This window comes from Impatiens glandulifera, chromosome 1 (genome assembly GCF_907164915.1).
Source record: "Impatiens glandulifera chromosome 1, dImpGla2.1, whole genome shotgun sequence".
Taxonomy (NCBI): Eukaryota; Viridiplantae; Streptophyta; class Magnoliopsida; order Ericales; family Balsaminaceae; genus Impatiens; species Impatiens glandulifera.
Genome location: NC_061862.1, coordinates 27,845,186 through 27,957,223, shown reverse-complemented (window position 1 = coordinate 27,957,223; position 112,038 = coordinate 27,845,186). Strand labels below are relative to the sequence as shown.

At 30.3% G+C, this 112,038-nt stretch overlaps 11 protein-coding genes and 1 long non-coding RNA gene across 16 annotated transcripts; 8 read left to right on the top strand and 4 right to left on the bottom strand.

Moving 5' to 3' along the window:
* Positions 1–5,707: 5,707 nt before the first annotated feature.
* Positions 5,708–9,318, top strand: LOC124921241 (protein ANTHESIS POMOTING FACTOR 1). The gene is made up of 11 exons (XM_047461868.1): positions 5,708–5,898; positions 5,990–6,081; positions 6,782–6,882; positions 6,996–7,096; positions 7,163–7,229; positions 7,309–7,402; positions 7,478–7,591; positions 7,684–7,821; positions 7,916–8,000; positions 8,186–8,235; positions 8,951–9,318. The coding sequence occupies exons 1-11, from the start codon at positions 5,892–5,894 to the stop codon at positions 9,092–9,094; spliced, it is 993 nt and encodes a 330-aa protein (XP_047317824.1). The 5' UTR covers positions 5,708–5,891; the 3' UTR covers positions 9,095–9,318.
* A 2,944-nt stretch (positions 9,319–12,262) lies between these two features.
* Positions 12,263–14,779, top strand: LOC124921240. The gene has a single exon (XM_047461867.1). The coding sequence runs from the start codon at positions 12,661–12,663 to the stop codon at positions 14,554–14,556; it is 1,896 nt and encodes a 631-aa protein (XP_047317823.1). The 5' UTR covers positions 12,263–12,660; the 3' UTR covers positions 14,557–14,779.
* A 281-nt stretch (positions 14,780–15,060) lies between these two features.
* Positions 15,061–15,823, top strand: LOC124921242. The gene is made up of 2 exons (XR_007097655.1): positions 15,061–15,592; positions 15,670–15,823. It is a non-coding gene; the product is annotated as an uncharacterized LOC124921242 (long non-coding RNA).
* An 11,248-nt stretch (positions 15,824–27,071) lies between these two features.
* LOC124921237 (scarecrow-like protein 3) lies at positions 27,072–28,903 on the top strand. The gene is made up of 2 exons (XM_047461865.1): positions 27,072–27,439; positions 27,537–28,903. The coding sequence occupies exon 2, from the start codon at positions 27,555–27,557 to the stop codon at positions 28,869–28,871; it is 1,317 nt and encodes a 438-aa protein (XP_047317821.1). The 5' UTR covers positions 27,072–27,439; positions 27,537–27,554; the 3' UTR covers positions 28,872–28,903.
* A 10,097-nt stretch (positions 28,904–39,000) lies between these two features.
* Positions 39,001–41,411, top strand: LOC124922337 (F-box protein At4g18380-like). The gene is made up of 3 exons (XM_047463074.1): positions 39,001–39,048; positions 40,146–40,252; positions 40,356–41,411. Exons 1-3 carry the CDS (start codon positions 39,039–39,041, stop codon positions 41,409–41,411), a joined length of 1,173 nt encoding a protein of 390 aa, XP_047319030.1. The 5' UTR covers positions 39,001–39,038.
* A 1,776-nt stretch (positions 41,412–43,187) lies between these two features.
* On the bottom strand, positions 43,188–44,096 carry LOC124922328 (putative nuclease HARBI1). The gene has a single exon (XM_047463064.1). The coding sequence runs from the start codon at positions 44,094–44,096 to the stop codon at positions 43,188–43,190; it is 909 nt and encodes a 302-aa protein (XP_047319020.1).
* A 604-nt stretch (positions 44,097–44,700) lies between these two features.
* Positions 44,701–45,512, top strand: LOC124922318. Its single transcript, XM_047463054.1, has 2 exons — positions 44,701–44,988; positions 45,069–45,512. The coding sequence occupies exons 1-2, from the start codon at positions 44,701–44,703 to the stop codon at positions 45,510–45,512; spliced, it is 732 nt and encodes a 243-aa protein (XP_047319010.1).
* A 4,105-nt stretch (positions 45,513–49,617) lies between these two features.
* LOC124921230 (probable magnesium transporter NIPA4) lies at positions 49,618–57,676 on the top strand. Its single transcript, XM_047461858.1, has 9 exons — positions 49,618–49,873; positions 55,832–55,888; positions 55,971–56,061; positions 56,142–56,302; positions 56,426–56,553; positions 56,631–56,768; positions 56,862–56,954; positions 57,029–57,158; positions 57,246–57,676. Exons 1-9 carry the CDS (start codon positions 49,741–49,743, stop codon positions 57,374–57,376), a joined length of 1,062 nt encoding a protein of 353 aa, XP_047317814.1. The 5' UTR covers positions 49,618–49,740; the 3' UTR covers positions 57,377–57,676.
* Positions 57,677–57,992: 316 nt separating this feature from the next.
* On the bottom strand, positions 57,993–65,862 carry LOC124921229 (PH, RCC1 and FYVE domains-containing protein 1). 3 transcript variants are annotated; one of them, XM_047461856.1, is made up of 10 exons: positions 65,610–65,862; positions 65,262–65,511; positions 63,996–64,082; positions 63,448–63,537; positions 61,917–61,997; positions 61,579–61,773; positions 59,298–61,436; positions 59,060–59,206; positions 58,364–58,806; positions 57,993–58,248 (listed from the first exon to the last, which is right to left on the bottom strand). In XM_047461856.1, exons 2-10 carry the CDS (start codon positions 65,322–65,324, stop codon positions 58,113–58,115), a joined length of 3,381 nt encoding a protein of 1,126 aa, XP_047317812.1. In that variant the 5' UTR covers positions 65,325–65,511; positions 65,610–65,862; the 3' UTR covers positions 57,993–58,112. The 3 variants fall into 3 exon arrangements, with proteins under 3 accessions (XP_047317812.1, XP_047317811.1, XP_047317813.1); XM_047461855.1 differs by having other exon boundaries at positions 65,262–65,432; XM_047461857.1 differs by having other exon boundaries at positions 65,262–65,392.
* Positions 65,863–68,475: 2,613 nt separating this feature from the next.
* Positions 68,476–71,625, bottom strand: LOC124920584. Of its 2 annotated transcripts, none has more exons than XM_047461095.1 (7): positions 71,479–71,625; positions 70,901–71,008; positions 70,127–70,824; positions 69,516–69,884; positions 69,358–69,423; positions 69,181–69,275; positions 68,476–68,925 (listed from the first exon to the last, which is right to left on the bottom strand). In XM_047461095.1, the coding sequence occupies exons 1-7, from the start codon at positions 71,483–71,485 to the stop codon at positions 68,829–68,831; spliced, it is 1,440 nt and encodes a 479-aa protein (XP_047317051.1). In that variant the 5' UTR covers positions 71,486–71,625; the 3' UTR covers positions 68,476–68,828. The 2 variants fall into 2 exon arrangements, with proteins under 2 accessions (XP_047317051.1, XP_047317053.1); XM_047461097.1 differs by having other exon boundaries at positions 69,358–69,417.
* Positions 71,626–77,381: 5,756 nt separating this feature from the next.
* Positions 77,382–81,443, bottom strand: LOC124919952 (signal peptide peptidase-like). Of its 2 annotated transcripts, none has more exons than XM_047460321.1 (12): positions 81,296–81,443; positions 80,966–81,047; positions 80,460–80,575; positions 80,216–80,367; positions 80,044–80,129; positions 79,562–79,689; positions 79,311–79,361; positions 78,770–78,856; positions 78,583–78,652; positions 77,948–78,084; positions 77,753–77,830; positions 77,382–77,604 (listed from the first exon to the last, which is right to left on the bottom strand). In XM_047460321.1, the coding sequence occupies exons 2-12, from the start codon at positions 81,003–81,005 to the stop codon at positions 77,530–77,532; spliced, it is 1,020 nt and encodes a 339-aa protein (XP_047316277.1). In that variant the 5' UTR covers positions 81,006–81,047; positions 81,296–81,443; the 3' UTR covers positions 77,382–77,529. The 2 variants fall into 2 exon arrangements, with proteins under 2 accessions (XP_047316277.1, XP_047316275.1); XM_047460319.1 differs by having other exon boundaries at positions 80,966–81,060; positions 81,296–81,435.
* A 9,508-nt stretch (positions 81,444–90,951) lies between these two features.
* LOC124922463 lies at positions 90,952–91,757 on the top strand. The gene has a single exon (XM_047463192.1). The coding sequence runs from the start codon at positions 90,989–90,991 to the stop codon at positions 91,718–91,720; it is 732 nt and encodes a 243-aa protein (XP_047319148.1). The 5' UTR covers positions 90,952–90,988; the 3' UTR covers positions 91,721–91,757.
* Positions 91,758–112,038: the final 20,281 nt, after the last annotated feature.

The window sequence follows — 112,038 nt, the reverse complement described above, 5'->3', positions numbered from 1 at the left end:
ATAAATTATATGTTAATATAAGATGTCAGACCTTTTGTATATTTAGAAAATGTTTCATTAAAATTTTGATACTTCAAGTCTCCTATAGTACAATTCAAAGTTTGAGCCTCGTCAGCTGAAAACTAACCGAAAGAAACCAGAGCTCCTAGCTCGGGATAAACGAGAATTTTTTTGATTTATTTCATCTATTCCATGACCGGAACATGGGAGGATACACGTTACACTACGATTTTGAATCAGAAGAGAGATTTCAAGAAATGGCAGATCTTTACATTTTATCAATAACCGCCTTTCATCATTCAATTGCATATAGAAAGACACAACCGAAACGTCGACGCCACTTAATACCTGGTCAAATAGACTTGGGGCTACCGCAGGAAGTCAGCTTCGCCTGTGACCTTAAGGAATACAAAATGTTACCCGGAATTCGTAGCATGAGCCTGCTATTCTTTCCTAAATCCGTTTCACCGTTAACTAGCTAACTCGATGGGACGTCAACAGCGGGAATGCCAAATGCAAGACCTGGACCTGGTTCACGCAGTCAAGCAAAGCAGCAAAGCCCTCTTTCTCTTCGGGAGCTTTCGGCTATAAAGAATGGATTTTTCTCCTCGTTCAGGCTATTGGGATCGATCCCTTCAACCCTGCTTGGCATGGAAGGTCGCAAGAGAAAAGAAAAACGATTCTTTTTAGCAGCTTTTTCAACCTCCCCGAGGTAAGGAATTCAAGCAACCACTAGCCTTTTTACTTACTATGGCTTTCTTCCTATCTTAAATCAACGAAGAGGGTAGCAGAATGCTTCGTCTTTACACTGTTCTAATCATCTTAAGTCAACGAAGAGGGTAGCAGGATGCTTCGCCTTTACACTGTCCTAATCATGCAAGTTGTGACGGGTAACAATTTCTAATTGCATAGAATATAAAATAGTTCCAGAAGAAGACGAAGAAGTAGAATATGATCGACTAAAAAAGAAAAGAAATACTTTTTAAGTAGCACCCAATACAAATATGTATCATGGAATCAAATTGATTCCTACTTCAAGCATTGTATCTCCTGCCTCAATTAAGAGGGGTCATGGAAAGAGCAGGCTCAAAATCACGATCAATTCCTTTTTCAAGTCTTGCTGCAGCTGCACGAGCCCTTCCCGCGTGCCACAAATGACCTACGAACGGGACTCAGGAAGTGGAAGATCCTGAATTTGAGAGAGTACCAAATGCTGCTTTATTTCAGTATTAGAATTTTTAACAAAGGGAAAGAGACATGTCAATTTGGGATCCAATTCGAGATTTTCCTTGGGACGTATCGGGAAGAAATTGGAATGTAATAATATCGATTCATACAGAAGAAAAGGTTCTCTACTGATTCAATCACCGTACCTATGGGTATGGTATAGGGAGAGAGGCATAAGAAAAAATCGAGTATTTCACATCCTTTCGCTCGCTCTGGTCGTCTCTCCTCTCCCGTTGGTCTTTCCGTTCCTTTTCTCCATAATGGCCATGAACCGTTGCTCCTGGGGTAGCCAAATAGGGCTTAGCTAATCGTATTACTACAGAGTCAACTTGAACAATTAGAACTTGACCCGATTTTAGGTGTGGCTCATTTTTAGTTATACATAAATTTTCACAAATAAACTGTCCAATACTTCTTTTTGTAGATTCATGTTTGGTTCGGGAAGGGATTATGGAAGTTTTGAAATGAATGGAAAGATAATCTACTTTCATTAAGTGATTTATTAGATAATCGAAAACAGAGGATCTTGAATACTATTCGAAATTCAGAAGATTCATAGATAGAAACAAAAGAAAAGTAAATATTTGTTAGTCATTGTCTATAAATATCCAAATTTTGATGCCTAATACACCATAGATAGTTCGAATTGTATAGCAACAATAATCTATTTTAGCGCGAATGGTTTGTAGGGGAATTCTACCTTCTCTGATCCACTCGATGCGTGCAATTTCTTTTCCATCTATACACCCTCCTATTTGTACTTGAATTCCCTTTGTATCAGTTTCTTTTGTCCGAAGAAATGATTCATCGAAAAAATGAGTCACCATGGACACATCTGAGATCGCCAAATGTTTGAGAGTTCCTCTATTCAATTCTTTTCCTTCTTCTTGTTGATGGATATCTCGTTCGTATTCTATATTTTCGCTTCACAATTTCGACTTCGGATTTATTTTTTTGTTTATGCAAAATAGATTTCAGTTGCTACAATGATATGATTAATATATCATATCTTGACTGATTTTTTAGATCCAGATAATACGAAGCGATGAGTTGGTTCGTTATCGGTAAAAATTACTACACGTTTGAATTTTCTTGAACGATTCTTCTTGTTCGTAGGTCATTTGTGGCACGCGGGAAGGGCTCGTGCAGCTGTAACAAGATTTGAAAAAGGAATTGATCGTGATTTTGAGCCTGTTCTTTCCATGATCCCTCTTAATTGAGGCAGGAGATACAATGCTTGAAGTAGGAATCAATTTGATTCCATGATACATATTTGGATTGAGTGCTACTTAAAAAGTATTTCTTTTCTTTTTTAGTCGATCATATTCCACTTCTTCGTCTTCTGCTAGAACTATTTTATATTCTATGCAATTAGAAATTGTTACCGTCACAACTTGCATGATTAGGACAATGTAAAGGCGAAGCATCCTGCTACCCTCCTCGTTGACTTAAGATAGGACGGAGTCTTTCCTCAGGCTAGTTTCTTTCTATTCCGACCGGTAAGACTTTCTAGAGACCTCTCCCGTGAAGTAAATCATCGCACCTACGGTCCAACCAATTGGAAGAGAATCAATAGATTCTTTTTCAGAAGCGATTCATCCTTCTCGAACGCAGCATACAACTCTCCGTTGTACTGTGGTCTCCAAGTGTGCTTGTTCCCCCTTCTTCCTTACCCTCTTCTTGTTCCTAGTCTGATGAGTCCTGAAAGCCTGGAATCCTCAATATGAGGGGTCCCTCAAAATATAGAAAGGCGGGCAGGCAGGGCTGGAGCAAGAACCTCTCCCTCTTCTTGGTCAAGATAAATGGAAAGGAGCCCTATTAAGTAAAGGCCATAACCAACCTCTTTTTTTTATGTACGTACATCTTTGTTTCAGGGTGGGGCCACATTTCGTTTCTGAACAAAAGAGCCGTTTTCAAGTAGTGTTCGATCGATTACGTATTAATCAACATTCGATTGATTGGTCTAAGGTTATCGACAAAAAAGATTTGTCTAAGTCACTTCGTTTCGTTTTGTCCAAGTCACTTCTTTTTTTGTCCAAGTTGCTTTTCTTTTTGTCTAACTCAGTTCCTTTTTTCTTTGTAAGTTTCGGAAATATCCCCATTCATAAGTCCGAGATCTACATCTATGAATTGAAAGGTCCGATTGGCTAGAAATTTCTTGTAAAAACACTAGCCCTGCTGAGTTTATAATGAGCATATTTTTTGATTCTATGCAGTCTTATTATGCACATAAAGGAGGAGCCGTATGAGATGAAAATCTCACGTACGGTTCTGGAACGGAGATTCTTTGACTCGAATTACGACCGTAACGGATGTTAGCTCATAACTCGGGCATCTATTTCAAGTGCATATCCCATTTTTTCACAGCAGGGTTATGAAAATCCACGAGAAGCGACTGGGCGTATTGTATTCTGGGCTGGAGCAATGAACCTATTTGAAGTGGCTCATTTTGTACTAGAGAAGCCTATGTATGAACAATGATTAATTTTTGCTTCCCCACCTAGCTACTCTAGGTTGGGGGATTGGTCCCGGTGGGGAAGTTATAGACACCTTTCTATACTTTGTGTCTGGAGTACTTCACTTAATTTCCTCTACAGTATTGGGTGTCGTACCACGTGGTTGGTGCACTAGGCTGATCGAGACTCGACTTTTCGGATCTGGCACCTGCGCCCGGCCTGGTCTGCCAGCTCTTAGTGGCTCTACGTCCAGTCGTGCTTGGTATGTGAGCGATTCGTACAAATGGAAGGCATCGCGAACTATAACAAACCTTTTTTAGGCTGGGTCGTTCCATCAAATCTTTGATCAGAGGCCAATCTCGTATTTGATGGTCGGCGTGGCGATAGGCTTCGCTTCATAGACTACCTTCCCAGCTGTTGCAAACACTGAGCAACGGGGCACACAATGTCGTTGCGCGGGGATGCGATTCGCCAAGCTGGGGCAAAGAAAGTCGTCCGGCCCTACCGAACAAAGGCTTTTGAGACTTACACCTCCCTATTACACAAAAAAAGGCTTGAAGCCCTTAGAATCTAAGCCTTTTGAAGCGCCAGTAGTTGTAGCTGTGGCCACACCAACCCTTTCGTTCTTATCACTATGGGTTCCAATTTATATGACCTCCGGGCAGTACAAAGTACACCTCTGAAGTAGAGGCATGGTCGATGTAATTGAGCTTGTTGAGTCTGTTCAAGGGGGGAGCCCTCTTTCTTATCTATCAATGGAAATCTTTCCATGTGTGGCGTGATAAAGAATCCTAGAAAATATCAATTGAGACTCCCTCCATGGTCTCACGAAGATCTCTACGTACTTGTTCTGAACTGGATAAGTGAGATTTTCCGGTCTGCGTGCGTGCTCAAACAAAGAAGAGTCTGGTCCGGTCTTCATTCAGGCACAGCCGGCCGGCCGTCTGCTGCTACGTCTGGAAATTCCTTCAATCTTAAATCTTAAGTCACATATAGGTGGCCAGTGGTCACTTGCTCTACTGAAATGAGTGTTCCAATCAAGTTTATCCTCAAATAGCAACTAAGCCTCTTTGTTCTCCTTTTATAGTTTGGAATAAAATTCATCACATCCGAGCAACTCAACACGATTGGTGTTGGGCTTAAAATCAAGCCAACGATGCAGGCCATGCGACATTGGCCTCGACCGATCTAGGAAATTATTGTGCATTTTGGTTCAGTTCGGTTTGCTTTCAATATTGGATGGAGGGGTGCATCGATTCAATTTTCGAGTTATTTAAGTTTTTCGGTTCGGGTTTTTCGATTTTTTTAGCCAATTCGAAATCGAATTATAATAAATTCTAATAAAACCGAACCGAATTATAATTTAATTTTCGGTCGAATTCGATTTTTTTTAATATATTATAAAATAAATTATATATAATTATTTAATGATAAGTAGTAAATTATATAATATATAATAAAATATATAATTAAAATAAATAATAAAAAATAAATTTGATTTTATATTTTTTCGGTTTGTTTCATGTTGAAACTCAACTTGAAAATCAAATCAAAATTGTATTTAAATTTGAATTATTTAAAATTTAATTTAAAACTCGAAAATGAAATTAAATTCAGCTTATTCGAATTCGGTCAAATATTTGGTTCAAATAATTAAATATTAAACTCACATAATTGAATGGTTCAGATCGAGTAGATACTTATAAGTTGGAAGGTTCTAACTTCTAAATGTAAACCGGGTCAGAATGCTTATAGGTTGGACGGTTCCAAATGTAAACCCCTAAAGGGTGCTTGTTTTAATTTATTTGAATTTGGTCGAATAATTCTATTTAAATAATCAAATGTTGAACCCACCTAATTGGATGGATCAGATCGGGTCGGGTAAATACTTATAGGTTAGACCTTACAAATGTAAGCACTAACGATAAGCTTTTTGGTTTATTTGAATTCGGTGGGTCAATTCAAATAATCAAATATTAAAACACCTAATTGGATGAATCTAAACGGGTCGGGTAGATACTTACAGGTTAGACGGTTCCAAATGTAAACCCTAAGGTGCGCGTCGGAACTGAAACCGCTCCTTGCTCATTTACCTGCTCCGGGAAGCTGCGGCACTTATTTCTACCGGAAAACTCTTAGACGTTTCATTTTCCAGCGTTGGCAACTTGGCATAAAGATTGAGTTCCTTTTCACCTTTACCCAGAAACAATGGCAGGTACAGTATTTCATCTTTATTTAGGGAACAAATGGCACAGAATCTACAGATTCCTCTGAACGAATTAAACATTCTTCCATTCCTATTGCAGGTGGACAAACTGAGAGGGAAGATAAAATCTCCTTAGAGCTCAGTGAAGAAAATCTCCAAAGCATGGAAATAGGCATGACCTTTCGCGATTATGTATGTAAATTCTGTACTTCAACTCTTGTGGTTCACGACTGTTCACAATTTGATCATCTACTTGATTTTAAACCCTACAAGTTCGTGATCATTTATTGTATCTTTGATTCATGAGTTCCCATCAATTCTGATTTTTAAGACCTATGTTTTGATAAGAAATACTATTAACTAAATAAGTCAGATTGAACTCTATGGGATTAGCAAGGTTGTGGTGACTAGTGGAAGTGAATTTGTTGTTCTTCTAGTTAATACATTACCCAGTACAATGGAAAATCAACATGACATATCCAAATTTTTATTTTGACTTGGGAGGATTATTAATACTTATTGGAAGAAATCTGGTTTCACAAATTGAAATCCACATGGCAGGAAGAACACATAGTATAGTTTAGCAGAATATGAGAGATGAACAAGAGTAATCAACTTATCAAGAACGAGAAACACTTGAGAAATCAGTGGAATAGCGTGAGTAAGATTAACAAGTTCAAGTGAGTAGGTAATGTGGAAGCTAAAGCATCACATATCCGCATTTGGATGGATTGATAAATTTCTGCCAGTGGGCATTTTGATGTTTCAGCATTTCGATAGTATTTTGTTTTCTATCCAGATTCCTATGTTGCTCACAGTTATAGATTATTTCCAGTAGCACAATAAGTGTATTTTTAATTGATATATATTAAGTTTTATTTTTCGTGGGCAGAATGGAAGAATTAGTTCTATGGATTTCCATAAGACGGCAACTCATCTTGTGACTGCAAGTGATGAAGAATCTATTCGGCTCTATGATGTAGCCAATGCAACGTATGTTGGGGTATTACTATTGCTTGCTGTCTTCAATGACTCAATTGCCTCTTTTTTTTTTTCATTAATAGACACATTCAACATATTTATTTTATTCTTATCTATGGTTCTAGGTGCTTGAAGACTATCAACAGCAAAAAGTATGGGGTTGACCTAGTTTGCTTTACTTCTCAACCCACAACAGTTATATACTCGTCAAAGAATGGATGGGATGGTATGCAGGCATAAATAACTACATTTCCAGTTGCATGATTTTCATTAATTTTTTTAACTGGTTCAGAATCATTGAGGCTTCTATCTTTGCATGATAACAAGTACTTGCGGTACTTCAAAGGTCATCATGACAGGTAAGGTATCATGAGAATACCCTCTGACTAAAAAATATGAGTTGCAACTAAAAAATATGTTGGTTGAATATTGTGTCAGGGTTGTCTCACTTAGCACTCGGAATGAAAGCTTCATATCTGGTTCTCTCGACCGTACAGTTTTACTTTGGGATCAAAGATCTGAGAAGTGCCAGGTGGAGTAACCTTGCATTTGTACTCCACTTTGAATTAAGGTTTGACAAACTTTCTATGATGTTGCTACAATATAGGGTCTTTTACGGGTGCAAGGTAGGCCTGCAACAACTTATGACGATCAAGGGCTTGTCTTTGCAATTGCATTTGGTGGATATGTCAGACTGTTTGATACCCGCAAATATGAGAAGGTCAAGATAGTTTACATAATACCATTTGTAATGTTATTTTGCATATTACTATAGATTTCTCCATCCGCTCATTATAATTTTGAATCATGAAGGGCCCTTTTGAAATATTTTCTGTTGGAGGAGACATTTCGGACGCAAATGTTGTCAAATTTAGTAATGATGGGAGACTCATGCTATTGACTACTTCTGAGGGGAATATTCATGTACTTGATTCATTTCGTGGAACACTTGTGAGTTCTCGACATCACTCATCTTTGAGGAGAGGTGAAAAAAAGTGCAGCATTATTGTGATTTATCTAATTTCTCCTGTAATGTCATTTGTAGCTATCAACATTCAGTGTCAAGCCAGTTTTCAACGATTCCACATTGGAGGCATCGTTCAGTCCAGATGGAACATTTGTTATATCAGGTACTTTTAGCCATTTATAATCTCTATTGTAGTTAGAATAACTCAACCAGCTTTTCCTTTTGTTTTGCATATCCTTACTCTATGCTGGCCGTCTCCTCTAATAAGGCCGGAAAGAGGAATAAAAAGAAGAAAAGGTTCATAGACATCAACAATGATTATTAACATATGCTTATCATTTTTCACAGGTTCTGGCGATGGTTGTGTGTATGCATGGAGTGTTCGAAATAGAAAAGAGGTGTGATTATCCCCTATAATGTTCAATAAATGAAACTGCTATCTATCTTCTGTTCACATTACAATCTTCCTCTGCAAGAATTATTCATTGTTCAGTTGGTTAGCAAAAGTATGAAGAAAAAGGATAACTGTTTTTTCTTTTTGTGAAAAAGGATTACTAGTTAGTAGTTACTCTATCTTACCAGACTAAGACTAATAATGATCTCCATATCATCCTATACTTTTATCATTCTATAATAGTGACTGAAATCTCATTGGTATTCATAAATACAAGAAGTCTTGTGGTTAGAAATTTGTTAGATAAACACAACTTAAGGAGCTAACATATAAGAAGAGGAACAAATTTTAGGAGAAGTTTATGTTAAGACCCGCCAGGAATGAAATTTGGTACAGATTGGCATTTGCATCAATGCTCAATTTTCGAGTTGAATTAATGATTTCTTTTGTAATAACTAAAAACTGAAAGTTCAAAGAAAAGTGGGTCAGCTGTAGTCAGATTGGCTATCTATAAGGTAGTTCCTCTCATGAACTAACTTGATTACTGGGAATCTAGTTCAGAAATTGACTTCATAAAAAAATTGGTCTGAAATTCATTTTTGGGAAAGTCCATTTTTTTTAGTTTTGCTAGGGGGGAAGGGAATGGGGTAGGATTTGAACACAGCCAATTGTGCCAAAAAGTCTTATATTTATTGTGAAAATTGTTTCTACTTATGCAGGTAGCTTGTTGGAAAACTTGTGATAATTCACCCCCTGTCATAAAATGGGCTCCTGGAAATCTCATGTTTGTCACTGGTTCTTCTGAACTATCGTTTTGGGTTCCTGACTTATCTAAACTGGCAGCTTACGCAGGAAGAATATAGAAACATTTCATAACAAAAATTATTATTATTGCAGCTAATCATATAAGGTAGGTTACTTTCTTATGATATTATTATTATTTAACTTTGTCTTTGATGTATGTATTTTTTGTTTACAAATACTAGTTCTTGTAAATAGCTTCTTTTTTTCTGATTGAAGTTGTTCAATGCTATTAGAGTTATTTTGGATTGATTGAGTTGTTGTATGTTAATTCATCAAATGATTTATCAGATCAGGTTAGTAGATTCAAGGGACATCATAATCTTTGTCATTTTTTTAGCGAACTACATTGTTTACATTGTTCATTTATGTCCTATGGTGATGGAACTACATTGTTTACATTGTTCAGTTATGTCTTATGGTGATGGTGGTGTTTGGTAGGATGTATTAGACTATTAGGATAGTATACTTATACTAATAGTGAAATTATAAAAGTGTGGTTTGATTAATTTTATATGTACAGAAAAACCAATGGTATAACTTATCCCTGTTACAAGGCAGTATTCAAAATTTAATTTCTTTTTATTATTATTTTTATCTATTTTTTTTAATATTAAAATTTATTTAATTAATAAATAAAAATAATATTTTAATTTCAACATATTTTATAAATTTTATTATTTAAGAATTTTAATAATTAAAAAGTTAATTTATTTTTAATAAAAAAAATTAAGGTTAATTTTAAAATTAGTAGTATAAAATAATAAAAATATGAGTATTAATTATAATTATTTATTTTTATATAATATTATTAATTTAATAATAACATAATTATATTATTATTTATTTATTTGATATAATATTTAAACTAATTAAAATAAAATATAAATATTTAAAATATCAATAAATTTAACTAGGAATAATATTAAAGAAACAATTAACAAAAAATTAAAATAAATAAAAAAAATATTTTATTATTTTATTAAATTTTATACTATCTACCAAACACAAATTATAAACTTATACAATTTATATTATATCTTATACTTCCAACCAAACAATAATATTATATATAACTTATACTTTCTTATACCTCCTTACAATTTATACTTATATATATAGCTCGTAATAAACGTAGCTTATATGTATTAAATCCGTATTAAATTTATTCAATTCGTAATCTAATTTATTTTACTAAATAATACGGATTTTTATGGTTTGAATAATCCAAACTTAAAGTGTCAAACTTGAAATTCTTTAATAATATTTTTTTTTTATAATTAATTCATTTAATTTATATATATTTAATTAAAAAATTGAAAAGTGAATTAAGTATATTATATATATATATATATGAGGAATGATAATGCTATGCTTTTCTTTCTATTTGATCAAATCATATATAATATGATTGCCTTTTTCTATCGAAAAGGTCTAAAAATTATGAGCTTAAAATTTTTCTCTTAAGGGGAAATTCAAATCGAAGTAGACGGTGACCTAGAAGACGACTTTGCGAAGAGGATCACTGAGAAGAAGAAGACCACCGTGAACGTGAAGTCCTTTGCGAAGAAGACAACCTTATCCAAAATAAACAATCAAGCTATGAATAACTTGTCGAAATTGGTCATTAAGATTTGTCATGTTTCTTTTATAGCTATTATTGATAGCTTTTTTGAATTAATTCATAACTGTTTTAAAAAACTTATAAACACTTCAATTATCAAGACTCAACTGAAATCGCGAAATAAACGAACCGCGAACAAGACGATCATGTTTGAGAATATTTTTCCCCGTGAATATTTTTCATGAACATGACTATGTTCGGGAATAAATGGTCTTGAACATTACAATGTTCGGGAAAAATATTTCCGAACATGGTCATATTCGAAAAGAAATGATCCCGAAAATTTTAAGTAATCTATGAAACAATCAACTTATGAATAAACAACCGATGAACAACATTGTTGCAGCCTTATCAAAAAAAAATCAATCTATGAATAACAGGCAAAAACTGTTCTTACAAAGCAAGAACATTAAGATTTGTCATGTTTCTTCTGCAACTGTTATGGATAGCTTTTCTGAATTCATTCATAACAATTTTTAAAAACTTATAAGCATCTTAATTATCAAGAAACTCATCTGAAATCGTGAAATACACGAATATATCTTCATTAAAAAACTCAAATATCTTATAATTCATGGTCTGAAAGTACCATTTATGAAGTTGCGTAAGAAAGAATGAAGAAGAAAATCGAAGTCGCAGAAGAACGATTACAAACCGTTCGAAACCTAAAAAAAAATGGAAAGTACCATTTATGAAGTTGCGTAAGAAGAATGAAGAGGGAATAAAAAATTTAAAAATATTTTTCCATAGTGTCTACTAGGTGGGTGTCTCTAAAAATAAAAATATTCAATCTCAATTAAATTTGAAATATTCCATCCGAATAAGACAGATTTGAATCGGGTTTAATTTTGAATCTCGAATTAATTCATTGAATGCTATCTAACCCAAGTGATTAGAATGTAATGATCACTTTATAATATTATGATATTGCTTATTGTGAATGATACATACATAATTTTAAAAAAATATTTAATTTAAAAATAAAGTAGATATTCAGTCAATAGTTTAATACAAATTTATAACAAAAATTAAAATTAGAAATGTGAACGGAAAGACTAGCTAAAGCCTAAAGGTATTTAGGGAGGATAATTAAATTGCTCATGGAGTTCCACATTGAAAGAGCAAAGAAATAAAAATCTTCCATTTTTCTCTCTAATAGGAATGATCCACACATTAGTAATGCTAAAATTATAAAAGTAAATTTGTATGATTTTAAATTTAAATAATAAGCTTTTACAAATTTAAAAATAATTTTAATGTAAAATTTTATACAATTTTACATAAAAAAAGCAAATTTATATTTATAAATAAAAAAATTTTATTATAAAAAATTATTATAATGAATTTTAATATCATTTACTTATTTTTTTTTTTAATTTTAATAATTATATATATAAATGATAATAATACAATTTTTTGAATGATTTTAAATTTTGATTTGGACTGGCATCTTAGAATTCATTTGCATTCGCCCCGTAGTTAAGCCCAGGACCACGATCTCCTAAACATAAATTATAATATTTATTTGTTTCTTTTCAGCCCAGCCCACTCTAAGAAAATAAAAATAAAAAAGTACGAGTTCTTTCTCTCTCCATTCTTCCTTCTTACACTAGTATCATCAGAAAAACAAAAATTTGATCTAGATTCTTGCCCCAGGTCGCGATTCGATCTTCTTCATTCCTGTCTCTCAATCTCAGATCTCAATTCGTCAACGGGGAACGGTTTGCAGGCTGAATTATTATGAGGAATGGAATCATCTGACTGTATACGCAACTTTTGCACCAATCATCAACTATCTTGATCTGGTTAGTAATTCTTGTTGAAGAATCTCTAATTGCTCCAGTAAGATGATTCTTCATGCTTCTTTTCGTTCTTGAACATATTTTCATTTGTATGAGAGGGTCTAAGTCAGACCTACCTACTCGGAATTGAAAGATCCACACAAACGATCGAATATATTTTACTTTCAAACCTAGATCTGGAAAATTCACAACTGTAAGAGAAATGTCCTGTTTAGCGATCTCACTCCAGCCAGTTAACGGTTTCGATATCCTACTTCAGACACGTGAATGGTTCCCTCCTGCAAGAGCCCTAGTAGCTTTAAAGGCTTTTAGAGAGACTCGTATCGCTTTCGCCTCTGGTAAACATCATTTCTCAGAGGATGGCGATACTTCCCTTGGAGACGATCCGCTTGCTGCATCAAGTGGACAAGTTATTGTAGGAGTTGAAAGCCGTTATCGAGTTGTTTATCGATTGGTAAATTCCATATATGTATTAGCTGTTACTACGGTGGACGAGGATAATAGTGTCAACAATGTTTTTGAATGTATTAGCGTTGTTAATCAGGCTGTCAGTGTGATTGTTACGGCATGTAGAGGCGTTGATGTAACGCCGGAGAAACTTGGGAAGAAGTATGCTGAGATTTACATGGCGTTTGATATTGTTCTTCGCGGTGTTAGCAGTATTAGGCTTGCGGCAATGCTGGCAACTATGCATGGGGAGAGTATAGCTAAGATGGTACATTCTGGAATTGATTCTGAAAATAAAATTAGAGGAGCTGATAATTGGACTAGTTTGGAAGTTCATTCGTTAGAGCACCAGGCTGGAATGGAGGCATTTTCGCGTGCTAGTTTCGAGCTCCCGCCTGAAACTCTGGAGGCTGGCGATGAAGTGGCTGTAACACTAGCCCCGATTTCTCAAGGAACGCTTGTTGAACAAGATCAACCTCAGAAGGCAGACGAAGAAGAGGGCGAGAAGGATCCATTTGCTGCAAGTGAGGCTCTTAACAAGCCGGAGGAACAGCTTGTTGGTGGATTCAAGAAAGATAAGGATGCTTCTGCTAATGATTTGTCGAAAGCATTGGCTGAGCTTGAAATTACCACTTTACCCCCTCCTGCCGCCACTGAATCGACCCACATTGGTGTTGAAGGGTTTGAAGGGGATTACGGTGGTATAGATTTCGGTAATGAAGCATCCACTCTTGCTGAAGATTTCGAAGGAATGAACCAAGCCTGGGGAGGTGGATTGGATGCATCTGAATTTGTTGATGGGCCGAAGAAAGTCGCGAAATCTCAAGGCCTTGGCGGGCTTGAATTGTTACAAACAAGCGAACCACCTCCACCAACAGCAACTGCTCCGGCTGGAGCGCTCGAAAACATTTTGGTCAGCAAGACTGAAATGAAAGGACCGGAGATGTATATAACCGAAGAAATCAGCGCAGAGTTCCGCGAATCGTTACTGGCGAGAGTCGGGTTAATGGGTGTAGTCTATTTGAAAACATTGCTCCCGAAATCTTCCGACAAAGAAACCGAATTCTCCTTCAAGCTTGATGCTACAAGTGGAGTTAAGAGGGTGGTTATGGAAAGCTCCAAATTAAGCAGCCTTGGAAATGGGTTGTTTCACGTTAGAACCCCGCCATCAGAGGAGCCGATAACAATCATGAAATATAGTTTGCTTCCGCGTTTAACTCCGTTGCCTCTCCGTGTTCGGCTTGTGAAACGTCACAGTGGGACTTTGCTGTCGATTATGATACAGTATATATCAAACCCGGATTTGTCTTTCCCACTTACAGATGTTTCGTTTATTCTTAAACTACCTGTGGATCCTACTCTGCTGAATGTTTCCCCAAAAGCTGTGTTGAATCGGTCTGAGAGAGAATTGAGATGGCAGGTGGATGAGATTTCTCCGAAAAGTGTCCCTGGTAAATTGAGGGCTAGAATGCCTATTGATAGTAGTGAAGATGATAACGAAGAAGAGATTGAGGTTGTTTGTCAAGTGAAATTCTCGATCCAAGGTTCGAAAACTTTGTCTGGAGTTAGTATTGTTCCTGCTTCCGAGGGTAAAACTGATTTTTACCTGAAGGATCACAAGTATTTTTCTGGGGTGTATATGTGCAATTGAGTTGAAATTGGGATATCTTTCTTTCCTCTTTGTCAAGGCTATTATTGTTCTCTGAATTGTTTTGTCTCTTTTTCTTTGCTGTTGTTTCTCATCCCATTACTTCTTGTTTATCAACATTATTCATCTGTGTCTTGTTTTTCTGAAACTAAACATGTATAACAACACCCTTAGTGATAATTTGAGTTTTTTTTATCGAGTTGATGATTACATGATTCTGGTTTAGGATTGGGTTGTTCTAATGGCTGAAATATTACTATAGTTGTATGGTTATACCCTTGTTTAGGATTTTGGCTTTGTTCTAGATTTGGGCAAGGGTTTCATGTGAGTGAACAGCCCCACCTCCCATTTGTGGTTGAGAGGTACTGTTGCTATCTATCTATCTATATATCTATTAGCTTTGCCATTAACTAGTTGATAATTCAGATAATGTCATCTATAGTCTGCTAATAAGATGTCACGGGTGATGCATATACCAGATTAAACGATAAAGAGAAGATAGATCTATCCTCATAAGTTTTGTTTCTCGATGTTGACATTACAGAAAACACTTATAAGTTGGGCATGTGGTTGCACATGTTCATAGGCCCTAATGGATTCCCCTCTTTTGTATTTACACAAGGATGAGAATTGACAAGTTTAGCAAATGACCATTTTATCCTTACAGTTATTAGTAGTTTCTACTGGAAGGAAGAGTGGGGGGCAACCTCAAGCTGTCTATAAAATGGCTGCAGCTTCATTTCAAACATATATTTCATAACTCTCTCTCTCTTATTTGATTCTACAATGGCAATGAAGAAGATATCATTAGGCACTTTCATGCTGTGTTTTGCTGCTTTGATGGTTTTCTTCCTGGCTGAAAATCTGCAGGCAAGTGATTTAGTCGCAGCAGCAGCACCTGCAGGGGACAACCAACTGGTAATTGACTAAATCTTAATTCTTGTTTATTATAGAAATTGTCTGTCTTCTTTTGATCTCTTGAAATAGTATTAGTTATTTTTGTAGCATGGTGCATCGGAAGGTAGCTTACGACCAGAAGGTGCGTATTAATAATAAAGAAAATCATTTATGTAGTTACAAAAAATGGATGTATATTAATTGGTTGACGGTTAGCAGAGTGTGGGGGACGATGTTTGGGAAGGTGTTCGAAAACAGCATACAAAAAACCGTGTTTGTTCTTCTGTAACAAGTGCTGTGCCAAGTGCCTTTGTGTGCCTCCGGGGACTTATGGAAACAAGCAACTTTGTCCTTGTTATAATAACTGGAAGACCCAGACTGGAGGCCCCAAATGCCCTTAAAATTACCAGCCAAAAAATTACTATTTTCTAAGTCGAAAATGGGTAGCTCCAAGTATTATTATTATTATTATTATTATTACTATTATTATTATTTATGTGATTCTTGAAATAACTAGTTTCATCTCATTGGTCAAATTCATCAAGGTCATCAAAAACAACAATCTATCATAAAAAAAAATAATTAATTGTTTGGATCTAAAACTTCATCAAAATTAAAATTGCGTTAAAATTTTAACCTTTTGCTGAGAAATTGATGCAATTTTTAGCTCGACAAAACTGAAAAGAGAACTGGGACTAGAACTGGACCTCGAATCATCTGTCCATGCTAAATCAAAAAATATATCGAATTGGTAGGTTAATTTCTTAAAATAAAATATCGGTTTGATATTTAACTTTCTAAATCGAACAAATATTAATTTCAATATTAACTTACTAAATTAAAAAAATATACCGGTTCGACAATTTAACTTTTCAAATTAAAAAAAAATATCGGCTTAACACGTTATCATATAATAATATATTTTGTGTAAAAAACATAGAAAAAAAATTTGGAATTACAATTTCAAACTAAAAAGAGTAATTAAAAATTATAAAAATACACTAGTTTGAATTTCATTGGAATTATAATTTCAATTTCAATTCTTAATATTAAATGTTCTACCAAATTTAGAAATTGAAATTGTACTCCCAATTTCATAGTTACTGTATTGAAAACTATCACCCTAAGAATAAAAATAAAATAATAACGACCATAATAGAACGCAAAACAATAGAGAAAGTAAGAAATAAAGAAACAGCGATATAATTTTTTTACCCAAGTTCGGACCAACAATGTCATACGTCTTGTTGGAGAATCAATTAAATAGAGTTAATTATAATAGGAATTATAAACTCTAAATATCTATATTTGTTCTAGGTTTTAGTCTCACACTCTCCTCTCGTTTACAATGTATATATATGTTTTTAGAATTCATAATTAGGGTAAAGATTATGTGATAACTTTGACATCACCGTTATATTATCTCGTGACGATTTAATTGACATTTTCATAATAATACAATTTAATTGATATCTTCGCAATTATTTGATTTCATGCTTTTTTGAATCCACAAATAATCGCACCTATCTTCTTTCCCCCCTTTGTACCTAACATTGAAGCACGCCAAATTAGGCCTCAAAACCTTATGCCTAATTCCAAAGTTATCAAACACACACCCGGAGCGTTAAGAAAGATAATTAGAAACACTTAGATTTGGATTTAAGTTTGAATAAATTTTTTTTCTTTTGTTAAATATCTTATTAGAATGTTTTTTTAATTATGGAACTAATTCTTAAATTCGAAAGCTACGTATAAAATTTAATTAGTAAATAATAAAAACGAAACCAACAAAATCAATACATCATATCTAAATATTAATTGTAAGAACAATTTTAAAAATTAAAATTTACAATAGACTAATCCAACAATAAGTCTATTCCAACAATCATACAATATGTTGAGAATTAGTCTAATGACTCATTTGAGTTTCTAAACGATGAGCGTTAAAATAGAGTAATCAGATTGAACTAATGAAATAGTGTCGGAAGAATTTTTATCAAATGTTTTGAACAGTAATTGAAATTATCCTTAACTGATGGTTGATAAACAACACCTAAAAATATAATACCAAATGATAATATCATATACATATATGACTTAAATGGTGAGAAATCCGCAAAGATCAATTTAAATAATTCATTATTAAAAATATAAAAAATAACTCTAGATTCGATATTTTTGTCTCATTTACTGTTAAAAATGGGACGAACACGGACTCAAAAAAGGATCACCAACACAATTCGAGGGTATGAGCAACAAACGACCCACCAACAATTAAAAATATTTATTTGAATAACAAAAATCTGAAATAAAAAAATTAATTTGGATAAATAAGATATCGCACCGAATAAAAATACATCACAGTGAAAAATTAAATAAAACACTCCTAGGTTAGAAAAGTTATTGAATGAGTAAGGAAAGAATGTGACACGAGGAATAACTAGGGTTATGTTATATAACCCTAGAATAAGCTGACAACATCTATTCTAAATTGACAAATGAATAACCTAGATTAATTCAAGAAGTAAAATTATTTTTTAATTAAATGAAGAAAAAAAAATATATATAAAAGGAATGTAGTAAATCCCATCAAAATAATATATGGGTAAGAATCGACTTAAGAAACTAAAATGTCACGGTTCGATAACTATGATTACGGTGTTATGCGTCAATCAAAAAAAATATATATATGTAAGTTCATTATTTCTCTCTCAAGTTCTTCTCTCTTTCTTTCTCATCTATCACTACTATATTCCTCTTATTTCAACCCTTCTCCATCTCAAATGTAGGTCATAGTATACAATTAAGATTTCTTAATCTTCATCATCTCATATTCCACTCTACTCAACAACAAAATCAAGGTATCGTTCTAACTTTTAAGCTAGGGTTAACCCAACTTTATATCACTAGTATTAGAGCTACAATCCTTGCCATTCAATCTAGTCGGATTTTGATTTCTGATTTGAACCAGATTCACAAATCCTTGCATATATTTGTTGTGGTGTTGTCCGCAACCTTGCATCTACTCAGGTTCGATCCGTTGGCATCGCCTTAGACAAAATGGCAGAAACTCAAAGAGATAACGAGGTGAACAAGATGCGTAATAAAATTTTCACTCAAAAATAGACGATTTGGGCAGGAATAATCAAAATAGAAACGATCAAGGTTGGAATGATCAAGATAGAAAGATCAGCACTATCAGCCACCAACAAGATTAACAAAGATGGATTTTCAAAATTTAACGAGATTGGATTTATGAAGTGGATTTTTTTTTTCAAGTTGATCGCACACTAGAGGAAACACAAATTGAAAATACACAAGGGGACACCTAACATGAATAGCTCGCTGCTGTTTTGCTCTCATATACATCACATACTTCTTAATAGGGTTATGATATGAGAGGAATTGAAACATTGTGTTTAATTTTTTTTTATCCTAGTGATTTTGACGATGATTGGATGATTGAAAAACTTGAAGCAAATAGCAATAGTGAAAGAGTGACATAAATTATATTGATGTTCTTTATAAGCTACCCGATCTAAATGAGGCATACTCAATTAAAGGTTATCTGAATGGTCTGAAAGTGGAAATTGTGAATATATTACGCATTAAAAAATCAACAACTCTAAACGAACCAATGGGAATGACAAGATTATAAAAATAAACAAACAAAATGCTAGAAAATCAAAGACAAAACTATGATTTAAAATCTACCTGGGTTAAATTGTTTTCACAAAAATTAATATAACACAATAATAAAAGCTGAGTATGTATACCACTACTATTAAAACTGAGATCTACGACTTTTGAAGTATAATATTTATCAATAATTGAATCTGAGTCTATATTTGAAGTAAATTCTCTCTTAACGTAGATGATTATATAATTTATTAAAATATTTTCTTCTATTTTATTACGAAAACTTGTTTAACATGTTTCACAGCAGAAAATATTCGATTTATCGTTGATTTAAAATTAAACGTATAAACTTATCAATCAAATGAAATTGTTTTATTATTTTTTTTTTTAAATAAACTTCAAGACAAATTTTTTTATGACAAATTATTCAAATTTAAAATGTTGTAGTTGACTCTCGATTCGATGCATTTTCTCTTTTATTATTATATAATAATGATATAATTTTTAGTGGTGGGCTATCAAGATTATTTTATTATTATATAATTTTAAATACAATTTTTCTCAATCCCACTTTACTTTCTATGTAAAAAAAATTCTGCATATACATCATGAGCCTTATTGAGCTCTCTCACCCCGGTTATACTCTCTCCATATATTTTTTTTTTTCATATCAGCCTTATTATATTATTATATAATAAATATGGTCACTTGGGCTACAACCCACAGAGGGTTGAATGTGACTCGACCCATATGCAAGACTCTATGCTTGATTTCTTAGTTCGTCGAGGGTACTTAGCTAATAAAGGGATATGATACTTTCAATATCGAGAACAATACCTTATGGGTATCGAAATTCCACTAGAGGAACCACATATTTTGTGGTTATATCGTTTCAAAAGACCTCTCTACTATATGAAAGTCTTTTCGTGAGTAGTGTAGATTTTTGGTAGGCAATGACCCATCTGTCAACTTCTGTGATGATATTTGGTGTAGTATCATAAGTTTCGCATTGTCATTCCCAACCATCGTTTTGTCTGCGATCCGTAGAAATGTTTCGATCAAGGACATGTTTGATTAACGTTCAAATAGTTTCACGAGTAGAATCAGATATAGGAGGTTAAAGATAAATATGTAACTTTACATGAAACGATGTTGCACTTAGTAGGTCACAATGCGGTGATTCTTTTTTCGCATAATATCTTATGTTGACAAGATATTGATTCTTTAAGATTAGTAATTGTTACACATTATTTACAGATATTTTCCCATATGACATCGTATAAGAGAAGTTATGAGATTCTAAATTCCCTTAAAAATCTCATTTTTTAGATGGAGTGTCATGCATGGAGGGATAATGACGAATGATAAATGCATAAGAAATGGTACATTATGATTAATCGTTGCAAAATATGTTTTCTAAGGGGTGGAGATGACATCTCACTTTCTTTTGCATTACAAAAGAGTGATTGTGTGGTAAAAGTCAGCTTAAGAGACCAAAATGTCATGTGTTTAATTCCATCTGAAAGCGCTTTGAGTTGAAGCAGGGGGTGTCATGGTTGTGGGGTGTCATGCTAGTTCTCCTTAATTACAAAAACAAATGAGTGATTGCGATTTGGAGCCTACTTTAAAAATATGATTGATATTGAGTGAGTGATGTTTTAGTCAATCGTTGGTTGTTGGGATGATTAGATAGAAACTACTTGTTTGGATTGAGTAGATGAGTCCTTATCCTGATTATTTCATGGTGAACTATTTGGCTCGAAAGGAACCGTATGACGTTCAATGACCGCGGTCGACCAATGCATTTAATCTTCTTGAGGATCTTTGAGACCGTTAATATTATATTTTATGTTATGTTTGTTTATTGGTGAAATTTTTTTATTTATGTTTTCATTGTTTCTCTCAAATGATTAATCTCGTTGTCTTTGAGAGTGTTTGATAACAATGTGAACACTCATATTTTTATATTGCTTTTTTTGTTATGCTTAAATGACTATCATTTATATCATATTGCTTGAATTTTTTTCCAAATAAAAGGAACCACATCTTTTGTAAATCAAACAACATTAATAGAAACTTTAATCGAGCATCAACTTCAAATGTCACCGCAAACAAACTGTTGGATCAAAAGACACATGCCGAGAAACATAAACTAAACTAATGTTTTTATTGTGATGATAAATGGGAATATGGACATATATGTAAAGCTTGTGCAATTGCTATGCACATTGGATTGATTGATCTTGGTTATGTGAAAGACCAAGAAATATACTATGAGAAAATAGTGGGGACAGGAGAATTGTTGACAATCAAAAAATTACAAAAGTTTAATACAATAAAAGTACAAGGAATAGTGTGCAACAATGATGTATATGTGTTAATTGATTCATGAAGCACACATAATTTATCAATGTGGTAAGAAGAGTTGAGTTATGTTTATCTAAAACTGATCAATTAAAGATTTTCAAAAATTAGTTATGAAACAAAACCTTCACTGTTGTGCAATCAAAGAAATCTTGATGCTCAATGGTATGACAATAGAAAAGGTAATTAAAAAAGTATTGAATAGCAATGCTAAGTATTATTGAAGAATGAAACAAGGAGTTGAAACTTTATTCTATCATTGCTTCATCTCTAAAAATTTATTAAGATGGACAATTACAAAAATTATTAGTTGAATCTGAAGAATTAGTTGTTCCAAAAACTAACAGTGTTGCCTCCAGCAAGACCTTGATCATAAGACCTGTTTAAAAGAATAAGATCTGCTTAAAACAATGGACAAAAATTATCAATTTATGATCATACAAATATCCAGCACTTTAGAAAACTAAAATGGAACACATGGTGGATGAAAAGTTAGAAACTAGAGTTATTCATAAGAGTTATCGTCCATTCTCATCACTGGTGGTGTTGGTAAAGAAGAAGGATCACAATTGGAGGTTATGTATCGACTATAAAAACTTAATGAGGTAACTATTAAAGACATATTTCTCATTCCTTTAATGAAAAAACTTATGATAAGTTACATGATAACTTGATTTAAGATCTAATTATCATCAAATTCGAATGAAGGACACTATAAATTTATGGTAATACTATATTTGGGCTCACCGATGTTCATTCAACTTTTCAAAGATTGATGAACGAAATTTTCAAACCCCACTTAAGAAAATTTGTTCTAATGTTTTTTTTAATGAAATTCTGATTTATAGCAAGAATTGGAAAGAACATTTGAGATATTTAAGATCTAATTATCATCAAATTTCATTTTTTATATATTGAAGGATAATATATTGTTGATAAAACACTTTAAATGTACATTTGTTTGTCTGTAAGTAGACTACTTTGGACAAATAATTTCGAAAAATAGAGCAGTAGTTGATTTGTCTAAAATCAAAGCTATCAAAGTTTGGCCTACTCAGAATCTAGAGTAACTACGAGGATTTTTGGGATTGACAGAGTATTATTGAAGATTCGTTAAGAACTATAGATCAATTGCAATGCCATTAACGAAATTGCTTAAAAAGAGAAATTTATGTGGAATGAAGAAGCTACTCATACTTTTGAAGAACAGGCCATGATGAAACCTGATTTAGCTATGCTAGATTTTATTGAATGATGTGTGATTAAAACAGATGCAAGCAAAATGGAATGGGGGCAGTTTTGATATAGAAGGGACAACATTCAATTAAAAATGGAGAAGCTATTTATAGTTTAAACCTTTCACTCTCAAGACATATCATTAAGTTCTCAAACATTTGTTAGAACAAAAAGTTAATCTCTCAAGTCAAGAGAAAAGGCTTTACAAGTTATTTGGATTTGAATTGTCGGTTCAATACAAAAGGTAAGGAGAATAAAGTAGATGATGCTCTTTGAAGGATCAATTCATTTGGCTCATGTTAGGCACTTTCTCAATTTTCTTCAAAATGTAAAAATTGCAAAAATATGGCAGAGTGACTTGTGAAACCTTATAACTCGGCTCCAAATAGATCAAAATAGTGTCAAAGATTTCTTAGATTAATGGACAACTTAAAAAAGATGGGCAGAATTGTAGTTGGGGCGAAGGAAGAATTGAGAAAATATATCATCTCTATTGTGCATAAGGCAGTGGAAGGTCATTCACAGGTGATGATAACTGTTCAGAAGTTGTGACAAACTTATTTTTGGAAAGGAATGATAAAAAAATATACGAGAATTGTACAAAATTGTTTAGAATGTCACAACAGAAATATGAACACCATGGACTTAAAAGGTCTCCTACAACCCTTGGATATTTCGAAGACAATTTAGAGTGATATCTTAATAGATTTCATATAAGACTACTCAAGTCCCATGCACATTCAATCATTCTAGTGGTGGTGAATATATTATCGATAATGGCACACTTTTTGAGTTTAGGACACTCATTTTCAACAAATAGTGGCACAATTACTCAAAGCTGAGCTCACATTATAGACATCCTAACTTTCACTCATAACCCTTGAATCAATTCTATTTTTAGATAATATTTTTAAATTTCATGGGATGTTATTGGCTATTGTTAGCCTTCAATATAGTTTTTGTCGGCACATTTTGGAAAGAATTGGCAAATGAATAACATAGATTAATTTAGCAAGCTATATAATTAATTAGCTTTTAATTAAATGGAGAGAGAAAGAGAATAAAAGGAATGAAATACTATTCTTATTCTAAGGGCTTGTTCGGGCCAGGTTATTTAAATAACCTGGAAAAAGAGAAAAATGATTATTAGTAATAATGGGTGATAATTTTGAGAAAATAATGATGTTTTTTGGTAAAAAGACTTAAAAGATATTGATATATATAAATAAAATAAATAATTATAATTTAAAATAAAGGGTATTTTAGTATTTTGGTTAATGACTTGATTGATTTGAAGGATGAAAGAGGGAGTGAAGTGACAATTGATTTGGTTGAGTTATTTTGAAAACCCAAATACGAACAAAGCCTAAGAATTCTATTTCTCACATGTAGGTCATAATCTACAATTAAAATTTCTTGTTCTTCATCATCTCATATTCTGCTCAATTCAATGAAACTAAGATTCTCGTTTTAACTCTCAAGCTAGAGTTAACTCAAGTTTATAACAGAATATTTTTCAATTTTTTAAAATATTTTTTCTAAAGAGAGAAAAAAAAAATAATACTATACAAAATTATTTTCTAACTTTATTTTATAAAAAATTAATTCTCATTAAATTCAAATAGAGTTATTTAAGAAATTAATTTGTAAATAATATAAGATAACATCTACAAAATCAAAACAAACAATTGATGATCTATATATTAAATTGTATAAATAATTTATAAAAATAAAACTCTCAATAGACTAGATTCAACAATCAAACAATTTGTTGAGAGTCTTCCAAAGACGAACTCAGTTAAATTCATAAACAATGAGTGTCGAAGTATAGTAAGGCGAACGAACCAATGAAACCGTGTCGAAAAAATCTCTACAAAATTTTGTAGGCGTCAATTTAAATTATTCTTAACTGATGATTGATAAATTACGCCGAAAATTGTCTTACCAAATGAAAATAGACTATCTACATATATGACCGAAATAATAAGAAATCCACACAAATTATAAGAGAATACTTGTAATAGGTCCTTCATATGAAAGATCAAATTCAATAATTTTTTATTGAAAAATGATAAATAAATATACTCTAGATCTGATTATTTAATCTATTTTGCTGCTAAGAAGGAGATGAACACAGACTCTAGAAAGAATCACCAGCACAATCGAATGATATAAACAACAAACGACCCATAATGATTAATAGTATTATTATAACTATAAAAATTTAAGACAAAAAACCAATCCAGTTAAACAGGATATCGAGTCGAACAAAACGCAATATCAACTCAAATTTAAGTGATGAAAATAAAAACGAGTCATCCTCATATGCTAAAAAAAGTCATAAAAAAGTTTAAAAAATATTAAATTTCCAACTTTTTTTTTAATTTATTTTTTAGAGAGAAACTAAAATTATTAAGATGCATTTTTTTAAATTAAAACGTTAATTTAAATGAAATAATATTTTAAAAAATATAAATTAAAAAAAAAATTCCAAAAGAGTTGAGCATTTTCAAATCTTATTAATTTTATGTTTTTAAATTTTTTATCCATAAAGTGCTGCGAATTAAGGATAAAAAACACATCAGTGACGTCTCTATCAAATAATATAAATATATATAAATAAAAGATGGAAAAGTAAAAAAGAAAAAGTTTATTTACAAATAATGGGTTAAATAAGACAACTAAAATATTAAAGTTGTAAGGATATTGACAAGGCAATGGAATCAAAAGACAGCTAAAGTAGTAAATAGTAAACTAGTCAAATTACAATGTTGCCCTCTCTTTCTCTTGCATGACCCATTTCTTAAACTCGTGATTCAATTTAAAATTTATACTACAAACAAAAATAATAAATTAAAATAAAAGTGCAAAATTATGATAGGACTTTTGTTCTCACTCAACAACTCCTATTTTTATAAGAGAAAAAAGTACTATTATAAATTTGACAAAAAAAAAATAAAATAAAAAATTTGATGAAACTCAAATGTAATTTCATGTTTATAAAGAAATTAAGGTTGTATAAACCAACTCCAAAATTAATAGAACCACAAAATTGATCTACTGACTGATTTTGATTAATATTAAAATATATAATTGGGTGGCAACCAAAAACTTATATGTACCATTCAAAAAAAAAAATTTATTTAAACAATAATAGTAGATTTTTCTTAAAATTAAATTGATATGCAAGTTTTCATTATTTTTTTTAATTGCTGCTGCTATTTTTAAAGGAAATTTTAGACCTTTAATTGTTTAGTCGTGACAAATAAGAAGGATTGGGCAAATAAACCGGAAAACGATAATCGAATCGATAATTTATCGATTTCATTTTATCTGTTTATCGATTAATCGGTTCTAACCGTTCTAGTTAACTGAGTTTTTACTGGTTAAACGATACAGTTTTTGGTTTAACTATTATTAAATCAATAATAATTTAATTATACAGTTTTATTTTATAATTTATATTAGTTATTTTTTTTAAATATTAGATATATTATAAATAATATTTAATAATTTATATATATTAATTTTTTTTAAATTTTAAATCATAATTTTTATAGAATTAATTAAAAAAAAATAATTTATATAAATATTAATTAAAAAATTAAAAAATTAAAAAATTTTAAAATATTTTATATTCTTACAATAAAATAATATAATATAATATAATATATTATAATAAAATAAAAAATATTTAATAAATTAAATATTTAATTAAAAAATTTGAATTATCGGTTCCCGTCGGGAATCGGGAACAAGGAACCAGTAGAATCAGAACCGATAAAACCAATAATAATATTGTTCGGTTAACCGATTTATAAAATAAGAGATAAAACCGGACTTAATCATAATCAATTAACCGGTTAAACAACCGATTGAACACCCTAAAAACGATTTTTTAACTGATCAATAAATAGAAACTGAAAGTTGAATATTTTCATTAATTGAAGTGTACATTATTATTTTGAATGCTTAAACAGATAAAATTAAGTCTTAAAGAATCTATCATGATATTTTTGGTAATTAGGTGTTGGGGGTATTAATAAATTAATTGAAAGTGGTTGGTTAGGCATATAAAAAGTGGTTTAAAGTTTTGGATGTTTCTTGAATTTACTTGAGCCTTTGTCAAAGCATGACAAAATAAAATACCAAAATTTGGACTAACTTGTTGTGAAAAAGAACAAAAAAGGGCCTTTGGACGTTTGTTTTACTTTTTTTTCTTTTTCTGTAGACCACCTTGGTTTTTTCTTGTGACAGACAAAACTTAGAGAGAGAAAAAAGATGACATTTTTGTTTGTTTGTTTTGGCTTGGCGTGGCTTTGTTAGGACATGTTTGGAGCCAAGCTAAGTGTAGAGATCTGAGAATATCTTTTATGGTCTTTGGCCTGCCATGATTCCTTCCCCTCTCTCTCCCCTATCCTATGTCATGACAAACAAAAACAAGCTCACCCAGAAACAGACATGACAGACCGACAGACAGACTTGGACTCGTCTTTCTACAAATTCCATATTCTTCTTCTGATACAAATGGTGAAGCCCAACAAATTACTAACGACAAACAACTACAATAACAAGCCATTATTACAATTCTTTCAAAAACCAATCTTCTTTCTTTACTTCATATCATCTCGGATCCTTCTCTCTATCCATCATCCAGGAGATCAGAAACTGCTGAGGGTCGATCTATCATCTAATCTCAATTGGGTTTTCGGAGAATCGGAAAACCCTTTGCCCAATCTTGCTTTGTTAGGTGAGTTCATCTGTAAATGAAAAAACTTTAATCGTCTTCTTCCTTGATTTCTTTGTTACAACTTACAACTACTAACCCATGTTTCTGTAACCTGTAGAAATTTCTTGATTTGTTGATGGCAACTATGTTTCAAGACGATGGTTCATCTTCTGTAACTTCATCGTCTCTTCAAGGACATACCATGATTTCCTCTGCCTCACCTAACCCATCATCGCCATATCCATGGCTCAAAGAGCTTAAATCTGAAGAACGAGGTCTCTATTTGATCCATCTCTTACTAGCCTGTGCTAATCATGTTGCTTCAAGCAGCTTTGAGAACGCTAATATCATCCTTGATCAAATCTCCCAACTCGCGTCCCCAACTGGCGATCCAATGCAGCGAATCGCTGCTTATTTCTCAGAAGCATTAGCACAAAAGATTCTAAAATCATGGCCTGGAATCTACAAAGCCCTCCATTCAACTAAGATGAGCATTGTTTCAGAACAAATACACGCAAACAAACTGTTCGTTGACATGTTTCCATTCTTAAAAGTCTCTTTCGTGGTCACGAACCAAGCGATTATTGAGGCTATGGAAGGGGAGAAAATGGTTCATGTCATCGATCTTAACGCAGCCGAACCTGCCCAATGGCGAGCCCTTCTCCGTGACTTGAGTGCTCGCCCGGAAGGCCCTCCTCACTTGAGAATAACCGGAATTCATCAACAGAAAGAGGTTTTAGAACAAATGGCTCATGTCTTGATTAGTGAAGCAGAGAAATTGGACGTGCCTTTTCAGTTCAATCCCATTATAGTTACTAGTTTGGAGAATCTTGATTTCGAGAAGCTTTCGGTTAAGACAGGGGAAGCCTTAGCAATTAGCTCTGTTCTACAACTACACACCCTTTTGGCCAGTGAAGACGAAATAGGAAAGAAATCTCCTCCCGGTCCAAGAAATGACTCGGCTTCTTCGATCCCATCTTCGAAAGTCGATAGCTTTCTCCGATCATTATGCGGGTTGTCGCCAAAGGTTATGGTAATAACAGAGCAGGACTCAAACCACAACGGGTCTTTAATGGAGAGGATGCTGGAATCATTGCATTTCTATGCAGCTTTATTCGATTGCTTGGAATCTACATTGACTAGAACATCTGTGGAGAGGTTGAAGGTGGAGAAGATGATGTTAGGGGAAGAGATAAAGGATATTATAGCAAACCAAGGATTTGAGAGGAAGAAAAGGCACGAGAAGATGGAGAAGTGGTTTCAAAGGATGGAAATTGCAGGTTTTGGTAATGCACCATTGAGTTATTATGGGATGTTGCAAGCAAAGAGGATGATGATTCAGAATCATGGTTGCGATGGTTATAAGATTAAGGAAGATAATAATGGTTGTCTTGTTGTTTGCTGGCAGGATAGATCCCTTTTCTCAGTATCTGCTTGGAGGTGTAGAAGATGAAACTTCTATTTATAATACCCTTTTTTTTGGTTGTTAACATTCTGTATGAATATATTTTCCTACTTTTGAAATATCCAGCTTGTGTGGATTCTTTCAAGATCAAAATCTAGTGGAACTTTGATGATTGTTCTTAAATTTGAAAGGGTTTATAAATCTAGGCAATGTCAATGTCAAGTGAAAAAAATAGACAAGAATTAACTATTTCTTATATATTATTTGAATTAAGTAGAGCATATCTTACTTCAAAAGTTGAAAAGTAAAGTTTTTATTTCGGTACAACCAAAGAAAAAAAAAACTTTTGAAGGTATTTTCAAATAATACAGAAATGGTCGCCAGACTTGAAAAGATTATGCCCGACATGAAAATGAAGTTTACTTTTAATTTTTAAATTGTTCATGAGAATAAGATGAATTTAAGCTTTCAAATAATAACACAATACACCTTATCTTATTATTATTTATTTTATATCAAACTTTCTCTTATTTCCTATGTCATGACACTAATGTCACTGAAAGACTACACACCATATTATTAAAATTTGTAAGTTTTTTTAAAAAAAAAAAAAAAATCAATCATAATAATAAAAATAAAAATCTAATTCACCCTCTTTTAATCGTATTAATTAATTAAAATATATTATTTTATCATTATATATTAATATCTTTTAAATCTTTATAATAAAAATTTAATACAAAATTTTTCAATACCTATTAAAAAAAGTCTCTACTCTACAAAATTTTGATTTTATTTAAAAATTGATTCCTTGCATTTTATCCAATTATTTTTCAATTCTTAGACATATATTTAAATTTAATATTTTAAATTTCAAAATATTAAATAAACGTCGTCATTATGTCGAAGATGGTGAAAAACGGTAGCTAAGAGCTTCTCCAACCGGACTGCAAACGCAGCTCCATTTTTTGTTCCAACCGAACGACAAACCTACCTGCAAAATGAGAACATAAATTCTCTTTCTAAAAATAAACGCATATATGCGTAGTTAGTATTCAAACTGCATAATTTTTTTATAAAAAGTTAATTCAGTCTTTGAAATATATATCTATATTAATTTAAATATTAAACTTATTTAAATGAATTATTTGAACAATTTATTGGTCTTTTAATTTTTAATTTTAAGATAAAAGGTTATAATATTTTTTAAATATTTAATTAAATCATTAAATTATATTATATTTAAAATTTTATCTAATTTATTTTATATTTATATTTTATTTTATATTTTTATGTTATATTTTATAACTTAAATTTTATAAATTATAAATTTATAATTTTAAACAATATGAATAATCATAGAAAATACATTAAAAAAACAACCATTATCGTTACATAATAAATATTACAATAATTAAAAAGTACAACATAAATAATACAATAATTAAAATTGCTCACAAATAATAGAAATGAACGATAGATAATAATTAATAATATGGTAAATTAGCACCACTTCCTCCAAGATTATTGAAATAGTCCGAAAATGTAGCCGGGGTGGAAGGATCTGGTTGACTTTCATTTTGAGCTATTTCTTTCATAATTTGAGCTTGTTGAGCCCGAATAAATGCGCGCACATTTGGATCTTCTATTTTACTCAAATCTTGTCTTAAGGTCTTGTTGTCTTCCTTACTCTTTTTCAACTCATAACGTTTCTTTTGCATATCTAATTGAGTTTGCATATGATCATTTGCCCTTTTTATTTCTTCGGCAATTTTTTTTGTTTATGTTATGTGTACGTGTACTAAGTGTTTTTTTATTAATAATGTTTGTTTTAATATAATATGTTTGTTTATTTAAATGTATTATTGAATTATTTTGTTGTTTATGAATTATTGATATATATATTTAATTTTATTTTAATATTATTAAATGAATGAGAAAAGATTGGGGTTAAATATGTAAAGTTGATAAATATATAGATAATATTAATAAGGTTAAAAAGTTAGTGTAAGAAATGAATATTCTAAGAATATTCTTTTGGGTTTGGAAATGGGTTTTTGGGTTGGAGATGAATTACTGTTTGATGTGACGTTTACTACATTTTGGGTTTGAGAATGTGTTTGTGGGTTGGAGATGGTCTAATAGGAAATCTGAATTAGGCCGAGTCGTCTCCAACCTCCAGCCAGACCAATATTGCATATTTTGATCTTTGGACAGGAGGTTTGGTTTGTGATTTTGAAAACATGGGAGCTTCGTCTCCGTACTTAAGACTCATTCATCATGTTCATGTTGACAATGTGTTATTCATCCGAGGAGGAGACTGACAGAGCTATAAGATTAAAACATGATTGCCTACACATTTTAGCCATATATAAATTTGAAATTTGAAGCTTGATTTAAAAATGTTGAATTTGGAAAAACGTGTCTTATTTGTTTCGGATTTGATTTGGAAAGTTCCTAATACCATTTGAATTGTGTTAGGAAGTTTTTGGTGTCTTTGTTCCAAGACCATAAATTCGTTGTTTTTTTTTTTTTTTTTAATTTGAAATTGGGTTTTTCTAAAGAATTAGTTTCGACAAAAAGTTCACCAATCTTATAATCAATTTTGAATTAAGAAATTCAAGAATTCTATAGTATTCACGAGCACATGACCTTAGACTTGTAAAATTTAATTTTAATTAATAACATTAATTATGAAAATTTATGTGAGTAGTTGGAGAATACTTTTGAAAACTTGTTAAAACTTTTGGATGAGTTAAAATTGAGCTTAGAAGGTTTAAAAAAATGATTAAAAACTGAAAAGTTTGAAAAAGTTTTAGTGGAGGATTTTTGTTGAAGGTTGATTGATGACTTTGGGTTGGGTCCTTGTCGTTCTTCTTAGACGGGAGGTCATATTTATAGGCTATTTAGGTCGGTTGAATGGACAAGTTGGTTGAATTCCGGAAAATATCATTAATAACCTTAAACTTGTGTAACTGAATTCTATCAACATAGGACATGATTCGGGATATAATCACACGTTATGATGATCATTTCCCTTTCTGGTTGGTCTTATTTGATGAAGAAATGATTAAATTTGATTTTTTTGAAAAAAAAAACATTCAAGTTGTTATGCAAGAGGAAGAAGAAAACCAAATGCGAACATCATTTCGGCTTTTGGCATGAATGCTTGGACGCGCGGACCACATTCTGTCTGCGGTTCTGTGTGGTTGTTACGCCCAGCTGAGTCGCTGACCGCAACGCTTGATCTCTACGTGGACTATGTTTTGTTTAATTTGGGCCAAAGCCGTTTTGTTTTTATTTTATTATTATTTACCTGCAAAATAAATAAAATAAATTATTAAACATAAAAAATATTATTTTTTATCTATTTTATTTATTATAATGTGTATTTTAGGGTTTTATTTTTAATTATTTTAGGATTTAAATTACTATAATATTTGTTCAAAATAATTATTTAATTAAATTATAATTTTAATTAATTTATGATTATTGGATACAGCATTGTCCTCAAATAATTACTTAATAGAACTTTATTAATGACCCAAATTTTAATTATTTTGAAATAACGAATATAATATTTTATTTCAAAATTATTACTTGTTTATGATTCAAAATTCAGCTATTGCCATTTGTTTTTATTTTTTTTTAATGAATATAACATTTATTTAATTATTTTATATTATGAATATAACATTTATCTAAAATAATTATTTCACAGGAAGTCTTCTAAATAAAAATATTATTTAAAGATTTAAAATTTATTTACAAATTTTATAAGTGAGCCAAATTTTAATATATATATATATATAAATTTAATTTTAAATATTAATAAATTAAAAAATAATATGTTTTAAATTATACAAAATCTTTGATCATACAACGACCCTGACTGTAATTGTGATTCTTCGGAGATTGTTGGCCTATCCTTGCTTAAGAAACTAAAATTGTTGCAGTCATGATTGAAAAAATTAATCTTTCTTGTTTAGATATGTGGGATCTAAGTGTGTATTTATATATATATCTCTTTGTTTATGATTTTTATTGTTGGATTTTGTGTTGTTAATAAAGGATGAGATATATTCATACATACCTAAAATATTTTTCTTTAGAGACTAATACTGTAATTATGATTTGGCGGAGACCGTGGAAGATCGTTGTCGAGGCAAATTAAATTATTGCTGACATGTTCAAAAAATTCATCTAAACCTGTTCAGATATGTGGTATTTAAGTGTTTATAATGCATCTCTTTCTCTGAGATTCTAATTCTTGGATTAGTGTGTTGTTGAAAGAGGTTAAGATATACATACATACACAAGGTTGGACCTAGTGGTCAAATCCTTGATCTTTTGACGACCATGACTGCTGTAATTGTGATTTTGACGACCTTTGGTTAGGCAACTTAAATTTTTAGCTATTTTCGAAAATAATCACCTTCTCTTAATCTGATTTGTATGATTTAAGTGTGTATGTCTATCTCTTCCTCTAACATTCTTACTATTGGATTTGTGTGGTGTGGCAAAAAGGTTGATATATATATAACTTACACAAAATCTTTGATCTTCCGGCGACCTTGATTGTAATTGTGATTTGGCGGAGACTGTTTGCGATCCTTGACTATGCAACTCAAATTGTAGCAGTCATGATCGAAAATATTAATCTTTCTTGTTCAGATATGTGGGATTTAAGTATGTGTGTGCATGTATCTCTTTCTTTAAGATTTTTATTTTTGGATTTTTGTATTGTTAATAGAGTATTAGATATATACATACATAACCAAAATATTTTAACTTCCGAGTCCACTACTGTCATTTTGATTTGGAGGAGACTATTGCCCGATCGTTGTTGAGGCAACTTAAATTGTTGCAGACATGAAACAAATTAATCTTAAACTGTTCCAATCTGTGGAACTATAATTGTGATTTTTCTGAAGATGCTATTAGTGAATATGAGGTAACTAGTAGTATTGTGATGTTTGTGCTTATGACTGGTAAATTTTCTGGTCATTTTAAAATGATGTGTTCATTTTGTGTTTGATTTTCCTTTTCATTGTCTTGAACACAGTTGGTATATACTGGTGTTTTGTATGATTGGCCATTTTAACATGCATGTTTGTGATTCATGTGATACTGATACAATTATTACAAACCTGACTATTTCTTGTGAAATATGGATGGATGTGCAATTATATTTCTGTTAAAAGGACAAAAAGATAACCAAGAACATGAAAATAAATCCCGTAGGCTTTCCTTCCTGCCTGTTGATATCATAAAATTGGATTTCATGATAGTCTTTAACTTGGAGGAAAGAATAGAAGAAAATGCTGAAATCTTACATTCTTCACCTAACAAATGGTTGTGGTTGAAAAATAGCATTGATATGGCCCTATTTGGAAGCAGGTCCTTGCAGTTAATTTAACATAGAGCTGTAGCGCAGGTCAATATACATTTCCCACCTTGGCTTTTCTCGCGTTCCTATTGCTTCCACGTAGGCTTTATGTACTCTGACAAAATCTAAGTTTCAGCTATAGATTGCCATTATTGGTCGATTTTTGTCTGAATTGGTTGAAAAACAATCAGAAAGATAATGTACTCAATGAGAGAACTCTTCCTTCTTTTGTCCTGTTTAAGTTCCAGCTCTATAAAAACTAGAAATCACACAGTTGATGCGGCCCCAGTTGAATCACAAATTCAGCTTTTTGATGCGTTGGTCGACGGATGTAGAGAGGCAGTCACAGTTGGAAGGTTGGTCGTGTTACTATGTTGCAATTATTATGTGTCTTTATACCTACCTTTGTTCAATGTGGGCTGTTGGTAGCTAAAGGATAAATCATGGTTGTATCTCTAGGGCCCCCTACTCGATTTTTTTGGTGTGCCTGTGAAGGCTTTCGATTTACTGAACCGTGTTGAAGAACTTCAACTCCTAGCAAAACGTATCAGTTTCTTTCAGGATCCTATTTCACAGTTCCAAGCTTTGATGTACCTCAAACCTGCAACATGGGCCAAGGGTTGTGGGTGGAACCAGAGTAAGTCTACAGTAATTTTTTTTCTATTACTTGCTGATTATGAGTAGCTCTTGTTATCTTTCTTCAGAGATGATGGAAAGTTACTTCTTGGAATCTACTCTCATGTATTTGGTAATTGGGAAAAAAATTAGATTAGATGAGAGACTTGGGCTCATGAAGAAAATTGCACCTGTGGAACTTTCCTCCCACGAGCTCCTAACTTGAATGATAGAGCTTCTCCAATTTTAGAAATGTTACGTGCAATTTGAAAACTTGTATTTTGTCACGATCTATATCACAATCCGTTGGAAATTTGTCAAAAGTTAAAATTAAAATCTATATCACAATTCATTGGAAATTTGTCAAAAGTTAAAATTAGAAGTGATTTTTTCTCATGGATTCGATTCTATCATGAAAAAAAAGAGTTTTGTATGGGATGAGAATCTTTTAATCTTATTGGCATTTCTTAGTCCTTTTTTCCCATTGATCTTGTTTTTATTTCTCTTCTCCCTTCACTTTGTAATGCTTTGAACGGCTTTTGCATTTCTTTAAAAGAGAGAGTGTATAAGATTTTTCTAGATCATGATTAAAATTTATATAATGATTCGTAACTTTTGTTACTTCATTTGATATATAAATTATTTTTTAGATAGGATCCAAATTATAATTTATGTTTTGGTTTTATTTGATACAAAATATTATATTTTTAGATCATGAAACGAAATATTTTATAGATCATTGTGGTTTCGGGGTGAACGTAACAAAAGTAATTTTTTCCAATGACGAGTAACATGAAAAAAATTGGTCTATCAAAAATGGCCCATTGTAGGGCCAGCCATATTGTTTAAATTATGTTTGGCTGATTGAATGAGATGTTCATCTTTTGCTCAACCATTAAAAAGTGTTTTTCGCAAACTGACCATTTGAAAATGGCATGGTGTAACCAGGAAGCTATGGATGCAGAAGGAAAGATATTGAATTCGAACAAGGGTCGAAAGTCTTCTAAGCAAGAGAGGGAGAGAGAGAATCAGGGGAGATACTTCAACAGATATATTCAAAGCTTAAGCAGGAATCAGGGCTGGGGACCTCAAATGTGAATGGCGGTTCAGGATCAATTGCGAGGTCAAGAGGCGATGGTCACAATGAGGCGACATGGAAGCAAAGGAGGGGAGACAATGTTTGCTACTCTCATCTCAACCAAATTGTTCTTCAGGAGGAATTCTAGGACCACCTCCTTTTAGAATGGGGCAGAATGTTTTTTCTCCAAAACAATAATAATAATAATAATAATAATAATAATAATAATAATAATCATAATAATAATAATAATAATAATGACACTGGGCTGTAGGGGATATAGATAGTGCAATAATAATAATAATAATAATCCTGCTGGGCTGACTGTTCTCTTGATTTTTTTTATGCCAAAGAGAATGGACGATATTATATTTTAGGCCGAGTTCAAAAGGTAAAAGGATTTTGCTCCAGAAATGACTTCTTTTTATATTACTTGTAGAGTTTCAAAGAAAGATTTCAGCTTTAATAATTTGTTTCTCTCCTCAACTATGTTCAAAAGTTATGATTGAAACCCTAAATTCACAATCTTGTAATCAGGGACGGATTTATATAGCCGAAAAAAAAATATTATTTTTTTATATATATTTTTTTTAAGTTAAGATTTAATATTACATGTTAATTTTTAATTTTTTTTAAATATAATTCATTGCTTTTTTTTATCTAATTATTAAAAAAATATAAAACTTATCTTTATCCACCATCTTGCTCTTGGCGAATTAGTATTCATTTGATTGACCAAACTTTACAGCCCACTATATAACCCTTGTGACAAGGGTATGAACAATACCTTAGGCTAGAATCTTGATAATATTGTCTAATTAAATTTTCAATTCCACTCTTACTTGTTTTCCATGTTTCAAAATCATCAACAAGCTTTTAAATTATTATTTTTTTCTCCTTTATTTTCCAAAAAAAATACTTATTATATTTGTCAACAATTACCCCTACTAGAGACATTTGACAGGGAAATCAACTTTCTCCATTTATTTGTGATATTGAAGGTTTGATAAAACTTATTAATAAATTAATTATTTCTCGTTATATTATAGAGATTAATATTGAGAGAAGTGAACTAAAAATTTCAAATCTTTTATTTGCAAATGATGTAACTATTTGAGCAAGTCAATAGAAATGAGATTACAAAAATCATGAATATTCTCAATAGGTTAAATAAGATATTATGTGATGTTAAAAAAACTATCTGAATACCAAGAAAATATATATATATATATATATATATATATATATATATATATATATATATATATATATATATATATATATATATATATATATAACCAATATTTTTTTGACTATTATATATATTATATTTTCCTTCCATTATAAGTAACTCTATCACATGTTAGAATAAACAATTAACTTATAAATGTGATTAACAGAAAATATATGTTCAATCCATATGAAAGTAAAATAGCATTGTGAATATCATAAAATAAGTGTTAAATTCATATGAAAGTAAAGTAGCATATTTAATATCATCAAAGACGTGTTCAATCAATATTAATATTAAAGTAGCATGAAATAAAATGCAGCGTTTACCTAGCTTGTTTGAAACATATTTCTTCACAAAGACATCACACATGTTTCTAAAGACATCACACATGTTTCTAGAACTATAGATTGACAAACTAACTATGGATTAACAAAAAAAAAAATAAGAGATTAAATCATATATATATATGAGACAATCATTTTGAACTATTGGAATCCTCTGTTAACAAAGGGTCAGTTAGTCCTCTTATAAGAAAGAGTAAAATTAAAAAAAAAATTCATCATTACCTTACTTCTCCTTGTGAGAGTTCTAAACATTTACTTGTTTATTCAGTTTTTATGGAATTGATTTTTAATAATAATTTTTTATATATATTTATTTTACATTAACTTTTTTTTTCAATTTTAATAATTTAAGGGGAAAAGAATTTTGTATAAGAGCAAATCTCAATTTTAATTTTCAATTAAAAGTTTCTAAATTTAATTGGATGTGTTAATTTAAAGCAAATATGAGTAAAAAAATAAAGATACTAAAAATAATATGTATTAAAATACTTTAAAAAATTATTATAGAATCAATTATTAAATATTAAGTTATAATCTCAAACAATATTATTATTATTATTATTATTATTATGACCTTTTTAATATGTTATTCTTTATTTTTGTTTTATTGTTTTTTCGTGCTAAGAATCGTTTTAAATAAAGTAAGGAAATTAGTGTGCTATTTTTCTAAAATTTAAAAATAAATATAAATTTGTTTTTTTAAATAATAATTTGATTAATTATAATATTAATTAATTTTTATTTAATAATAATGACAATGTTTTAAAAAAACTTTCATTTTGATATATATATATATATATATAATTATACTTAAGGCTTTATTTTTATATGGTTATTTATATATAAAAAATATAATTATATTAATATTGTTTTGATGTTTATATATTTATAGATTTGTATTTATTATATATAATATAATTATTTTCAATAATTTATTTTTGTATACAGTTTTTAGTTATCACAAATAAATAAATATATATATTATAGGATAGTAAACAAAACAAAAAATTATAACTATTAAAACAAGTGGTGTAGATTTCACTAATTTAACAAAAAAAAATGATGTGATTAAAAAATATAAATCAGTTAAAATAAAATTAATAGTTAAAGAAATAAATTAAAAGGAAATACTTTAGAAAAAAACAAAAATACAGAAAAAAAAAAATAACTGTGTTAAATTATAAAATAAGTACATTTTTTACTCTCTTTTTTTATTAGACTTTGGTGAGTTTGTAAACTACCCTCTGGTGAAACAACCGATCGAATTGAAGATGAGACTGTCTGACTGTCTGGATCTTTCTGTCTGGATCTATTTAAAGACAGAGAGCAGTCAGTCGGTGAGTCTATGTTGTGTTCTTTCTTCTTCTCTGTGAGTGAAATAACCTAAGCGGTCACTGATTCCTGTTATGTTTATCATCTATCATGTCGAACATCTGCTTCATTAATTAATTACTGATTCGACCAGTGTTTTGTTTTTCAATTTCTTGATTCGCAGGTGTTTGATCGATCCTATCTATCTGGTGTTAATCGAAATTGAGTGTTAAATCCAGTAAAGATGTTGACAAGTAAGTTATTAAATCCTTAAAGTAGAGTTAGTTTAATTTACTGATTTATTTTTTTATATTTAAGAACATAACAAGATTGTCCCCAACTTTAGAATAAATTGTGATATTTGTTCTTAATCACATCCTCTCAAGCGGCCAGTTTTGGGTGAGTTGCAGCCTGCTAGTGGCACTAAAAGAATAAAAATTAAAAAATTTATTCCCAACAATATTTAAACTTAAGACTTTCATATTTTAATAAATATTAAAGTATTTAACTAAACTAAACTAAAATATATTTTCAATATATAATTTTCTTATAGTTTTTATCCAATTTATTACTTGATTATGGATGAGATGAGAAAGAAAGTTATGTGTTTTAAAATAAAAATAAAATTAAATACATAATATTATTAATATATTTATTTATGTTTCAAACTTATCTCTTTTATCTTTATAATAACATGAATTTTTAATATATTACATATCCATTTATTTATTTTTACAGTTTTTTCTATTTTATCATTTTTTTCTCTTATTTATTAGTTAATAGTGGATAGATGAGAATGGAAAGTATATTTGTTTTTTTTTAAAAAAAAAAACACAGTTAAATATATAATATTATTAATATATTTATTTATGTTTTAAACTTATCTCTTTATCTTTAAAATAACATTTATTTATTTTTACAGTTTGTCCTATTATGTCATTTGTTAAGTTTTTCCTTCTATTTATAAGTTATCATGGATGGATGAGAATAGAAAAGTATGTGTTTTTTTTTTTAAACAATTAAATATATAATATTTAATATATTTGTTTTAAACTTATCTCTTTATCTTTATAATAACATTTATTTATTTTTACCTTTTGTCCTATTATGTCATTTTTTTAAGTTTTTCTTTCTATTTATAAGTTGATCATGGTGGATGAGAATAGAAAAGTATATGTGTTTTTTTTTAAACAATAAAATATATACTATTTAGTATATTTGTTTTAAACTTATCTCTTTATCTTTATAATAACATGAATTTTTAACATATTATGTATACATTTATTTATTTTTATATTTTTTTCTTCAATTTATTAACAAACATGATTAATTCAAACTTGTTGTATTCCAGTGTTGATGTATGTGATACCAGTAATTACAATTCTGCCCTTGATAGTCATGTTCTATTTGTGGGAGCACAAATATGTTTCAACCTTCAAGATCCTCTCTTCTCTCTGGGTAAATCTCTCTCTTTTTAAATTCATTTTTTTTTATGATAAATAAAACTTAAATTATGAGTTATGTTAAGTGAATGGATTATTTGAAAATGGATTATCCTCAGGAAAAGAGGAAGAGGGTGATGATGAAGTCAGAAAACCAGTTTGATCGTCTACCGATTCCTCTGTTCCATCTGATATTGGAGAAGATGAACGACATCGAATCTCTCTCCCGTTGCATTTGCGTCTCCAAGCTATTCGCTGCCGTCGTCCCCAAAATCAATACAATCTCTCTCACTGTACTCTTCAAGATCAATTCCGACAGACAATTGGATTTTCAGCTCGAGAAACCACCTCCCGTTGATCGATTCCATGCCACAAGGTACTTCTTCAACACTCTCATTTACAGTGTTCATGAAAACCCACCTCCGTTTCATGCCCACTCAAGTCCTAGTTTTACTCAAGAACAAGTGGAAGAGTACGAGTTTAAATACTACTCGATGAATAAAGTCTTAAAACCCTTCACTGAAATCCAAACCCTGAATATCAAAATCAACGACAATGAAGGCGGGGGAATCGAAAACTTCGATTCCCCGCTAAAATGGAGGGCTGCATTCGGTAGCGATCTGGAAGGTTGTATCATTCTAGGAAACAAAACGACCATAAGAACTGGTTCTGTCGAGGAAGAGGAAATCAGGGCGCCTCTGACTGATAAGGACATGACAATGCGAGTAGTTTGGGCAATGTCATGTCTGACGGCGGCGTCGGTGAGGTATAAACTAGTGAAGCAGGTGATTTTGGACCATTCGAAGCTCGAGCGAGTGGTGATTAGAGACAGGAGTGGGAAAGGGAGACTTTTAATGAGAAAGGGACAGATAGAGAGGTTGAGAATAATTGGAAATGGGTATGAAAGTAATATGTTGGAGTCTCGTGTGGTGACGATGAAGATGTGGAATGTACCAAAGCTGTGTCTGCCATTGCAAGGGAAGAAGATGATAAATGGGGTGACGTTAATGGTGATTCGGCCGGTGGATGATAACCCGGTGGAGGAGGAGGAGAAAGATGAGGATTTGGTGGAGAGGATTTGGAGTGAAGGAGAGGAAGAGAGAGAGTTGAAAGAAGCTTTGAAGGAGATGATGAACAAGGTCAAGCCCAGGGAGATTTGTAATATGAAAGTTTGATAAGGTTTTATAAGCTTTTTGTAATTTGGACCTCCTCCTCTATCTATGTTATGTTTCAAGTAATAAATAAGCTACTAAATAATATAAGCCAAAACTCTATATCTATCTAATAATTATGGCTATGATAATAAATTTAAGCAGTTTTTGTAATTCAAAGTTTTGCCTTTAATTCTCATATTCAATTCTTATTGCCTTGTTTATTAGGTATCTATAAATGAAATGGATAGATTAGATTAGTTCATAGTTTACCTATTTTTGATTTGATCATAAAAAAAAAAATTGATTTTTTCAGAACATTTATTGATGTGATGGACTTTTTCAATTTTATATGGTTTTATCTCAAACATAATATATTTTTTAATCTTTTAAGCAATTTTTTATATATTAAAATACTAAAAAAGTTATCTTTTTAATATAAATTAATTATTAAATAAAATGTAGAGAGAAAAGGTAATTTAGTAAAACAAAATTAACTAAATTTTTATAGTTTTAATCAAATAAATATTTTTGAAAAAAAACGATTAAAAAAAAAAAAAAAAAAAAACACTTCTTCAAACAGACCACCAAGATGTAGGTTCAAATCTGCTCTAGGCCTCATTTGAGGGAATGGTTAATGGAGTTTGTATGGGTTTAAAAAAAAAACTCTTGTTTGAATAAAACTAAGAAAATTAGTTTTTAAATTTTTTTATCAAATTATTTTTTCCTCTATATTTTTATTTAATAATTAATTTATATTAAAATAGTAAAAAATAATTTTAATATTTAAATTATAAAATAATTAAATAAAAGGGTAAATTTTGAAATAAAAACCTGATTTTATCCCGTAACCAAACATTAAACAAGTACGCAGTGAATATTGTCAGAAAATATATATGATTGATTATTAAAGCTGGCTTGGAAAATATTGGTTAATAATAATTTGTTAAACTGATTATTTTTATAAAAAAAATTTAAGAGTATTAATATATAATGATAAAATATTTATTTTTTTAATAAAATAGAGCATATTTATTTATTTTAGTTAATAAATTAAATTAAATGATGTTATTAATTATATTATATTTTTTAATAAATAACTATTAGTATTAGACAATCTCCAACCCTCACCCTTATTTTCATTTCCAAAATGCAGTAAACGTCACATCAAACAGTAATTTTTTTTCCGTTGCGTTGCAGAAAAGGGATCCCTTCCTCCTACTTTTAAAAATGATGAATATGAAGTCCGGGAGGCTGCAGGTACTATGGATCCTCTGACTCCCAATCGGGTTGCCTTCCCAGGTCTCGCCGGTCTTGCCTGTAGGTCGTGATGTGCCTCGAGATGGCCGTCTCTTGTCCCCCTGCTGGTTGGGAATCTGCTCCCGGGTCGTCGCTCTGCTGCGTCTGGCCCGTCCTCTAGGCACCTTTGGAAGGCGGGGAGTGTGACAACGTACACGCTTCCCTTTACTCCATAGGGCCTGATCATCACAGGGTTTGGTGACCCGAAATTCATCTCCAACCCAAAAGCTCATTTCCAAACTCAAAAGAATATTATCAGAATATTCTTTTTTACACCAACTTCTTAACTTTACTAATATTATCTATATATTTATCAACTTTATAAATTTAACTCCAATCTTTTCTCATTTATTTATGAATTTTTTTTTATAAATTAATAATTCATACACATAAATATAATTTAATAATATTTTAAACAAACAAAAATTATAAAATAAAAATTATATTAAATTAAATATTATTAAAAAAGAACTTACACAAGTACAAATAATAAAAATGATATCAATTCTCGGAATTGGTGTACTTCTCCCACAGATGATCAATTAATGCATTACGAAGTTCTATGTGAGCTTCTCTGTTTCTAATTTTTCCATATCGAGAAATGAAATCTTGAAATCGAGTATTTTCATCTATCACCATTTCGACCTCCGGTGAAAGCGTTTCCGTTTCAATTTGAATAGGTGCAGTAAGGTCACGTTCATCCTCAACAATCATATTATGCAAAATTATGCACGTAGTCATTATATCATGCATCACTTCTTTTCTCCAACATCGTACCGGTCCTGCTACAATGGCAAAACGTGATTGAAGAACTCCAAATGCACGTTCAACGTCTTTTCTACATGCTTCTTGTTTCATTGCAAAATATTTTTTCTTCGGACCACGAGGCTCATGAATTGTTTGCACAATAGTAGACCATTTTGGATATATGCCATCAGCTAAATAATAGCCCGTGTTATATTCTTTTCCTTGGATTACATAATGAACTGGAGGAGAAATACATTGAGTTAGATCCGAGAACAAATGAGATGACTCTAACACATTTATATCGTTGTTGGTGCCTGACAAACTAAAATATGCGTGCCATATCCAAAGATCATAATCTGCTACAACTTCGAGAATGATTTTAGGTTTTCCACTACGGCCTGTATATTGTCTAGCCCACGCGGTTGGACAATTTTTCCACTTCCAATGCATACAATCTAAACTGCCTAACATTCCAGGAAATCCTCGTTTCTGGCCAACATAAAGAAGTCTAGAAATATCATTTGATGTTGGCCTTCTGAGATACTGCTCGCTAAATATCTCAACCATAGCTCGACAGAACCTTTTCATGCTTTCAATTGCAGTGGACTCTCCAATTCTAATATACTCATCTGTGGCATCTGCTGGAACACCATATGCCAACATACGAAAAGCAACAGTTATTTTTTATATGGGAGATAATCCAAGTCTGCCTGTGTTGTCCCATCGTTGTTGGAAGTAGCGATCATGATCTTTGACTGCATCAACAATTCGAATGAACAATGAGCGAGACATTCGATATCTCCGACGAAACATGGTCTCGTTGTATACTGGATTATCTGAAAATTAATCATTGTACAACCTATGATGGGCATTCTCCCGATCACGATTAATAACAATATGTCCAGGAATTGAACCACCATGGAACACTTGCTCGTTTTGTTGTTCAAGAAGATGTTGGATGATCATATTGTTATGAGTGATACTATGACATAATACTATAGCTCCTTGATGAATAGTGTTCATCATCATATCATCATCATCTGAAGAAGAAGATGAATTTGATGAATCGCTAACGTTGGAATTCATTCGAAATGATAAGAAAACTATATGTTATAAGTTATGAATGATAAGAAAACTATATGTTATATATTTCCAAGTAAGTGTCATAAGTGTGTGGATTTTACATATATATTGACATACGGTGGTAACATATAATTTACTACCTCAGACCAATTGAATTCAGTATAATACACAACCTTTGTTAAGAATGTCTATCCGATCCGCTGCCTATAACCACGATGAAGATATCCTTCTATGTAGGGTTTATATCGAAACTTCTGAAGATCCAATTATTGGAGTGTACCAATCAAGTTATCGATTGTGGTCTCGTATTGAAGATGCTTTCAACAAAGAAAAATTGGAGCATTGGGAGATGCGTACTAAGAGATCTATGCAATCCCGACTTGACACTATCCAAAAAGCAGCAAGAAGACTTTATGCTTGTATAAAACAAGTTGAAAATATGCATCAAAGTGGTGCTTCAAATGAAGATATTGTGAGTATTAACTAATTATTTGATATAGTTTTTAAAATTATTATTCATGCACATTGTATTTAATTATTTGAACTTGACAGGTGCTCAAAGCTAAAGTGTTGTTCACAAAAGACACGAAGTTCAAATCAGGTTGGAAGTTCGCTCATGTGTGGGATATTGTAAAAAATTTCGAAAAATTTAAAGATTGTTCTTCAAGTAGCAGGAGAAATCCATCTTTCAACTATCCCTCTTCCGAGTCGGAAAATCCAACTCCAGATTCTGTTGGGCAGGCATCCCCCGGCGTCTCCTCCTTTTCTCTTAACATAAACGATTTAGTAATTGGTTCTCCGTCAGAAAGACCTATTGGAGTGAAAAAGGCAAAACTGAAAAGAAAAAGTGATGATAATACATCATTGCATATAAATGGTATGCAGGAAACAAGCGATAAAATGGTTGAAGAACTAAGAAGGATAAATGAACAAATGCAATATCATAATGCATTGAAAGAGATAAAGGAAGAAAATAAAATTTTATTGAAAGATTAGAGTAAAATAAGAGATCCACAGCTTCGAACATTTATTGAGGCTGAACAAGCACGAATAATGGAAAAAAGAGCTCAAAATCAAGATCAACCAGATCCATTTGCGACGGGTACATTTTCAAGATATTTCAATAATCTTGGAGGAAGTGATGCTAATTTATTAGATTATTAATTATTGTATTATTTATGTTGTAATTTTAATTATTGTATTATTTATGTTGTAATTTTAATTATTGTAATTTTTATTTTTAAGTATTGTTTTAGTAATTTAAGTGTGTTTTTTAAATTTTATAACATATAACGAATTATTATTATTTTCTATTTTTTGAAAATTGTTAATTTTTTTATCAATATTATTTATAATTATAAATTTATAATATAAATAAATAAAATTATTAAATACTTAAATAAATTATAAATAAATACAAAAAGATTATAAATATATATAATTAAATAAATGTTTAATATAAAAGAAAACTTAAAGAAAAATTTAATTAAAATAAAAAAGTACAAGGACCTTTTCACATATTTTGGATAATTGCAGGTATGAACAGTCTTCCGCCATATATGGCGTCTTCTTCCTTTAGATATGCCGGAACTTCATTTTGGCGGAGAATTTGAAGGCCGATTGGAGGAGAATGGGCTACTGCAAACCCAGTTTGCAGTAGGGTTAGAGATGCCCTTAAAGCTTTTTATCAAATATATCTTAAAAAAATGAAATATCATGAATAATATTAAATTTTAATTAATTTATTGTGTTATAATAACAAATAAAAATATATGTTTAAAATTAAAAAACAAAAATAGTAAACTTAAAGTTAATAAGCATATGCACAATATTTATAAATTTAAAATTTAAAAATTTTAACTAGAAATACATTTAAAGGAGAGGAGACAAGAAAATTGATAAAAGTAAGGAAAGAAAAGAGAAAAAAAATTTGTTATTTTTTCAACAAAATAAATTGGACGTTACTCTCAAATTCATTCTCCCAAAAATTCTTCTCCAATTATTTCTACATCCAAAAATTATTTATCAATTTTTAAACTATACTCAAAATCAAACTCTTGACCATGAGTGTTTTAAAAAAGGCCTTACCAAACTCTTACCTTCAATGTTTATCCCAATGATCATTTGCTCAAACAAATATTTGACTTTTCATTTTTTAATTTATCAATTAAAATATATTTTATTTTTTTAATTATCATTATATTAATATTTTTTAAGTCTTCAAAAATTATATTAAAAAAAAAACCTAATTTCTTTTAAATAAAAGATTTATTTTAAAAAAGTTTACCAAATAAAAATATTCAAAACTTCCCATTTTAAAAAATATGAAAGTAAAATATATATATATATATATATATATATTTTATCTATCAAATTATAATGAGCTTAAAAATTAATCATATTTAATAAAAAAAAAGTTATCAATAATTTTTTTGTTAAGTAGATTTATCCAAAAATCATATTTTTCATTTATTTAATTTGTCACCTAAAAATATTTCATTTCATTTAATCAAATCTCTAATATAAAATACAAAGTAAAAATAAAATAACGTTTATTTTTATAATTTTTTAAAATAATTATAATTAAGGACGATGATAATTATAATCAACAAAATAATTTTATATCCTAGTTGGATGATCCTTCTCCGATTTGATTTGATCGATAATTCTCAATTATAATTGGTATTTGTATTTTTGTCTCGAACACAAATAAATATATAACTTAACTAATATATTTATTCAGATTTTATATTTTATAAAAAAAAATAAAAAATCGTTATATAATAATATAATTTTTTTTAATACATTATAATACATATATTATATAAAAAATAATTTTTTAAAAGAATATTAAGATATTGCTTTTTCTAATTTGAATTAAAATTGATATAAAATCGGTCTATTTCTGAAAGATCAACATTTTCTATGTGTTTTTACATCGAGAATTATTTACAGATAAAGAGATGTCAATCTTTTTACTTCTCAAACAAGTCCATTTGACGGAGAATGCGTTTAACATTCCCACCTCTATTTTGGGAATTTATTTTTATTATCATTCCCGACCCATTCGGTTTCGAGAAATCCCCGCGGAGACTGTTATATCATATTCTTAAAATAAATCTTAAATAAAATTATATAAACGAGTTTTTTTAATATTATATATATTGTAATATATTAAATATTTATGTTATTATAAAGAAATAGACTTAATTTTTTTATAAAATATGAAAAATAAACATATTTGTGATGTTATATATTTAATTGTGTTTATAGTGTTCGGGGTGAGATCGGGGCGGTGAACACAAATATCATCCATAACCAAGGCCGACCCGGGGTAAGCCCAGCAAACCCCTGGGTTGGGGCAGCCCAGTCCCTAGGTAGTCCATGAAATAAAATAAAGAAGAGATTTTTAGTGTTTTTTAATCAAAAAATGGTTTAGCCTAGTGGTTTAATGTGAAAATTTAAGTTTATTCTCTAGTCATGAGTTCTAATCTCATTAAAACTTAATTTTTTTAATTAATGTTTTTTTAGGCTAGGGCAGCCCAAAAGTCGGGGCCGGCTCTATCCATAGCTAGAGTTGCAAATGAGCAAAGTTGAACTCAAGTCAGCTTGAGCTCGATCTCGACTCGAGACAGTATTTATTAGCTCAACTCGACTATTTACCTACAAGTTCGGCTCGATTCAAAATTTTGAATTAAAATTAAAATTTCAAGCTCGAACTCGTATTCGAGCTTGATCTCAAACCTAAATTTATTTTCAAAATTAAAATATCAAATTTCCATAATAACTATTCAACATTCAAAACATTATATTTTAAAATAAAAAAATATGAAACCATTATAACTATTCAAAAATATCTAAAATAGTTCATTTCCTTCTTTGTCGCCGAAATTCATTAAAACAAAAAAAATTAGAGTTATCTAAAAGTAAAATTAATAGCGATGTGAGAAGTGAAAATGAATTTTAATTTACCTTTAGAGGGTATATATGAAACTATTCCAAAAAAAATACTATATTTATGAATAAATAAGAGATAATATGAAGAAATAAAACAAGTTCTTGTGAATAAGTAAGAAAAATAGTATAAGTGAGATATTATGAAAAAATGAAGTAACTCTTATGAAATGAGTGAGAAAAATAATGAGGGGAAAAGTCACATAAGATATTATGATGCATTAAAGAATAAGAGTTTTGTTTTTCTACTTTTGATTAATAAAATATAATAATGTGGATTGTGGGTATGTAATTAAAGGATTTTGAAGAGAGAGTGAAACAAAATTTTTGTTTTAAATTTTAATATTATAATAAATAAAAAATATATTATATATTATCATATTTGAAAAAATTTGACAAATCATCGAACAAATATTATATGAGCTTGAGCTCGACTCAAATATTAAACAAGTCAGGCAGAGCTAGAGCTCGACTTCGACTTGAATTTGGTTAAAGTCAAACTGAAGTCGAATTTTGACCGAGTAGCTTACAAACGACTTGACTCATTTACAACTCTATCCCCACCTAATCTCCGGTCAACTACTGGTTAAACCAGGAAAAACCGCTTCTAACGAGACAGTTCGGGTCAAAAACCGCAAAGCGGTTTATAATTGTTATCCCTAAACTCCTCCGGTCCTCCTCCATTTTTATATAATCATTGGTTTCTCGATGCTTATATGAAGAAAAATCTAGTATTTCTTGGTCGTAAATATCTGAAATGTCGTTAGCTTTTTATTTAAATACACCGTAGTTCACATATATTCTTCAAAATTGTAGAAATGATTGGAAAATAATAATTCTACAAGTATAACTAGGACGAGAATGGTAAATCATATCGACCATATCATTGTAATAAAATATTAATTTTGATTATTTATATATAACTTAATTAAAATTGACATACCAACACAACAAAACAGAGGCAGCTAGCAGTAAGAATTGACGTGTAATAATCAGAGCCGTTGGGAGCTGTTATATTCTATGATTGGCAGATGAACCCACGTTCGTTGTTAACTCCTTGTACACTTGACCAGGTCACAGTGGGGGCCATCCACCAATGAGCATATTGAGAATTTGAGATTTACCTTTGGGTCGTTGTACAAATCATATACTTTTGCTGACAAAAAATCGAGTTTCTATCCAAGTAACAAAGTGGCATAAACGCTTATTATGATTGGAAGTTTTCGATGAGAAAGAGAAGGAGGAAACAGTAGAGAGAAGAAGAGATTTCATGGCTGGTTTCTCGAAAGACAATCTCACAGGTTTCCTGTTGGCTCTTTCGTCCAGCGTCTTCATAGGTGCTAGTTTCATAATAAAGAAGAAAGGTCTCAGAAGAGCTGCTGCTGCTTCTGGTGTTAGTGCTGGTAAATAAAACAACAAACCATTCATCCTTTGTTTCCCCCCACCCAGTGGCGGACCCAGAAATATTTTCTTGGGGGGGCCAAATACATAGTAACGTAGCATTTTTTTGGCTATCAAATAAATGCATTTTTAATTAAAATTTTACTCGATAATTACATAAAAATACTAACAAGCACAATTACTAAATTATTCTTGTCCATGAGTCGGTACAAAAGAAGACAAAATATCTTCATTACGTTGACTATACCAATCAATCAATTCAAGAAAATTAACTTTATTTGATGAACTACTTGACTCATATGTCCTCGAAAAGGTAATCACTGCCTCAATAGAAAGCGTGTTACATCAAACATTGTCGTTAAACGGGTGCGATAATTTATTTCTATATCACGACTATGTGTACGTAAAACGTTTCTCACGTTATGTCTTTGAACTTAAAATGATTCAAATTGAACTCTAGTTTCATTATGACAACTATTTGAAGTTCTCATATGACGGTTGAATTTTTCTAATGCCCTTTTCCAATTTTTGTTATCTTTTATAAATGCATCATCTACATTTTCTCTATTTAAAGGCTTGAAAAGATAACACCAAAAACAAAATGATGCATCTTTTGATATGTTATATTCTAACCATGTATATTTGATCAGTAACATTAGACTCGTTAGTAGGCTCATTAATTGATTGAGAAAACTCATGTTGGTCATGTGATGTAGAAGTACAAATTCGTTTATAGAACATCTTCATTATTCTATATCCTACATAAAATAAATAATTAAAAATAAATATGTGTCACAACCCTAGACCCCTAAATAAAATTTAACAAATACATTTATTTGTTGAAATAATTTAAAACTAATTTAAAATTAAGAAATATAAAATAATATTTTACCCTTATATTTATATAAATTGTTATTTTACCCTTATATTTATAAGTAATTTGTATTATTAATTTTATTAAAATTAATAAAACATATATATATATAAATAAATTATAATATAAATGTAGTTTTAAAATAAATAATAATATTATATGGTTTTCATTATTTTATATATAATTCTTAATATTTTAACTTATATAAATAAATTTTATTTATATATTAACTAAAATTTATATATTATTATAAATATTGTATCTTAGAAAATATTTTTTTTTTTATAAAATAAAATATTAATAATAATTATTTTAATAAAATTATATTTGAAATTAGAATAATATAATTATTAATTAGTTTTTTTTTATTAATTTTTATAAAAGAAAGTGTTAGTTTATTATAAATATTAGAAAATAGTGTTGGTATAAAATAAAGTTATGAATTAGTTTTTTTTTATTAATTTTTATAAAAGAAAGTGTTAGTTTATTATAAATATTAGAAAATAGTGTTTGTATAAAATAAATTTTTTATAAAATATTAATAATAATTACTTTAATAAAGTTATATTTGAAATTAGAATAATATAATTATGTGTGAGAGGCAGGGTTTGATCACCTGACCTCTATTACAGGTTTTAGCTTCAAAACCAACAGGACAAAACCTTATTTGGTAAACATATATATAAAATATCTTAAAAGTTTTACCCTGGTTGGGGGAGGCCCGGGCCCCCCAAGGCCCCCCTTGTAGGTCCGCCACTGCCTCTCATCTCGTGACCTTACACTTTTATTTTGGTCAATCAAATATTTGATTCATATTTTTTTAATATTTAACATCGTGACCTCACACTTTGGTCAATCAAATATTTGATTCATATTTTTTAACCACTTTCAATTGATACCGACATATATTCCTCGACAAACCACATCTCAATCTCACTTGGTTAAAGAGTTGTTCTTGTTTTTGTTAGGTTGCAAATTCGAAACATACATATAACATTTTTAATTTTATTTTTAACCGTTTTAAATTTATGGGCGGGTCAACCCACAATCCGACTCATTTATCTATTTACTCTCACATATATATCTAAATTAACCATAGTTCTCGATCCGGCAATCCGGACACTTTAAAAATTAAGCATCATTATATATATATATATATATATATATATTAATTAGTTAAAAAGTTGAACTTATATTGTTAAAATGTCTCGTGTTCATCTAATTTGGCGTTGAATATAAAATATAAAGTGTTATTAGCTTATTGATTAAAGGATTGTATTTGTTTGGTTAGGTTGTAAGTTCAAAACATACATATAACATTTTTAATTTTATTTTTAACCGTTTTAAGTTTATGAACGGATCAACCCACAATCCAACCCAATTATCCATTTACACTCACGTATATATTCAAATTAACCACAACTTTCAACCCGGTAATCCGGACACTTAAAAAATTAAGTATCATTATATATATAGATTAGTTAGTTAAAAAGTTGAACTTATATTTTTAAAATGTCTCAGTGTTCATCTAATTTGATGTTGAATATAAAATATTAAGTGTTATTAGCCTAGTTACTTAAAAAAAACTGAACATATATTATTAAAATGTCTTTCGTTCATCTAATTTGGTGTTGAATATAAAATATTAAGTGTTATTAGCCTAGTTGGTTAAATAGTTGTATTTGTTTTGTTATGTTGTAAATTCGAAACATACATATAGTATTTTTAATTTTATTTTTAATCTTTTTAAGTTTATGAGCGGGTCAACCCATAATCCGACTCATGTATCAATTTACTCTCACATATATATCTAAATTAATCACAGTTCTCGACCCGGCAATCCAGACACTTTAAAAATTAAGCATCATTATATATATATTAGTTAGTTAAAAAGTTGAACTTATATTGTAAAAATGTCCCGCACATCTAATTTGACGTTGAATATAAAATATAAAATTTTATTAGCCTAGTTGGTTAAAGGGTTGTACTTGTTTGTTATGTTGCAAATTTGAACATACATATAACATTTTTAATTTTATTTTTAACCGTTTTAAATTTATGGGCGGGTCAACCCAAAATCCGATTCAAGTATCCATTTAAACTCACATATATATACAAATTAACCACAACTCTCGACCCGGCAATCCGAACACTTTAAAAATTAAGCATTATTATATATATATATATATATATATATATATATATATAGATTTTAACATTTTTAATTTATGGACGGGTCAACCCACAATCCAACCCATGTATCCATTTACTCTCACATATATATCCAAATTAACCACAACTCTCGACCTGACAATCTGGACACTTTAAAAATTAAGCATCATTATATATATATATATATATATATATATATATATATATATATATATATTAGTTAGTTAAAAATTGAACTTCTATTGTAAAAATGTCATGTGTTCATGTAATTTGGTGTTGAATATAAAATATAAAGTTTTATTTGCTTAGTTGGTTAAAAGGTTGTACTTGTTTTGTTAGGTTGTAAGTTTGAAACATACATATATCATTTTTAATTTTATTTTTAACCACTTTAAGTTTATGTGTATGTCAGCTCATAATCCGACCCGAGTATTTAATTACTTTCACATATATATCTAAATCAAGCACAGTTCTCGACCTGACAATCCGGATACTTTAAAAATTAAGCATCATTATATATATATATATATATGTATTAACCTTTTTAAGTTTATGGACGAGTCAACCCACAATCTGACTCATGTATTCATTTACTCTCACATATATATTTAAATTAACCACAACTCTCGACCCGACAATCTAGACACTTTAAAAATTAAGCATCATTATATATATATATATATTAGTTAATTAAAAAGTTGAACTTATATTGTAAAAATGTCTCGTGTTCATCTAATTTGGTGTTGAATATAAAATATAATTTTATTAGCTTAGTTGGTTAAAATGTTGTACTTGTTTTGTTAAGTTGTAAGTTCGAAACATTTATATAGAATTTTTAATTTTATTTTTAACCGTTTTAAGTTTATAGGAAAGTCAACTCACAATCCGACCTAAGTATCAATTAACTCTTTCATATATATCCAAATTAACTACAACTCTCGACCCGACAATCTGGACACTTTAAAAATTAAGTATCATTATATATATATATATATTATTTAGTTAAATAGTTGAACTTATATTAGTAAAATGTCTCGCGTTCATCTAATTTGGTGTTGAATATAAAATATAAAGTGTAATTAGTCTAGTTTGTTAAACAGATGTACTTGTTTTTGTTAAGTTGCAAGTTTGAAACATACATATATCATTTTTAAAACTAAATATCTCAAAAAAAAATATTATTTTAAAAAATTACGTCCAAAACGTATATAAATATTATTTCATTTATAAACGTGACAAATTAGAAAAAGAAAAATTAATAAAATTATGATAGTTCAATCATCATGACACAATTCAAAGTTTTTGAATCTCATTTGCGAATAGGTATCAAATATCAATTAAGCCAATTTTATTAGAAGTGGTAACAAATTTGTTAATTCGGTTACAAAGTACTAAAAGTATGACACAGTTCAAAGTTTTGAATCTCATTTGGTAAAAATGAGTTAAATTCGAGTATCAAATATTAATTAACCAATTTTGTTAGAAGAAGTTGTAACATATTTTTTTCATTTGGTGATAAAGGTTGCTAAAAGCTAGACTTTTAATGGCCATTGAATCTGTAATCCTATAGGAGAATTTGAACATATTTTCCATGAGGATAGTGTTGATTTTGCTATTAATTATAACATATAGTTTTTTAAAAAGAATGAGGTTTAATCCATTTCGTTCCTCGTTAATTGCAACTAGATAGGATTCCGGATTTAATATATGATGTTCAAGCACTCACCTTTTTGCTGAATATAATAAACAAAATGATTGTGAGAGAGAACTAATCAAAGTTATACAAAGATGGATCATAAAGAACAGTAATACAATAATGAATAATGTGTAACATCCTTCCCCAACTTGATGACATGAGATTCTACCCATATATTTTTTTAAAGAAAAAAGATCATATATTAATTCATATTTCAAAATAAAATAAAAATAAGTTGAGTGGGGTAGACCATGTAGAAGTGGAATCTCGATGTTATTATGTAAAGGAAAAGGGATTGAAAATGGGGAATGAGGAACTTGTAAAGGGTCCTGCATGGAGTGAAGATGAAGATATTGTTTTTATGTGAAATATATATATAGGAACTAGAAATTATTTGATTTTATATTGATGTTATTTAGGAAGCCAGGATTCTGGTTGCTAAGTAAAATCTGTACGAAGTTAAAATCCTGGATAAAATTAATGGCCATAAGCCAATGAATGAGATTGATCAAATGATGAAAAATCCCCATTGTGTGAATGAAAACTATCTTATTTGATGCATTTTTTTTTAGTGTTTGTTCTTCCTTTTTATTTATCATAATTTTGTGGCCTTTACAAAATGTGTATTGAGGAAATCATTTCATTTTTTCATTTTAATTTTTAAGGTTAAACTTCCATGTCACTAACAGACAAAGGCGAAATCAGAATTTACAATCTTCTCGACTATTTAAAAAAAAATTCAATATCACATTAATAATTGTATTTGTTTTAATCGGATAAATAATGAAAAATTATAAATTCTTAGTTTAAAATAAAGATGAAATATTTTTTTTTTTTGTCTTTCTCTCCGAATTTGACATTAAAGAAGTTGTTGAATTTCAAGATTATCAAAAATTATAATCGAAACATTTAGATAATGAAAACTATTCATATAGACACAAATAACTATAAAATTGAAATTATACAAACCTGATCATATAAAAATTTCAAATTAAACGGGTAGAATACTGTTTCCCTTCTAGTCCTAGAAATGACAATGAATTAAAGCTAATGAGAAAATAAATTCCAAAATTTTGCACTATTATATATACTTTTTTAACTTTCTCCATTCTAAGATTTTAGGATTAAGGGCCTTATACTCTATATTAATAAATCAAACTAGTATGATTCCCACCACCACCCACCTTATTGGATTTCTCTGTTCCTTAATTTTTGTAGGAGTTGGTGGATTTTCGTATCTTTTTGAGCCTCTCTGGTGGTTGGGTATGACCACAAGTAAGTTTCTCCACATCATTTTCAAACATGAATTGTGGGTTTTATCCAACATTGATGTTTCCATATTCCAATTGAATTATAGTGATCATTGGGGAGATTGCCAACTTCGTTGCTTATGCATTTGCACCGGCGGTTTTAGTGACACCACTTGGGGCGTTGAGTATTATTGTCAGGTGAGATTTGGGTTGGCATTGATTCTTGTTTCAGAAGGCTGCAGATTGATATATTTTGTTGTATTGTGAAATGAAATTAGTGCTGTATTAGCTCATTTCATACTAAAGGAGAGATTAGAAAACCTTGGGATATTGGGATGTGGTATGTGCATAGCTGGTTCAGTGGTGGTTGTTGTTCATGCACCGCAAGAACATCCTATTGAATCTGTTCAACAAGTATGGACTATGGCAACTCAAACCGGTAAGTCAGTCGCGACACATCAAAAACAACAATATCAAACACTTTCCCATTTCAAAATATTATATATATATATGATCTTGACTTTTAAAAACTTCTTTCTTGTTTTGTTTTGTTTCCTTCCAGCCTTCTTGATATATGTTGCTACAGTGGTCGTGTTGGTATTCATCCTCATCTTCTATTTCGCGCCTCAGTGTGGCCATACAAACATTCTAGTATTCACTGGAATCTGTTCTTTGATGGGTTCTCTCTCGGTAAAATAATTTTAGTCTGTTTTGTTTCTCTACCAGTGCAAGAAATATATATATATAATGAATGTAATTAAGTGCAGGTTATGAGTGTGAAAGCACTTGGTACATCATTGAAATTAACTTTCGAGGGGAAAAATCAGTTAATCTACCCGGAGACTTGGTTGTTTATGTTTGTTGTTGCTATTTGCGTTATCACACAGATGAATTATCTAAACAAGGTCAGTGTCTATGATGTCTGTCAATTGTTGTCAAATTGGATTCAAGTAAATATATATGGATAGATATCAACTTCCAATTATTCTTTTTTGCAGGCACTTGACACGTTCAACACCGCAGTAGTTTCGCCTATATATTATGTCATGTTCACGTCTCTTACAATTCTCGCGAGTGTTATAATGTTCAGGGTACGATTATTATTATCATTCCTGTCTGTCAACTCAACTCAACTCAATTGCATTAGTTAATTCATTCTTCACAGGACTGGGATGAGCAGAGTATTGGAAGCATAGCATCTGAAATTAGTGGCTTTTTAGTCGTCCTTTCGGGCACCATTTTATTGCATTCAACCAAAGACTTGGACAGAAGTACCTCCTCGTCTTTCAGATCAGGTGCTGCATTAAAAAAGTAAAACAAAAACTAAATTTACAATATTTTTTTTGTTGAGTGTACAATGTTTGTTGTTGCTCTTCAAGCAGGGAATTCATCGATGCCACCTTTGCTGTCAGCCCAGTTTCGCAGTGGAAATGGGGAAATGCTGAAGAACAACGAGAAAGAAGAAGAGTCGGGTTCTGAAGATTTTTTTATGAGGAGACAGGAAATCCGGTAGACAAAAACAGAGGAAGGGTGAAGCTTCAATCTTTCATGTAGATAGAACTGAGCCAAGCATGAAGATCAGTTCCATTATTGGTGGGGGGCTGGTTTAATCAGCCATTGGGATGTTGGTGGTGAAATGTATTCTTTCTTCTATTCATTTGGCACAGATGTATAGTATAGTCAATTGATTGATCTCTATCATTTTTAATAATGGTCTGGGCCACATCATTTACAAGATTGAAACAGGTGTGTATGAGAAGGATGGAATCTCACTAATCTGTAGTTCTGTACATGTGAATGGTTTCTATTTGAATTGGTTGTCATATGATAGATCAATCAAAAGGTCTAAAAGAAAGAAAAAAAATGGAAAATGTATTTGCTTTTGCAATATACAAATGATAGATGATGCTTCTCAATCTGTGCCCAAAACCTACCAACAATTTACAGTTCTTACTACCCCCCTCAGCACACAATTTCCTGAAAAGAAAAATGAGAAACATAAAATCTGAATCCAAAAAAAAACAAAAAAAAAAAACAGTAGATACAGGGCCAGCAAGCACAACCGCTTCTCCTATACTCTCTTCTTCTTCTCTCCTTTTTATATTTCATATTATAGCTGCTCCTCTTTCTCAATATATAATATAATATCATTGATCATAGAAGAAGCCAATCAAATCATATTACTTAGTCACAGTCACAATCACAATCATATGAATATTTTGCTTCCTATAATCTTCTTCTTCCTCTTCTCAATGCGTTGCAAAGTCTTCACTCCCGGTACCCACGCTCGACTTGTCAGCCATACGTACATTGTACTGTTCATACACTCTCGCTCGGTTCTCTGCCCACCATTGCTCAGCTTGTTTCTCGCTAAATCTCCTCCGGCTACATGCATAGTTTCGTTGTTATTATCATTATTATAAGATCAAGAGGATTATTTAAAAAAAAATGTCATATCACCTTAAAAGACAGAGGAAGAAGAAGAAGAACGAAAATATACCTGAAGCGGACTCTTTTAAGATCTTTGGCGCCTCCAGGCAAGGACGTAAGTGTAATATATACACCAGGCTCGTCTTGCTCAACCCACTCATTGGTGTTGCTGTTGTTCTCGCTACGAGAATCACTTTCCTTGGTTTTGGATGCACTTTTCGTTGTTTCTGCCTGCACTAATTGTCGGCTATGCCCTGGAGTGCGGCTGGAGTTGGTGGTGTTGGTAGTAGTTGTAACAGAAGAAGTGATACTAGAGTTTGACCCATTAAGAAGAAGCAATGGGGTATTGTTTGAATCAAGATCTTCACTACTTGCTTGACCATTAGGTTTTTCCAAAGAGGGATTTGGAATCATATCATTTGACGAAGGATTAATAGATCCCAATGAAGTGAAGGAAGAAGACTTTGTATTTCTTGCTGCTCCCACTGGCAGCCTTTCCGCCACCTCCTTCAACTATATATTACACCAAAAAGAGATTAAAAAAAATGTCTAATAGGAAGGAACACAAGAAGTAGTTAAATAATCTTAAATCATTGTTTGATCCAGGTTATTATCATTCAAATCATCAACCAAACCAAAGTATCCTTTTTTTTTTTTTTATAAAAAACATTTTAAACTATATTTAATTAGGGCAATTTGGTAGTAGAACCTCAAGTTGCCGGTTATTTAAATAACCCAAGATCAAATGCAAAAAATCTCATCTTACTTGGGCAGTCAGAGACTTGATAACTTCCTTTGCTGCTTTACATTTTGCCGTTTCTTCTCCTGCAATAACTATTGCTTCTTTCAGTTGTTTACTTGTTCTTTCCAACTCTATTTCTTGCATTTGAGCTTTCCGATTAAGATTTTCCACCTGTTTATGCCCATGCATCCAAATATTGTCAAAAGCAGTTTCTTAGTATAGCACTAAATATATGACAGACAAGCAAGAAAAGAATTAGTACCTGAGCTCTTAGTCTAACAACTTCTTGACTGAGGCTGTCATTTGTCCTCTTGGCATCATCCACACAGATTTTTGGTGATGTCAGACCCCCTAGAGTAGGGGTTGGTGTGGTGGAGCGAGGGGGACTAGGTCGTCTTGATATTGGCGATGTTGCTCGAGAAGCGATTCTAGAACCAGGAACAGAAGCCGAGAAGAACTTTTTAGACGAACCAAATACAGGATTGAAGGATTTAGATATATTAAGGCCTCCCCACTGGGAACCGTTTCCATTAGGAACCTGTGATGATACACGACTACTATTGAATTCCAGCTTCTTGTTTTTCTTCGAATTTCGAGTATCCCCTGGCTTAAGGGATTCCATGGAAGCAAATCTGGCCAGTTGCGGACGCGAACTAGGATCCAACTTGTCATCTTTTTCAGTGAGCTCAACTGGTCCTCCTTGGCTCATATTTCCTCCTCTTCTACCAAGAGAAGAACGAGATGAAGCGTCATTTTCAATGGCTTTCTTCAGTTTACTGTAGCAACTATCACAAACTCGATAAGGCTTGTAAGGATTCGGTGCCATAGAGGCCTTAAGTGATTTCTTGCTGCTGCAGTTATGACAGTATACTAAACCACAATTGTAGCAGTTGTGACGTTTCCTCTTGAAATTAAAAGGACCGCGACAACCAGAACACATAGATTGATCAACTACCGAAACCCACTTGTGAAGGCAGATAGCTGTTGTGAAATGAGTGCCACAAGCAATGCTTTTCACTTGTTTGTCTTTTAGCGCTTCTACGAGAGTCGGGGAATTCTTGTCGTCGGTATCACCGTGACCTAGCCGACCATTTGCTCCCTTTCCCCAAGTGTAGACTTCAGTTCTCGAAGTTAAAACCGCAACATGATAGGCTCCACAAGCTATTTCCTCAACAAAGCTCTTCATCAGCCTTCCCTCTACACGAGATGGCAGCTTCCCATCAGCTTGAGGATTTCCTAGCTGTCCATAAACAGGGCTTCCCATTGCATAAACATGGCCCGAAGTGGTGAGTGCAACAGTCATACTGTGTCCGCATGCAACTCGGCAGAAGCTGGGTTCGACGAGAGCAGCAACACAGGTGGGAACTAGCCTCGTTTCCTTGTCTCCATGTCCGAGTCGTCCCTTGTCTCCATCTCCCCAGGTAAACAGTTTTCCCGACGAGCAGTTACTTGAACTCGAATTCCCCACCATCACTTCCACAACAGCAGCTGTATGCCAAACGCCGCAAGCTGCACGAACAGTTCGAAGCCCTTTCAGTGACTCTACTTCCCTCGGTTTTAAAATGCTTCTCCGATCTCCATGACCCAGAACGCCGAAAGTTCCATCCCCAAACGTAAACAGTTGTCCTGCTGACGTCACGACAGCAGTGTGCCATGGCCCACAGGATATAGATGAAACATGAATACCCTCTAGTGGCCCATTTACCCTTTTTGGAACCCAATGACTCACTTCATTTCCATGCCCGAGAAGACCAAAATGTCCATTGCCCCATGTGTAAAGATCCCCAGAAAGTGTTACAGCGCAAGTATGATTTTCTCCACAGGCTACAAGCTCAATGTTTATATTACTCAGAGTATCAATTAGCTTTGGTTGTAAAACGTCGGAATCCACACCATGCCCAAGTCTACCACCCGATTCTTCTCCCCAGGAAAACACCTCTCCTTGTTTAGTGACTAATGCAGCATGCCGTTCACCACAAGCAATATTCTGCACATCAAGCACTACGGCTGACTCTAAAGCCTTAGGTAATAATGAATCAACTTTAACTCCAAAAGAATTTCCAACTCTGTTGGAACCACCACCAATAACGCCATCCCCTGTCCCTTCACCCCAAAAGAAAACATCCCCCAATGCATCATCATCATCGTGACCAGAACCTTGACTTGATGAGCTAACAGCACTGGATAGGCTTACCCTGAAAGCATCCACTCCCGCTGCTCTCATATGATGTAGACTATCCGAGCCTCCTGACGACACAGAGTGAACAGAACCACTAGCAGAGTCGGGGGGAAAGAAAACCTTGGGAGGAGCAGTGTATGACATCACATCTGAAAACGCCTTATCAATACCACCTTTTGGTGGGCTTCCAAACGGACTATGAAGCTGAAATTGATCACAATCCTGAAAAAACAAGCACTCTTATAGATAGATAGCTATAAATTAATCACAATTCTGAAAAAAAACAGGTACTCTTAGTTGACATAGATAGTTAGCTATAAATAAAGGAGAACCGGGACGGTGTCTCAAGTGAAGCCCAATATACCTTCTGCAAGCTGTCACCACTACCAAATGGAGAATGCAAAGGAGAGCTCCTCCTTGTGTATGTGCGTGGACTATTGACTTCAGATGGAATTCCATCACTTCTTGATTCTGTTCTCCACTTCCTTTGATGGCTACGAGAAATCAATGCCTTCAGAGCACTAAACCATACTTCAGCTTCATCTTTATCCTTACATATCTGCATTCAATCATCAAAATACCAGACTTAACAATGTTCTACATGCCGAGGACAAATAAGATACTAAGTTGATAAAATTATATCAACAAATACACCAGAGGATTGATTAAATGCAAAGAATGGCTGCAGCGGTGAATCCATACCAAATCCAAGGACCTGTCATTATATATTAGAGAGAAAGACTGGTACTCCTTCTCAGGCCTTGGATATCTTTGAAAGATGGGCTGGACATTTGCAGAAAAAGAGAACTATGTTAGATTCATAGTCTCATCAGTATCAGAAATGTCGCAGATTTACTAAGCAAAATTACATATCATCATTATTAAGCACTGTCAATGCACTGCACAAAATTGCCTTTGATAATATTTGACCTATAAATTAGCATAATTCACACAGCTTCCAGATGTTACCCAGCATTAGAAAGTTAATGGTTGGTAATTCATTATAACAAATCCTCTCAAAAGATACAAAATAGAGTTCACGTATAATTGAAACCTTGCATGTGGCGAAGAAACAATATCCTATCAAAACACACCAATTTTCTCCCATACAATCAAAAAGAGAGAGGGAGAAATGAACTTTCATTCTGTGTGGAAAGCACAATACCAATTTAAAGAGACATAGAAGATTGTTTCCCTAGCTAGGAGTAAATATGAGGTGAAAGCAAATAAATATTTCAAGTCTTATACATCTATGCTTGGTCTGAATTATCTAGAGAAAAAGGAGTAGAAGAGATAAAAATAAGTGATGCAATAACAAATTACAATATGCAAGTTGAAAGAATATATTAATCTTCTTTGATTTCAATGCATTCAAGTCCCAAATATTTATTTATCAGTACTGTGGCTGAGTAGATGAGGCTTCTGCATCTTAAGCAAAAGGTCGTAGGGTTCAACCCCTATCATGCAAAATGTCACCAAGTATTTAATTGCTTTGAGTTTTCTGTACACTTGGTTGAAAGAGACTTTTAAGCATGTTTCATTTTGATGCATTCAAGACTTAAAATAATTTATTGCTTTGGATGTTTTGTAGATTCAATTATCAAGTTATAGACATTTTTCTGTTCAATTATCAACTTCATTATTGGTCCTGTAAAGTGCCTACGAAGCTACACAGTGGTAAGCACTTGATAATTCTCCTAAGAGCCTATTTTTCTGGTCATCTAGACAAACCTTCTTTCTAAGCTCCCAATACTTATGAAAATGTTGAGAAACTTATTGACAGTAAAAAAGGCATAAGGTACAGATTAAAACAAGATATTATTGCAGAACTACTGAGCTGTGATCTAAGCTCATTGAGGACATGAAAATTCCAATGAAAGAAAAGTGGAAATATGTATGAAGAATTAGAACTGGGAAGGAAGTATGCCTAGTTTTTTTTTTTTGAAAAAGGTCAAAAGGAAGTATGCCTAGTTATTTCCATAATGAGAATAATGAAAAAGAAAGTGACATCTTATCTCAATATTTTTCCATGATATGATTTGAGCATATTGGCAGTATGACTTAATATCTTATTAGATCAATTTTAATGGCACATTTCATATATTGATGGAAAATAAGTCTGACAAATTACTTTTCTTCCTCCTGATACTAGGAAATGTTATCACGTTCTCCTAATCAGTAAGAGTTTTCTAGATTATTTATCAGACATATTTGCATCCAAAAAGAAACTTACAGTACGTTGACCAGAAATAATTCGAGACACATGGCTCAGCTTGAGGTGTTTCTCCTCTTTGCCAGAGAACCAAATCAATACAGATTCATCCTGAGAGTTAACCACAGTATATTTGACTGATTAGTAGGGGAAAATGCGACAGTAATAATAAACATACGACAATAAAAATTCTTCTATTCACAAGATTTAGCTAAATTTCACAAGCAGTGACCAAAGGACTTCAATTTTCTTCACTGAACAGAAAATTTTGGAAAAGGATACTGGTGTGTATAAGGTGTAAAAACAAAATTTTGTTACCTCATCTAATTAGAATAGTGGAGGCATTCCTTCTCTTAAGAGAAAAAGTAATAGCAATGCCAACAAACTTAAGATATAAGTTGATGAATCCCTAGTTTCTGATTATTTAATACATAGGTAAATAACCTTCATTATGGAACAATTACAATTGGTATATGAAGTATGAAGAATCTCAAATTAGGAAAGCCACTCCAATAAACCAGAGAAAAACAGGCACACATATGACCATGAACTTTGCTTGTTACACTTACGTTTGCCAGTCGGAAAGGACAAAACTTTGGCTTTCCTCTTCTTCCATACTTGAGCAAATATGCGCCTTTCTTAAGTGCAGTAATGGCCTATAGGAGAGCTCAAACCAGAAAGATCAAATTAGTCAATCTCCAAGTATGTACAGTCATGATATGTTAATCAACTGTAGAATAATAGGAATTATTATTAGATAGACTGATAAAGGTTGATATTCTCTTTGCCAAAGGTTGTAATATTAATTATCTGTTTCTCAAGTCCACGGGATAATGTATAACTAGGCACTCATGCTTTCTTTTTCCTTTTTATCTTTTAATAGATTAAAATTCCATTGCTCACATAATGCAAAGAGAATGTAACAAACCAATGCATCAAAACTGGAAAGAAAAAAAACTTTAAAGATGGAACATCAATATCTAGCATTCACTGCGTAAATGTATCCAAGAACTATGTACCAAAGAACATGGGCAATACAACAGACACAAACTTATCTGCATCTAAACCCAAATTAGTTGTAGATTCTTTACACACATAAGTTCCCTATGCCCCATCCACCCTCGTAATAAGAAAACAATAATCATCTTTCTTCTCCTTTCTTTCTCAACTTGTAGAGTCTTTTCAGGTTCTAAGGATTTTCTTTTGTTTTAAAAAGGGAATGAAGAGGCACATTGGACCGTTCCCAACCCCTTTTTCTTTGTAGGGGCTTCATTCACATTACAACCTTTACAAGAAAAGAAGACTTGGCTATAATTTCTTCGTACTGGTCTCAGTTTATACTTATTTTCCATCCTCTTTTCATCACCCATACCTTCTTAGAGTAGCTCATGTTCATATTTATTTGTTCTCAGGAAACAAGGAGAATTTCTCTTGTGACTAAATAGCTATTTTTCTATATATAAAATGATATTTCTCTGTTTGCTAACATTTCATTCCCATTCTATTTGACCTTCTCTCAGATTTATTAAAATATTTCAGTATTTAATAGAAAGTTGAGATCTACTCCTTGTATAGATAAGGTTGCAACAGTAACAGATACAACTTCACATTATATTGGCAAACCACAGTGGCATCAAAAACAATTGTGAGATCCATAAGACAATTCTGTCCAGTCAAACGGAAGCAACTCTGAATTCCTTAACTGACATATAAATAATTAGCTAGTTTGATTCCAGTTATGTGCCTCGAAAATCTCACTAATAAAACTATAAACAGAAAACTTCAAAAAGCTAGAAAACAGATGACAATCAACAGATCAAATACATAATATTTACCTGTTCAATGTCCCTTTCAACCTGACCACCGTTTCTGTTAGCATCTGTAGTCATCATATTCATCAACCACAAGCAAGAGTTCACCCTCCCAAACAAGTGCCAACACTCAAACACATTCTGGTATGCAAGCCCTTCATTTTGTGAATCACAATTAACAGTCCAATTCACAATCTGAAACTCCAATTCGAGAATAAAGACCTAGTCAATGAATAGTCTCTCCACTCCTAAGTTCACTAATGCTGATATCTTTCTGTAGAATCACACATTTTGCAAGACCTCAAAACTTGATTTAATCGTGTTTGAGGTAAAATGACAGTATAAAGCAACGAAAAGAATAGAGAAATGTACCTCCGATTCAGGTTTAACAGAGATATCAATCAAAAAGCGAGTAAACTTTACTAATTCTACGATTGTCGGCTCACTGATGTCGATTGCTGTTTGCTATAGCGAATGAGAATTTGAAGTTGAAATCGTTGAATTCGCGAAGATAGAATCTGAAAAAGCGGTTGATCTGATAATCAGTTGCAGAGTTTGCAGATGAGAGAGAGAGAGAAGAGCTCCCTAATTTTCAAGACGAGAGAAAGAAAGAAAGAGAGAGAAGAGGAAGAAGGAGGTGGACTAATAATAAAGTAAAATAATCTGGGTCTTCACCATAGTCGTATACTATACAAATCTCTTATCAAATACATAGAAAAAACAAATTTCACTTACAAAATTATATTAATTAATTCTACTTCAAAAATAATATATATAATTTACAAACAACAAAATTCTTCAAATCATTATTATATAATATTATTAATATATAATGCAACCGTTTTATAAATAATTATTTATATTTGTTTAGAAAAAACCTTTTAGATTGAGATTGTTTGCTAATTCGAACTTTTATGAATAATATTTTTTTTGATTTAATTATATTGTAGATTATATAAAAAAAAAATTTGTGATAGAGAGAAGACAATGACATTTGCATACTTCATTTAATTCAAGTCTCAATTATAATAATATCATCTACCTTCCATTTTTATATAATTTTTGTAATGAATTATTTATTAGAAATTAATAATATTACAACATTTAATAGTTCAAACGGTAATTTTTGGTTGACTCCCCTAAATCTTATGAGCGCGGGAATAAACTGTTTAGCGCGGAAACTGCTAACGCGGGAATAAATGGTCAGCGCGCGAACGACCGTTGTAGAAAATATCTATATGGAAACAATGCAATGATGGTGAATATCAAATAGAGTTGTGGTATCGAGCACTTTTCCCGCCTTATATTTTGTCGTCATCTAAACTTATCTTTAATATTTATGTCATGTAATTATACATTTGGATATTAATAACATACGTATAATGATAATTATGAACTGAGTGAATACCAATTAATTATATTGAAAATAATTTTACTATCAAATTTCATCAACAAATATTAATTATGTGTTAAAGATTAAAATTTTAAATTCAAATCGTGACTAAATCACTTAAGATGAAGTGGTATAGTGAGAGTAGGAATGGGGTTGGAAAATGGTCATTTATTTTTAATGTATTTTAAAGTCTTGTTCTCACTTAGACTTATTATGACTTTTCAATATTTAGTAAACCTAAATTTTGGGACCAGCTCTTATTTTATTTTATTATTTATGAAGACTTAATTTTTTAATTTAAATTAAAAATTATATATCAAATTAAAATAATTAATGAGAATCTAAATATTAAATTGTATCATCAATTTATAAAATATATATATATATCAAAACAAACATACCAATGGAGAATGAGAGAGAGGGTCTGAAAAGCCTGAATGATATATTTAATTAAAAATAAAAAAAAAACAATTTTGGATGATTTTCTATTATAGAAAGGACCAAAATTTTCTTAGTTGAGCATGGTTATTCTTTTGTTCATAAACTGCCACATGTTGATAATCGATTTTGTCCGATCCCATACGACTTCCTTAAAGATCGCAAGAATCCTTTGGAATGTCTTTTGGACAAAAAAAAAAATGTTTTCTAAAAAAGTGAAAATAATTATTTGATTGGTTTATGTATTTGATGTTTAGTAATTTTGTTTTTACTCTGATTTCATGAGTGTTGTTTGTTGATAAGATTGTGGACTATAAAATATATAGTTTTTTTTATCTTTTTTAAAAAAAAAATAAAATTTGTTGTTGTTCTTAAAAGTATTTAGTTCTTACCCACAAAAATAAAAATAAAATAACAAGTATTTGTCTCTTTAAAATGTTTTCATATTTCTTTCACCAAAAAGCAATGAAAAATCATTTTCCTATAATTTTTTTCAGATTCATGTGATGTATAGATGACCTAATTATAGATTATATAGATAAAAGAACAATTACAAGATCTAGGGGCCTAGATCGCGAATCGGTTTAGGGTTGAGTCTCAGTTTAAGGGGCAAGGCGCTGCTGCCTCCGATCTGGCTTGCATCATAGAATGTTTTTGATTAGGTATTTAAAAGTTGATATTAACACAGCTACACTTAGGTTGTAGCATGTGAGAAATGATAATGTGTTATAATAAGAGTGGTCCAAAATAGTAGAATTAGAGAAAAACTCTCAAGTCACACGCCCTGTTTTTCCACTCTTCCTTCTCATTGAAAAGGACCAACACCAAAAGCCATCAATTAATGGAGTTAATATGATATATTATGGGTACTTTTGGAAAAAGCTTTAACCACCAACGTCACAAGTGACCCTCCAAGTCCTTGTCTTAGTCCAATTTGGCCCTACCTACTTTCTCCTCATATACATACTTATCACACATTACTATTCTCTACCACATATTTTTGGTTTTTCCATATCCCTTTGGGAATTCTGCCAAATGAAAAAGGCCCGATCTTGTCTACTCCTTTTTTCATTAATCAATCTTTTCATTTTGTGTTGAAGCAGCAAATCAACCCATAAAATTGTCTGGATTGGTTAAACTGCACCAAATCAATCACATCATAAAGAAACCGACTCGATAAGGTAACTCACAAACACCAAAAATGAATAATAAGCTTAGCAAAGTATCATCTTCTTCTTCTTTACTATAGCATGTTTCGAAACAGTGGTTCTTTTTATTTAAGAAGAATGAATGATGTATTTTGATTGTTAAAATGAAAGTAATCAGCAAACTGAAATAGGAGGGGGGGACCCTGTGATGCGTGCATAACAGAAACTCTCATTACATCATTACACAATACACATGACATGTTGATTAAGAGCATGCACTTTATTGAAAGCTAAGAAGAAGTGGGATCATCAAACCATAGCTTTTTAAGTATATATTTAGCTCATATTAATCCTTCCCAATACTATTCTATTATAAGATCATGACATATATTTATTCCAGAAAGTTAGCTGTGCTAAGGTGTCAAATTAGAAAGAAAAAATCAAATGATTTTGAATTAATAAAGGGTAACTAACACATTTACTGCAGAGCATTCTCTATACGATAACAAGAGTTTACCATTTCTAATCATCCAATAACCGGCTTCAAATCCACAAATGATGGATGTGACTCGCCACCGTTGAGATTTGCCTGGACCATCTCCCAGCTATTTCTCAATCCTCCTCTGAAGAAGAAGTAGAAGGTGTCGTTGCAGTTTCATCGTCACTTAAACTAGATGGCACATGGTCAATAGCAGATCTGGTGAAATCACTGAAAAATAAACCGAAATTTGGCAATTCATCAATTATCATTTAAATGCCCATGGTAACTTGAAGCAAAAAAACAAGTGACTATATTTCTCTTTTTTCATAATTTTGCTTTTGGAAAGATTTCTCCCCAAAACTGTTTTTATGTATTATTGAGGAAATCGCATAAAGATGAGCAAGAAGATATATAGAATCAGATATTGAGGAAATCCCAGAAAAGTCAAAGGATGGTTCAAAATTTCAAATGGAATGCAGTTACCTTTTCAGCTGATTGGTCCAGACTGGCATCTCAACTTGTGGTGCTTTTCTTGTGTTCTGATACTCTGGCGGTTCATCTTGGACTCTTGTCATAACCTTCAAGCAATTGGAAAATTGTCAAAACTGAAGAGAAATTATACAAACTAAAGAATGAGAACAAGCAAAGAATAATATTAACTTTCTTTTCTCTCTGTGGCTGAACTGCCAAGGCTGAATGGTAATACTTTGCATTACTTTCCTGCACCTTCATTGTTGGAAGAAGGATGAGAAAACATTGAAATACTTGGGAAGTTATACATCATAGAAGCAAAAAAGGAAGACAGAGTTTGATTGAACCTTATCTATGCTTCTAGAAGCCTTTCTATCCTCCATATTATGAGTAAACAAATGCTTAGCTTGGGCAGCCTCAGTGTTTTGTTCATAAGATTTGCAGAAAGAGGATTCTGTTTCTGCACTTGTTCTGTGTTTATAAGCCCGAGCATAGTTTCTGGGTACAGAATGTTTGGTCAATATTCTATCATCATATGGAGACATTTCTCCAGAATAATCTTCATGCATATGTTCTGACGAACTTTTGTTTGGAAATGGACTAATGGTTGAGCTGGAGTAATATTCCCGAGGATCAGGCCCTAGAATGAATTTGGATCTTAGCCCATCTACATCCAGGTTTTGTGAGTTTGTCCTGCAATTGTATGCCCCATGTCTCTAAAGAAGGAAAACAAATATAAACAATTAAAATCTGTTTTTGTTGGGATTTTAACGTTTTTCATGGGCATGATGATGCTCAATCATATAGAGAAAATTAAATATAAAAAAATTGAAGATTGTGTTGATAAATAGTGAATGAACTGACCAATAGATGAAAGAATATCGAGTCTCTTCAAAATAAAAGATCCGAATTTGTAAAATGAGACAAAAATAGGAACATTTGACAGAATTCAACATACCATGCCAGACTCAAATTGTTCGTTGGTTCCAATAAATTCAGATTTGTTCATGATGTGATCTGGAGTTGGAGAATCAAATGCATCAGGAGGAATGGAATCAAATTCAACCCCTAAAGGTGGTCCATCGACAAGATAATGTCTACCCAGTTGCCTCTTAACAGCGGTTATAGCAGGATTCTCAACCGGAGCCTTCAGTTTTAAATAACCAGACGGTCTAGTCTTCTTCACTTGCAACTGCTTTGAATCTGCAGGAACAATGTTCCTGCTGCACATCATCGCTAGATATTTTGAATTTTCCACATTCATATAAGGTTGCTGCTGATCTCTGGGTAAGTATCTTTTCTGGACAGGAATGCTATCTCCAGAAGATGTATCATCTAAGTCGGTCTCTTCTTCTTCTTCTTCTTTGTGACGACCAAATCCAATAAATCTTTTGCTTTCTGCCTCTTTGAGATCAAAGTGGTTATTATTATCCCCTTCTTTACTACTACCACAAGAATCCTGACTATGTCCACTTGCATGATCCTGAATAACAATGCCACTCAAACGATCTTGTCTCACATTATCACATGTTTCACCACCTAACGATCTCTTGTCTTTCAATCTTCTGTGGCAGAACCATCCTGAAACTTGTTTTTCCATCAAACCAATGGATTCAGCTAATTGAGCTTTCATCTGTTCAGTTGGGTACTTATGATCTGTTAATTGAGAAGAATTAATACTCTATAGAGAAAACTTAAATATAGTGATTGTAAGAGAACAAAGAACACATACCAACATAGAATCTCTCCAATGCCTCTATTTGGGTCGGGGTCTTTAGTTTCCTTTTCTTGTTTTTATCTGGAAGAGATTTATTATCTTCGGACTGTACATTACATGGATCTGAGAAATCAATAACATGTAGTGTGAGACTACTAGTTTGTCTTTTGAGGTTAGGATTAATGTATTTATTTATTGAAACACCAACAAGACAATTGAAATCATTTTACAAACAAAACATTCTGCTGAGCAACTCAACATTGAATAGCAACAAGTGAAAGAAAACTAAGAATATATGTACATACAAAGGTTATACATGTTTCGATACATATTGATCATCAACCCTAAATAAGGTGTTCATTTGATCAAAATCCTGCTCGATAAAATGTTTGGGCAATCGAAAGAAAAAATCATGAAAAGAACAACCCACAAATAGGGTTTCAGGAAACAAATACGAGGAAGTGATTCGGGGACAGAATCAGTGTACAAAAAAAAAGCCAATTTGATCATCAGCATGGATCTGAGATCCTCTAAATTCGTGAACTGAATTGAGCGACAATTTGAATACTACGAATCAACATTATATCTTGTACCTTCCATGGTTCAAAGTCCTCGAATCTCTAGAACCGCTTTCTGGGTTTCTATGAAGACTCAAAACCCATATAAACTTGACGGAAACTTCAATGATCCAGTGCAGAGAGAGATGATAAACCCTTCAAAAGAGAAGTTTTGGAAGCAAGCAAAATATTAGCTTTTCTTATACAAATTTCGTTATTTTATTATTTGTATCAAATTTGTTTTTTATTATTAAAGAAAAAACTAGTGACTAAGTCAAATTTTATCCCATATGATCATATCTACAAATTCTTAGCACAAATATCATTTCAATTTCATATTATTCATATGATCTAAACATTTTTATTGATTTGTAAGATCTTGGAATCATAGTTATACATTAGGATTTTGTTTGATCTTGATATTTTTTTTTTAAAAGAAATTATAATCATTGTATACTTAATTGGTATAACATATATAATGTTTATTTTTTATATATTTATATACATAATTTTTGTGTAAAATTGTTTCATGTAAATTTATTTTTGTTTGAAATTGTTTTTTTCTTAGAGGAATGATAGAGAAAGCGATACTGGGAAGCGATCTCCCGCCTGATAGCAGTGGAAAAAAAATCCACGGTAGAAGAGAAAGAAAAAATATGGCGCGCTTTTCTTCCATTTTGATCAAATCATAGCCAGATCAAATCATACCCTTCTCCTATCGACAAGAGCTCAAAAGTACGAGCTTTAGATTTATTTCTCAATGAGAAACTCAAATCGAAGCAGACGACGACCTAGAAGACGACTACTGCGAATACGACAAGTGCGTAGAAGACCACTGAAAAGAAAACTACTGCGAAGAGACGACTACCGTGAACAAGACGACCACGAAGAAGACGACCACCGCAAAGACGACGTCAACATGTATTATTTTTAAACTAAACTGTAATGCATGAACTGTAATGTTATTTTTAACTTAAATTGTAATGTCTAAACTTTAATCTTATTTTTAAAATTAAAGTGTAATATCTGATAAACTGTATTGTCTAAATTATAATGTTATTTTTAAAACTGAAGGGTAATATATGAATTGTAATGTTATTTTTAACTTAAACTGTAATGTATGAAATGTAATGTTCTTTTTAAAGTGAAGTGTAATGTCTAAACTTTAACGTTATTTTTAAAACTGAAGTGTAATGTCTAATAAACTAAATTGTATTGTCTAAACTGTAATGTTATTTTTAAAACTGGAGTGTAATGTGTGATAAACTAAAGTGAAATAAATGGTCCTAAACATGGTCATGTTTGAGACCATTTCTTTTCGAACATGATCATGTTCGGGACCATTTATTCCTAAAGATGGTCACATTCAAGAAGATTTTAAGTAGCTTATGAAATAAACCTATGAATAATCAACATATGAATAATCAACTTATAAATAATATGATTGCAATTTTATAAAAAAAAAAAATCAACCTATGAATTACAGGCTAAACTTCAACGTTATTTTTTAAATTGAAGTGTAATTAATATATAATAAACTAAACTGTATTGTTTAAAATATAGTATTATTTTTTTAAAACAAGTGTAATGTATGATCTGTAATGTTATTTTTAATTTAAACTGTAATGTTATTTTTAAAATGAAGTGTAATGTCTAAACTTTAACATTATTTTTAAAACTAAAGTGTAATGTGTGATAAACTAAACTATATTGTTTAAATTGTAATGTTATTTTTAAAATTGAAGTGTAATATCTGATAAACTGAGGTAAAATAAATGGTCTCGAACTTCGGGACGATTTCTTTCCAAACATGACCATGATGTTCGGAAAAAAAAATCCCAAACATAGTCATATTTGGGACCATTTATTCCCGAAATGGTTATGTTCGAAAAGATTTTAAATAGCCTATGAAACAATCAACTTATGAATAACAATCATATGAATAATCAACCTATGAATAACAAACATAAATTGTTCTTGTAAAACAAGAACATTAAAATTTGTCATGTTTCTTCTACAACTGTTATTGATAGTTTTTCTAAATTTATCCATAACAGTTTTTATAAATTTATAAACACCTCAATTACCAAGAGACTCATCTAAAATCGTGAAATAAATGAATCCGTCTTTCTTAAAAAAACTCAAATATTTTATGATTTTAGGGTTTAGTTGTTCGTTAACATAGTTGTTCGCCATTGATTTTAGGGCTTAGTATTTTCGAAGCTCGAAAGAAAGAATAAATCACCATAGTCCGAAGTCACGAAAGATAAAAGACAAACGATTCGAACCCATAAATCCAAAATGGAGAGAGAGTGAGAAAGAGATAGAATGGAGAAGATTATTGGGTCTTCTACAACCATTTTGCCATGGTAGATCATTTTAGATTTAGAAAATTATTGGGTCTTTTACAACCATTGTTTAAGGTTCCAACGAGAAATACATTAAGAAGTGACATATTGAAAATTTGTGAATATGAAAAGACCAAAATAATGTCTATGATTGATAACAATGCTAGTAGAGTTGCCATAACATCTGATATGTGGACAGCTAGCAACCAAAAAAAGGATACATGGTTGTTACAGCACACTTCATTGACCATACCTGGACATTGCAAAATCTAATATTGAGGTAATATTACAGTTTTTATTTATTATTATTATTATTTATTTGGGCAGTTCTAATTTATCTCATTTAAGCCTACTTTATCTTATTTGTAGGTTCATTTATGTGTCATGTCCACATACTAAAGAAAATATTTCTCATGTTTTGTTAACTTGTCTGATGGATTGGAATATTGACACAAAGTTATCCACTATAACTTTGGATAATTGTTCAACAAATGACGCTTTAATGAAAGACATATTAGAGAAGCTACAGAGAAACAAATTAATATTGTCATGTACACTCCTTCGTATGCGTTGTTGTGCTCACATATTAAACTTGATTGTGAAAGATGGACTGAATATAATTAAAGATAGAATTGAAAAGGTACGTGATAATGTATCTTATTGGACTGCAACTCCAAAAAGAGAAGAAAAATTTGAGGAAATTGCTAAACAATGTCGTATAGATTATGCTAAAAAGTTGGTTCTTGATTGTCCTACTAGATGGAATTCAACATTTTTAATGCTTGAGACAGCCTTAGTATACAAGGATGTGCTTGTTAGAGCTAAGCAAAGAGAGTTGCAATATACAAGTATACCAACTAGTGAAGAATGGGATTTTGCCGACGAAATTTGTAAGAACATGAAGTCATTTTATAACGTGACTCAATTATTCTCTGGCACAAAATATCCAACAGCTAACATGTTTTTTCCAAAAATATGTGATATATATATATATATATATATATATATATATATGAAATTGTCTTCATGGATCAATTCTTCTAATTGGGTTATTAGTCAAATGACTGCTAATATGAATGTGCAATTCAAAAAGTATTGGGATGATATACATGGCTTAATGGGAGTGGCAATTGTTTTAGACCCAAGATATAAATTGGATTTGTTAGAGTTCTACTTTCCCAAGATATATGAAGATTCTTTTGTGTCAAAGATTGAAGAAGTTCGTCAATTATGTTATAACTTGTTAGAAGAATATCATCACATGACTGATTTTGATAAACAATATGGTGAGGGTAGTTCTTGTTTGAATTCATCAAATTCTGACAATGACAACACTTTAAGTGATCTCCAAAGGTTTATGAAAAGGAAGAGATCAAATATTGTACATGTGAATAGTGAATTGGATGCTTATTTGGAAGAAGATACTATAGATTGTGGTGAAGATTTTGATATATTGATATGGTGGAAGATGATTGCTTGCAAGTATCCACTTTTCAAATTATTGCTAAAGATATTTTATCAATTCCAATATCCACTGTAGCGTCTGAATCTGCTTTTAGTGCTTCTGGAAAGGTGTTAAGTTCTCACAGGAGTAAATTAACTCCAAATATACTTGAAGCTCTAATGTGTACTCGCATTTGGTTATGCGAGTTTGAAAATATAGATAATTTGAATATTTTATTGATTTGTTTTTAAACTCTTTATCCTATTAATAAATTTAATATATTATTCTTTATTTTTATTAGATGTTGATGATGAAAATGTTAAAGTGGAGGATGAAGAAAGAGGTTATGAATTTTTATGATGTTATTAATCAAGAAAATTGTCTTGTCTTGTTATTTATTAATATTTTTTTTTATGAATGTAGAATCTAATGTTATTAGTGCCAATTGAACATGGTACTAGCCTATTAAGTCGTTTTTTAATGATATTTTAGCAATTGAATATGTATAATTAAATATATAATAATACTTCATTTTATTTATTAATATATTTTTTTTATTAATACAGAATGTGATACTAATCATGGAAGATAAAGAATGGAGATTTAGTCAATTAGAGTTTATGTTATATTTTGAAACATTATTATTATTGAAAGTTTATTTGTTTTGGTATTTAATACTTTAAAATTATTATTATTGAATGTTGTTTTTGTTTGGTATTTAATATTTTGATAATTTTATTTTATTTTATTTTATTTTATTTTATTATTTATATTTTAAATTTAAATTGTTATTCGGTTTCGGTGCACCGCGGGGAAATCCCGTCCCCGATTGGGACGGGGATGGTTTATATTTAAAAACCAAGTTGGGAATCGGGGCGGGGTGGGTAAATTCGGGACGGGATGATATTGTCATTCACCGAACCGTCTCATTGTCATCCCTAAAGAATAATGGACTAAAAAAATTAAAAACAAATTATTATTATTATTTTCTCTCTCATCCATTGCTGATTTTTTTTCGGAGTTGTTGCATCAGCGTCACTCTCCCTATCATTTTTCTAATTCTTATTATATAGTCAAAATTTGAACTATCTTGATAACTAATTTAAAATCATCGATATTCTAATATTCCAACTAAGTTGTGTTTATCAGATTTGGATTAAAACTTATTTTGACTAATAAACTCATTTTGTTTTCAAATCAAATTACATTCATTTTCACTAAGGAATAGTCGTTCTTTTGGGTAAATCTTGTATAGTCGGTCGATTCAAATATATTATGGATTTTATATTACGATATCATATTTTATATTTTGTAATCGGTCAAACATTTTATTCTCATTTTCAAAAAAAAAAATTCTCTTTCAACATCAATATTGCTTAGAGATTATTTTGAGAGCATAACACAAACACAAAATATATAAATATGGAGGAAACGAATGAGTAACAGATCGTCGCCTTAAATTGTAACATTATTGTCTGGAAATAGAATATGACATATGCATCGTCGTTTGATAATAGAGTTTAACTAAGTTGTCTCGAAACGAATGTGAAAACTTTGCCCGCAGTATAATTTAGAAAAATAAAATAAAAAATTGATATAATACGTATTAAAAGAATTTGTATTTGTGCACATTAACACAATTAACGATTTTAAAACCTTGTAAATAGTTTTAAGTATTTAGATATAAATTCAAATAAAAATAAATATACAAAGAGTCATTTCAAAATAATAATAATAATAATAAATAAATGTGGTGGAATTTATGTTATTCTTGGTAATCAAATAAATACAAAAATATATTTATTTATGTTAAATTTTAAATATAGAAATACATTTTTAATAATTCATGATACAAAAATCACAAATAACCATATTTTTGTCATACAATTTTTTTTTAAATTCTATAAAAGGTTTAAAACACCCCAAGATCTATAATTAAATATAAAAATTCATAAATAATTTTGATGTAGAAACAAAAAAAAAAAACAAAATGTAAATTTAATAAAAGATTTATTATTTGAACTAGGCTAACACAACCATAGTTTCAAATTATGTCAAATTCTAACCTAAAAGAGTGTTCTAATATAAGACTTGGAGGCAATTATATAAATTTAGAGAAATTAAGAAAAAGGTTTCCTTTGTCTATGAAAATAGATTAACTTCTAAATAAGACTTTTGTTACAACGCATCATTTGCTCTGAGTTTTAAAACAATTAACCTTTTTAAAGAGTCGAACCCTCAAACGGGCATAAGTAAGAGCTGTAATTCTTTATCAAGATGACTGTTCTGTATAAGTTAATCGACTTTCTTGCTTGGTTTGGCGTCATCATCCTCTTCAGATTTATCTTTAGACTCGTCAAACTCCAGAATCTGCACACACAAAAATATGTTGAGCACATTTCAGCTGTGTTTTGAACAAACACCAGATCAAACTCCCACAAAGAAAACAGATTGCAGAGGATGGATGGAGTTTGTAAATCAACTTTGGGATGGCTCAAATATAAAATGCAAGACAAACCTGCTTCACTTCGCCATTTGCTAAGCAATGAGCTGCCAGAAATCCTATGGCAGATGGTACTATATAGAGTAAAGCAGGCTGGAAGTAAAACATAACATCGTTAGATGAGGAGGAACACTTCAAGATGGACAATTGTTCTAGGTAAGGACACAAACCCAGATATATATATATAAATTACAAAGAAATAACAGAAACCTGTGCAGCTTGGAACCAATTCATGACGATAATCGTAAGCACCACGCCAACACTGTATCCCAGGAAAGCGCTCTTGAAATATTGGCTCTCTTTTCCCCTTGAGACGTCAAAGCGCAATGCCAGTGCCACAAAAATACCTATTCACACAACAAAAACCATAAGCACTACATTCATTTCTGAAACAAGGTCAGCTTCCTTGTAATCTACCCAAAATAAAAAGATTGAATTCTCCTCCTCCAAATTCATCAAGACAAATGGTAAGAATTATAACTAAAACACAATCAAGTAGTTATGAGCACAAATGATTTCATAATGTACAATAAACTAAACAGGAAACTTTTATAGTTGTAAAGGATCAGAAACTTTTGATATAGTGAAAATCAAATTACTGTATTATTGATGTGGATGTATGTAAATGCCTGCAGTTACTAAGAAACAATTTCCTATGCATGATATTGACATGCCAGAGAATAGAATCAAAAGCACAAGCAGATTTTAGGGTTCCAATAAAGGCAGTTTCGCTCTGCTAAGATATCATGCAAATAAGAAATTTAAGAAAAACTATCATCTGATATATTTAATGAGGCATAGTCATTAGTATCATTGACAAGTTGAAGATGGAAAACCAGCCACACCTGGAATCACAATGTCACCAAGTCCGAGCATTGAAAATGGACGGGTAGAATCTCCAGTTGGGAACAAAAGCTGCAAAAGAATAAAAATAAAAATCATGAAATTAGAAATCAGATGCAGTGAGACATTATCTTAGGCATACCAAAAGAAGTATCATTTAGGTAACAAGGGTTCCTAAAACATGCTTACCTTTATTGGAGCATCAAAAGATTTGGCAACACTGACCATCACTGGAGTGAAGAAAACCCAAAAAATGTCATATACAAAAAGTCCAGCCTGCAATATTAGGGCATCATATCCGTATCAGACTTTTGTTGTTGGAAGCACTAAACTGGGCAAGTGGAAAAATAACACAAAAAACACACTCTAGTACTACTACTATCACAAGGGTTCTGTATTCATTCTGTTTTTCTGTACTCTGCTTTTGTAATCCATGGAACACATCTTGCCTTCTTCTACTTATAAAAGTTGACCTTTTTTAAAAAGAAAACAGCAAGGGTTTTGCCCTATGCAGGTAAGATGCAATAGCTGATAGTGTTATAACACTCACATTCGACTTTATGGAACTTCTTAAGGACAAAAAGGTAATCTAAAGATACTAGTAATCCAAGGAGCATTGAGAATAAAGAAGTGGTCCTTAATAACACCATCAAGCCACACACATATGATGAAGTATACATGTTATTTGGATAAAACATTAAGAAGCTTAAACAACTGGATCTTATCTTACAAGAAGAATGCCTCCTGTCTTAAACGATCCAAGTGAAAGCATTTCAATTCCCTGCCAATTAAGAAGCAAAATGAAGACCACAATAAGCATTGAACTTTGAAAAGAAGAGAAGTTAATAACTAAAACAAAGCTCTTTAAGGAGATGGTAACTATGTATCAAAAGTGGAAATAGTAAGCAACTAAATTCGTGGAATAGTGAAAGTTGAAAACACCAACAGAGTACAAAGACCAAAATATAAGCAAAAACATACCTGAATGCAGAAAGCTAAACCTAATATGTTGTTTGCTAACCAATGTTTTGATGATGCATACCAAGCACAGAAAAATGCCCCAGGAATTCCTGCTACAACCTGAGCCCTTGTAAATTCAACCTCCAAAGCTGTGTAAGAATGATTACAGAAGAATTTCACAATGTTGAAAGACAATGATGACAACTGCATCACATAAAACTAACAAAAGTTAGAGAATGCTTCTGCTAAACTTATTTTGGATGTCAACTTCATTTATCTTCCATGTATAGGAGATAAACAATGCATCTATCTAATTTTCTCCTCCGATATGTAACAAGACAAAGTAAATTGCATTTTTCAAGGTTATGACCATGTCAAACATGTACAAATTATGTTTTAATTTCCATCACATGGAAAAAGGATGAATTTTGAAAAAAAACATCTACATTGATATTTTGGCCTAAGAGCATACAAAGAAAATTCTGGAACAGAGAAATACATACAGCGGAAATACGGAAACTTCCAGACAATTACATCCTCATTCCAACTATTTGGCAGAAAGCGACTAATGGCAGGCAACAAAGTAGCCCTGCAATGGAATCCAAATGGAGTGTTTTGAGAATAAGAAGAAAATTTATTACAACAATTAGGGAGATATTAAGGAAAGATACATACGAAAGTGCAACTATCCCAAGTACAATGAAGTAGCACGTTAGAACTGCATTAACCAAGTCTTTTGAAAAAAACTTAAAGAGTAAGAATAATGATAATAGCACTGCACTGCCAACCAGAGGAAATCGCAAAGCATGTTCATTCGACATAGTCTCCTGCAACATCAAATATATTATTTTAGCAAGAATATCCTTACAATGGGTTAAGAAAGCTTAGGTTGATACATCATGAATCTAGCCATACTTACAGAGGGTGGAGTTGGCTTAACAGAACGGTAACAGCCCACATAAACTGTTAGGCAAGCAGTCAAAATGACATTTAAATTTGGATCAACATTGACAACCAGCGGTGCCAAGGTTAGACCTGTAGTCAATAAAACCATGATCTTGTCAGGCCCTTCCCTTCTAATCATGTGAGAAGATAATTCTTCTATGCTGTTTAATGCTTGTTTCAAGCTGTGTTCAAGCTTTTGTTTGAATTATAGTTGAATTTTCTTTAGTTTTTTCTGTGTTGGAGGCAAAGCCTGTTCTGCTCTCCATTTCAAGTTCAAGTTCAAAACTATCTTTTAGGATTATTAATAAAATGGTCCATCGCAAGCCCGTAAAGTTCTTCATATTCACGGAAGATCAATAGGTGTGTTTTCAATCTATTGCCAAAAAAAACATGGCTCTATTTTACCCCCACAAAGTAGACAAGAATCACTAATGTATATCATGAAGAACATCAAACAAACATCTTCAGCAAACAACGTACCTGCTAAAGCAACATTTGCAAGACGCTCAAAATTCTTCATCTTGAAATTTCTGAAATCAAGACTTCTGCTACAAAGTTCCAACTGTTCAAATCAACTTCCAAAGATTCAGAAGTAAGATCAAATGGTATTCTCCACCCAAGATAAAATCTTTTTAACATCATTATGTCAAGAGTAAAATTAGGATTATTAAGTGTAAAATTATATCAATGCACACAAAAAATCTTCAACCCCCCAAACCCACGTCAAAATCGAAAACATATAATCCCGAATTTCAGTTAATTCGAGTTCTAATAACATCCACACTAATCAAAGGTAAGAAAGAAACGTACCAGATTAAAGAGAACCCGATTATCTGCGCTTTCTCCCCCGCTGATGAAAGGAGATACAGATCGATCGGAGAGAGATTCAGAGAGAATGAGTAAATGGGTTTTGCTAGAAGAGAGATGAGATTGATAGGGTTTTACTTCATATTAAAAGAGGTGAAAATGGAGAGGGGCAGATTTATGGCATCTTGGGTCCTTATTGTAATGGAAAAATCTTTGACAAATACTTTAAGAATCTTTAATTTTTTTAGACAATTTTGTTTATAAAAATGTATGTTATTTAAGATTTTTGTAAGATGAATATTAAAATGTTATTTTTTTAATATTTAAAATTTACATTTAATAAAAGTAAAGTAAGGATATTAGATATATTATATTTTATTGATTTAATAACATTTAATGTAAAAAAATGATTTTAAAAATCTTAAAAAGTTGTTTGATTTTGGTTTTTTTAGATTTTTTTGGGATTATTTTTAAAAAATTGTTTGATTAAAATATGTTATTTGTTTAAGATTAATTATTAAAATATATGTATTTCAAATTTAAATATAATAAAAAAGATAAAGTAAATTTATTTTAGTATTTTATTAATATATTAATTAATTTAATAATTTACAATATAATGACTTGATAGAAAAAAATTACAAACTTTACAAATATATCAAAATAACTCAAGAGTTTGATCAAATAAAAATAAAGTAATGTATAAAAAAACATTTTTGTACAACTTTATTTCATTTATTAAAATTGATAATAATTTTATTATTTAGGTCCGGTTGGAATTTGGGTTCTTTAAATAATTTTATTTAGTTTGAAACTATAAAAAAAAAATATTGGGTAAAAATATTGCAAGGTTATTAATATTAATTAATTTTGTTTTTTTAAAGATAAAACTTATTTAAAATAATAACTTAATTAATAAATAGACATGGAAAAGAAATGTATGTTATTTAAATAACAATGATTTATTGTGATTATTATAGATTTCGTTTACAAATTTGTATTTACACATAAAATAAAACTGAATAAAATTATATTTTTTGAATACATGCTGCTAATATATAAGGTCTTGTTCGTTTTAGGTTATTTAAATAATTTAAAGAGAGAAAATAATGATTGTAAGTGATGATTTTTAAAAAAATGATGATATTTTTTTTATAAAAATATTAAAGGGTTCATATATATATATATAAATAAAATAAATAATAATAATTTAAAGTAAAAAATATTTTAATATTTTAATTAATAAATTGATTAATTTAATGAATGAGAAAGAGAGTGATGTAATAATATATTTTAATATTTTATTTAATATTAAAATAAAAATATGTTAAATTTTATGTAACTTTGAATTCATCTTCTCCAACAGTCAATGCCACGTCCAAAGAAAGTCGTGTACCCAATAGAAGATTGCCAAATCAGCACGTTTAATCATCTTTGGTATTCTTATATACCACTTCAGCATTTAATTGCAACTGTTTATTTATTTTAAACATTTTAATCATAAATGATATAAGCAATGCTCATTTCAAATATAGTAGGTTTCTGAAATTATATTTAAAAGATACGAAAAAAAGTCCCTAAACATATATACTTTTAAACGTATATACTTATAAAGCTAGTTCATTTAGATGTGTTTATTAATGAAAAGTCATTTAAACATAAATGATTATTAAAACTTTGACTCATTTAGCCTCTTTTAATAATCATAATTAATTTTTATTTTTAAATTTATATATTTATTAATTAAGTATTAATATATTTTCATTCTCCTTCTTTTACATTAATTAAACCAAATAATTTATTTTATTCTTATTTTTTTTTTATTTCATCTACATTTTTTTTACCAATTTTTATTTCTCATAACTCTTAAATTCTTAATTTTGAAAAAACTCTAACAATTTATTTATGAATTTTATGTTTTACTATAATATTTCTAAAAAAATCTTATTTAATTTAATATAAAAAAAATAAAATTAATAATTTTTTATTTAATTTTTATTCATAATTTATAGTAATAGTAAGTAACATTGTTTTGTCTAATATTTGATTATTAATATTTTGGTGTTTGATAAATGAATGGTTATTATTATCTAAATATGAATTAATTTATTTTTGTGTTAAAGAATTTTTATGGTTGAAAGTGTAATCATTGAGACAAAATAATTTTAAAGTAATTAATATTAATATAAAAAAAATATGAAAAAGAAAAAAAATATAAAGTTAAAATAATTAATAAATTAAAATAATCAATAATAAATACTCATATAAAAATAAAATAAAAACATTTATGAAAAAGATAAAAATAAAGGATTCATAAAAAGAGGATAGGAGAGAAAATATATTAATATTTAATTAAAAAATATATAAATTAAAAAATAAAAATTAACCATGATTTATTAAAAGAGGCTAAATGAGCCAATTTTTGATAGTATGTATGTTTAAATGAACTTTTATTAGTACATACGTCTAAATGAGCTAGTTGCACAAGTACATCTGAACGAGTTTTTTTTATCTTTCAATGTTAATTTAAATTCATAATAATAATATATATATATTACTTAATTATTAAGTTTTTTAGTTTTATTAATGAGAAATGATATTCTCAACGAAATTCCCACGAAAGCTAAGTCACGAATTCCACGTGACCTGCCATGTGGGTAGGAGAGAGTAAAAAAAATAATTAAATTGAAACTTTTCATTTTTCCTCAAAATCAAAACCCTATTCTTTTTCTCTCTTTTGTTTCATTCTCTCTATTTCTTTTGTTTCATTTTTCCTAAACCCACCGACGATTCTCTTATTTCATTTTCATCGACTTCTCTTCCGATCGATCGAAATGGTAAAACTTCTTTCATTTATGAAATGTTTCATTTTTCCCCAAAACCAAAACCCCCACGACAATCTCTCTCTTTATCTTTCGTTTCATTTTCCCAAAACCCAACCCACTGACGATCTTACTGAAACGTTTCATCGACTTCTTCTCTTCCGATCGATCAAAATGGTAAGTTTTTTTTTCTTTCGTTTATCTTCCGTTTGAAATGATTGTCATATCAATATTTATGTTTAACGTTTATGGTTTAGATGCTGAATCGATTTAGATTAGAGTTGTAAAAGATTTAAATATCAATATTCTATTTTAGATGCATTTTTGGTTTAGCTGCTGAATCTATTTGGATTAGGGTTGTAAAAAAGAATCCCGAAACCACTATTTTTGGTCTCGAAACCAAAATTTCTGGTCCCAAAACCATTATTTTTAATCCCGAAACTAGCATTTCGGGGTGATTTCTGGTCCCAAATTTTGTCGGGTGATTTCGGGCCCCGAAATGGTTTCTATAAGAACTTTTATGGCTGTTTCATTTTTTTGCAGTTAACTCTCATTTTTCCGACGTAGACATTGAAGAATAACAATGATCTATTAGAGATGTTTAGAGAATAAATTACATTTGAGTTGTGTTGTTTGTTTATTGTAAAGAACATGCATATATATATAACTTTTGCTCAAAGAATTTCAGTAAACTTAATTGTCTTTTCATTGCTCTTTTTCTATACAAAATCTCTAATACAAATGAATGAATAATGAATCATATGGACAAAAATGTCATTTATGGTTATAGAGATCATAAGGAGTCCATTAATGGAGAATAAAGAAAAAAATGATCTCTATAAAAAAGAAGGGTGATATGAAGAAGCGTCAACGCGTGCTCCACGACAAACATGTTAATTTAGCTTCATTACACATTAATTGAAAACTCATCAGTTTTTTTATAAAGACTTGTTTGATGTAGGATTATTTAGAATTGTTTTAAAAAAATATATTTGTTTGATTTATGCTATGTACACTTTTTTAAATATTTTTTAATCTGAAACATCATAATGAAGACTAAAAAATAAAAAATAATTGAAGACAATGTTGTTATACTAAATATTTACATAATTAAAAAACTTTATTTACAATGTTACAATTTGTCCTTTATAACACATTTAAAATACAACCTATTATACATTTCGAGAGATTTTAAATAATCTCATTTCTTCATTAACTTGATCAATAAGAAGATCTGGATTTTCATACATGACCTACAAATCAAATTAACATTATAATAAAATTATTGGTTTAAAAAAGAAATAAAATAGCCATAAAAGATCGTATAAAAACCATTTCGGAGTCTAAAATGACCAATTTGGGGTCCGAAATAACATTTTGGGGTCCGAAATTACCTTAAAATGGTGATTTTGGAACCAGAAATGACCCCAAAATGGTGGTTTCGAGACCAGAAATTGTGATTTAAGGACAAAAAAATGTGGTTTCGGGACCAAAAATGTTGGTTTCGGAACTAGAAAAGCTGGTTTTGGGACTAGAAAATCTGGTTTCAGGACCAGAAAAACTAGTTTTGGGACCATAAATGTTGGTTTCGGGACAAGAAAACCTAGTTTCGGGACCATAAATGCTGGTTTCAGGACCAGAAAAGCTGGTTTTGGGACTAGAAATGCTGGTTTTAGGACTAGAAATGCTGGTTTCGGGACTAGAAATGCTAGTTTCAGAACTAGAAATGCTGGTTTCAGGACCAGAAATGCAAGTTTTGAGACTAGAAATGCTGGTTTCAGGACTAGAAATGCTAGTTTCGGGACTAGAAATGCTGATTTCTAGACTAGAAAAAGTGGTTTCGTAACCAGAAATACTAGTTTCGGGACCAGAAATGCTAGTTTCGGAACTAGAAAAGCTGGTTTGGGGACAAAAATGCTAGTTTCATGACCAAAAAAGGTGGTTTCGGGACCAAAAATGCTGGTTTCGGGACCAGAAATGCTAGTTTCGAGACTATAAAATGTGGTTTTAGGACTAGAAATGCTGGTTTCGGGACTAGAAATGCTGGTTTCGGGACTAGAAAAACTGATTTTGGGACTAGAGATGTTGGTTTCAGGACCAGGAAAGCTGGTTTCGGGACCAGAACTGGTGGTTTCGGAACTAGAAATGGTGGTTTCGGGACTAGAAATGCTAGTTTCGGGACTAGAAAAGCTGGTTTCAGAACCAAAATTGCTGGTTTTGGGACTAAAAAAGGTGGTTTCGGGACCAGAAATACTGGTTTTGGAACAAAAAATGCTGGTTTTGAGACCAGAAATACTGGTTTCAAGACTAGAAAATGTGGTTTTGGGACTAGAAATGTTAGTTTCAGGACCATAAATGACTCTTTTTTACAACCCTAATTGAAATTGTTTCTGCAGCTAAACCCAAAATACAATTAAACCCTAATCGCTAAATCATAAACCCTAAACCAATCATCTAAACCATAATCATTTTAACCCTAATCCCATTCACTAAACCATCAATGCTAAACAGATTCGATTATAAAAAGATGAATACATGGTGTTTTTACCTTGGAGTTGGTGTTGTTTTGCCGAATGATGAATCTGCACCTACACTAGCCTGAAGACGAGAAGAAGTATGAAACAGAAGATAAACGAACGATAACGAACGATAGATAAACGGAAGAAGACTTACCATTTCGATCGATCGAAAGAGAAATCGATAAAAAAATGAAAGAAGAGAATCACCGGTGGGTTTAGGGGAAATGAAACGAAAGAGAAAGAGAGAGAAAGAGGGTTTTGGTTTGGGGGGAAATGAAACGTTTCAATTTATTTTATTTTTTCGGTCTTTCTCTCTTACCCATGTGGCAAGGCCACATAGGATTCGTGGCATTGCTTTCGCTAACATTTCGTTGAGTTTATCATTTCTCTTTATTAATATATACTTGATATAAAATCATAGTAAAAAATTATCTTACGATTAAATGTGATAAATATTACTTAGAAATGTGTAGTTGTCGCACATAATACCATAATAAAATTTTAATTCATTTTACTCTAGAAAAAAATAAAATATTTTTACTAAATCAACATCAGGATTGGTCCTGAGATAAGTCGGACAAGGCCACAGGTTAGGTCAGCTCATTTAATAAAAAAAATATGATTTTAATTTAAATTTATTAGATTTATTAACATAATATTACGTAGCTTAGTGATTAAATATGAAAAAAAAAATTGGTTATTCATGATTTTTTTGTTGGATTTTCCATATAAGAGATGTTTTATTTTTATTTTCTACCACTTAAATTTGAGCAAGTTTGTGCTGTATTTTATTTAGTTCGACATGGTTTTTAGCCGGATCGAATTTTACAGTCTTGAATTTTTTAATTCGAATAATCTCTCCATCTTTAATGATACGCTTCAATTGTGTTTGTGAGTATTTTATGCTATTGAAGTTGGAGTTTTTTTTTATTTTTCTATTAAATAGTTCTTGAATTCCTCTCTCATATGGAGACCACTCTACATAATATCTTCTAATGGTTTCTATGAATTTCTTGTTATTTTGATCTAGTTACTATTTGACATATAATGAAGCAAACATTCTTTAAGCATAAGATAACAACTTAAATTTTACTAAATTGTCATTAAATTTTACCGAATCACCCCCTTTCTATCTATTACAATGATTAAAAAATTGTTGAACATTAGAAAATTGATTCATGTATTTGAGTCACGTGTTTGACATATATGACTGATTAGTGACAATTTAATTAGATACATTTAATTAGGATCATAATATTGAATGACAACCAAACGAATTTTCAACCAATATTTCAGTCTGGCCATGCTAATATTTTAGGTCAAATATATTTTATTTTATTTTTTGTTTTTTTGCAACCTCAAATCTTCACTAACTAGAATTTTTTTTTTTAAGACTTTGTTAGCAGTGAAGTATTACTGAAAAGACAAGATAGTACAACACCACGTTGTACGTAGTTTGACAAGTCAAATTTTAGTTAGGCCCCCCAATTTTTTAATATTGGTAATGTCTTATTAAACATAACAGAATCCAATTGCTATATATTTGTCTTGAATTGTGAATTATTACACTTTGTTGTCCTTCCAAAACACTTTATTTATCCTTAAAATGTGTGATATATAATATATTCCTACCATTGTGAAATTTTAACGAAAAAAAAAAAGTCAATTATTTATATATATTAAACAAAACATCAAATTTCTTAGAATGTGAAAACTAACTATTCAACTAAATTTTTAAAGGTGAATTTAATTAAAATTATAATTAAATATTAATTATTTAATTAATATTTAATGTCTAATTAGAAAATTAAAACATAATGTTATCATAAATATTTAATTTTAATTGGTATTGGCTAGCATGGACTCTTCAATTAGGTAGCATTGAAGGTGTAACATTGTATTTTTGCATATCAACGTATGAGCTGATGTTAATTAGTTACGGACTAGTTAACAAATGAATGAGCAATATTTATTGCTAATAAATGTTTGAATGATTTAATTTTAAGGTTTAATTCTCAGCAATATATACCCTTTTATTATTCATTTCACATCACTCAATCATCTTATATTTTCTCACTCTAAAATTTCAAAAGCCCTCTTCTTGTTTTGTGATTGTTCTTCGAGTTTTTTGCTTGATATTTCCGTTGAAACTCGGTGATAGTTCAGGTACGCTGATCAAGTTCGACGAGTAGTGATTTCAGTGCAGAATCACTACTGGATTTGTTGTACCCTGAGAGACAGTCAACTACGATAAGCTCCAGCACAAACGGGAGACGATTGAACTGTTTTAAGGGAAATGTGTCTAACACATGTCTCAAATCAACATCTCAATTTAGTGATTTCGTTCTTTGTAATAGTGTATTTATTTAATTTATTTAAAACATCATTATATATATATTTTCTGTTATTTTAAGACAAAATATCTAACAATAAAATCGATCCACACGAGTACTAACCATAGTTGTAGTTACAAACAAAACAAAATTGTTTAGCCAAAATAAAACAAATAACAGAGACAATAAAACATAGTGAAACATTAAGATGAAAATCAAAATATTCACATTAGGGTCAAATGAGACGCATGTTGCCCATGTCCTAACCTTATAACCTAAGATCACAAAGGACTGTAAATAAGTTCAACTTGTTTTATCTAGGATTATTTGAAGATATAAAATTGGGTTATGGTTTGAAAATATTATTTGAAAAATTATGATTATTTAGGTTTAATTATTAAATTTTATTGAAGTATATTGTTTTGTCTTTTATTATATTTTGTCTAGTAACGAGTCAATTTCTTCTTGTTACAAGATTAATTTTATAAAACTAAATAATATTTAAATAATTATCTTTTTAATTAAAAATGTGTACATAAAATTCAAATTGAACCTACTAAATTAAATTATTAAAGTAAAATAAAATTTGACTTAAATATTATACACTAATGAAATTTAATACATAAAATTACAATAAAATACATCATTTGAATTAAATATTAATGACCACATTGAGTGCATGTGAACTAAGTTTTGTATGCCTTCTTGTATTCACAAATTATCACTTTTTAAGAATTGTCAATTTCAGTTTGAATACGTGAGTTTTGAATTTTGATCCATCTCATCATTTTTTTTTTTTTTTCAATTTCATGTCTTCATCAACAATAAAAACATATGATATGTTTAATTAGGAATTGAGTTAAACTTGTAATTTCACATTTCATATTTCATAAAATATTGATAGATTATGACATATCAATATATTGTTTTCAATCTAAATTGAATGTCAAATAAAATGTCAACAATGACATAGATTCATTTTCTAAAAAAAACTAAAATAATTAAAAAATCTAACCTCATGAGGTGTGAATTTGTTTAAATTCTCAATTTTAGGAAAAGTTATTTATAGAAAAATTAAACAATGTGTTAATAATTTGAATTGATTAAGTTATATTTGATAATACACTTCAAAAATCAAATTGACAAGTCCTACAAATTATTTAATAATTATATGTTTAAAATCTAAATAATTGTTCAAATAATTCTACAAATTTATGTTTAGTGAAATATTTAATTTATAATTTAAATAAATTATATAAAATATTTAATTTAAAACATGAAGAATCAAATATATATATATATATATATATATATATAAAAAGAGTCAAATATAGATATTAAATAAGCATAAAAAAGAGAGAATAAAAGCCCAACAAAATAACTTATGTAGAAAAAAATATAAAAAATTTGAATATTTTATGGAGTTAAACAAAGATGTGAGTATTTTAGAGAAATAAATTAAAAAATGAGCAAAACATAAGGAATTCTTCACTGTCTAGATTACTAGCATAAGTACATATCCCCATTTAAATGATAGAGTGTTTGTTAAACTTTTGAATTTTAAAATATTTTGTCAGTATTTTATTAAAAAATAAAGTTACATCATAATGTTTAGATTGACTTGAATTACTTATTCATATAATAATGAATGAATCTCCTCCATTTGAATTAAAATTGTTAGTAAAGAAAAGAAAGATAGTAGCTTTTGGTCAATAAAACATGTTCAACATTTGAATGTTCACTCAAATAGTAGCAAATTCCACTTTGAAATCTTCTTTAATTTAAATAAATTAATTAAAAAGCTGACAGTGTAATATTCATTCTTTCAAAGACGGCAGCGTTGACTACCTATAATCAAATCCTTAAGCAACCAAAACATGACTCTTTTTTGAGGTTTAATTTAGATTACTTTCTCAAACAAAGTCATATATATACCCACATATATAGACATTATTAGCCAACCAACCAACAAACAAACAATCCATCTTCAAACAAGTGAAAGTAAAACGATTGATCAGAAACATGTTTTTAAAGTCAGCACCACCCTGTTTTCAATGGAAATATTCGGTGAATCTAGTATTCCACAACGGAACAACAAAGATCATCATGGGAAAACATGTTGCCCGAGAAATTATGTTCCAATTCCCGGACATGATGATTTGTCCAGCCGATTCTTTCTTCATCAACAGTCCTGTACCTATACTCTCCATTGATGAATATCTAATCCCCGGCCAAACCTACTTCATACTTCCCCTTAACCTCTTCTCCTCCTCCTCCCACCTGATTTCCATCTCTTCAATTGTCGCCCTAGCCACAACTCCCAATAAAGTTATAACCTTTAACAAAAATTCTTTCGAGTTGATCAAGGGATCAAATGGGAGAGCTTTGATTAAGCTGTCACCGGAGTTTCTAACCGGGGTTTTGATCGGTGGTCGGAAAGGGAAAGCCGATGATGATGATGATCAGAGAGGAGAAGAGCTTCTCCGGCTTTGCAGTACGCCGGAGTTGAAGAAGCTTTACGAGCAACTTGTGGGGATTGGGAAACAGAGAAATGTTTGGTTGCCAAAGCTTGAGACAATATCGGAGTACAATAATAATAATAATAATGTTAAGCATTTTTCAGGGCGATTAAGGTTGTTGGAATGGAAGAAACAAAGAGAGTTGTTAAAGAACATACACAAATTCAAACTGAGCCTTCACCTTCTAAGCCGACTTACTCCAACACGGTTCGAGCTCAGCTGCAAGGGAATATAGGATAGAATTTAAGTCCTAGATTATACCATACCTAGCTAGCTAGTTGTTGGAATTTTTAAACTAGTTCTATAAATTCCATTAATGAATGGAAATTAGAATATGGATAATAAAATCAAATCAAATTCACATGAAATTCAAACGTGAATTAAAGGGTGAAATTTGATCCAAATGTATAATTTAAATCAATTAATTTAAATTAATTGATCTAAAATGCCTTGATGACCAATTAACAAAATGTTGTTAATTTGTAGTGTAACTTACATGAGTTTGTTATTATTATTATTATTTGTTATGATAATTTATATTATTATTAACAAATTGGAAAACCATGTAATGCTAGTATTGAATTGTAAATGACTTAATTGTTTTGGCAAACAATTACTCTATAATGAAGAGAAAAACGTTAAGGTAATGAAGAGGCAGACAATGCCAACCGTTGGATCAAATGATGATTTTATTTAATGGTTTAACTTTCAACAATATAAGACCTCTCATCTCTAATCAAAAAACTATCTCTACATTTTTCATTCTTTCTCACTCTAGAATTCCAAAAGTCTTCTTCCTGTTTTGTGAGTGTTCTTCGAGTTCTGTGTTCGATTTTTCCGTTGAAACCCGGTGATAGTTCAGGTACTTTATCAAGTTCGTTGTGTAGTGATTTCGGTGCTGAATCACTACTAGATTCGTTGTACCCTGGGAGACAGCCATCTGTGATAAGCTCTAGCACATGGGGAGACGGTGGAACTGTTTTAAGGGAAATGTGTCTAACACATGCCTCGAATCAACCATCAAATACGGTGATATTGTTCTTCGTATATCTTATTTTATTTCATTTATTTGTAACATCATTTTATATATATTTTTATAATTTATTTCAAGACAAGATATCTAACAATCTTAAAACAGTTTCATGTGCTAAGTTATTTAGTAGCTTGTGCCATCGAAATTTTTGTCTTTGATGTTTCAGGAATACGAGTTATGATGTTATAAACCAGATGATCGATTATTTCGACAAGATAAAGTTGTTAATCTAAAGGAATAGAAAAATCTACAAATAAAGATAAGTCTTTATTGTATATATATATATATAATGTTAATTATTATTAATATTATTTGTATGAAAGCTTACATTTATAAGCTAATATTCTAAAGAAAAATGATGTATATTTATTATACAAAAGTTTTCTAGAAAATAAATTAGAAAACAATAATTTATTTTATTTTTACTTGAATGTATGTTTGTTGGTTATTAAAATTATTATTAATAATAAATGGAAAATAAAAGTAACTAAAGAGTTAGCTTTTAATTTCTAGAAATAAATTAATAATAGTAATTAAAATTAATTATAATTGAAATATATTGTTTCAGTTTTAAAATAATTAATTATAATATATGGATTCTTAAATTAATTAAGAGTTGATAATTAATAAGAATGTGGTATGATGATTATTAAATAAGGAGAGATAATCTATTTATTTATACATTATTTTATGTACTATATTTTATTATGGTATTAAGATATCATTTTAAAATGTGTGTAAATATTTGTTTTTTTTTTTGACAGAGTTGAGTCAAAGAAATAAATATATTCTTTTAATTAAAGGATACAAAAAGTCATAAAAGTGATGCAATGATGAAAGGGCGCATTGGTGTAGTGGTTCAAAGTTTAGACACAATGATGTGTGTTGGAAAGGAGGTCCCTTGTTCGAATCTAGCTGATGAAATGATTTCTTTTGTAGAAATCAGACGTGATAAAATGACAGTAGTCATTTACGTTGATTTCTTTTGTAGAAATCGGACGTTGATAAAATGACATTAGTCATTAACGTTGAAACCATTCCAATTTCTTGTATAGAAATTATGAGATGAATGGAATGATCAATGATTTCTTTGTAGAAATCTGACTAGTTAAAATGACTTTAGTCATTGATGTTGAAACCATTCCAATTTCTTCTGTAGAAATTATGAGATGAATGAGATAGTCAATAATTGTTAAAATGACTATAGGAAATGATTTCTTTATCAGACTCGTTAAAATGATTATAGTCGTTGAAATTGAAATATTCCAATTTCTTAGACAGAAATTATGAGATAAATGAGTGCCCATAACAATGTCTTATATAAAAATTTGATCTGTCAAAAAAGATTTTAACCATGGATGTTAGAATGATTCTAATTTCTTGTGGAGAAATTATGAAATAAAATGGGGGCACTAAACGATTTCTCATATAGAAATTTAATTTGCTAAAATGACTTTGTCATTTATATTTTGAGGCATTTAAATTTCTTGAGATTAAATAAGTTATTTGTGTTAGAACTTATTATAATCATGCATTTAAAAAGACACGACTATGTTAGTCGAAATTGTCTTTGCAAAAATTGTCTCGGTGAGAACAATTTACCCAAAGTTATTTTTGAGCATGCATAGTCGTTTCACGTCGATTATTGTTCAAAATATGGCAATGTAAGTGCTTCAATTAAGATATGAAATATATTTATAATTATATTTTATTTGATTACGTTACTAAGTGATTAATTGTATATATATCATGCATATTAGTTAATAATATGATAATTTGTGTTAATTCATAATATGTATGATTAACTTGTTATTTATATACACACGTGAATAAATATTATTGTATATCTATTTTATTTTAATAGATAATTTTGAAATTTGTCACAAATTGTGTTTTTGATTGACAAAGAATTGTTATAGAATGTTAAAGGTCATCTAATTAATTAAGAAACGAATAATTGATGACATGAATATTTATTTTTATAATTAGTTAGTTTTATATTCGATTAAAGATAAATGATCAACATTCTAATTAAGTGTAATAATTAATATTCTAATTAATTATCATGTATTTTTTAAACGTATTTTTAATAATAAATGAAATTGTATATATATTTGTTTAATAATATATGACATATTATTTATTTGATTACGTTCTATGTTATTGACTATATATATTATAGTTGTTTTGTTGTGGTGACAAAAATTCATGAAGCAATAATATACAATATCATATATATGGATATATTAATTTTGGTTTAATATAATATATTTGATATACATTGTTCAACGCATCATTAAGACTTACTTAATTTGATAATTTTGAAATCAAATAATTACAAGGAAAGTCTTGTTTCATTTGAGAATAATGTGGCAAACGTGTCGATATTATGGGATGCAAACGTGCAACCGAAAATAAATATTTGAGCGACTTCGGTCAAAGATGCTTGAAATATTCTGATTTCTTTTGTATAAATTATGTGATATGGTGAATATTTATTTGATTAAATATTCTAATTTCTTTTATAGAAATTAAGTGTTAAATAAATATTTTAATTGATTAAATATTTTAATTTCTTATGGAGAGATTATGTGAAGAATGATTTATATATGAATAAACATTCTAATCTCTTGTATAGAAATTATATTTTATTCAATTAAATATTTATGATATAGTTATCTTATTCATTGTATGATAAGTATAACAAAAGAAATTTGTAAAAGAATTGTGTGACAATTTCTTGATTAGAAAATCATTGATTTAAATCATATAAGTGTGTGATTTAAACAAGGGTACCAACACGAATGTGGGGGCAAATATTTTTATTGATTATAACACAAAAATAATTGTGTATATTATGATAAATAAAAAGATAATTTATTGTTAGAGAAATATGTTCTCTATAAAAGATAAAGTTGCGCAACTTTACAAAAAGAAATAAAATAACAAGAAAATGTCTTGTTTATATTTGCTGAGTTGGTGTTCAAATCGATATTTTAGATTTGAGGATTTTGAAATCAAGAAACGTGTCATATTTTGACATTATTTTCATAAAATTTTGAAGAACCAATGTCTTCAAAAGAATTTTATGAAATAAATGAAAAAGAAAGTTTATAAAGTCTTGATATGACTTATAACAAATTTTATAATAATGATATGAAAATTTGATCATACTTTTATTAAAAAGTGAATGTGACAATTATATATATCATGAAGACAATGAAAATTATTTCATTACGTGTCTTTTGTACGATATTTTTATCGTTGAAAATTACGATAAAAATGGTTAAATCCATAAAGGATATGAATTGCACTAAACGAAATATCATGTTGTTATCAAATGATATATTGATATTATTAAATGAAAGACTTTACGTCTTAAAGTGAATATGTTTACACTTAGAAGTGCAATCTACGTATGAAAATCTTCTAATAAACTTATGATGTATAGATTAAACGTTATAATCTATATTTTTGACTTATGTCGAAAAATAAAATATTTTTATGTAAAATATATAATCGTTTACACGAAGGCAGAATAGTTCAAAGACATTTTGTCTACTAGTTAGCCAAGTAAACAATATTTTCATAAAAAAAAAATGTTTAAATGGTAAGCATGTACGAATGACTATGCTTCTTATTAGAAGACATTCCAAGATTATCAGAAATTTCTAATTATTGTAATAATAATTTGAAATTAGATAAACTTAGAGTCAATGACAAGTCTAGACATACACGTCTTAGACATAATGTCATTAGACTATACTCTCTAATGGAGTTATCAAATTTGACTATGTAAGTCAAAGATAACATTGTGGATCCACTAATCAAATTATAGAATAGAGAGATAGTTTGAAGTCTTATGAGACATCAGCCTACTATAAGTTGGTATGAAGGAAAACCCAACCTATGCAGACTGGAGATCCCAAGAACTAGGTTCAATGGGACAACCTAATTGTACTAACTTGGAAAGTTATTGTTGAGGATTAATCCTATAACGAAACAATATATATTTTGACGAGGATAAGCATATCGCTTTTAATGATTCTTTGTGAACAAAGAGATCACCTATGTGAGGGAAAAGTGGGGCCGCTTTGAAGGAATTGCACGGCTCAATTCTAGACCCTCTCACAGAACCAGGCGCGTGTTTCATGGCCAAAACGGACACAACCATGAGAGCTTGACATGTATCAGGGAGAATTCTATGTGAAAGTGTGTAATCGTTTACACAAAAGGCAGAATAGTTCAAGGACATCGAGTCTACTAATCAGCTAGTAAAGTTATATGCTTTCACAAGGGAAGGTTCAAAGGGTTACACCTACCTATCCTATGTAGAATTCAACTGTTGAACCTTCACCGGGTTAATCTTTCAATTTCCATTAATGTGGGGGATTGTTGGAATTTTTAAACTAGTTCTATAAATTCCATTAATGAATGGAAATTAGAATATGGATAATAAAATCAAATCAAATTCACATGAAATTCAAACGTGAATTAAAGGGTGAAATTTGATCCAAATGTATAATTTAAATCAATTAATTTAAAATAATTGATCTAAAATGCCTTGATGACCAATTAACAAAATGTTGTTAATTTGTAGTGTAACTTACATGAGTTTGTTATTATTATTATTATTTGTTATGATAATTTATATTATTATTAACAAATTGGAAAACCATGTAATGCTAGTATTGAATTGTAAATGCCTTAATTGTTTTGGCAAACAATTACTCTATAATGAAGAGAAAAACGTTAAGGTAATGAAGAGGCAGACAATGCCAACCGTTGGATCAAATGATGATTTTATTTAATGGTTTAACTTTCAACAATATAAAACCTCTCATCTCTAATCAAAAACAACTTCTTCATTTTCATTTTTTCTCACTCTAGAATTCCAAGAGTCTTCTTCTTGTTTTGTGAGTGTTCTTCGAGTTCTTTGTTCGATTTTTCCGTTGAAACCCGGTGATAGTTCAGGTACTTTATCAAGCTCATTGTGTAGTGATTTCGGTGCTGAATCACTACTAGATTCGTTGTACCCTGGGAGACAGCCATCTGTGATAAGCTCTAGCACATGGGGAGACGGTGGAACTGTTTTAAGGGAAATGTGTCTAACACATGCCTCGAATCAACCATCAAATACGGTGATATTGTTCTTCGTATATCTTATTTTATTTCATTTATTTGTAACATCATTTTATATATATTTCTATAATTTATTTCAAGACAAGATATCTAACACTAGTTTTATCAATTCTTTGTATAAATGGATCGATATTCCAACTTACCATTTAATAGACATATAAAAATATGTTTTTGATGAAACTGCTTATGAGCACCTAACTACTAATGGTTCATATAAGTTATCAATATTCTAGAGTTTGAAAAAAAAAGGGTAACCATCTATTCTCACTAATTAAGGTGAGAAGTCAAGATGGTAAAGGTATTGAGGATCATAATTAGGTTGTGCTAGTTTATACAAAAGAATAAATTATGGTTTAAAAATTTAAATCATAGCTAATTATTATGGTTCTATACAATTTGGTCTCTCATTTGTCAATTTTTGTTTTGAATTTGGTTGTCATTGAGTTTTTGATAGAATTTGAATTTGTCAAATTTGGTTGGGATTATGGTTGCCAAATTTTGTTGGGATTATGGTTGTGAGAAAATTTGATAATGATATAATTTGATGTTATTTACCAAATTTTGTTGAAATAGTTGTATTGTTGTAAATTCTATCTTCTTGGACTAAGTTCCACGTTATTTTAAAAAACAAAATACATTATCTATATTAACCAAAATAATTTATAAATAAATTTTAACTTAAAACGTTTTCGGTTGAATTGAGGCAATGACTTGAAATTGTCTTCTTAAAAGTGTACTCCGATAATCGCCCAATTTTCAGGGTGATTCAGGGAGAAATAAAAGTGTGTTTTTAATTATATATAAAATTATAAGCCCAATTGTTATGTCAAAACTCAAGCTTTAATCATTTTTATTAAATGAGGCTCAAATTATTATAAATTTAATAGTTTTAGATTTTTACTCAAATGATTTTTTACTTTAGAATATTCTTTTATTTTCTTAATAAAATTATTATATTTATAAAAAAATAACAATAATCTTTTTTTTAACTATCCTTGCACATCACACATTTTTAAGACATTCAAACCGGCATTCGGTAATTTGAAAGGTCATTATCTTAAAAATAAATATTCAATTTAAAACACAAATACATTCACTTTAGTAGATCGTACATAAAATTATGTCGTTTAAAAATTCTGTAAAAAATAAATACAAAATTTATATCTTTTCGAATTTCTCAAATCTTTTTTCAAATAACACATTTTTTTAGTCATCAAATCATTCGACAAATTAAAATGTATTTATCTTGAAAAATACTCTATTTAAAAAAATTACATTAAAAATAATTGAAAATATTATTTTATATATAAATGTGATAAATTAATTAAAAAAATAAAAATAATATGCTGAAATTAAAAAGATAGACGTTTTGTCAGTTTTGTCAATTTGGGAAAACTTTCCGTGGATAAAATTGTGATAATACCATCCCTACGTGCAAAAATTAAGTTCCAACCTAATTAAAAAAAACAATATAAATTCGACCACAAATAACTATTGAGACTAAAATTATTATTTACAAAATTACAAGAAAAAACATTTATCTAAATAAATTCATTATAATATGTGGTTTAATCAAACTCGCATGATATATTTTGTATTCATAATATTACAATATTGTTAAAGAAAGTAGTATGTTGGAATTATCAAGTAATTAAAACTATTTGAAACAGATCGATGACCAATTTAAAATCTATTTAGTTGAACTTATTTGGAAAATATTACTGTTACAATATAGAATTAATAGTAAGTTGTTATGGTTGATATATTTGTGTAATCATGATACAAATTAATGTAATTTTAGTTTTATTTGGTCTAAATAATATTTATTGCACCCTTATCTTGATTATATGTTTGTTTATTCTTTAGTTGGGTTTTTCCTTTATTATACAATAAAAAAAAATTATAGATCATTATAATTTTAAACAAAATAAAACAGTATAATTTCTTTTATTCATTATTAATATTATATAATTATAAAACAATAACGAGAGGGGTAACTAATATGTTAAATTTTGTATTCACTCATAATTTTTTTTTATTAATTCTTAAAATTTTACGAATTTATAAGTTTAAATAATTGAATTTAGATAAACTTTTGAAATTAGTCAAACTCTTGTCATTTTAATTTTCCTTATAAATTTTAACAGTTTATAAATAATTTTAATTTTACAATTTTACATAAGAAAAATATTTTTTTTTATAAATTAAAAATATTATTATTTATTCAAATAAATAAATTCATGTAATTGATTTTATAAATATAACTATTTTTTAGTATCATTTATTTATTATTTAATTATATATATATATATACTAATATTGTTTAAATTACGAGATTTTAAATAAACTCAATTTTGATTCATTGCTTATTACTTACTATTAGTGACCCGTGGCGACAATTCAACTGGGCCTTTTATGTTTTTACTATTATATTCATGGCTTCAGATATTTAATCTTAATTTCAAATTTAGGCCCAATAATCCTTTAAGGAATCCTAAAGGCCCAATAGCACTTTTAAGGAATTTATATTTTGTTTGAGTGAGAGCGGGTTGGGTGTTCGAAGAAAAACAAAGACAAAACTTCGAAGAAGGAAAAAATTCTGAACACTTCGTTGAGCTCAATTATATATCGACCCTTTTGTGTTCACTTCTTTTTTGCCAAGTTCATTCTCTTTTGTCAAAAGATTGTACAAAAGAAAAACTAGCAAGCTTACGGATTAAAGCTTACATTTTTCTCTTTCCTTTATGGTTTTGTTTGGAGTTTTTTACTTGAGCATTAACTAATGTTTGAAAGTTAGTACTTTAAAATTGTTGACTAAAAGTAAAATTTTAAAATTATATTATTTTGAAAATTCTAAAAAATATTAGTTATATATTATTATTTATATATATAATTAAATTAAAATATATATATATTTAAATATAAAATTAATTAAATAATAATAATAAATAAATGAAACTATACAAAAGTTATATTTACAAAATTAATATTTATTTATTTATTTGAATAAATAATATATCATTTTTAATTTATAAATATAAAAATTCTCATTTACGTAGAATCGTATAAATTCGTAAAATCAAATTTATTTATAAACTCGTAAAATCATATTATCGTAAATTTTAAATCGTAAGAGTTTAACTATTTAAGAGTTACTTAATTAGACTCGATCGTAAAATCGTAAAACTTTAAGAGTGAACTCGAGATTTTAGTCTTTGTGTAAATAACATATATATATATATATATATATATATTTTTTATTTATGATATATTTTGACATAAAATAAATGTATAAAATTTAGATTTAAGAATATTTATTTATTTTTTGAAAAATTTGCATGTATATTAAAAATGATAAATATTGTTTAAGAACAACGAACAAATAATAACATGAATTGTTTTTTATCGAGCTCGTAAGTTTTCAAGAGGAACGATTAACTCCCGACGAACTCTACTGACTTTTCGGAACGAATCTCAGAGAGCGTCATATTAATAACATTATAAATGATACACATCGAACGACTACGATCATTAAAAGTTCGACGATTTCTCTCCAACCTTATATTCTCTTAAAAAACAATTAGGATGGTAACACAAATATGTACGTAGTCCAGCCATATCAGTCATATCAATCCAAACTTCTCAACAACTAACCAAAGACTCGGACATCACTCAACTAATCTCAATAATACTTCACAAAAGACTCATTGACAATATAAAAGTGAGTTGCCGATTCAACCTTATCGTGACACATACGACAACAATTAACCATAATACAATTTTTTTCATGCACATATCATCCGTAAGAATTCCATTATGAATAACGCTTCATTCAAAGAACGGGATATTGTATAGAATCTTAGACTCCCAAAATTCTCCCAACAAAAATGATATGAAATAATCTTAACATACAACTTATATAGTAATGCCCCACATGAAAATTATTCTTGTCTTGTCAACGAATAACGTCTTATTTAGACGGAAACACTTATTTGCATCCTACCAAAAGTAAAACTTTATTATATGGGACGAACTATCTCCCTAATGTTTAACTTTGTTGTATATCTAATTCGGTTGGCGAAACTACTAGACCAATGACCAACATTTCTACTTATAACAATGAAAATAAGCTCATGATACATCGTAGCTAAATTTTTGACACTAAAATTTAAAAGAATTATAGTTATATTTTCTCAATACAATTGAAATAGTTGAGAGTTGTTTACATGCAAATATTTATGTGTTTATTGTGATTTATGATTTTATAATATCATAACTAAAATTAAATTATTCTTTTAATTAAAAATTGTCTAAAGCTCAAAAGAACAAATTCATTTATTTTTTTATAATATTCATAAAGTTAAAGTAAAGTTTGTTAGCAATAATATTTGTACAAATTTATTTTAATTTATTGAGAGTAAAATATTGGGTGTGGCGCCCTTGTGGGAGTGATGGGCGAATGTGGATGGATAATCCTTACAAAAAAAAATAAATAAATAAAACGTTTACAAAAGTTGTAGCCACGTGACCGTAAAAAGGTTTGTTTGATCATGAGATCCCAATAATTGAATTTTGAAATTTTAATATACCTTATCTTTCGTTTGAGCACCTGATAGTTGAAAATAATTGGAGCTTAATTCTTTTAAAATATAAGGAAAATCGGCTCAATATTGATGTAATTAAATGCTAAAGTTATATTGTTCATATTCAATAAAAAAATATCTTATTGTGAGCTTTTTTCTGTCTTGCTCAAACTTGGTAAATTAAAAAAAATGAAACATCCTGAACTTTTTTTTAAGGAGAATTACAAATTTGACTACATAATGAGTTGTTTAGTATGGTCTACAAAAAAATACTTTAAATTAGAGTGAAATTATTATTACAGAATCAAATTAGCCTTTTAATTAAATAATAATAAGAAAAAATCGTTAAGAGTTAAGACTTCAGTCCAAATTATTTTGGATCCGTTCATTAGAAATATAGAAAGGAAGTCATATGTCCTGATCTTATATGATCATGAATAAACTTATTGATTGCTTAAATATTTTTAGAAAAATTGTCATGTATCCAACTTTTTTTTTTCCTTTCTTATTTTGACACAAGGTTTTAATGAAAATTGTGAAAGACATGTCACATATCAATAATATATACAATTTTGTTTCATGATATTATTTAAAGAAGTATAGGGGGAGAGAAATTGGAGGAGATAATGAGAGAGAATGACGTGTCATCACCTCATTTACTGAAAAAATAAAAAAGTATAAGAAGAGAGTAGAAAGAGATTTTTTTTTTCAGTCAATCAAATTGCGACACATCATTCTCTCTCTCAAATTTCCTCTCTCAATCATTTCTCTATTATTTATTTGTGAGGTGATATTAAAGTAATTTTTTATTTATCATCTTCAATTAAAACAAACTAGCATTTATTTCGTGCATTTGCACGAGTAATAAAATAAAAAATCGTGAAAAAAATATTACGGTAAAAATGTTATAGCATTTTTAATTTTATTTTTAACCGTTTTAAATTTATGGGCGGGACAACCCACAATCCGACCCAAATATTCATTTACTCTCACATATATATCCAAATTAACTAGAGCTCTCAACCCGGTAATCCGGACACTTTAAAAATTAAGCATCATTATATATATATATAGATTAGTTAGCTAAGTTGAACTTATATTGTTAAAATGTCCCATGTTCATCAAATTTGGTATTGAGTTTAAAATCTAAAGTGTTATTAGCCTAATTGATTAAAAGGTTCTACTTGTTTTGCTAGGTTGTAAGTTCGAACCATACCTATAACATTTTTAATTTTATTTTTAACCGTTTTAAGTTTATGGGCGGGTCAACCCACAATCCGACCCAAATATTCATTTACTCCCACATATATATCCAAATTAACCACAGCTCTCGAACCGGCAATCCGGACACTTTAAAAATTAAGCATCATTATATATATATATATAGATGAGATACTCTCTTTTTATCTTTAAAAAAATTCTAACAATCCAAAGGTGTCTTATTTATCTTTACATCATTTAGTGTCGCGCTTTCTTTAGTTCGACACCCTGTTTAGCTGAATCAAATTTTCGTCTCGAATTTCAATAATACTATCAATATTTGCATATAGTTATTTACTTATACCCTCCAATTGTGTTAGTGATCGTTTTTTGAGTTTGTATCCGTCTCCTTTTTAACAACAAATGAAACGAAATAATCGAATTTAAAATTATTTTTAATTTTTTCAATTAAGAGTTATTTGAACTGATCTTTCATATGGATATTCTTTTAAGAGTTATTCTCAATCTGGCAAAGGAAAAACCGTTGGATTTTGGATTTAAATATATATGTAGAACATATTATTAGATTAAAGTCATGGGCTTAATGATTATGAAATGAATAATTGTAGATACCCATTTAGTATTTGTTTATTTGGTGACGTGACAAAACAAGTATTAATAATATGGTGGGCCTTCTTATATTGTGGGTTTTAACAATATATGGGCTTCAACTAGGGTTAAGTCCTAAGACAAGTATTATTTAAGAAACAGGAGAGAGAGATTCAAAGAAGAACTCTCACGCCTTCTCTCTCTCAACTCTCCTCCGTTTTCTTGTCCTTTGATTTCCCCCATCAATATCAGAGGAGAACGGATAATACTTAGTCTTGGAAGACCTAGCCGTTCCTTTCAAGAACAAACCAATCAGGATCTACAATGGGATCATCTTCAGGTACGCTTCCGCTGCGTTATAATTATATTCTATATTCATGATTATGATAATGATAAACATTCTATCAGTTGGTATCAGAGCTATCTTATTTATGAATCGATAATTTTTATAATAATCGTATTTGAATCTAGTTTATTTATTTATTTTTTAATTGATAATAAATAAAATATATTATTTTATTTTTATTATCATTACTATTAAACTAAAAGATAAATAAGGAAATAATATTCTATATTAAGAAAATAAAATAAATAAGGAATTGATAATATAATATTTTTATTATTATTAAATAAATAAGGCATTGATAAAAAATAAATATATTATCAATTTCTTATTTATTTAATAATAATAAAAATATTATATTATCAAATCCTTATTTATTTTATTTTCTTAATAGAGAATATTATTTCCTTATTTAAAGTTTAATAGTAATGATAATAAAAATAAAATAATATATTTTATTTATTATTAATTAAAAATAAATAAATCAATCCAAATTCAAATACGATCATTATAAAAATTATCCATTCATAAATAGGATAGCTCTGATACCAACTGATAAAATGTTTATCATTATCCTAATCATGAATATAGACTATAATTATAACGCAGCAGAAGCGCACCTGAAGATCCCATTGTAGATCCTGATTGATCTGTTCTTGAAAGGAACGACTAGGTCTTTCAAGACTAAGTATTATCCGTTCTCCTCTGATATTGACGGAGGAAATCAAAGGATAAGAAACAGGAGAGGGAGTTTCAAAGAAGAACTCTTACGCCTTCTCTCTCTCAACTCTCCTCCGTTTTTTTGTCCTTTGATTTACCCTGTCAATATCAGAGGAGAATATCAGAGGAGAACGGATAATACTTAGTCTTGGAAGACTTAGCCGTTCCTTTCAAGAACAGATCAATCCAGATCTACAATGGGATCATCTTTAGGTACGCTTCCGCTGCGTTATAATTATAGTCTATATTCATGATTAGGATAATGATAAACATTCTATTAGTTGGTATTAGAGCTATCCTATTTATGAATCCATAATTTTTATAATGATCGTATTTGAATCTAATTGGTTTATTTATTTATTTTTTAATTAATTATAAATAAAATATATTATTTTATTTTTATTTTCATTACTATTAAACTATAATATAAATGAGGAAATAATATAATATTTTTTTTATTATTAAATAAATAAAAAAATTGATAATATAATAATTTTTTAATATCATTAAATAAATAAAAAATTGATAATATAATATTTATTTTTTATCATCATTAATAAAGAATTTATATTATATTAAATAATATTAACGGCTAAGAAATGAATTATTAGAATCTGTTTTATTAAATTAGATAATAATATTAATAATTTAATATTTATTCCATTTAAATAAAATAATTTCATCTTCAGATGTACCCTCTATTTTGTAATTGTTTTATTTAAAATCTTAAGGATGGTTGTATATTTTTTTTTATTTCATGCGTTTATTAATTAACCCAAAGGTTGATCAATACTTGACAGAAATATATAAACATACTCGTGGTAATAAATCTGTGACAGTTATAAAGTTTTTATTTGGATTATACTTTTATCTAAAGATAAATTTATTAGTTTTACATAATTTATTGTCAAGATTTTATTATTGCAACAAGAGTACCGCTTACAATTAAAATTATTATCCAAAGATTTGGTTTTAATGATGTGTTTGGTATCTTGCGATGGGGTTAACCATAATTTGTTTATTATCTAAATATTTGTAATAATGTGAGTGTTTATATTTTTTGTTAACTTCAGGATCTGGTTCTTTGATATCTGCTAACTATCCAGTCCCTATTTTATTGGGGGACAACTTTAAGAACTGGAAAGAATCCATTTTGATTCATTTGGGCTGTATGAATCTGGACTTAGCATTAAGGATAAATCAACCCGCTCCTCTTACGGATGTAAGCACTGCTGATCAAAGGCAGATGTTTGAGAAGTGGGAAAGGTCTAATCGTCTAAGTCGGATGATCATAAAGAAAAACATTCCAGAAATATTTCGGGGTACGATATCTGATGATATCACTAAGGCTGAAGAATTTCTCATCGTGATAGAAAAACGCTTTACAAAAAGTGATAAGGCGGAAATGAGTACTTTTCTTAAGTCACTCATTACCATGAGGTATCTTGGGAAGGGGAATATAAGGGAGTACATCCTCAATATGTCCAATGTCGCTTCAAAATTGAGAGCACTCAAGTTAGACCTTTCAAAGGACATGTTAGTCCTATTGGTCCTACTCTCACTCCCTGCTCAATACGATCAGTTCAAAGTTAGTTATAACTGTCAAAAGGAGAAATGGACTCTTAATGAACTCATTTCTCACTGTGTTGAAGAGGAAGAAAGAATGAAGCAAAAAAGGACTGAGGAGGTACATATGATTGGAACCTCGAAATATGTCGGCGGCAATAAAAGAAAGTTTAAGGCCGTGAAGATTGAGACTGCTAAGGCTCCAGTCCCATCTCCTCAGGCTCGTCCTATGGAGAAATCTTGCTTCTTTTGCAAGAAGACTAGGCATGAAAAGAAGGATTGTGCCAGCTATCACAATTGGTGTGTGAAGAAATGTACTGTTCTTACTTTGTTTTGTTCTAAAGTTAATCTAGCTTCAGTGCCTCGAAACACTTGGTGGTTAGACTCTAGTTCAACTACTAACATCAGTGTTTCAATACAGGGTTGCCTAAGCCACCGAAGCTCAATTGATTCTGAAAGACGCATTTACTTTGGAAATGGGGAATCAGTCGAAGTGGAAGCAGTTGAAAATTTTAAATTGTTGCTAAGTACTGGGCATTTTCTTGAATTAAAAGACACTTTTATTATACCGTCATTTAGACGGAATATGGTTTCTGTTTCTTATTTGGACAAATTCGGTTATTATTGTTCGAAACAATGAAGTTACATTGTCTTTGAATTCAAATTTGGTTGGTTTTGGTACTTTTATGTTGAATGAAAATTTATACATGCTTGACACTTTAACTTCATATCATGAAACCCTAAATGTGCAAACGAGAGGTACTAAGCGAAAATTAAATAATTCAAGTTTATTATGGCACAAACGTTTAGGTCATATTTCGAAAAATCGAGTTGAAAGACTCATTAAGGATGGAATCCTTGATTCCATAGTTTTTTCGGATATTGAGGTTTGTGTTAACTTCATTAAAGGTAAACAGACCAAAGTGAAGAGGACATGTGCTTATCGAGCCACAAAAGTCTTAGAGTTGATACATACAGACATTTGTGGGCCATTTTCCATACCTTCGTGGAATGGTCAACAATACTTTGTATCATTCACAGATGATTATTCTCGATATGGCTATCTTTACCTCATAAAGGAAAAATCTGAGGCAGTGGACATGTTCAAAGCATTTAAGGTTGAAGTTGAAAATCAACTCAACAAACGCATTAAGATTATCAGATATGACCGTGGAGGTGAATATTACTGTAGAAATGATGGATCGGGAGAACAACGTTCAGGCCCTTTTGTTGACTTCCTTAAAGAGTGTGGAATAGTCCCTCAATAAACCATGTCGGGTTCTCCTAGCATGAATGGTGTTGCATAGAGACGTAATCGCACATTAAAAGATATGGTTCGAAGTATGATATGTCAAATTACTTTGCCAAAATCTTTTTGGGGGGAAGCATTGAAAACTGCAGTCTACATTCTTAACCGAGTACCGACTAAGGCGACAATCAAAACACCTTATGAACTCTGGACTGGGCATAAACCCAGCTTACGTCATTTTAGGGTGTGGGGATGTCCAGTTGAGGCAAGGCGTTATATGCCAAATGAACCAAAGCTAGCATCTTGTACGGTGAGTAGTCACTTTATTGGTTACTCGGAACGGTCAAAGGGGTATAAGTTTTATGATCCCACATCAAGAAACATTTTTGAGATGGGTACTGCCACGTTCTTTGAGAATGTTGAGTTTAGGGGAGAAATACAGTTTTAGACTTTTCTTTAGAGGATTAAGAAATTACCAAAGTGATTGACCTGACACCTCAAGAAGAATTAGTCATTCCGACTCCCATACAGTTTCAAGATACAATTGAGGAACCCATTCAAATTGAACGGGAACACCAAGTTCTATCTGAAGAACAAACTCAAGAAACTCAAGAACATATTGTTCAAGAGCCAACGTTATTACGTAAATCCATTAGAGAACGGAGAAATTCCATTCCGAATGATTATGTGACATTTCTTCAAGAAAATGAGGACAATGGTGGCATGACTGAGGATGATCCTATCAACTTTTGTCATGCCATGAAGGGTCCTAATTCGGATAAATGGATCGAAGCAATGCGTGATGAGTATAAATCAATGCAAGACAATAAGGTTTGGGAACTTGTCCTATTGTCAGAAGGTGCAAAACCCGTAGGTTGTAAATGGATTTTTAAAACCAAACGGGATGCTAATGGTAATGTGGAGAGGTATAAAGCACGTCTTGTAGCTAAAGGTTATACTCAAAAAAGAGAATTGACTATAAAGAGACTTTCTCTCCGGTTTCTTCGAAAGACTCTTTTAGGACAATCATGGCTCTAGTGGCACACTTTGATTTGGAGCTTCATCGGATGGATGTAAAGACAACGTTTCTGAATAAACAATCTATATGGTACAACCTAAAAGTTTTGAGGTCAATGACCCAAAACAAATGGTTTGTAATTTAAGAAAATCTATCTATGGACTAAAACAAGCGTCTCGCCAGTGGTATCACAAATTTCATCAAATAACTCTTTCATACGATTTTGAAATGAATGTAGTTGATGATTGTGTTTATCAAAAGTTTAGTGGGAGTAAATTTATTTTTTTGGTTTTGTATGTGGATTAATTTCTGCTTGCCACAAACGATATGAGCTTCTTGCACAAAACTAAGAAATTTCTTTCGAATAACTTTGAAATAAAAGATCTTGGTGAAGCATCTTTTGTATTAAGGATCCAAATATACCGTGAAAGATCTCAGTATATTCTTGGATTATCTCAAAGGAGCTATATCGATAATGTGCTTGAACGATTTGGCATGCAGAATTGCAAACCAGGAAATACCCCAGTTGCCAAAGGAGACAAATTTAGTTTAAATCAATATCCAAAATCAATTTTAGACATCCAATAAATGCAAAAGATTTCATATGCTTCTGCAGTTGGAAGTCTTATGTATGCACAAATATGTACGCGTCTGGATATTGCGTTCATAGTTGGTGTGTTAGGCAAATATCTCAATAATCCTGGAATGGATCACTGGAAAGCAACTAAAAGGGTGATGAGATATCTAAAGAAAACAAAGGATTATATGCTCACATATAGGAGGTCAGACCATTTTGGAGATCGTTGGGTATTCTGACTCCGATTTTGCGGGTTGCCCAGACAGTAGGAGATCTACATCTGGTTGCGTTTATACATTGGCTAGAGGAGCCATTTCTTGGCGTAGTTCCAAACAGACACTTGTTACCAGCTCTACTCTAGAGGCTGAATTTGTGGCATGTTTTGAAGCATCACATCAGGGAATTTGGTTAAAGAATTTTGTCACAAGGCTGCGCATTATTCCGGGGGTCGAAAGACCTATTAAGATTTTTTTGTGACAATAATTCAGCTGTTTTGTATTCCAATAACAATAGGAGCTCGTCGAAGTCAAATCATATTGACATTAAGTTCCTACGTGTGAAAGAAATGGTACAAAGTGGTCAGATTTGCATCAACATTAAGGAACAAAATGTATGTTAGCAGACCCCCTAACTAAAGGTGTAACACCTATGGTATTTTATGGGCATACTGCACGTATGAGTGTGTTACAATTTAAGAAAGCTTCATTATAGTGGGAGAGTATGCTACAATTAATTTTTGTCAATTGCGCGATGTTTTCTAAAGCACTTTTCTGATCAAAAATAAAGTTTATTTTTGACACTTTTGTACATTATATTCAAAGATAACGATCTCATTAAGTTTGGACCAGAGAAAATTGACATATTCAGGTCACATTAATGTGATTTTCTCTCTACATGTTTCATAATTGATCTATGTCGTTGATTGCAGTAGTATAAGTAATTATTGTTAGTTTAGCCATAAATATGACGAATGCTTCTTTAGTCCTATATTGCTATGATTGATGAACCAGATCGTTATAAGCCCTTTATTTTTACTGACTGATAAATTGAGCTCTTGAAGAATAAGGTGTTCATTCAGATACATATTAATTCCAGTGGGAGATTGTTAGATTTTTGATTTAAATATATATGTAGAATTAGATTAAAGTCATGGGCTTAATGATTATGAAATGAATAATTGTAGATACCCGTTTAGTATTTGTTTATTTGGTGACGTGACAAAACAAGTATTAATAATATGGTGGGCCTTCTTATATTGTGGGCTTTAATAATATATGGGTTTCAACTAGGGTTAGGTCCCTAAGACAAGTATTATTTAAGAAACAGGAGAGGGAGATTCAAAGAAGAACTCTCACGCCTTCTCTCTCTCAACTCTCCTCCGTTTTCTTGTCCTTTGATTTCCCCCATCAATATCAGAGGAGAACGGATAATACTTAGTCTTGGAAGACCTAGCCGTTCCTTTCAAGAACAGATCAATCCAAATCTACAATGGAGCGTTATAATTATAGTCTATATTCATGATTAGGATAATGATAAACATTCTATCAAAAACCAATTCTCTCATCACGAAAACACGATCAGTACGATCAACACGATATCAATGTCGTTGTTTGCTTGTTGTGGTCGCGATTGTTAATTGATTAGGGTTGCTTGTCAAATCAAGAACGTGCACACCCTCATACTCAACAACAATAACTTAGAAGATCAACCATCCACCGTAATCGCAATAATCGCGCGCCGTTTATTGGTTCGAAACACGATCGACACAGTATCGACTCAAATAGCTAGGTTTGTCATTCATCTACAAAGTTTGGTTGGAAGGTTAGGGTTTCTAATTTACCCTGTTCTGTAATAGTTAGAGTTTCTAGAGTACCATGTTCTATAATTGCTCTTCTTTATTGCCGTGTTTTGTTTTTCATTAAATGGGAAGAAAAAAACAATAAGGATAAGGAAGTCAAATAATTTGTGATGAAAGGCTTAAGGGAGGCAACAAAAAAGGAAATTGATATAATTATTAATTAAATTTTCTAGAAAAATATGAATGCAGCAAAGGTAATGAACCAATTGCTGTTAAAATTTCTAAAACAATGCAACAAAAAAATAGGGGAAGAAAGAAGAAATTTAGAAGGTTGGTTACAATGAAAAAACAAATCTTTTTGGACTGAAAAATCAAATAAAAAAGGTCCTAATGCACGCAAAGAAAATGAGAGATTGTGTTTAATAAAGAGAAAATGCAGCAAACAACCGTTCAATTGAATGTACACTATCATAAGGAATTGAATTTACCGAGGAATAGTGTGAAAAGATAGTAAGTTGGTCAGTTAAAACAATGAGAGAGTTGGTGAAGTCCACTAAATCAAAGACCTACACTATCAAGAACAATTCCAGTTTGAGAGTTAACGAAGTCTAGAAAAATAATGCAGGAAATAAAGCAAAAAATCATACTTATAAAGAAAAGTTTTACTTGGGCGATGTTAAAACAAAAGTGAAGATACTCATTTCTCTTTTTGAAT

Bases quoted from the DNA above. Each gene is read 5' to 3' on its own strand.
- LOC124921241 (XM_047461868.1), top strand. The intron at 6,883-6,995 runs GTATGTTGGGGT...CTATGGTTCTAG, and splicing joins TATGATGTAGCCAATGCAAC to GTGCTTGAAGACTATCAACA. The intron at 7,230-7,308 runs GTAAGGTATCAT...ATATTGTGTCAG, and splicing joins TTCAAAGGTCATCATGACAG to GGTTGTCTCACTTAGCACTC.
- LOC124921240 (XM_047461867.1), top strand. From the start codon at position 12,661: ATGTCCTGTTTAGCGATCTCACTCCAGCCAGTTAACGGTTTCGATATC.
- LOC124921237 (XM_047461865.1), top strand. From the start codon at position 27,555: ATGGCAACTATGTTTCAAGACGATGGTTCATCTTCTGTAACTTCATCG.
- LOC124922337 (XM_047463074.1), top strand. The intron at 40,253-40,355 runs GTAAATCTCTCT...GATTATCCTCAG, and splicing joins AGATCCTCTCTTCTCTCTGG to GAAAAGAGGAAGAGGGTGAT.
- LOC124922328 (XM_047463064.1), bottom strand. From the start codon at position 44,096: ATGTTGGCATATGGTGTTCCAGCAGATGCCACAGATGAGTATATTAGA.
- LOC124922318 (XM_047463054.1), top strand. From the start codon at position 44,701: ATGTCTATCCGATCCGCTGCCTATAACCACGATGAAGATATCCTTCTA. The intron at 44,989-45,068 runs GTGAGTATTAAC...TGAACTTGACAG, and splicing joins GTGCTTCAAATGAAGATATT to GTGCTCAAAGCTAAAGTGTT.
- LOC124921230 (XM_047461858.1), top strand. From the start codon at position 49,741: ATGGCTGGTTTCTCGAAAGACAATCTCACAGGTTTCCTGTTGGCTCTT. The intron at 56,955-57,028 runs GTACGATTATTA...CATTCTTCACAG, and splicing joins CGAGTGTTATAATGTTCAGG to GACTGGGATGAGCAGAGTAT. The intron at 57,159-57,245 runs GTGCTGCATTAA...CTCTTCAAGCAG, and splicing joins CTCCTCGTCTTTCAGATCAG to GGAATTCATCGATGCCACCT.
- LOC124921229 (XM_047461856.1), bottom strand. From the start codon at position 65,324: ATGAATATGATGACTACAGATGCTAACAGAAACGGTGGTCAGGTTGAA. The intron at 64,083-65,261 runs GTAAATATTATG...GCTCTCCTATAG, and splicing joins TTGAAAGGGACATTGAACAG to GCCATTACTGCACTTAAGAA. The intron at 58,807-59,059 runs GTAAGATGAGAT...TGTAATATATAG, and splicing joins TCAAGTCTCTGACTGCCCAA to TTGAAGGAGGTGGCGGAAAG.
- LOC124920584 (XM_047461095.1), bottom strand. The intron at 69,424-69,515 runs GTTCAATCAAAC...CCAACAATGAAG, and splicing joins CTTCTAGAAGCATAGATAAG to GTGCAGGAAAGTAATGCAAA. The intron at 68,926-69,180 runs GTAACTGCATTC...TTTATTTTTCAG, and splicing joins TGGACCAATCAGCTGAAAAG to TGATTTCACCAGATCTGCTA.
- LOC124919952 (XM_047460321.1), bottom strand. From the start codon at position 81,005: ATGAAGAATTTTGAGCGTCTTGCAAATGTTGCTTTAGCAG. The intron at 79,690-80,043 runs GTATGTATTTCT...ATTCTTACACAG, and splicing joins GAAGTTTCCGTATTTCCGCT to CTTTGGAGGTTGAATTTACA. The intron at 77,831-77,947 runs GTTTCTGTTATT...TTTTACTTCCAG, and splicing joins ATTGGTTCCAAGCTGCACAG to CCTGCTTTACTCTATATAGT.
- LOC124922463 (XM_047463192.1), top strand. From the start codon at position 90,989: ATGTTTTTAAAGTCAGCACCACCCTGTTTTCAATGGAAATATTCGGTG.